Raw genomic sequence first — 127,861 nt, forward strand, 5'->3', positions numbered from 1 at the left:
AGATTCTCCATTTGATAGAAGTTGTCCAACTATGTATTTACATCTTTGACCACTCAATTACAATAACCACAATAAGTGTAATCATAAATCGTAATTTTAGTTCTACCAGGTGTAATTTATTATTTTGACAATATTTGTTACATGTTTCTGAACAATATTACATTTTTTTGAAATAATGGTAATTCCATTGATAATAACGCATGCCAAGAAGGCCATTACATACCCACCCGCTGGCACATAATAATGGCTAGAACAAGGTTTCGTGGAGGAGCCACAGTGACACATAGGATAGACCAACTATATTTGAACTTATCGCTCACTTAAAAGCGAGCATATAAGTTATGGACAAAGACCATAGCGAATAGACAAACCAAACTACACTCGTTAGGTTCCTAATACAAGGAAATTTATGGTAATTAGACAAAAAGCTAAAAACATAGGTTTGGCCAAGAGCCTAAACCCTAGCCCAAATTTAGAAGTTAATGGACTAAGGGAGAATCTCAGCCCAACAACTAAGCCCAACAGGGCAGTCACCAAGAGAGAGGGCCCAGCAAGACTGGGTTGACCCAAACCCAGACCAGCCATCCACCACGCCGGCAGTAGCCTGTGCAGCGCCGCCCTCGAGACCCGCCACGAACCAGTTACGCCACAAGCCAGCCTTGCCACGAGCCGCGCCGTTAAGCTCCGCCACAAGCCAGCAACGCCGCAGCCGGATCGTTCCGTCCTTGCACAGAAAAACCACCACGGACGCCTAGAAAAGCCGCCTACGCCTACCGTCAAAACCAGCTTGCCAAACCCCAAGCCACAACCTTCTTCTCTCCCGACCAAAGGCTAGGGCATTGGAGTGCCCGTCCGGCAGCCAGCATGAAGACAACTCGGCCGAAGCCGGCGCTATGCATGGCCGCCGCCGGACAGGGAACAATCTGGTGGTGTTTGTGTGTTCTCGCGACGCTAGGGCTTCTGAACTGATTAGGTCGCAAATGACTTCTCTGAACAATATTACATATCAAGAAAGAATGTGTTGTTAATATAGTAAATTTTACTTTTAAAAATGACACATGTAAACATTTAAGTGGGTAACTTGTTAACCAGTTCAATAGGTTTCCAATACATTAGTTTATTAAAAAAAAAAAAAAAAAAGGGTATGGCATACATCAAGGTACCCTAGACTATCCCTCCTTATTTGTAGTGTTTAAATTTTAAAATACAATTACACACATAGAAATGCGTGTAATCATCCTTTGATTTGTCATACTTTCTCTAACATTCTATTAGTTGAATTCCAAAATTGCGCATGCCGGAAAACTTGGCGACGACAGTGACGGGGCAGAAGCAGAGTCGGGCTGCTACTCCCCTTACTCAGTTTTGTTACTCGTCCACTTGATTAATATTTTGCGTCTTATCTATATATTATATAAACTATCAACTCTGTTTTTTACGAATCTGTAAGCTATAGAAATATTTAATCAATGACCAATTTTCAAAATTTATGACTATTTTAAATTTATCAGCCGTTCAAAAAAAAATTTACAACGACTTTTTAAAATTTTACTCTATATTTGAATATGCATTGTATTATGTACAAAAAAATGTATATAAAGTATGATAAACTCATAGCTATAAAAAAAAATGGAGATGTTTAAAGTAAATCTTTACTTGTCAGTGATCCTACATATAATATTTCACCTTATATTATTGTAGATATAGTAGATAATTGATTAAACAAACATATCTAAAAGTTTCATTTAAAATTTCCATGTTTTTCTTCAAATCTCCATCATTTTTCTTGATTATTTACCTAAGAGTGTGCCACCCTCATTTGTCACTTAGTGATGAAAGGAGGGCCTAGCCTAAGAGTGTGGACTTTCTTGGGCTTTTAGGTTGGCTTATGGTCCAGGACCAATTGTTTCGGATCGTAACTTCTGTAGGAGTTGGTAATTATCTGGAACAAGATTAGCGTTCAAGCGGCTTATGGATAAGGAGTTGCTCCTATTTGTTGGCTAGGAAGTGACTTTCTATTGATACCACAATTGCGTGATTGGCTAATGGGAGGTTAGAATATGATTTTTCCCTAGAAGACTTTGGAGTTTCTTTGTCTATAAGTTTGCTAATTATAGCGAGCTTATCAGTGACCTGTAATGAGTTTGCTTTGCTTAGATTAGGGTTCCTGATTTTCTTGTTGGCTATCTTTTTGTAAGTGCAGTTAGACTCTAGTCATTGGCTGAATGTCGGGCTATTGATTCTAATGATATCAATTTCTATTCAAAATAAATAAATAAATAAATAAAATAAAATAAAACCTATTTGAAACTAACAATGCAACTCTAATAGTGAAGCCGTATACGACTATACTCCCCTTCTAGTCAAAGTTTGGCAGCAAATCTTTATGCTCCCCTACGTCATATTAATGATCGAGGAAAAGTAGTTACACAAGTACTCCACTAGTCTATATATATATATAGTGCTCTCATTAGTTTAAACAAAGCAGCCAATCATCAATATGGAAAGACTGAATAGCTTTAAGCACCTTAACCATAAGTGGGCGAGTGAAGAGCATTCTACCCAGCTTCTTCAAGCACAAGCCCACATATGGAACCACATTTTCAGCTTCATAAACTCCATGACCCTCAAATCTGCAATTGAACTAGGTATACCAGATATCATCAAAAAACATGGCCGCCCAATAACTCTTTCTGAGCTCACATCTGCATTACCAATTCACCCAACAAAAATCCCTAGTGTTTACCGCCTCATGCGTATATTGGTCCACTCCGGCATCTTTGCAAAAAAAAAGCTGACTAAACTGGATGAGGAAGAAGGTTATATACTTACTGACGCTTCTCAGCTCCTCCTTAAGGATCACCCCTTCAGTATAACACCATTTCTAATGGCTATGCTCAACCCTATCTTCACAAAACCATGGCATTATATGAGCACTTGGTTCCAAAATAATGACCCTACGCCATTTAACACGGCATATGGGATGACATTTTGGGACTACAGCACCCAGGAGCCAATTCTTGCCAACTTTTTCAATGATGCCATGGCTAGTGATACTCGTTTGGTGACCAGCGTGTTACTTAAAGAGTGCAAGGGGGTATTCGAGGGATTGAAATCATTAGTTGATGTTGGGGGTGGTACAGGAACAATGGCCAAGGCCATTGTTGATGCATTCCCAGAAATTGACTGCACCGTACTTGATCTCCCACATGTGGTGGCTGATCTGCAAGGAAGTAAGAACCTGAAATATGCTGGAGGGGACATGTTTGAGGCAGTTCCTCCGGCAGATGCAATTATTTTAAAGGTAAATCTCAGCAATACTCTTTGATCTTAGTCATGTTCTGATATTCTACAATGTGTTAACGTATGACAAACTTAAAAAGTATGTAGTCCAATTTCACACATCAGTCTAACACTGAAATAAGTTTAACATCCATTTATTTTCGTTAGTAAATTATAACCAATGTAAAACTGCCAAAACATACCATAAATATAATTTAACACTAGGTAATGAAAAACGATTAATTATATAACGTCTAACTGTATATACCCAACAACTGGCATATAAGTCTTGCAGACAGTTTTTATCTTCACAATTGGTTGCTATGTTTGATAAGCAGTGGATATTGCATGACTGGAGTGATGAAGAATCTGTGAAAATACTTGAGCGATGTAAAGAGGCAATAACAAGTAATAAGAAGAAAGGCAAGGTGATTATCATAGATATGAATGTGGAAAACCAGAAAGGAGATGACGAATCAATTGAGACACAACTGTTCTTCGACATGATGATGATGACGATGACCACCGGAAAAGAAAGGAATGAAAAAGAATGGGCTCAGCTCTTTTCTGATGCAGGTTTCAGTGACTATAAGATAACTCCCATTTTGGGTCTAAGATCTCTCATTGAGGTTTATCCTTGATAACTGAGCTCCTACTTGTGTAACTGGCAGAGCATAAACAATAAGATTGTTTTCAAATTATAAAATTGGGATTCATTCATAAAACCTTTTTTTTACCTTTTCTTTTTGTGAACAGAATCATTCATGAGCTTAAGATAAATATCAGCTAGCTACTTTATAAAACAGTACATTATTTAGGAAAAATTCTACAATGTGTTAACGTATGACATGCATACAATTGCCTTAAAAGTGGTAAAATGAGTCCTCAAAATAGTAATATTAATCCTCAAAGTGGTAACATGAGTCCTTAAAGTGGTAAATTTTCTTAGTTACCACATGAGTCCTCAAAATAGTAATATTAGTCCTCAAAGTGGTAACATGAGTCCTTAAAGTGGTAAATTTTCTTAGTTTACCATATGAGTCCTCACAATAGTAATATTAGTCCTCAAAGTGATAACATGAGTCTTTAAAGTGGTAAAAATAGTTGATGTATGAGAAATGTTAACATACCATAACTTTACCCCTTTATTTAGTAGTATAATCACAATAATCAATATAAGTTACTTGTCACACTTTGGCATGCATTCTTTTTTCCTTTTTCTTTTTTGTGTTGCTACTCTTTAGAACAATGGTGGGCTTTTTGCTCATTTGTCATGTTCCAGTTCCAGGTTACGTGGGAGTTAGGACGGTACAGATATTGTCTTTAATTACGTACCCTCAACTCGGAGACATGACTAGAATTATGGTATGTTAACATTTCTCATACATCAACTATTTTTACCACTTTAAGGACTCATGTTACCACTTTGAGGACTAATATTACTATTTTGAGGACTCATATGGTAAACTAAGAAAATTTACCACTTTAAGGACTCATGTTACCACTTTGAGGACTAATGTTACTATTTTGAGGACTTATGTGGTAACTAAGAAAATTTATGGTTTCGTGGCTGCTCATAATCCAAAAATGGTCAACTAACATTTCATTTTGTAAATCCTAAGCAAGAATAATAATCTCAAAGCTAGTATAGGTGAATCAACATATATATCATAGATAATAGATAGGGTTTTAACAAACTTGTCATATCCAATCTACTACAGACTAAGTACAATTTCTAACCAACTTGAGTTTAAACTTATGTTAAGAATATAGCATATTACAAAATATACTGCATCATCTTTTGAACATCTAACTATCCAAATGTAGATTCTCTCAATCGACCATCACTTTGAGCACTTTATCATCAGTAGGGCATGTTAATATAAACCTCAAAATCTGGAAGTCCCTGTTATGAATGTAAAACACAGTTAATAATAAACAGAAGCAAGTACTCAGTAAACCATCTAATAGCAAATGACCATCTGAGTTAAACATATATATGAAGATGTCAATTTTTCACTAACAGTAACAAGTTCAATTACCTAATATTTCAGCACAACTTTTCTGAAAACAATCAATGACTTAAAAACACAAAATAAACCAACAAACACTAAAAGAGAGAGCTAGTATCCGGCCATAGCTCCTAACTCATATTAGAATTCCAATTTCATTAGTCAATTACAGCTCCTAACTCCAAATCATAACCATCTCCTACTTCCTGCCTCGGATAGGCTTTGCCAAATCAGTAACTATGATCAAAAACCAAAACAGGGGAAACATCTCTTGCACTATCTCTTGAATACTTTAAGCGAGGTCCGACTCATATGGAAATTAGAGCAATTTCAGAAACCAAAACAGGGGACATAATGTAGGAAACAGTATCTTACCTGCAGCTCTCGTGCTTTCCTCAATGCAATTCCAAAAATCACCTTCCTTCTCCTTGTTCATGACAAACCCAATCTAACAATCATAAACCCCTGCATCACCAAAATTTTTCACCAAAATCAAGACAAAAAATCAATCCATTACCGTAACAGCAATGATTTTAATGAATGACAAAGAACATATGAGTTAAATTGGTGAAAATTTTTAGAATAATGCATAGACAATGATTGGTATGTCCATATTTTTGCCAGAATAACTCATGACAATGATGACATTAAAAAATTGCATCTCCAACACCAAAAATGGATACAATTAAATATTTAAACACATTGGAGATAAAATTTGCATATGAATTAATCAAAATATGTGAATTTTGATAATAGCCTTTATGTGGCTGCTACTATGAGTTAACTTATATGCAAATTTTAACTGAACTAACTTAGTTTAAGGAAGCAAAGACCTTTATCCAGAAAGAAACAGAAGAAGTTTGATTTCAATGGAACCTCCCTTGAATCCCTGACATGAACATTAGAAGTAATATCAACTACTTGTTAAGTTGTTCCAACCGTTAAGGATATGGTATTTTAAACAATAGTAAATCCTACTATAAAACGATACAGAAGATAACACACCTCTTGGACATACTAAACCCAAAGCCGACCTATGCCAACATGCTTTCCCTCAATCTGACCAAGGCAAGGAATGCAGAAAGAATTCTTTGCCTATCCAGACCTGAAGGGCAGAAAATTACGCTTATTTTTTCCAAGTATCAAACTGAATGTACCAAGTTTACGAAGTTAATACAAATATGCTATGCATCCGAGAACAGAAGCCAACATTCAAATTAGTAAATATCCATCAAGTATGTGTTATAAGAAAACAGAAACGCATAACACCGAATTAATATCCAAAACTAATGAAGCAAGATGACAGTCATGTTATGGTATTTCTTGCTTCTGTCCAACATCTTTTCTAATAATGGTGAGCTAAAATGTCACTGGAAAGAGCCACATAAAAAATTATTGTGGAGAGGATGAATGTATTATTTGTTTATTTGACAATAAGAGTGCATTACAACAATATTCTTCAAAACCGACATAATGGTCGGACAGAAAGAGATAACAAAGCCTCTTCAATATGGTATAAATTATCTAACTACTGAACTTATAAAAATAGCAGCAATCATAAAGATAGAATGTGGTCCAATTATTTTTTACTTTCCAAAAGAGTTCCTTGCAACATTTCCTCCTAGCATTTAGGGTTGTTTTCGTTTTCATAATTGAGCACTGGTTTCAGTAAACTACTTGCAGAAGAGATTTCATTTTGCTTCTACCCAAAGCATTAGGCAATAAAACAAAATCATTTATTAGACAATAAACAATAATAACATGGAATGTGCATGATCCAAAGAAACGGCTTGGTTGAAAAATACCAGAATCTCATTTATGAGCGAAAGGAACTCAAATCAACACCGCATTCATCAAGTACTTTCTCCTCAGAAGCTCGGATATTGATAGAACAATAGTTACTAATTCATAATCTTAACCTCAGTATATATGACACAAACATGATCCAAATTGAAGGATAGGAAAATCTCTGTCAAGGAAGGAAAAGCAGTACATGTATATATAGACACAAACATACAGATTCAATTATCTAATTCAATTGAGAAATGATCATGGTAAAATCTGAAAAGTTCCCATTTGAGAAGTTTTCAGATTCAATTATCTGACAATTGTGATTTTCCAATGATCCCAAAAACCATGCAAACACAGGAAACCCAAAAACTCAAAAGGGAAAAAAAATTGGGAAAATTGCGATTCTGGAAAAAAAAAAAAACCAAAAATTACCGATTTTGATTGCTTCTCGTCCCCCTCTTCCTTTTCTCTGCTTTATTCTTGTGCTTCTTTCTTCTCTCTTTCTCTCAATCATGAATTTCAGTCTTTTGGGCAAACAGAGCTGAGGTCTGGCGTCCCTAAACACGGTGGCAATGATGGTGTCCTTAGCAAACTACGCTGCACCGATTGCCCATTTGATTTGCTTCTTCTACTATCACTCTTCTCTCTATCTTCAACTTCTTCTTTTTTGCTTACAGCAGATGGTAATTTGAGTGGTATCTGCAGCATTTTCTGATGTGATGTGTTCTTTTCATCATAGACAAAAACAACAACCATTCAAAATTCAAACCCAAGCACATATTCAACTTCAAACTTAACAAAAAAATATAAACTTTTTCTCTAAACTATCTATCTGGGCTTGATCATAAATGCAGAAAACTCAAAATTTGAACACAACTCAATAGACCCAGAATGGGATTTGATTCCCCGAATCGAAACAATCTCCAACTAAAGTCTCACTAAAGCTAAGAACAATCAAGATTGATCAAAATAAAACCTCAAATGTAGGTACATACGGTCAAACAAGCAGTCAAACCAACAAACTAGGCAAACCAAGCAGACAAGAAACCTTCCCACAATTGAAAAACCCTAAATAGATCAAGCAGAAGATGAAAACTGAAACAATAAGTGAAAAAAATTGTACCTTGATTTGGCCAGAGAAGAAAACCAGATAGCAAATGAGCAGGCCAAAGTTCTCAACTTTTTCCAAAAGGGTTTCAGAAACTTCAAGACCCTGAAACAGGTGGCCCCAATCTCAAAGAGCGGCAACCACTTCAATGTTCTTTAATTCGTAGCTCAATCGATCCATGACATTTCGATGAGAGGAGCAGAGAACATGATGGTGGTGGGAGGTACGCGGCCAGCGACTCGGCGGTGGAGCAAATCCAGTGAACGGCGACTTGGCTGTGGGAAGAGACGTGGAAGGAAGAGATGGTGAAAATTGAGGTCTCTGTCAGGGAGAGAGAGAGCAGTTTTTGTGTTATGAAATGAAAAAAATAAAAATGAAATGTGTAGTGGGAAGAGATGGAGGGAAATAAAAAAATTTGCGCCTTTTACTTTTACGGCACACATCAATGCATGTCGTAAAAGACCATATTGAAAAATACATTAACGGCACACTATTCTTGCACGCTGTAAAAGATAACACTATTACGGCGTGTATCTATGCATGCCATAAAAGACCAAATGAAAATGACATTAACGGCGTGCATTAGATGCACGCCGTAAAAGACCATATCAGAAAGGGTATTAACGGCCTGCATGAAAATGCGCCGTAAATATATACCTATTACAGCATGCTAATGCACGCCGTAAAATGTGCGCGGTAAAAGAGTCATTTTCTTGTAGTGTGGTAACTAAGAAAATTTACCACTTTAAGGACTCATGTTACCACTTTGAGGACTAATATTACTATTTTGAGGACTCATGTGGTAACTAAGAAAATTTACCACTTTAAGGACTCATGTTACCACTTTGAGGACTAATATTACTATTTTGAGGACTCATTTTACCACTTTTAAGGCAATTGTATGCATGTCATACGTTAACACATTGTAGAATTTTCCGTTGTAAATTAGCTTCTTGAAACTAAACCACTAAGTTAACTGATAGGAGCATAATTATGCGATAATAATGTTGTTAATTCTCATATTTACTTTATTAGTTTATCTTATTTTCTGGTTAATTTAGTTGTTTTTATGTTTATTAGGTTTTCCGAAGTAAGGAAAGAAATAAGAGCAAAAGGAAGGAGATATGTGCAATTGATGGAGAATTGTGGACTCTTGATGACTCAAGGAAGCTTAAGGCAATATGAAGGAAAAGATATTCAGCAATTAATTCTCTTGGCTGCTCCTATTGGATAGAAGGATGTCAATGAATCCTGAATCAATCAAAACATTAATCAAGGAGTTAGAGTCCGAAAAGAAAAAAAGGAAAGAGTTACAAACTGAATAAAATCTCTCCTTGGACGTTGAAGAAAAAGGGGATCTCACATACGAAAAAGAGAGACGCACAAGAGTTTGAGAAAAAGAAGAACTACAACCTTGCCAGAAACGATCGATCGCTGCACGCACTACAGGAAATTAGAGCTTTTACGACGTGAAATTTACCGCGTGCAAAAATGCAAGCCATAAATAAGAGATTTTTACGGCGTTATTTTAGTGCACGTCGTGAATGAGAAAAATTTTCTCGTCTAACAACGCGTTTTAGCCGTTCGTCGTGAATATTTGATTCTTTTGCTGTGTGCTCTTGCTGCACGCGGTCATTGTTTTCGCTTCGAGGCCGCAAAAAATTGAGTTAAAACTTAAAAACTCCCCCCGTGATTTTTGTTCTCAGAGGTCTCTCCCTGCGAAAAGAGAGTCGGTCTCAGAGGTCTCTCCCATCTCTCTCACTCTGAGACAAATCCAATTTCTAGTTCGCAATCTCTTTTCAATTAGGTTTCAAATTTTCAAATTCCAGCCCTATTTCGTCTCTTTAACTCTTCGATTTTGTTTTTTGATTCCAGATCTTCGAGATTAATGGAGGCGCAGATCGACATCGTAAGGTCTTCCGCAAAAGCATCAAGGGCATAAGGCCGGTGACGGCTCGGTTCTCAAGGTCGGCAAGGAGAAGGAGATCGGAAAGCAGGGATTGAAGAAGGAACTCCTCACTATATCCCAAGCTTGAGGTGATAGGAGGCTAGGGTTTGTGCTTATTGAATTTGCGCTTATTTGTTCTTTTGGATTGGGATTGATTGCAATTATGTTTGAATTCAGTACATTACACCGGGACGGGACACAGTTCGATTCGAGCGGCAATAGGGGGACATCGTTCAGTTCAGTCGGACAAGGTGAGGGAATTTTTGGCCTTTCACTTGTATTCTAATCGATGACTTGATTGATTCAGATGCAAAATTGTGTGTAGTTAAGAAGAAGGGAAAGAGATGAAGAAGAAAGCTCTGGAATGGAAGAGGTTGGCAATGGAACCAGATGCTTCTTTCTCCCAGAAAAATAACTAGTAAAACTTTAAAAGAACAAAATTGTTTGTCTTGTTAATTGCTTTAGTTGCATTTGGACTGTATCAGCTAGTTCCTTCTTTATAATAATCTATTAATTTCAATGTATTATTTGCAAGTTTGATTTGAAGTGAGATATGACTTGGTGAGAATTGTTGTTCTTTACTAGCTTGTGCTCTGACTTGTTTGCCATTGACATTGCACAGATAGGTCCTCTTGTGTTTATCAACAACTAGCTTGTCGTGTTATTTTGAGTACCAAATTATAAAGCATATTTTAAGAGCTAGAGATTACATCTTATGACCATGACTATCTCAATATTATAACTCTTCAACTAGCTTGTCATGTTACTTCTGCATGCTTTTCAATTAATACAGCTCCCCTGGTACTTGCTAGCATCTATCCCATCATTTGTTTGTTATGTTCTTTTGTGTTCTGTTCATGACATTATTATCTTTCTGTACATGCAGGTTAAGCAGAGCCCTTGCTTTAAGTTGTATAGTTTTGACCTCTCTTCCATCTGTTTTAGGTTTTCTTCCCCTCTAGTTAATAGTATGAGATTTTTCGTATGTTCTGAATTTCTGATTGATCTTTGCAGCTTTTAAACTTTTTCTGATTTAACTCTTGGCTGCTCTAACCATAGCTTCCTCTTTCATGGTTTTAGTTGGTTTACATTGTAGGTTCTGTTACATGAACTCGATGGAAAGCTTACTGGTATTGTAAACTTAACTCATTGACTTGAGAAGAGTTTTTCTTATGAGGATGTCAAGGCAGCCATAAGTTATTGTTTGGCATTTTGGTGTGTTTATTAGTATATGTGTCTCATAAACTTGATATTTTTTGGAGTTGTATATTGCTTTTGTGTATTATACATAGGATCTTAAGCTTTAGGATATCGTGGGGATCATATGGAGGTTAGTATCTTAATTCTAAGCTTTTCTCATTGGGGTACAGATCAGATATTTAACTGCTGGCTATTTGTTTCAGAGACTGCCTATTGGTTGATCCTAAAGAGCTTGCAGACCCATCTTTTAACTCCCAACAACAGAGGGAAAGGTGATCTTTTAACATTAGCTTACAATTGTGAATACCAATTTGATTCAAAAACCTCATTTAAATTACTTTTGTGACAAAACTGAATTAGGACCTGATCGACTACATAAATTAAAAACTGAATTAGTGTACTCTTGGACTTTGAAGAATGTTGTATGCCCCTTGTTCTTCTCATCCCCTTGATTCTAACTTGTAGAACATAAATTACTTGCACAATCTGTTATTTTTCTTGCCTTTGCGATTGCTAGTGACTGGGATGTTCATGATGCCAGGTTCTCACATCTTTTGCATCTGGCTGTGCTACGGTGCTACCTCATTAGTAGTTGATAGGTGAGAGATTTCAAACTGTGACTATTATTAATGATCCATTCTCTTCCTACATATACTGCATCATTCTTACAAGTTCTCTTTTGCTCAGACAAGTCATTTATATATAATTGGCATATTCATTCTATGGTTGATTTTTCTTTCTTATACAATCCATTTGTAGTCTGTTCTCATGTCCCCCGTATTGTAACTATCATCTCTTTTTTATGTGGGCAGTAAGTGAGCTTTTTTTCACGATCAAAACGATGTTCCTTATCTTCCTCCTCATTTCTTGTTCTGTCATTCCTATGTCTGCATCTATCCAAGCTTCCTAATGACAACTATGATCCCAGGTGAATCCAAGCAATGGACATAGTCAAGGCAATTACCAGCTCCTTTGAGAAAGGATGTTGGGGCACAAAGTCTCCAAAGAGTTTGAAGCAAGTTCATTCTGGAGCAGCTCATTTGTGCATGAAATTCATGGAGGACTGTTATATACCACTTTTTATGATTTTAAGTTCTTTCTTGTATTGGTTTAGCCATAAATTTCAAATGCGATGCTTTTAAAGCAATGTATGTAATTGAATATCTTTTTTAAATATATATAAAAATCAGATTCTTTTAAATATGAGTGGAAGAAATTGAATTGAAATATATATTTTTTTTTTATTATAAAAGAACATTTTACGGGGTGCATTTGCACACCGTGAATAATATTTTCCGGCGTGCAATGAGCGCCGTGATAATATTTTAAGGCGTGCATTGCATGCCGTGAATTATTTTTTACGGCGTGTTTTTTGTTTATTTACGACGTGCAGAATGCACGCCGTTAATTTAAAATGTCATTTTACGGCGCGGTCTTTAAGGGCCTGTTTTTGCACGCCGTAAAAAGTCATTTACGGCATATTTCGCACGCCGTGAATAACTGGTTTTCCTGTAGTGGTACGCCAGAGATCGATCGCTGATCCGTATTTTCCAATTTTTTGATTTTTGTTGTCTTCTTCCTCCATGAACTCCTTTGTGTTTTTGATTTCCATTATGTGTAACTAAATTTCCAGTAGTTAGGGGGCAGTTGAAGCCCCTAGACATGATCCATAACATGCTTTGACATTCAATTTGTTTTCCAATTAATAAAGTTGAGGTTTTGTTTACCGATTTCTCATTGATGAATTCTATGTTTGTGTGCTTTGGAGGCCTACTTAGTATGCATGCTACGGTTCTAATACTTTCATTGTTTGATGTCTGGATCAATAGTTGGATTCCTCAAATTATCTAGAGAAGTAATTGGTAGTTTTCACTAGCAAGTAAACAAAACCCTAGGTTTAGCAAGGCTCTAAGTTATTTGCGATGCCTAGTGATTGCTCAAACTCTTTTCAAACTTAATGATCTCTGCATGTTTAATTTAATAAACGTACCTTTAGGTTGCATTGCTTGGGAATAGTCTAGGTGTAGAGCACTTCTTGCCTAGCGTACAAAGTAAGAAAGGGTAATAGGTTGTGTTCAAGCGTACCGAGCCAATCTGAGCGTCTTCAACTAAGTTAATTGGTAGCAAATTGGGCAAAGTGTGTTGTGTGTGATTGTTGGGGGTGGATACTTCCTTCCTAGCTAGTTTGATTATCTTGATATCAACCAACTTCAAATCTGCTTCAATTTCGTTTTTCTTTCTGTTATCTGTTTTTCAGTATTTTATTTCCATAGCAAATCAACTCCTAAATTCACCAAATTTTGTGTGCTGGACCGCCTTGTGTGTCTAGTACGTCGCTGTAAATTTTCATATTTGGGTTGTTTTGGTTAGATTCGTAGTTTGTCTTTTGACTGCTGTTCAGTAGGAACTGCAGTCACGTTTTTGTGACTTTTGTTGAAGCACTTAGTTTAACTTAATCCTCTGCGGGAGACCCTTATTTCTCTATACTACGATTGACATATTTGCAAGAGAATAAGGAAAATCAATAGCTTTTAAATTTAGCTATCATTAACCACAAACCTAGTAACTGGGAAATTATACAGCCGAAGCTAGAAATTAACATTTGAAAAGCTCTGATTATTCTCTGCAATTATACCTAGAATTTTATTTTTGAAAAATAACTTACAGTTTGTGGTGTACAAGATAGGTAGCCAAAGAGTTGAAGTCAGTGCAGCAGCGCGCATTGCTTCGGGGATTAATCTTCTTGTAGACGTGACAAGAGGAAGGAGTGACAAATGTATAAGACAAAATGATATGGCAAGTTTAACAAAGAAACCCACATAGTAGCATGTTAACAGACTAAATCGGCCAACATACATTAATTGGAAAGTATATAGATACATGTGATGAAATCAAAAGTTTGAGAGTATAAATAATTGACTTTGAAGACACTATTCACTAATGAGAGAAGGAGATACTTCTCTCTAGCCTCGTTTCTTCCCCCTCTCCCTAACTCTTAGATCTAGGTCTTCATGGAAACTTTCTTATCTTTCTAATTCATCTCTACCACCATCTCCATGATCTATCTCCTCCATAATCCAACTTTTTTTCATTTATATTCTTCCCTTACCTCCAACGTACCTATCTTCGTTGCCATTAGTAATTGGTTCATAAAACAGCATTTGTCGGGTAGTACGGACGCTAGAACGACCCATTTCCTTTTGGGACGAAGGCGGGGGAGTTAACCTTCAGGACTCCAACATCTAGGCTTCGGTTACGGTTGGTTCCGTACTAAAAATCTTGGAACCAAAACTGGAACTGACCTCTTTAGATCGGTTTGGTTTGCCACTTTCAGAGACCAAAACTGATCAGAAACCGAACTGATCATAATCGGTTTAGCTTTGTTGGTTTTTCGATTCCTTTACTCTGTAACGTATAGCAAAAAGGAAAAATAACAAAAATATTATTCCTTTTTGTAACCAAAATTACAATTTAGTTGAACCAAATTTACAACATTGACAACAAAGTTATCACATTTGTTTTACACATTTACATATAATTGAACCAAATTACCACATCGATAACAATTTGTTCATAAACTTGTAAAAATATCGTAGGTGGAGTAATTACCTGTAATAGAACTAAAATTACCTAAAAAATAACTCTATTTACCACAATGACAACAAAATTGTTGTCAAATCTGTAAATGAGTGTATCACATACATGCAGGTACTATAGAATTTCCCGTTCTGGGGTTCCCGTTCTTTGTGTGTTTATTATTCTAAACAATTGAATGAAAGTGTGGCAAACCTTAGATGTTAGATATGCTCGAGATATGCTATTCATTCAATCTTGACTACTGCAAAACAAAAGAGAGCAGACTATCTATTACATTTTCAATAAAAAGCACGTATTGCACGAAGGTAAAGAGTAGGAGATATCTTACCCAAAAAAAATTTTAAAAAAAAAGGAATGAAGGATATCCTCAAATCTTACAAAGATATGCACCAAATTTAAAAATTAGACCCAATGAAAATGAGCTCAATTAGCATTATACGACTGCATTGCCCTCTAGATCAGATGAAATATGAGTAACACGTTTATATCAATTTGCAACGTGTGATGCTGACAAAATAAATTATTTGGAAAAAATAAATTAGTACAAGATTTTATCTCACCCTAGTTCCTCTCCCAAAACCCTAGCACGGCAACTTTGCCGCTCTCCCCTACCAGACCAGATCCATCACTTTTCTTCCTCATTCATGGCTTCCATTGATGTCGTCACTGCTAGCTTCGCTGCCTCCTTGGCTCTTGCTGAGGGTGGTAAAGCCCCGGACTTTGGAAAGATGGGTGGAGGCCCTGTGCGTAAGTCCCCTCCCAATCTTTTCTCCTTGGAAAACCTCTTACTCGCAAACCTGTGGACTCTGCTGCCTTCAAATCTCACTTCCTCCGAACATGGATGGTGGAAAAAGACTTTAGGGTACAGGAAAGGGAGGATAATCTTTTTTTGTTCTCTTTTGAATCAATCCGAGACAGGAATAAGGTTCTTAGAGGAGGAGTTTGGCGTTTTGATCGTGCTCCGGTTTGTCTGGAGGAGTACGATGGAGTACGTTCTACCTATTGCTGAGGTTTCGGTGAAACATGTTCAGGTTTCGGGCATCCCGCCGCTGTATGAGGAACCTGATAACTTTACTCTCATTTGGAACCTTTTGGGAGGTTTTCTGAATTATGATAAGAAAGAATTCCGGAAAGGAGTTATTCGAATCTTCTTCTTACATGATATCTCCAAACCCATTCTCTTTGAACGTAGAATTTTCTTGGCTGAAGGAGTTGAGCCTATTTTGAAATTTCAGTTTGAACACCTCAAGGGTAGATGCTCTCAATGTGGCCTAATTACTCATTCTGGGACCAAGTGTGAGGACCCTAATGCTGCAATCTCTACTCCTAGGGTTCTACACTTTGGTGGCCCCTCTACTGCTGGTGGTTCTTTCTCTTTCTCGACCCAAGCTAGTCGTGATTTACCTTTATCTTCTCCTTCTTTATTAAAGAAAAAGAAGCCTGTCATTTGAAGAAAGGAGGGACGATTTCAGGTTTGGACTCTTCTACTGGTACCGTGCAATGTATGGCTGAGGGTGAGATACTGCAGCCAACGACGAATATAGATGAGGTGGAGGTCTCGGGATCAGCCTCCATGGAAGTTGTTCTAAAATGCATTCCTCCTACTGAAGCTGTGTAGATGGAACCTAAGGTTTACAAGAAAAGAAGCAGGAATGGAGGATGTACCCCCTCCCCAAAGAAGTTTAAAACTATCCTGGGTGGTAAGCTTCTTACTCTTTAGGCCTCATCAAAAAGCCCGCGGATCAAGTGGGCCGATGGAGGCCCGCCGGCCCGGAGGGCCAAAAGCCCGACCCAGACCGTCAAAAAGCCCGCCATAGGCCCGGCCCGGTGGGTAGAGGTCCGGGCTTGGTTTAGGGGTTTGAAACCCGGCCCGGCCCGCCAAAATCCAGTTAGGCCCGGCGCGTAAAAGCCTGCAAACAAAAAATATTATATAAATAACACAGAAACTGTTGTGCAGAACACCTAACTTCTCTGAATTACTGGGAACTACTCGGATGGAATTAGGAGCTGTACCTTATATGCACGGAAAGCCCCATGTGTCTAGTTTCTGAGAAATTTTACGGTTTGTGATTCCGACTTTTATAGAAGGAGTTATGAAAATTTAAGTGAAGGCAGTTCAGCTTGAATGAGAATCTGCAACACAGAAACTGTTGTGCAGAACACCTAACTTCCCTGAATTACTGGGAACTGCTCGGATAAAATTAAGAGCTGTACCTTATATGCACGGAAAGCCCCATGTGTCTAGTTTCTGAGAAATTTTACGGTTTGCGATTCCGACTTTTGTAGAAGGAGTTATGGAAATTTAAGTGAAGGCAGTTCTGCTTGGACGGGAATCTGCAACATCTTTTACAAGTTCATGTCTAGAACCGAACTTCGCTGAATTATTGAAAACTGCTATGATAGAATTAGAAGCTGTACCATATATGCACGGAAAGCCCCATGTGTGTAGTTTCTGAAGAATTTTACGGTTTGCGATTCCGACTTTTCTAGAAGGAGTTATGGTAATTTAAGTGAAGGCAGTTCAGCTTGGACGGGAATCTGCAACATCTTTTGCAAGTTTATGTCTAGAAGGCCCATCACATATATTTGGAAATCTTCAGTGTGCCACATCATCATTATATGTGTGTGTGTCTCTTTGTGTGAGTGTGAATTTGTTGTAATTTGTCTTATGATGAAATTGGACGTTCTCGTACTTCTATATAGAATATGTGCATATATATTCTACGGGGGGTGTATTGTATTTGAATTTGTGTAGACTTTTTTTAATTGACAGACTTTTTTAAAAGTCCACAGACTCTTTAAAAAGTTAATAGACTGTTATTGATTTCTTAAAACCATTGATTTAATAGACTGTTATTGATTTCTTAAAACCATTGATTTTAGCAACAGGATTTTTATTGATTCTTGAAAATCTATATACTTTATTATGAAGGGGAAATGATCATTTACCCAATTTTGGGGTTAATTAACCCCACTTACCCAAACACTCTAAGAGATTGCCTACTTATCCAAACACTCTAAGAGATCATTTCCCTAATACCCAATTAAGTTTTTTTTTTGAGACAATTTTGCCCTCTCCTTCTTTGTCACTTAGAGAGAGAAGTCATCGGAGACCTTGCCGGACTCCGGTGACCAGTGGCCGGCCGCGGACTCCTGCAACCGGTCACCGGAATCCCGAATCCGGCTACCGGACTGGTGACCGGATTCCGGTATCTGATTTTATTACCCCCCAATAATACCCAGTAATCATATTATTGCCCCCCAATAATGAATGACTTCTATAAATTTTCTAGTAAATAAAAATAAAAAACAAAGAACACTGATAGCAGAAGAAGAAGAAAGAGAAAGTAACAGTAAAGGTAGAGAGAAATGATATAAAAGAATCCAATGTATTCTGATTATATTGAAGACTCAAGGATTACAAGTATTTATAGTAGTGAGTTAAGTACACAGATGAACAACACGTGTAAAGCAATGATAGCTGTCACCACATAACAAACCATGCATGCTTAACAGACTAATTAACCGACTAAGGACTAATTAGCTAACTAACTGATTATATGGTTCAACTAATTAACATTTTAACATAAACTAATTATCAATGATCGTCATATAGTGCTAACACCCCTCCTCAGCTTGATGGGGAGTGAGCAACATCAAGCTGGAACACAGATAAGAATGTTGAGGAGCACAAAGGTCTTTAGTAAACAGATCAGCAATTTGCTCTTTGGATGTGACAAATTGAAGCTTGAGAGAACCAGCCTTGACATGATTTCTAGTGAAGTGAACATCAACTTCAATATGCTTGAGTTTCGAATGATATACTGGATTGGTGGCCAAGGCTAGGGCAGATATATTGTCACAATGTAGGACTGGGACATCAACAAGAACAACATGAAGATCATCAAACATATGCAAAAGCCATACGATCTCTGAAGTCGTGTCAGCCATGCTTCTGTATTCAGCCTCTGTAGATGATCGGGAGACAGCGGTTTGCTTTTTGCTACACCAAGAAATGGGAGTGCCATGAAGAAGAATGACAAACCCGGTGGTTGATTTTCTGTCATTGGGATCACCAGCCCAATCAGCATCACAATAAGCATTAAGATGAGGTAAGCTAGGATGATTAGCACCCGTCCTGAAGAAAATGCCTTGAGTTAAAGTATGCTTGACATAACGAAGTATCCTTCTGGCTGCAAGGAGATGCACATATGTGGGACAATGCAAGAATTGACACACAGAATTGACTGCATATGTAATGTCTGGCCTTGTGAATGTGAGGTACTGCAAGCAACCAACAAGACTTCGAAACTGAGTAACATCATGTGAGTGCAAGGGAGTACCAGCATCCTTTAATAGTTTGAGACCTGATCTGCATGGTGTAGAGTGAACTTGACAATCATCAAGACCAGATTTATGGAGCAAGTCTTTAGCATACTTTCTCTGTGTGACAAATAAGCCAGTCGGCAGGTACTCGATTTCCAAGCCAAGAAAGAAATGTAATTTTCCCAAGTCTTTCATATCAAATTCACTTTGGAGTGCAATCTTGACAGCAGTAATGAGAGACTCACAATTACCAGTGATGATGATATCATCCACATAAAGTAATAAAAACACATAACATGTGCTGCAGTGATTAATAAAGAGGCTTGGATCAGCATATGAAGCAGTGAAACCAATTATAGGTAGAAAATTGGTGAATCTTTCATTCCAGGCCCTAGGAGCTTGCTTCAGGCCATAAAGAGACTTGTGAAGCTTACAGACAAATTTGGGAGCAGTTGAATCCACAAAGCCACCAGGTTGAGTCATGTAGACTTCTTCACTCAGTAAACCATGCAGAAAGGCATTCTTGACATCCATTTGATGTAGTTTCCAGTTATTATGTGCAGCAAGACAAAGAATAAGTCGAACTGTAGTATGTCTAACAACAGGAGAGAAAGTTTCATCATAATCAACTCCATATTCCTGACTAAAGCCACGAGCCACAAGCCTGGCCTTATGCCGAGCAATTGAACCATCAGCATGTCTTTTGACCTTGAATAGCCACTTGCAGGAGACAAGATTTTTCTTAGCAGGTAAGGGAACAAGTGACCGAGTTTGTTGTTGCATGAGTGCATTGTATTCTTCCTCCATAGCCTTTTTCCATTCAGGAACTTTGAGGGCATCTTTGTAGTTTTGAGGTTCAGTAGCACTAGGATCTAGGCTAAGTTGAGATAGAAGAGCACAAAAGCATTTCTTTTTCTGGATACCTCTCTTACTTCGTGTAAGCATAGAGTGAGAATTAAGTACAGGGGGAGAGATGCCTTCAATGGGATGTAGGATGTTGGATTCAGATACTTGTGCAGATGGATTAGAGTTGGAATCACAGTTGAGAACCATAGAAATGTGACCATTACCAGGCACAGTAGATAAGGATAATGCACCATTATTCTCAGCAAAGTGAATAACAGTATCAGCTGTATGTTCAAGTGGTGTTGTTGGTGATGAAGGGATGACAGGTGCAGGCAAGTCATGTTGAGTGTGGGACTGAGTTTGAGTTAAGCAAGTGATACTAGTAGGAACCTGAGAGTGAACTTGAGCAGACTGAACATGAGTAGATTTTGAAGCAGTCACATTCTCATTCTTTCCAGTCTGGACTTGAGCATTGCATACAGCATAAGGGAATGAGTTTTCTTCAAAGAATACATGCCTTGACACAATGTATTTCTTGAGACATGGACTGTAGCACACATAACCCTTGTATCCTGCTGCAAATCCAATGAATAAACACTTGATTGTCTTTGGTTGAAGCTTGTTTGATCTGTAAAGAGTCATGAGTGGATAGCAAGTGCAGCCAAAAACCCGAAGCATTTCAACATTTGGCACAGATTGATACAACAACTCATAGGGAGATTTCATATGAAGTACAGAAGTAGGCATCCTGTTTATTAAGAAGGCTGCAGTAGCACAAGCATGGAACCAAAACTGATTGGGAAGAGATGCATGTTGAAGAAGAGTAACAGCAGTTTCTCTAATGTGTCTATTTTTCCTCTCTGATACACCATTCTGCTCAGGAGTATAAGGACAAGAAATTTGATGATGAATTGCCTTTTGTGCTAGAAAGTCTTTGAACTTGTTATTGATGTATTCACCACCACCATCACTTCTAAAAGTTTTTACATATGCATTAAATTGAGTACTCACAATTGCACACAAGGATTTGAAGTAATCAAACACTTCATTCTTATTTTTCATTGGATACAACCAAGTGAATCTGGTACAATCATCAATGAACAAAATGAAATATATATATATATATATATATATATATATATATATATATATATATATATATATATATATATATATATATATATCCATCTAGAGAGAGATGAGGAGCAGGGCCCCAAACATCTGAATGTACAAGTTCAAAGGGTATACTGCTTCTAGATTGTGAACTAGGAAATGGAAGTTTGGGGAACTTACCTACCAAACATGGTTCACAGACTACACTATCATTATCAACAGAATATGCTATACTATTTTTCTCAAGCATGACTTTGATCACATCATTGGTGGGGTGGCCAAACCTCTGATGCCATAATGAATTCTTGATTTTTTGACCAAGATAAGCTGAATGATGAAAGGCAGTTGGAACCTTATTCTGGAGATGAGAAATGCTAGGAGCTGTTTGTGTAGATGATACTGTAGATGTAATGACTGAAGGCAGATCAAATGGTATAGGATATAACCCTTGCTTACTCAGTCCCTGATACAAAATTTTGCCCTGCACCTTGTCCTGTATGATACACATAAATTCATCAAACCAAACAGAACAGTTGTTCTGCTTGCAAAGTTGATAAATGGAAAGTAAGTGAGCAGCAAGTTCAGGGATTAGTAGAACATTATTAAGTTTAAAAGAACCAAGCATTGCATCACCAGTGTGGGTAATATGAAGCTGTTTACCATTACCAATCTGCACACCATCATTAGTTGGATAGGAAGTTATGTTGTTTAGGAGCTGCAAATTATTGATCATGTGGTTGGTTGCTCCTGTGTCAGCAAGCCAATATTGTGGTGCAAGATTGGTAGCAGCAAGCATTGCAGTGGCAGTGGCATTTTCATTGTCATAATCATTTTGTTGTCGAGGAAATCCAATGATGAAGTAGCATTTGTCTGCAGTATGACCAGGTTTACCACAGTATTGACATCCTCCTTGATTCACCCCATTGTTGCCTTGTTGATTATTTGGAAGAGACCTGCATGTTTTGGCACTATGACCAACCTTGTTACACCACTGACAGGTGATAGAGTTGCCAGTATTAACAGTGTTCCTGAATCCACCATTCTGATTAAAAGCTCCATTTTGGGAATTCCCCCTTCCACCAAAGTTGTTACCATTGCCTCTGCCATCATTGTTATTAGGCCTGCCATTACCTCGACCAGCATAAAAACCAACAAATGCAGGAGGTGGACTGAACATTGGAAATGAAGGGATTGATGTTAAGCCATAAGGCATGGCAAGAATTGGAACATAAGGAGTCTGTGTGGATAGTGGATAGGCAGGCATGTTTGGAGATGAAAATCCAGGTGGAATAGCAGGAGCAGGAGATGGTAAACTCTTAGTAGTGTAACTTGTAGAAGCAGCATTGGGCACAGAAGATTGGACAGTTGAATTCTGCAAAGGTAATTGAGTCTGAGCTTGCATGATAGGAGTTGTGACTAGAAGCTGCATAGATGTATGAGATTGGGAAATAGGAGTTGTAGAGTTGGTGCATGATGTTGGAACAGCAGATATGGGAGCAGCTTGAGCATTAAGGGCATTAAGATTGCAGTTTGCAAGCATAGCAGTGAGTAGACTCTGAATGCCAGGAACTTCATTGCTAATGTCCATTTTTGTAGCTTTAAGAAGAGTCTTAAGTTGACTCAAAGGTGCACAGGTGAATTGAGCTCTTATAACAGTTTTAATAGCTGCAAACTCTGATGGAAGACCATTAAGCACAGTTACTACAATATCTTCATCATCAATAACCACACCAACAGTTTCAAGAGCATCTTTTGCTACCTTTATCTTATCAAGGTATGTCTCAATATCATCTGAGCCTTTCTTTACATTCTGCATGTTAGATTTCAACTGTAAGATATTTTGCTTGTTAGCATCAGCGAATTTCAACAAAATGCCTCTGCCATAAGTCTTGAGCGGATTTGCTTCCCACAGCACAATTCATGGCAACAGCACTAAGAGTTTGACCAATCATATTGACTATACTCTGATCCTGTGTCTTCCATGCTATGTAATCAGCTGAGGGAGCAGTTGTGGAGTCACCAGTGAGTGACGCAAACTGAGGTGGACATGGAGTAGAGCCATCCACAAATCCAAAAAGATTTTGACCTCTGAGAAATCCACGAAGACTTATCTGAGTTGCAGAACAACAATCAACGAAGAATAGACGAAGATCTCATAGATTTGCATATGAAACTTTGGATTTTCAGTGCTCCAAGGTCGCAGCCTGGGCTCTTGATACCATGATAGCAGAAGAAGAAGAAAGATAAAGTAACAGTAAAAGTAGAGAGAAAAGATATAAAGGAATCCAATGTATTCTGATTATATTGAAGACTCAAGGATTACAAGTATTTATAGTAGTGAGTTAAGTACACAGATGAACAACACGTGTAAAGCAATGATAGATGTCACCACATAACAAACCATGCATGCTTAACAGACTAATTAACCGACTAAGGATTAATTAGCTAACTAACTGATTATATGGTTCAACTAATTAACATTTTAACATAAACTAATTATCAATGATCGTCATATAGTGCTAACAAACACAACTAATTGATTATACGCATTTATATACGTGTAATTATATCTAAAACACTAGAATTAAGCTAATTCTCATGTCAATTATTATGTAATTAATCCACTTTTATTTATTTTGTAGAAAATAAGCGGAGTTACGAAAACGAAAGAAAATGGTGCGAAATTGGAGAAAATTGGAGTTTCCGACAAAAGGACCAAAAGTCAACACCGAGTCAACCGTAATCGATGGCGTGAAGGAGCGGCATCCAATTGCCTCCAATAATTTGTGCGGAATTTCAAGAAGAAGAGAAAAAAAGAAAACAATAATAAATAATGCAGCTTAGGTTAATTAAGTTAATTAATCACTTGATTAAGTTATTTGATCACTTGATTAAATTAGCTTAATTATTAAGCTGCGGTAGAAGCCGTGCACGTGCAGCAGCGCAGCAACTTAATTATGGTTCAATTAATCAATGGATGCAGCCACTCCGTTGTTGACACGTAGCAACCCTTCTTGGCAAAGATGACTCTCACCTCACATGCTTTCCCTCACGTGCCTATTTAACCCTCAGACTGCAGCACCATATATAATCATCCCTTCACTCTCTCTCTAACATCAACACAGACGCCGCACTCACCATTCTCAAAGGGGGAGGGCTGGGCTGCTGCCCTCTCTCTCCTCCCCTTACGTTTTCCATTCTCTTCATTAATTTTTGTGAGTATTTGTGAGTATTCTCTTCATTCCCTCCCCTTACGTTTTCCATTCTAAGCATCAAAGGACTTCAACATCATCAAGATTTGAAGATTGGGTAAAAGTTGGGAGCTATAAATCAAGGCTTGTCATAATTGCTTCATAGCAATTGTGACTTGTTTTTTGTTACTTCTCACTTCTTTTCATCTTTTCCTCTTTGTTGGTGTTTGTTGATGTTAATTTAATTATGGGTAGTGAGTAATTTCTTTATTGGGGGTTAGGGTTGTGTGCCCTTGCCCAAATTTGATGTAATAGATGCTTAATTTAATTTATATATGAAATTTGTTAATTATTGGATGCTTGTGTTTTGTGATAATTGATTAGAATGCATGCTTAGGAATTGTCAACTCTTGGGTATGTGTTTTAATATGTCTAGATTAAAATTTAGTGGACGACATCTTTAGATTTTAGAGCTAGAATCCCGATTTAATAATCGTGGGAAATACAAGCATGGTTCACTACATGATTAGCTTGATCGCGGTTATTGTGAGCTTAGTTGCCTCATTCCTTAATCTCTAAGCCTCTTGATGTGAATTAGTGACCCTTGAACCGGCTCTAATTCATGTCAAGTGAGTTCCTACGGCCCTTGAACCGGAGTAGGAATACCATGAAAGGGAATTTCGGCCCTTGAGCCTTGAAAAGCCTTGGGTACGGCTTCTACCATCTTTAATAAATTGCACGTAAATCAAATTAGCATCTAGAGCATTGAATTAGGGTTAGGAATCATCCCTAACTACCAATCCCATATTTATATCATTTCTTACTTTTCTTTCCTTTATTTAATTTAGTTGTTAATTAAAGTTTCTATTTAAATTCTTGCACTTTAGTTATTAGAAATTCAAATTACTATTTTCGGTGACAATTTCCGACTCATTGTAAATAACCATCACTAGGCTCATAGCGTTGATTAGGCTTCGGTGCAAACCAAAGCCGAGCATTGCTAAGGCTTGGTGCCTTAGAGTAGCATTTTTATTTATTTTCTTTTTCTTTTTCTTTTGTTTGCTAAGTGTCTTTATTTCCGATGACCCAAGGATTGTGGGTTAGCCACTAATCCCCGTGGTACGATAACTTTGGGCATAATATTTCCCTATCTTGACAATGATACGTACGCTTGCGTAAATGTCTATCAAGTCAATAATGCAATCCAAATGCAAAGCAAGATAATAACTCGTTGCCTCTTCAATAGTCAAGTATCTTCTAGTAGAACTTGACTCAAATGAATGATTATTACTCTGTCTAATTAGTTTGTTCTCATTTCTAATCTCCCAATCAACTTAAAGATACAATATAGATCACTTGATGCTTATGGTTAATTATTCTCATCAATTTTGTTTTCACCTATTAACATATTTCATAAAAATATTGATCAATGTCTTGATCAATATTTGGGTAGACCACAATATTTGGGTCTTAGGGTTTCATAAATCATTTTTTATTGCTATTAGGGTTCTAAGTATCACAATTGAACAAAAAAAAATCACATTCAACAACTACAATGAACGTGTAGGGTATCAAAAAATATTGATATCATGAAAAATTAGAGAAAAGATAAGAATAAACAAGAAATAGAGATGATAGATAACCAACCTCTTTGCGAGCAGAGAGAAAACTTTGATAGATGAAAAAAAAAAAATCTTTGATAGACTTTTGCAAATCTTTGGTCTGGTGGCTAGAAAATTATTGGAATTTGGTATGTATAGTTAACACTACAAAGTCCATGATTATCCTTGATTTTCTAATTCCATAAATATGAATGAAATTTTGAATACCTCTGAGCTTTTATTCATTTTTAAAAGTCCTAATTGAATATCCCTAGATTTTGGTGGAATTCATAGTCTTTAAAAATCCTAATCGAATACCCCAAGACTTTCATGGACTGCTGAAAGTCTATATTGAATACACCTAGACTTTTAAATTTCATAGATTTCTTAAAAAGTTCCACTAATTCGATCGATTGACCGATTCGATCGGATTCGAAAATATGGTGAAATTAGCTAAAATTTTTACCACACCGATAATTTATTATAATAATCTCATCCAACGGTCAGTTTTTCCATTTTATTTGAATTGATAGAGATTTCCCTTTGGAGTGTATGATATATAAATATAAGTTTATAAGAGTAACTAAGTTTGACCTAGCTGATCGAATTAGAAACGAGAACCAAATTGGCTGGATTTTCTACAACCACCATAAAACATTACAATCTCTCCATCGAGCGGTTGGTTTATCCGAATTCATTTTCCATCGATGGAATTTTTCGAATGAACCTCAACAATTTAAATGCAATGTATAAGTCAATACAACTTTAGGAGGCACATTGGTATAGGCCAACGTCTTTGTAATTAAAATTGAAGTTTTTATCTCATGTTCACGCACATCGATCAATGGAATATTTACAGACGTGATGTGAAAAAATAAGCGCGTTTCGCGGTCGTCATGCCATCGGTCAACTAAGAAGACATACAAGTGACGACGGTTGACCAATTCGATCGAATTCGAAAATATGGTGAAATTGGCTAAATTTTTTACCACACTCATAATTTATCATATCCAATTGTTGGTTTTTTCATTTTCTTTGAATTGATAGAGGTTGCTCTTTAGAGTGTATGATATATAAATATAGGTTTATAAGAGTAACTAAATTTGACCTAATTGATCGAATTCGAAACGAGAACCAAATTGGCTGAAATTTTTACAACCACCATAAAACATTACAATCTCTCCATCGAACGGTTGGTTTCTCCAAATTCATTTTCCACTTTATGTTTGCTTTAAAATGAACCTCAACAATTTAAATGCAATGTATAAGTTATACAACTTTAGGAGGCAAATTGGTATAGACCAACGTATTTGTAATTAAAATTGAAATTTTTATCTTATGTCCACACACATCCATCGATGAAATATTCACAAACGTGATGTAAAAAAATAAGCACTTTTCGCGGTCGTCACGCCATCGGTCAACCAAGAAAACATACAAATGACTACGGTTGACCAATCCGATCGGGTTCAAAACTATGGTGAAATTGACTAAATTTTTAACCGCACGCATAATTTATTGTAATAATCACATCCAACGGTCGGTTTTTCCATTTTCTTTGAATTGATAGAGGTTGCTCTTTGGAATGTATGATATATAAATATAGATTTATAAAAAAATTAGTGTCTTTAAATATTTAAATAAAGCCCACAAGGCCCGTCCCAAAAAAGTCTGCAAGGCCCGGCCCGCCATTATTTAAAAATATAGTAAGGTCCGGCCCGACTCGGCCCAAGCCCGCTATGAATGGGCCCGGCCCGTTGACGAGGCCTATTACTCTTCAAGCAGATGCTATGGGTTTGGTGGAACCTGACAAAGAAAGTGAGCAAGGCATCCTGAAGAAGAAGGTTGGCAGGCCTCTGGGGAGTAAGAATAAGAATCCTCGTCCTCAAAAGATGGTGAGTAGGACTTCCTTGCGTCTTACTTACCCTACTACTGAAACTGTTCAGGAGATTAGCCCTATAGAGAAGGGCAAAGGTAAGCTCTAGGCTTCCTTTCGGTACCTAGCAGTTGAAGCTTCAAGTCTGTTGCTATTTAAGTTTAGTTGCTCTAATTGTACATCAATTGAGGTCTTTAGGCAATTAGGGTTACTCTAGCAAGGATTTAGGTAGTGTTGGATTTGCCTTCATTGGCTAGGTCAAAAGTTGTGCTTATTTTGTTCAACAGTGAGGGTTACCTGTCATGTGTTTGGTAACTTAGACCATCTATGTTTTATTTGGTATAAGACAGCATATGATGTACGTGCCTTCTGGCCATGGATAAGTTAATGAAATTATCTCTTTCTCTAAAAAAAAAAAATTTATTCGGATAGCAAGCTTGCCAATATTTTAATTAATAGCAATTTCTATAAAACTGAATTATAAGGTTTCATTGCTTGTCACAATTTGTCATTCCTTTTCTTGGCATGTTTTAGGTTACATGGGAGTTAATTATTAGGGTGGTATAGAGGGACACCAGAGGCTGTCTTTACCCTCACCTCGGAGACATGACTAAAATTATGGATTTAACTGGGAAAAATATATTACTTCCTTACTTTTACTCTATATTCCGATCACCAATCAAACATAATAATTCCTTAGTTAATGAAACCTTAACCACCAAGTTGCAAATTAGCTTCATGTAACTTTACCACAAAGTTAACCACGAACCTAGCAACTGGGGAAAATATTTAGCCGAAGCTAGAAACTAACATTGGAAAAGCTCTGATTATATATTTCCTGTGATCACAAAGCGTCAAACAATCAACTAAATGAGAATCAAAACCCTAAAGAAAATTCTGTTGTCCCTATCTCAGAGTTCAAAAGTCATCAGATACCAAAATTGCATTAAACTAAAGCACCCGCAGATCCTTCGTTCGTTTCAATTCAGCCACCTATACCAACGACATGCTCTGATAAATTGAGTTTTGGTTGTCAGAAGCAGCTGAAACAAGTATCAATTAAAGTTTTTTTTTTTTTTTTCCTCAGAGAATGTGGGTGTCAATCCATTGATGAATATAGAGAATATTACATATAATCGCTCATCCAAGAAAGCGCTCCTACAAGATTGAGTCATCCTTAGAGAGCCCTTGAGCTGAACCCGAATTGGAGCATAAGAATAGGGCTACCTAAAATGAAAAACTATCCAACATCAGCAGAAGTAACTAGTAACCTGACACTATTAGGGAAAAGACCGAAACGAAACCAAGAATTAACCCTAATATTATTCATTGTACCTAAGAAGCGCCCTACAAAACGGGACATCCCTAGAGAGCAATGATAAAAAAAAACTTAAACTATGCTAGCCTAAAAAAAAAAAAAGAAGCAAAAAACGTCTAAACAGACTGGGCCAAAAATAGGTAGGCCCAGCCCTTAGCCGACATAGCAAGATGGAAGCTAAAGCATCACAGCACTCCACCCTTGACCACGACCCAAACCGAGATCCACCTGGCGGCTGTTTGCACCAACCGGGGGCCCACCGTTGTCGACCTCCATCGCCTGCAAGTCCCGCGCTTTATTCAGACCAAAAGCACGTCGTGCAGCCAAACAGAGCCAACCAACCAAAGCGATCACACGACCATGATGGGTGTAACGCCCCAAACTGCACCTCACTAGCTTGAGCACGTCACAGTGCCGTGAGACCCCGAAACATAAACCGAAGGTTCGATTTACGTTCCAGAAACCCGCAAGGCATTTTATTAAATAATTTTTCGTAAACCGCACAGCGAAAACGTTTAAAATAATATTGAGGTGAAAACTTTAAAACTTTAAATTCAAATGTTCGTCCAGGACTTAACGTTGCAAACAACCGAGGAATAAAGGACTTAGCATAAAACAAACAAATTGTGACAAGTTCCAAAAATATAATTTTAAGGAACAGGAATAAGATTGAAACTCAGAACCTGACTTCTATTGAAATATGCACACCCAGCTCCGTCCGCTCCAATCCCGTTCCTAGTGCACAGTACCTGCAACCACACTGTTGTAGGGGTGAGCTTTCGTCCACGCTACTCAATAGGGGCTTCACCCGACTAGGTTTGAAAACCGACACATAAGATAATAATTTGGGATCCCAATATGAAAAAGTTAAACCATTTCTTAAAAGAACGACAAACTTTAAATATCTTTCGGACTCAAAATCGGATGCACGAAACTCAAAGAAATGCATAATACCTGATGGCCAGTCCCATGGAACAACTACACGGCCTTACCTCAAATAAAATCATCACCAGGTAAGCGTAGTGAGAGTGTCCACTTACGCCATATCACCTAGAAATAGTGCCACACCTCAGAGGATGTCAGACACCATTCCGTCCATACGGCCCCTCCGGAGGTTTAGGGGATCGAAGCCCAAGGAATCGCTATGTTCCACTCACTCTCAAGCCATCAATAACCAAACCATGCAACTCAAATATGCATAAACGTTTAATTCAAAACGGAAAACAACTAACCGAATGAGTCCCAAGTCCCCTACCTGGATTTTGATGCTTTCTCTCACGTACTCCGAGAGTCGCGAACCTTTCGTTCCTCGGGTAACTGGAGTCCTAGATTCCGACATAATTAACATTAATAATCTGTCGAACAAATATTTAAAGCCAACCCTTCCTGGTTTGACTAGGAGTTGACCAAGGTTCACCCAAGTTGACCAATGTTTGACCAATCACCACAAATTCGATAATTATCCCAATTACCGAATATTTTATCATTTATCACTTTTAGATTTTTCACCAATCATAACCATATCAAGATGTTTCTCAAATCAACACAATTTCCTTTTCAATTAGGTGCACCCTGAAAATTACTAAGGGCACCCAACATTAAACTTGAACCATAATTAGCTTTCTATTTAAATACAGATCCCATAATAAGCAAAACTATGATTATGCCATATTGAAAATAGTAAAAATACCATGGCATAACCTGGAAATTTTCTAAGTAATTTTCTAAAATCCCATAACTTCGGAAAATGACTATAAATAGCTCGGGTATCGGGAAAATTCCCCAAAAATTCCCACGAACTCGTCGTGTCGTGTACTTTATTATCCAACACTTAAATTGAAGATTTCACTTTATGAAAATTTCTGAAAATATTCTCGAACACTTTGACAATTGTCGAGATCGCGAAATAATTTCTCGTACGATCATCAATAAGTTCAACACATTTTTTTCCGGGGCTCACAATGGGCCACAACACCTCCACCACGCAACCCCTATCGTGCATAGCCTCACCTGCGCCATCATCTCACGAAACACAACCAACAGACCCGAGACAAACCAAATCGGAAACGATCTAGCCGTCTTGCCAAGGCGCTAATTCTCCCCCATCACCCACCTCCCACCCCGGTTGGGATGGAAGAGCAACGCTGAGGCAAGGAAGGCCAGTCTGACGATGACGTCGTGGTGACGCGCTACCAGATGGAGCAAGATATAAAGGCAGTGGTTGTTCCTCTTAAAGAGAAAACCTAGAGAGCAGCCCTACAACTCATGAGTTATTTGTATCAATTAAAGTTTAGATAGATAAAAGATGAGCTTAGAGTTTGTGGTGTATAAGATATGTAGCAAAAGTGTTGAATTCCAGTGCAGCAGCGCGCATTGTTTCAAGGATTAATATTCTTGTAGATGAGAGAATTAGGAAAAACAAAACGCTGAGAGACGAGAGAAAATTGTGTGCGTGTAAGAGTGCACATGAGGGGAGCAATTGGCATGACAAACAAAGTCATTAACAAAGAAACCCACAGTGTAGCAGTTAGATATTTAGTAAACTCTCTTTCTTGAATCTTTAGTCACTAATGATTTTCAATGGGTGCGGCTATTGCCCCACCCTACCATTTTCTTTGTTCACCCTACTTGCTCATTACACCCTATATTTTAATTTCAATTATTAAATTTACTTATCTAACCCACTTTTCTTTCCATCACATATCCAATTAAAAAAGAAATTTTTTCTTTAACGAAAATTTTTATTTAATTTATATCAATAAAAAAACTAAAATATATTAAAGTTTCCTAATAAAATCATAATCTAATTTACCTCTATTTGTTTAATTTTTTCTTTTTAGTTTCAATGTTCATCTATCCAATCCATGTCAAAAGATTAGTAAGTTAACTACTATGAGCAATGAAGATGAGATTGATTTTTTTTTTTTTTTTGAGGGAAGGACGTCAACTTTAATAATCAAAAGAGATTAACGATTACAGTTCGAGAGTACAAACTCCTTAATACTTGGAGGAATAGAACCCACCCAAGAAACATCTAAATGAGAATGTAAAGCTAGATTAGCAAGCTTATAAGCTGCTGTGTTGGATTCACGATAGACATGAGAGAAGGAAGCTCCAGGAAGAACCTGCAAAGAGGCCACAATGTCTTCAATGATGAGACCTAGAACAGAGAGGTTGCCACCACTGTCCTTAGTAGCATTCACCAGAGTCAAACAATCCGACTCAAAGCTAACGGGGAAAAGGCCATGATCAGTAGCTAGCCTACAAGCCATGCGCCCAACCAAAGCCTCCATCTCTTCCGCCGAGGAGGTTCGAGGGATAAACCAACACCTACCTGCTACCACCACACCATCATGGTCTCTAAAAAGAACTCCCAGACCCCCGCGCTTAGAATGAGGATCAAAAGCCCCATCAGTATTTGCTTTTAACCACCCAGCTGGTGGTGGTAGCCAAGGTTTAGGAACTCGCCTCTGTAAGGACGAAGATGCAGATTTCCGAACTGATTGAAAGGTGAGAAACTCAGTTCGAGTTTTAAAGAAAAGCTGGAACATACTCAAAGGGTATTTCATATTTTAAATTTTTTACTTTCGGTGTTCACAAAGGGTATTTCAAAGATTTTGATGAAGTTAATGAATTAATTTTTACTTTTGATTCCACTAATAGTTTTGTGAATTGAATAACGAATTTACGATGAGGAATCAACAAAAAGACATAAAAAATAGTAAATTCAAATTTGGGTGGAGAAGATGAAGATTGATATTATCCAATGAGAAATTGAGTAATCTTTGTATTTAATTAATTTGTTATGTATTTAGTTTTCCTTATAGATTTGAATTTTAGAAAATTAGTGTATTTATTGGTCATTTTGCACATGGGTAATATAGTCTTTCAAAAATTCAAATGTTTGTAGGGTGAACTGAGAAAATAATAGGGTGGCAATAGACGCTCCCTTTTCAATTTGGCACAAAATTAATGGTCAATTTGCTTATGAAAAATAGATCCCACAATAGATCATCTAAAATGGTAAAAAAAAAAATGGTCTTTTAGTGGATGTGTCTTCTATCTATATATTCAATTGCAATTAAATCACGGACAATTCTTAGGTTCACCCCTATGGTGAACAAGCATATTCACCTCCATTGTCGATTAACATACTTTTACTTAAAAAATTTATAGTCCAACGGTCCATATCTTAAATTAGCCTTTAAAGATCATCTTTGTAAAAAAATCAATCGAATCGAAAATCGTTTAATTATCTAATTGAATCAAACAAATGGATGGTTCTAACAATACTTACTACTATTAGAAAATTATAAAGTTATTATGCGTTAATCACAAGAGATGGTGAATATACTCATTCACCTAAGGGATGAACCTAAAAATTGTCCTTAAATCACACATCAAGATTAAAAAATATGAAAATATGATTTTCTTCACATATTCAAACTACTCCATTTCCTCTGCAGGTAAATAAGAGCTTCAACTGATTCAATTATTCCACACAAGAGATAATGAACTCCTGTGTAAATCAATTACTCTATTTTTAGTAACCAAAGAAGAAAAGAAGAATTTTTGCAGCCGCAGAAACGATCAAAAGCTAGAAATCAAGCAATCGATCGTTGGTCTGTCAACTTCAATTTTTTTTGGTACTGTGTTTTCAATTCTTTTGGTTTTGTTTTTTCAAAACTTTATGAATTTCTTTTGATTTTTCTTTTCAATTATGTGTAACTAATTCTCATAGTTAGGAGTTGTTTTAAAGCACCGTACATCATTACCATGGTGCTTTGATATTTTATTTTATTTCCTTTATAAAATGATGAGAACCAATTTTACTAGATCGTCGATGAATTCTTATATAATGACTTTGGATGCACACACACTCAGTATCCAATTTCGTCCAAATATCTCCATTTCTGCATGAAAACTGAAAAGTACAAAAGTGATGCAAAAGAAAGAAAGAAAAAACATCTCCACTTCTGCATACGAATGTTGAACAGTACAAAAGTGACAGGAAAATCCAGACTCACGGGTAAATATTTCTCTTATTATCTCCTTTCTTACACAAGTGGTGGTATAGCCTATCACAGCAACCAAGCCACTCGCAGCAGTTTGAGTGGTCCAATAGGCCTTGATACTATGCAAATCACAAAGTATTGCAGCTGAAATTTGACATATATGTTTTCTAAATACCAATGATAGGATCACAGTACACGTTAAATATGCTAAATGGAATAAATGCTTGGCAGCAAATTCAACATGGAAAACAAACAATAATAGAACTATTAGTTAACAGAAACAGAGGAACACTACAGGGGTTTTGGTTGCTGCAGACTTAGAGTTTCAACTGATTAGCCAAATGGGTCATCCTGCTTCTAGCTAGGAGCTCTCAAACTACTTTTGGTGCATGTGTGCGACTTACCAGGCAGAATATTCAAGTCAATGTCAGAAAACGAAGAATATGATGCACAAACTCTCTTCCCTGATCCACAAACGCTCTTCCTTGCAGGCTTCGCAGCATGCCATCCAACCTTGCACGGTAGCTCGATGCAGCACCAGACAACTGTTAACGGGCATGAAATGCACAGCAAGCAAGCACTGTAAAGGAACTCTGTGGCTTTATCACAGCGTTTCGATTTTTGTCCCCTAGAAGAACTGGACGGCCATGCCTCCATATTGCTTCTTCTCACCTAACCGTATGATCTAACATGCTGTATATATGGCTTTGGACATTGATGAGCCATCTTACTAGGAAAGCTTGCAGATTTTCCTTTATAGTTTATAAGCTTATCCAACTTGCTGTTCAATGTTTACTTCTCTCTTCCTTTTTCTATTCTACCACTTTATACATATCCTTTTTCACTTTTTATCGTCTTGGACTCTTGGCCACTGGGAATATGTCCAAGATGCCTTCTGCAATACATTTTCGTCAAGGACCACCTTTTTGGTCCTATGAGCAAGTCGTAGCATAACATACATTACAGAATCATTCTCTCTTTCTTCCATCCGCCACCCCCACCCCCACCCTTATCCTCTTCAAAGTTAAATCTTTTACCCTAAACATATAATCTAATGGCAGAAAACCATTGGGCCTCTTTATATATCCATACAATAAGGAAATATGATTTAGGGTTCACGGAGTACAACCATTAGAATCTTACTCCAACCATATCAATGGTGCATGGATACATAAACAGGTCTATTCACATTACAGAATCAGATTCTAATATAGAACGTCTGATGAAATCAAAGCATATAATAAAATCTATATGGATGTCAGGGTAGCATATGGCTGTACTTGGCCATGCCACCAAAGTCAGTTTGGTTCAGACTAAGCTTTGTGTAACCACAACAGTCTGAAAACCAATACAATATTAGGCTAAACAAAAGTTCATATCAGAGGGTAATTTGAGTCACTAGCCATTAATAGAATGAATAAAATAACACTAATATAACATTTTCAACTATATCATTAGCAAAGCAACCCGCCACTGAAATATAAAATACTTCTCGAGCAAATGTTAGCATTGTTAAATTTATAGAACTAATACATTTGAAAGATCTTGATAAACAAAAATGACCTTAAAAAGGGTGATCTTTGAAGCATTCTACACCAAGTTTCACAAGACAACACCTCTTCATTCTTAACAAGTTTCAGGACAATGGCTGCATGAAACTAGCAGAATCTACCAATGCCTGAATGCTATATTGCAAAATAATTTTCTTGGATCAAGGTCAAAATCTCAAACCTGGAAATTTATTCTCAACAAGTTCCTGCAAAACAAGACCTCAAGCTGTCACTGTGGTATGTCCTTGCAATCTCATTGTCTTGTTACGCAGTCTCTCCATGAATGCAGGATTTTCTCTTAATCTCTCCTTGACATACAAAACTCTAGCATCCTCAGCCAGCTTGTTAGCTTTCTCAGCCTCCTCAATGAGGGAAAGAAGAGTCCTAAGGCAATCCTTTCTATTTTCCTCTCGGTGTTCAAACCTTCACCAGAGAATGAGAGAGACATTATTTTCTTTCATCTAAATGAAAGTTCATAAGGAAATTTTTTTTGCAATTGCATGAAATCCAGTAGATTTTATAATGGAAGAAAGTATGAGCAGTACAACCATCTATAAATCCACTTGCATATGCTTTATTCCCATACAGAAGTGATTAATTATTTCCCCCTCATTACATCATCTAAGGGTTTACAATCTCAAATTGGTAAAGGTTGATTCTCAAGCATTCTCCAGAAGAAGTAATGTTTTAAGGACTAACCAAGACAAGACAAAAGAATCTTGACATAAATTTTCCAGGGACTAGACAAGAGTAATATTACTCATAATTAAAAATCTCACTTAATCAGGGGATGGGTGAGTGAAAAGAGGGAGGAAAATTTCAAGGGTAAAAACTGAATTTCCACAACTTAAAAGAGAAAGCATACCCTAATTTAGTTTTTGATATAAAATGCACCTTCATTGTGACCATGTGCAACACCCATAATAAAGGAAAGACTGCATGAAGTTACTTGTTGCCCTTACCTCTCACTAGTAATAGTGAGCTCATCTTTCCCTGGATTGTATCGCTTTCCAACCAATTCTCTGAGCCGACGGAATTGATGCTTTGAAAGCCCGAGTTCTTTCACCGTAACAGACAGCTTCACTTTTCTATTCTTTGGATGCCAAGCATCACCACCAGGAGCAAAGACCACTCGTGTTTGCCACCTAAGGATTGGCCCTTCACCCGGTGGGTCCTCTATGTCTCTTTTCATGTCCGGTACAACTATCTCGTCAAATTGTGAGGGATCCTGAGCTTCCACCTTTTTCGTATATTCCATGACAATCTCGTCCTCAAACTCCTTAAACAACTTGTAAGCATCTTCAGGTTCAAGCTCCCCTCTTTCACACCTATCCCCTAGGTCATTGAACTTCTCTTCTACCTTCTTCTTAATGTCATCTGGAAAAGACAAATTGCATTGCAAAAAATTCAGAAAAATACCAGTTTGAACCAAAGGCATGCGACTTCCATAACATAGAAACAGTTTGGTACCAGATCTGTTTATGTCAGACATACTCGAAAACTCAAAATTAAACGCCCTGAGAATATTGCCTTTAAGTATGGTCTAGCCATGTAGATACTAACAAAATAACTATAATCATCAAATAGAAGCACCAAAATATACAGAAAGGTTAATACATAAACATCATGCATTTCATAGGATTCTTTTTCTTCACACAAACATCCACCAAATTATACAGAAAGATTGGTACACCAAATTGAAGACGCAGAAAATAGAGCATCGTAAATGCACAAAATAGGGAATACCTGGCAAGAGCTTGTCCCAGCAAAGCATATCCTCAAGAACTTCCTCACACTCTCTCATATCCTTCATAATCCCGTGCTTGATCGCATCCTGAACAATACCATCCCACTTTTTGTCATCCATATTGAAGAACTCATCCTTCACCATCTTCTTCACCACTACATCCTTGGCATCATACAAGTCATCAATCTCTTCATCGGTGTCGTGGATTTCTTCGAAATCAGATTCAAACTCTTGGTCCTTAACATTCTCCAATGGCTGCATTTGCAGATCATCCACCAATTCATCATCCGTGTCCTCATGCTTCCCAGCCAATTTCCTCTGCAGAATCGCTTCGAGTATCGATGGCAGCGCCTCCTCCTTACCTTCCTTCAAGTATTCCTCCATTCTTGTTTTCAGTTCTATTAACCCAACAAAAACAAAAAAACAAAATTAGAGACAAAATTGCAAACAACTTTGTTTAAGCGAACCCCTAACTAATTTGAACAATTTGCCAGAAACCCAATATGCCAAATCATCTGAAAAATTACAGATTCTAGTTGAACTAAAAGAACTCAGAAGAATTAGTTTTTGGTCACCTTTGTTACTGATGTCCTCGAGTTGAATGGAGGAGTCCTTCTTCAAGACTTGGGTGAGGCGCGACTCAGGAGAGGGATTGGAGCTTTCTGGGGGCGAGTCATTGGGAGACGACGAGTCGTTTTTGTCGGAGGAGAAGAGCCTGGCGGAAGCGGCGAGTGAAGAAGTAGGGCTAGGTTTTGGGGAGACGAGGCGGTTGCGAGCGTAGAGAGAGACATTTCTCAGCAGCGTCCGCCTCATGGTTCCCTCTGCTTGTCTACTTCTGTGTCGTCCAGGGTTTATCAAGAATTGCAGACTCGATTTTTCACCAAAAGGTAAATTCCCCTGAAAATGAAGAAATCAGTAACAAGCACTATGAGCTTCAACATTAAACCATCAAAGTAAAAAAAGAAGAGTAAAAACGAAACCTAATTTGGGGTCAATTATTCTATATTTCTATACAAGGTATGGGTCGGGACGTCGGGTCTTATTGCCCATTTAATGTGTTGGGTATAATATTTTCAAGGAGAAATGATGGAAAAGGAAACATTAGATTGTGAAATGATAAAAAGGTCACATAGTTTCCCACTTGATAAAAAGGTCCATTATAAATTGTTTGTAATATTAATTTCGTCCCTATTAATAATAAAGTGATGTTAAAAAAGGTCATTTTTTAATTTTTTTGATTCCCATTCTACCCTTAAGCTTAATACACGTTTATAACCGTGCATTCAAAATTGACCTCCCATTTTGATCAGAAATTCCAAAACCTAAAAGCTTGATTCGATCTTGATCGGAGCTCTCTCTCTCTCTCTCTCTCTTCTTCCTTTTCCACACAGACACAGACACAGACCTCGCCTGCACCGGAGCTTACTCCGATCTCTTCGTTTTCATCACCGCGGCGAAGCCGATATCTGCTTCTACAGTATCGGGACCGACTCGCCGGTAATCGGATTGCTCCAGATCGTTCAGGTCGATCCGGTGTCGACCTTGAAGGAGACGATGAAGGTTGCGGTCTCCAGGAACTGCTCCATTATTAGCAGCTTGCCGTCGCGGTACTCGAAGAGGAAGAGCAACAGAGCAGTATACCAAATGATGCACTGGAGCACGATGACCTGGACCATAAGGCTGCCGGACTCCAGGATTTGGTAGCCGTACATGGCGATCAACAAAGGAATCCCTATGACCAGAGTAATCGAATCGCTTAATTGAATCCAACACTTCTCATTATGTTCCAATTTTTATATGTATGCATCATTTAGACTTGATATGTGATGATGAACTAGTACCACTAATTTCTGCACTAGCTTGCTTGCTTGCTTCAATTTGTACTGGTTGGGATTTAAGCGAAATCAGAGACTTGCTTACAATCGAAGTTGAAAAATTAACATCGCTAGAGCTTTCATAGGGATATGAGAGAAGAATTAACTTTCATGTAAGTGTGTTCTGATCCTGCAAATCAAACGGAAACATCTCAAATTAAACAGATCAAGCTTTAACATGCATGATATAAATTAAATTCCCATTAAATGTAGCTTGCATTTGATATTGGAATTCATGAGACCATTGGTATTGATTATGTGTGTATGCAATTAGTAACAGTTGTGGTTCTCTGTAAGCTGGAGCTTGTTCTTGGGATGATCAAGTTATATGGTGAATAAGTGACTCATATCTTTGGTTGGTACTGATGGTGTGGGAACTAAACTTAAGCTTGCATTTGGGCTGCCAGTTTGTAGTTTGCCTTTGAAGTATAGGTTTGAAATTTCTGTGGGAATAATGAACTATCAAGAAAGTTTGTACTGTAATCCATATAATTGTGTTTGTTGTATTATAAATTTCTTCTTTTTTTTTTTCCATAATCCATGCTATGTTCATTGATTCTGTTATGTCTTTTAATTGATTCTATGTTCTTTGATTTGTTTCATTATGTTCCAGCTCTTATATTTACAATTCATTGGCTAAATTCAAGGTAGAACAAAGATCTGCAAATCTGAAATTGTGTTTCTGGGCTTTTGATGTAGTTGCATTTTTACTGAAAACTGTACATTTTGGTTGGTTATTTGAAGTTGGTGTCTTCATAAAAGTTGCAGTAGACATCTTAAAGATCATTTCAAAATTCGAATCTCTAGAATTAGTTATGATTTTTCAAAGTTACAGGTCTGTTGCATGATTTTTGTTTTAGACAGCAGCACTGTCATGTTCTTGGTATTTCTTTTACTAGCTTCCTATTCAATCATGCTTGGAGGAACCAGCATTTCAAAACTAGACATCCCCAGGTTTCAAATGAAACAAACCTTTTCCTTTTTGGAATTCATACAAAGGATTTATGTCACCATGAAGTTAGCGTTTTGCATAATTCATGAGACCATTGGTATTTATTTGGTAATACTAATACCCAAGATGAGTCATGTGGTTGTGTACGTGTTTTGATTTCTGTACTGATCAACTTCAATTCTCAGGTTGCTATGAGTGTCGATGATATTGTCACTTCTGGAGCCAAGCCATTATTTTTCCTTGATTACTTTGCTACAAGCCGCCTTGATGTTGATCTTGCTGAAAAGGTAGAGGTCACGTATTGTGTACGTCGGCTTCTATAATTCTGTAAAGATATACTACCAACTAACTGCAGTTTATTTAGATTTTTTTTTTTTTTTAAGTTAAATGGTCAACTTTGCTCTATTGCAGTGTTAATTCTAAGTTGATATGTGTCGTTATATGAGATGAGTGATAGGAGCACAAAGTGTGACGTTTTTAATATGTATTTTCCCTCATTTGGCTAAGTTATTCTCTTAAAATTACTAATTATAACATAATTTATGTTTTTAGGTACTTCAAGGTCGGAAATGGAGAAAAGAGGCGAAAAAGAGCAGAAATGAGAGTAAAATAAGGACAAGTCATTTTAGAAACTTTCCTCTTTCATTTTAGGAAATATTTCCTATTTTGTTTTAGGGAACTTTCTTTGAACTTTCCTATTAAAGAGAAAATTTAGGAGTCTATCAAATTAAAAACTCTTGAGCGATGAATTCAAGGAAAACTTAAAGGAAAAATCAGGAAAAATTCAAGGAGATAAAAGGGAGTGTTTATAATCAATATTTATTCTTGATTATCTTATTTTCTATTGATTATAACACTAATTAAATTCTGATTTTTCTTGATTGTAGGAGTTTATTGTGTGCACAATTCTTGGAAGAAATTAGTGAAATTCAAAGGAGAGGAATAAGGGATGTATCTGGTCACTATTCAAGGCGTATACAATGAGTCATTAAGGTGAAAAGAGATCAGAAAAATCAAGACTTTGTCATCAAGCAAATTTGGAGGAGAAATCACCTCTAGATAATTGGCCATGATTGCATCACAAGACATGAGAATTTCACTATATATAGTAGCCATTCTCTACTCCAAAATCATCACTTCTACACACAAAATTCAGTTCATTAGCCTAGCTCTCTTCTCTCCAAAAACCCTCTCCAAAATTCAGAAAAAGCCTCTTGTCGTGAAGAGCTTTAGGACTTCTCCAAGGCTGTTCGTGTTCTTGAAGGCCAAGCCCTGTGTTCTCTTGACGTTCTCCAAGCATCCTTGAAGATCAGAAAGTGTAATCCATGGCCCTTATTTCTGTTTTCATACTCTTTAGTATTGAATTTCAGATTTTGATTATGAACTTTATCATTGGAGTTGGATTTTTGTTACGAACGAGTTTATGTTAGTAATTTTCAGATTCATTTCTTTATGTTCTTGAGTTGTTTATGATATCTTTGCAATCTGATTTTGTGCCATCCTTTTATATCTTTAAGCATATGATTTTGGTTGAACAATGATGTTAATCTGCAGGTTAATAAAGCCAAATTTGTGTTCTAATTCACCTAATCGTTTTAGGGCATAAATTGAAGTGGTAAAGGCTATGTACAATGGTCGAGATTATATGCTACATGTTTGTGCGTTTGTAACTTCTTATGGATGCATACATGTTTGAATTCAGAATTCTAATTGCACTTAATGATTCAGATTTAATGTTGACGGATGCTCTTCAGTATTAACGTAATGTTTTATATGAAATATTTTAAGTTATGGACTTTTCCTAACTTAGGAGATTAAAAAGAAGAATTAAAGTGGTACTCGATCTCTTCAGACTTGTACTTCGAATTCATTTCTGATATTTAGTGTTGGCATGATTTTAGGTTGTATAGATTGAAACAACTCGTTGCATATTGATATGGATTGAAAATTCTGATTTGAGTGTGAAGAAGTCGATCACATGTATATAATTATCTCTTTGTTTTATTTTGTAGGAACTTAGAAACCCAAAAGTTGAATCCCCCCTTTTTATGGTTGTTTCTTGTGTAAATTTGTAGATAAATACTTGTTAATACTTGTTTTAATAATTACTAATTTAAATTGACCCATCTTTGCAGGAGTACCCTCAATCCCCGGTTAGAACGATCCCTACTTGCTTATATACTAACGAATGACAACAGGGTTTTAAATTGAGTGTCTATTTTGGCCACATCAATGAGACTGATACCCTTTTTCTTGCATGAGTTGTGAACTAATGACTAGTAAGTTCTGTTGGCCTTTTTTGCTAAATCCCGTATCTGGCATCGAACTTTCTTGCACAGTCATCTCCACTTTATTAGGATCTCAGTGTGGCACCCTTCCTTTTATTAGCTGCTTTTTATGTAACCTATTGTATTGGCATATGAGACCCAGTTGACTGTGCATGCTTCCACGCGTGCAATCTAAGTTCCTGATTACTCTTTTTTTGCACCTCACAAGAGATATGTTGGATGTAAAATGAATTCTACTTACTTACCTACTGGAGTTAATTCATGTAACTGGGGTTAATAAGTTAATCATAATGTGATTGTTGCTTGACGCAGGAGTTCTGTAGATTCATGAAAGAACATGGATGGTTGGATGGAAAGTTGACGCTTTGAAGTATCTTGTTTCACACTTCCAAGTTTACTGGTAGTAGGGTTAATATTAGATGTCATGTGGTAACTTATCGTTTGGAGCTTTTGTTAAATGATGGTATAGCTTAAGGCCGTCATATTGCGTGAAATTAGATATGTATATGCTAATGCTCCTTGGATGCTGGAGTTTATGTTCTGCAACTTAGTTCTCTTGTAGCCAGTGATTCATTGGTCGTTATATCGTTCCAGGAATCCATTTGGCTGAGCCTGCTTTTAGTTATGGCCTCTAACCTTATGCATATGTGCAATATTTATATCATTTGCAGTCCTTCTGCCTTTTGTTGTATTCCCTTTGTTCAATAACAGATGTAGCTCTGCTACTTATAGAGTCAGGACCCTCATAATACTCCTATATGTTCACAGTTAATTAATGTTTTTTATTCATGTGACTTGGCTATTAACTTGTGACTTGGCTACTGACAGTTACTTGGCTATTAACTTGTGACTTGGCTAATAACAGTGACTTGGCTATTAACTTGTGACTTTGCTACTGACAGTTACTTGGTTAGTGATATGGTCAGTTACTTACTTAGTTAGTGACATGGTCAGTTACTTAGTTAGTGACATGTGATTAACAGTAACTTGGCTATTAACTTGTGACTTAGCTACTGACAGTTACTTGGTTAGTGACATGGTCAGTTATTTAATTAGTGACATGTGATTAACAGTGACTTGACTATTAACATGTGATTTGGCTTCTGACAGTTACTTGGTTAGTGACATTGTCAGTTACTTACCTAGTTAGTGACATGTTATTTTGCAAGTTACTTGCCAATTTCAGTGACATGATCAGTGACTTGATCAATATTGGACATGGCCACTGACTTAGCCAGTGACATAGTCAGTGACTTAGGCAATGACATGCAATATGATAGTGACTTGGTCAGTGACTTGACAGTTACTTGGTCAGTGACATGTGTATAACCTTACAAACTGTAACCTGACCAGTAACTTGGCCAATGACATAATCAGTGTCTTAAGGTTAACAGTGACCTAGCCAATAACCTTACAAACTAAGGACCTGGCCTAGCCAATGACGTGTATAACAGTGACTTGACAGTTACTTGGTCAGTGACTTGATAGTTACTTGGTCAGTGACATGTGCATAACCTTACAAACTGTAACTTGACCAGTAACTTGGCCAATGACATAATCAGTGCCTTGAGGTTAACAGTGACCTGGCCAATAACCTTACAAACTAAGGACCTGGCCTAGCCAATGACGTGTATAACAGTGACTTTACAGTTACTTGGTCAGTGACTTAACAGTTACTTGGTCAGTGACTTGACAGTTACTTGGTCAGTGACATGTGTATAACCTTACAAACTGTAACCTGACCAGTAACTTGGCCAATGACATAACCAGTGCCTTAAGGTTAACAGTGATCTGACCAGTAACCTCACAAACTAGGGACCTGGCCTGACTAATAACTACACTGGCCGGTGACATGACCAGTGACATACAATGTGACTTGGCCACTGACATGTGTATAACAATGACTTGTGGTAGTATTACAACACAACTAATCAAGAATTAATAGAACAGCAAAATACTTCACACTCACTACAAAGACGAACTAAGGCACCAATCTGGTGTTTGGATTATGAATTGGAAAGGAGGAGATACTCTATAATTACACGTGTTTGAATCTTAATATTTTTTATAATAAATTTCAATGAAACGATGAATGATAAGAAGTCCCCAATTTCCATTTCAACGATCCTTGATTATATGATTGGGGTCTGTATCTCATGTTGTTCTTATTTGTTACTAACTCTTTTGCCCTCCTTGCTCATCCATTGCGCTCATAAACTCCTCTACTGCTTAAACTGCAATCAAATCATCCCACATTATTAGAAAGGAAGTCACCTAAAGCACAATAAGAAAAAAAACTCATTTGAACATAGAAGCCATGTTATCTTTTGTCCGATACTCACATATATATATAAATATATATATATATATATATAGATCCTATCCAGCCAAGTACATTAAATCTGTATATATATATATATATATATATATATATATATATATATATATATATAATCAAATGTTCTACATACTTAAGCCAAGTACATATCAGCCCAGATTTCCTTTGTTTTCGTGATGTCAGATTTCTAGGGCTACTGGTTATGTTTAGAAAGGGAAATGAAACATGCAAAACAAATAAATCTTCCGAACATGTTAGAATGGCTGTATATGAGGCAACTGCCTCAAGTCCCTAGAAATGGTTCAGTTGAAAACCAATTGACAAATGATTCACTTATGGTCATCTCCCACCTTCATCAGTCAATCACTTACACTATAGTAACTCAAAAGAACCATGTGCACTACATGAATATCAACAACAATGGGAGGAGAAATTTCAAATCCGTAATGATTGCAAGTACAAGTGCAATACACACATTGTAAAGGTGAAATATAATAGAAGCATACTCCTTAGTCCTTACTGACAAATGACAATAGCATAAAACTCGAACTCAAAATCATTGACTATTGTTCTTCAATTCCTACTTTACTTGCGATGAACTTGTCATGTTTTTCATTGATTGACTAATTGTAAATCATGCTAGAGTTACAGTACAGACTCATATTTCTTCCTTCACTTGTGTTACAGTATTCAACAAAGTTTCCAACTGATGCCCATGAAAAGAAAATTCAAGCTTCAAAGCAATAAAGTGATATCATAATAACGAACCTAATCGATCATAATAACAGCATTTTCACACCATATCTCTACAAATAAAAGGACTAGTGCTCACCAATTACATACAGCTAAACTGTCCTAGATTCCTATAAAATTCGCGGCGGTATATATATATATATTGAAATCACTAATCATGCTACGCATATGAACTATTATCAATAAATTTATTCAACAATTCATCGAGAACCGAATGTCCTAAAATCTAAGAAAATCAATTTTTCATGATCAAACAACAAAATTCTTATAAAATTACATGAGACCCTAAGCGAATTAAAGAGTATCAACGGCAGCGATAAACGAGAAACCAGCAGTAATAGGATTAAAGTAGTAATACGGACCGGGATGAGATCAAAAAGGGTGGCCTGGTCGACCTTGACGAAGTCGGCATCCCAGTTCTCGAGGTCATCGTTGCCGGAGGAGGAGGAGAGGTCAACTAGAAGAGGAAAGTGGAATCAGAAGCGAGTCTTGCTCGGTAATTTCTGCCTCCTTCAGTTTTTGAGCCACAACTTGTAATCAAAATTAAATCAGATATAGAAAATCAAAGATAAAATCAAAATGAGAGTATCATATCCTCAAAGTAGCATTACTACAAATGAGAAATAATGCACTGCACCTCCAAAATTGAAAATGTAAATACAGGTGAAATGAGGAAGCTAAAAGATCAAATGTAAACCAAAAATGATCATTTTGTACTTAATAATCTAGTTAATTGTATGTGGTTCAAATTACAGGTTTATGAACTAAGATCATGAAGACTACCTTAACACTTGTGGTGTTCGTTGCCTTTGTCTTGGTTTTTGCATCTCTATTAGCATGAAAATTAGTTGTGCAAGTTTGCTTTGCTACTGAAAACGGAAAAGTACAGCTTGGAAACGAAAGAATCGGAATGCCCAAAAACTAACACGATCAAACCAGTTTCCGGCAACAATTACAGTTCAAATTTTACTTCAACAATAAAACCTGGGCTTACCTTGATGGTGAGGTCGAGAGGGAGAGCCCAGGAGATGGAGTTGTGCTTGGAGGCTCGTCGTCTCGCCGAGCTCTTACCGGCCTCGAGGAGCACCGATCTCAACTGCAGGGTGCGATCAATGAGCTTGATCTGATCGGTGTCGGAGTCACGGGAGTCGAGGATCCACTCGAATGAGAGATCGATGGTGAAGGGCGGCGAGTCGGAGAAGTCGAGGAAGGTCTCAAGGAGTCGCGGTCAAGGAGGTTGGGAACTTGGGATGGTAAGGGTTTGTAGAGAGAGAGAGAGAGAGAGAGAGAGAGAGATAGAGAGAGATTTTGGTAAAGGGTTGAATCTGAACGGATAACATATTAACGGAAGGGAGGGAGAGAGAGCCAGCGGTGGCAATTTTTGTAATTAAGTTTAACTCTAGTGGTAGGTTGTTAATAGCTGACCTTAATTATCAGGAGGACATTTGTGGTGTCTGGATTATCATAAAGTACTTTAAAATGACCTCTTTTATCATTGTCCCATTTTGTTGTCAACAGGTACTAAAATGTAGAATCATCCATGGTTAGGATATTTGTGATTTATCCCAATATGCTAGTATTAAATAGGGCTGGACTCGGTTCTGTTTTTCAATTTTTTTGCCGGAACCGGAACCGGAACCGATGATGTTTTTCCGGTTCGGTGTTGCTACATTTTTTTGCCGGAACCAACTTGGAACGGTTCGGTTACGGCTTGTAACCGGTTCCTGTACACACAGCAAAACAGCAGCAAACCTATCCAGTTTCTCAGCTTCCCAGCCACGTTATGTTCTGCAATTTTCTCAGTTTCTCCATTAAAGAACACAGCAGAAATGGAGGAGGAGGAGAAGAGGAGGAGAAGAAGAATATGGCTGCAATAGATCTGGAGAAATCTCATACCAGTAGTTCTGAAGAAGAAGAAGAAGAGAAGATCGATTCAAATTGATGAAATATTGAAATATGCCTCCAGTAGTCTGGTACAACCGAGAATATAGAGAAAGAGAAAGAGACAGAACAGAGAAAGAGAAAGAAGAACAGAGAAAGAGAAAGAGAGAGAGAGAAAGAAGAACAGAGAAAGAGAAAGAATAAAGAAAGAGAAAAGGAGAGAATAAGAAAGAGAAAGGAAATAAAGAAAGAGAAAAGGAGAGAATAAAGAAAGAGAAAGGGAGGTGGTGGACGACCGAGAGACAGAGAGAAATGGGAAAGGGAGGGTGAGGTTTGTATTTTATTAGAATAAAAGACAGAAATGGAAGGTTATGATCGCATTGGAATACTAACTTGGTGCCTGATCACATGAGAAAGAGTCTATTTTACAGAAATAAGCTCGGTCATATTATCCAATTATACACTGACATCTGTATTTCGGTTTCAAGAGGGTTTTGAAAGTAAGAACCGGAACCGAACCGAGAATACATTGCCAGGAACCGAACCGAAAAAAATGTAGTGTCATATTTTGTAGAACCGAACCGAACCGACCCTTTCGGTGCGGTTCGGTGCGGTTCCTTCGGATTTTCGGTTCTAAATCCCAGCCCTAGTATTAAATGTGCATATTTGTGATTTATCTGTGATTTATCCCAATATGCTAGTATTAAATGTGGATAGATGTAAGTTTTGGAGGTGGAGGGGAGGTGGAATGGCCTTAATTATGGAAGTATTTGTAGTTCTTTCTTTTCAATTAGATAGTACATATAAATTACATAGTACATATAGTTTTTATATATTTTTATTTTTTATTTTTTATAACACTAGGGATTTTATAGCTCTTAAAATCAAGTTATCAGTAGGAAATTTCGTGATGTAATTTATTCATTTGTTTTAAAATCCAAGTGTTCAAAAATTTTGAATGGAATTGTGGAAGTATATACCGCAGTGCTTTTATATGAACCACAAAATCAAAATGAAATAATGGACAATGGCTGAAATGTACTCGCAACTCTAAATCACATATATTCACTATATACATTCCATAGCTTAATTACACTTCAAAATTTTGAAGTCCACATATCGGACCTTTTGCACTAGACAATTTCAAGTCCAGTAACCTTGAACTTTAGAACTGAACTTTGGTAAGGGTTTTCGCTTGATTTCCCAATGGCTACATTTGCGAAGAAACGTTATGCAATGGGTCCCACTGGGCGTGCCAAAATGTTTGACGCGGAAACCAGTTGGCCTGCAAACTGTCTCTTTTGAGCGTGTGATTGCGCGGGCGTGCTAGCACCGTGGGGTGCAGCCGTCGGGGGAGTCCCTTGACCTGACTTTTTCTTCAAGCGTTGTGGACGAGGAGAGCACCAACCTCGTCACAAGGTTCTTTTCTATGCCTTTCGGAAAATGACTTCTTGCCTTACTGGTAAGGGCTTTGGTTGTGATCTCTTCACGTCACCGAATCGATACTCAACGTTGTAGGTTGAGCAGAGCAATCACTGGGAAGTTCTGAGAAAGCACGGGTTTTGCTAAAGCGCGTGACTTTAGCTTCGCTGGGTTGCGAGGGCGTTACCCTTGCTTCGCTGGTAGTATCGGTGGCAGTAGCACTAGCAGTCGGCTTTTGGAGAGACTAGGACTGGAAGTACGGTCGCCGGGTTTCAACGAGGTTGAAGGTTTGCTCCGGGGAGGCTTGATAATCTGTGCGATTAGTTGATTGAGAGAGTTGTCCTTGATTCGTCCTTGAAACCTGGTATTTATACTTAGGGTTTCGACTGTTCCTTGCCATAGAAGGATTATTGATTGAATTTTCCTATTCAATCTGTGCTACTTGACTCCAATAAGGTTTCGTTTTCTCTATGGATCACGGAATGGGCGAAGCTGTAACCCAATCCCAAGTAGGCTTATTTTTGGGTCGCAGGTTTCGGCCCGCTGTGCTAAATCCATTAAAGGATCTTGCCAAAACTACTTTTGGGCTCAAACAGAAACCTCCTCCTGTTCTAGCAGTATTAATCACTGTTTTCTAATCAAATATTTTCACAATTTACAGAACGGACCACACTCACAGCAACGAATCACACTTGCATGGTTATATATCCACAAATTCTACAGACGGATGAATATAGAAAGGAGTAAGTTGTTTCGATCATATTCTCACTAAAAAAATCAAAATCTATTAATTATATTATTTCTTGATTCACATAAGTTTGCAATAATTTACTAACAACACAACATAAAAATTACAGATTCTCAAAGCCAGGCGATAAGGTGAAGTTCCTTGCTATTCCATTTAAACAGCCGACACAACAAGACCTGAAGATCGAGCCAGAGAAAAAAAACAGTACGAGATCTGAACACACTCAATCCACACTTATACGTAGTACGAACAATCCTATTTTTCTTCTTTACATAGCAATGATTCACTATTATAATTTTTTATCCATCTAACTACACTCTGACAATATACACATAAAATTGCAGAATGATACTGTTTATTGCAGCGGTAAAATCTCCAGATTCTCAACACACGACAGTTGGTGGTACAACGGCTGTCCATTGTGCCACAAGCAACTTCGACAGAAAGAAAATTCCAGCCAATTGAGTTGAAACAAGCATGATGCGCAAGAACCTCTCCCATGGTAAACTCTGTTCAAAACATCGGTCACATATACATTTCAATGATAATTATTACATTTATTTACATTCTAACTCTTAAGCGCCCTATTTTCATAACCTATTAAAGATAAATATATCGTTGTTCTTTTATTAATAGTACATAAACATTTTTCACACAGTTATAGAGTGTACATGACAATTGAGGATCTTGAAAATGAAGCGACACTAATTGTGATGGGGAAAGCAGCTGAGCAACTCTTCGGCAACAGCTGTCAAGAATTAATGAACAGAAGACAATATCCAACAAGACAGACACTGCCAAAGGAAATCGAGGATACGATTGGCCAACATCACCTCTTTCAGATCGAGCCAAGGTCTAACAGCGAGCTTATTGTGAAGGCCATCTTTCCTGATCCAGAGGATCCTGTAGGAGTAGCTACCCCAGATCGTTCTACCTCAGAAAAAAAAAAGAGAACAGTAGAAACAAGCAAAAAAGCACTCTTCATTGGTGAACCAGAAAAGAAAAGCAAAAGGTAAGTATTATCTATTTATAGTACATTTGTATTGAACCTAAAACTGAAATCAATTTATACATATTCCTAACAAAAAATCTTATAATAACTTGATAGGGAATCCCGGCATGAAAGAACTACATCACCATCACCGGGAACTGAAGAAGATCAGACAAAAAAAAAGTGAATGAATAACCGCTCAACTACTATGCATCTGTAACATATAGTACATCAAGTTATTTAGAGCTGTGCTGGCGACTTTTTTGTGTACAATTGTAGTCAGCGAATCAACTGGAAAGCATGCAGCTGGAACAATTAATTTTTTTTTTTTGAAGAAATTCTGCTGCATTTTTGATTAGTTACTTCCAGTTGATTCGACAGCAAAGCAATTGGAGCAATTAATTTTTTGAAACACTACTGCAAGTAAGTTTTGCTCCACTGAGTAGTGTGTAACTAGAATGTAAAAAGTTAAAACATTATCTTCTGTTAGTAATATGTAATATCTAATCTATAATATCTCGGATTATATACTTAATACTCTGCTCTCTGTTCTTATTCTTTATGATTATTGTCATTACTCATTGATCATTGGTTATAGATGTATATGATTATTGTGATTGCTCATTGATCATTGACTATGCTTTCACTCTTCTTTAATGATCAGTTAATGACTTAACATTAAACTTTTAATTATTGTAGTTCAGCATCTGTATAGAGAGCTAAACAGAGAGATGTGCTATACCTACTAGACTTCTAAAGGGAAGGAGAGAAAGACATGTGGGTCACTGTTTGCCTCAAAGCGCACATTTTGTAATAAATTCTATCGTAAATTCATTTCCGAACTCTATTTTATTTCAGTTTGTTTTTTTTGAAAGAAAGAAAATTTCAGTTAGTATTATCATGAAGATAACTTCTAGCTTCTAATAATGATTCAAACCAATAACTATCTCAGCAACATACTTGAATTCAACTTACACAATATAATACCAAGAAAAACATGATTTCATTCGTAACTATAAATTCCCCGGCAAAGCGCGGAAATATTTTCTAGTACACTCAGTAGCTTAATTACACTTCAAAATTTCAAAGTCCACATATCGGACCTTTTGCACTTGACAATTGAAAGTCCAATAGCCTTAACTTCAGAACTGAACTTTGTTCTGTTTAATTTTTCACTACGTAGGCTACATGGCTAAGATGCACCTGTAGCTGTTGTCTTTCAAACTCAAATTCTCAAAGTCGGCCAAGATTCCATCAAGAGGTCTTCTCATATCAGCCATCACCTTTCCCAGCAAATCGACACCTTTGGTAGTCGTCTTCTTCTCCATCCCGGTGGCGGCGGCACTGGTAATTGCCTCATTAGGCTGCTCGTTGGGCTTGTGTTCTTCGACTGTACTAGTGTCTAGGCTGCTTGGTTTTTTGGTTATTTCTGTTTTGCTCTTCTTGTGATCATTGTCACCACCAGCGACACTTTTGTGCACCACCTTGGCTTTCACAAACGATGTGGGCCGCCGCCGCCGCAGCTTAGTCCCCTCCTTGTAATCAAAACCAAGACCTTCATTTTTGGGCCTCAATCCGGCTTCAATTGGGCTCACAATACCTTCCTCGTTCTTCCCCAGTCCACGTCCGTTATATCCCATCTTCATCAGCAATTTCATGCCGATGCCCTTTGTGTGTTTCTCGAACTCCCCGATATTCAGATCCCCACCGTCGTCATAGGGTTTCACGGCGGATCTGACGGGCCTGGTGGGCTCCGCGGCGAGCTTGGTGGATGAAACGACGAAGTTGCAGCCGCGGTCTCGCCTCATGCGTTTTCTGGAGCCGCCGTTGTCTCCGTCGTCGTCGGAGGAGGAAGCGAGAGCGAAGATGCGGAGATTTCCTTTCGAGGTCTCAACGACGCGTCGGAGATTGTTCTCCTTGCGCTTGCGAGAAAGGCGATCGATTTCAGACCTCAAATCCATCGATCTCAGATCTGCAGAGCTCTCGTATAAAGTATAAACCCTAACCCTTCCTCGCAAAAGCGAATTGACGAATTTAAGCGACCGAGAGAGAGAGAGAGAGAGCGAGAGAGGAAAAAATGAAGTAGAGAAAAAATGGAGACGCGTTCCCTATTTATAGATTTGGAAAATCTCCTGATCCAGTAACGAAGCTATTAAAATAATAATAAAAAAGGGAAATTCCTTGTGAATGCAAGGAAATAATTGCGTGTTCATCAAAAAAAAAAAAAAAAAAAGGAAATAATTGCGTGGTTTACACGCAGGACTTGTCATTGGGCCTGTACTGTACAGCTGCCAATAGGAGAAGGACCAATCGCGTTTAAGGTTTTAAATCCCAATTCGAATAGGATTGGAATAAATTGAGCTAATTTAGGGCAGACATCGTTATTTCATTCTTTTACAAGAAGGAACTAAAGTGGAGAAGAGAAATTTTGAATACACTCTCTCAATTACTTAATGCACACCTCCTATAGTTGTTTGAGACATTTTTTCATCAAACTTTCATCTATACCCCTCATTAAATAAATAAATGAGAAAAACTTTTTAAAAAAAATCTTAACTCTTTTTTTTTTTTTTATGACCTTCACAATGTGGAAAAACTTGATGCCTCTAAGATTTTATAAGATTCAATATATGTTAATATCTTCATGATCTATATAGTCATGGCATATTAAAATCGGTAAAACCATGTCTCAGTCGGTTGTTTTGCAAACGAAGTGATTGATGATGATGTATTCATATATCCAAGATATATTTGATGATTTTATAACCTCTTTCATTATGTTTCAACCAATTTGATTACTTGCTAGTTCTTCATGTGAACTACAATTATTTCATTTATCATTAACGTTCATGTATGATCTTGAAAAGAGGTCGATTGTATCATGATCAAAGACGAGGAGAAAATTTAACCTATAAAAAATATTTAATTATTATTTTGATATATAAAGCATTTAATGTTCAAAAAAAAAAAGCATTTAATTCTTATTTTATTTTTGTAGATTTTTTTTATTTTTTATTTGTTTATTTATTAATAAGGGGTATAGATGAAAATTCGATGGCAAAGAAATATAGATATGTGCATTAAGTAATTGGGGATGTATATATAAAACTTGTCATTGGAGAATTGAGAGAGAATATAGATAAAGTTGTGTGCAAAGAGAGAACTCGTATTTCTGTGTGTGAATTTTTGTTCAAAAATGTAAACAAATCTCTAATTAAGGCATGAACAATAGCATACCTGATCAATGAGCAGACAAGTGTTTAAAGTTTTCTTGTGTGAAGGATACCAAATGGCGGCAGGAATTGTGCTGATCACTATTTTTGCCGGAAGAGCCCACTGATTTAGCCATGGCTTTAGGCTTTCTAGCACCGAATTGAAAAAAAAAAAAAAAACAAGTAAGCTATTCGAAGCTACAATGCTACCACAGATGGAAGATAGCGTCGCCGAATAGATGTATCTGATCATATCGTGTCCTTATAAGAGGAAGAGGAGAGGAAAACAAATAGAGAAGTTATGATCAATGTTTTCAACGTCTACTGTCTACACTCCTTATATTTTAATAGCTCGTCACATTTAAATTAATGATGTGCATAATGGTAGTAAGCTTTTCTGAAGAATATCATGTCGATATATTAATATTAATATTTAGAAAATTACATAGTAGCACATGACCAAAAATGTAAACACAGAAAACCCACTTGCAAAAAGATTTATACAAATAAGGACATGAGCCCATGTCCAAAAGCCAAATGAATCAAGTCTGATTCCCAATTTTAATGGCAAATGACTAAAATACTCGAGTTTCATCATAATTTACGGCACTGCCACTGTCCAATACCCAAACGAGTTTCATCAATTTCCAAACTCACCGATTTGGAAATCCTTCAAATTCTCCTTTCACAGTGAGAATTTCAGCTAGAAGGTTTGAGGGAAGATGATCAGTGACTCGAGGCGCTCCTAATAGGACCAGTTTCACTTCCGAAAGTGGCCGGAAAATGGAGAATTTCGCCGGAGAACACAACTGCTATAGTGACGGTTTAGGCCAAAATTGATGGTTTTCTGGCAAAATCACCGTGACCCACGGGTACCAACGTGTAGAGGAGAAAGAGACGGTTCTTTTATGGGTGGTGGCGCGCCGTTTGGTTGCCGGATGCCGGAGAAATCAAGGAAAAATGGGAGAGGGCCGATGCGGGGGAGAGAGAGCAAGAGAGAGAGATCGGGGAAGAAGAGAGAGAAAAGGGGTAGAAACCTACCCACAGTAACTTTTCATATGTATACTAATTACCATAAACAGTAACTTTCGTATTTCGCTTATAACTTTTGCATACGAAGTCCAATTTTTTCGAACCAAATATGCACGTGCTCGGTTTAACGTCCTCTATGACTTTCATGAAGAAAAACTTTTCAAATTTTGCCCCGGTCAAAAAATCAACTTTTAGGGCTCCTAAAATATCGAAACTTAAATAAATGGGTCATTGACCCAAAACACCAAAATTGAACAAAATTATCCCACTTACCCCAGCAACAGATTTTTATATATTCCCACTTACCCATTATATAATTAAATGACAATTTTGCCCTTAGTATAATTAAGAAATTGCATCCACGCCACTCTCTCTCCTCTCTCCACGCTGCCAGTTTCTCTTTCTCTCTCCCCGATCTCTACCTCCGGCGTGGCCCTAAACCCGAACTCCGGCATCACAGATCCTTGTCGGACTGCTTCCCAGATCCTCCGGCATCACAGCTCCACCTCCAGCAAGAGAGGTTACCGACGACGGCACCGGGGAATAGCTCGAACTCCGGAGGAGTACGCTGTCAAGTTGAGAGAGAATTTGTCGCAGTTCGCTCATGAACTCCGGTCACCGCCTTCGAGATCAAATTCAAAATCAAGTTCCATTCCCTCACTCCTCCGATTCCAATCGACAAGGCCCAGCCCCGAATCTGAACCCAACGCCTCCAATTCCGGTAAGCTCCACGACGGAGGCTCCGATTGCGAACGTTCCTTGATCTCAGACCAGTTCCAGCAAACCACGTACCCAGTCCATCACCTTGTTTTGGGTGGACGCACGAAGCTTTGCTAACGGACGCCCAGATTGGATATGATCGGAATTTACTGATGGTGGTGAGAAGATCGGTGGCGTCGTCGATGGTGCCGTCGTTCTCACGGTTGAACTGTTTGAACTCCGACTGGGTGCCCAAATCAATTTCTTTGTTTTTTTTTTTTTAAGTAATGGGACAGAGGAAAAGAAAAAAAAAGTTTTGACTATTGGGGGGGGGGGGGCAATAAACGTCTATTGGTGGGCAATAGACGTTTTGAATTGATATAATCTCTTCATTTTTTTTCTTTAATCAAAGTTTTATTTGTCTAATTTTAGGAAGATTAGTTCCCATTCCGGCAATCGAAAGTTCTATTAGGGGGCAATAGACGTCTATTGGGGGGCAATACATGGCTGATAGTCATCTATTGGGGGGCAATACATGACTGATAGTCCTCTATTGGGGGCAAAAAAACCTTTTCGGTGAGATTTTCAGCAAATTCCGGTGGCCGGTGACCGGAATCAGGCGAAAGTTGGTCGGATTCCGGCGGCCGGTGACCGGGCTCCGGCGAAGTCTCATATGGTTTCTCTCTCTCTCTAAGTTTCAAAGGGGTGAGGGTAAAATAGTATTAAAACAAATTAAAAAACAAAAAAAAATCTTAATGGGGTATTACGGAAGACCTCTTTAGAGTGTTTTGGGTAAGAGGGAATTAAAAAAACTTAATGGGGTAAGTGGGAAAAAAATCTCTAAAAATGGGGTAAATAGACAAAAACCCTAAATAAATTGTGTAGAAAATCGTCATTCCTCGTTTAATAACAACTAAACATGAAAAATTTGATTCGGGGCGTAACAAAGGTTATGTAGTTTACTTTGATATACATAAGGAGCAGATTCATGAATTTAGTATCACTAAGGTTCTGTGGTTTACTTTGATATGATCGGCTACTGTCAATGATATGATCTACTATTGTTCAAATTGAATTGATCTGCTACTTTATAGTTTATGGTTTATGTTAATGATATGATATTCATTGTTTATGGTTCAAATTGGCTACTATGTGGAGGTGCAAAAGGGTGATGACACAAGAAATAATCGAACAAAAACAGTGAGAAGAAAAGCTCCGGCACGTAGGAAAAAGTGCAGTAGCAGAATTGGACGAGTATGAGTGCAGCGAGTGCAGTAGCAAGATTGGACGAGTGTAGTAGCAGGATTAAGCGATGACGAGTGCAGTAGCGGGACAAAAGTACAAGTGCAGTAGCAGAACTGGACGAGTATGAGTGCAGCGAGTGCAGTAGCGGGATTGGACGAGTGCAGTAGCAGAACTGGACGAGTATGAGTGCAGCGAGTGCAGTAGTAGATTGGACGGGTGCAGTAGCAAGATTAGGCGATGACGAGTACAGTAGCAGAATACAAGTAGCAAAACTGGACGAGTATGAGTGCAGCGAGTGCAGTAGCAGGATTAGACGAGTGCAGTAGCAGGATTAGACGATGAGATGAGAGTAGTAGGAGAGTGAGGTTTTGTGAAGTAACATAAAGAAATTATTCTCAAGGGAAAAAAAGTAACATAAACGGATTATTCTCAGGGAAAAAAAAAAGTAAAATAAAGGGATTATTCTTAAGAAAAAAAAGGTAACGTAAAGGAATTAGTCTAAAAAAAAGTAACATAAGGGGATTGGAAGTCAAAAGAAATAGTTAAGGGTAAAAAAATAAATTAACTCATGACATGTGGCAAGTGAAGAGCAGATTGTCATTATTTGTAAGATTTAATCCTTATAAAGGGATTAGAAGTCAAAAGAAGTAGTTAAGGGTAAAAAAGTAAACTAACTCATGACATGTGGCAAGTGAAGAGCACATTGTCCTTATTTGTACGATTTAGTCCTTATATGTTTAACTCAATCTTTAGAGGATGTATTTGTTAAATCATCTTTTGTCAATAACTTATATGTAATTTGTTAATATTAATACTCAGGCCAGAAAGAACCATTACATATCCTCCCTCTACCTTCTATGGGTAGATAAAGAGTTTGTCGCAAACCACAGCGATACATATATTAGATCCGATCATTTGACGGTACACATGCTCACTTATTCAAGAAAGTCTATTTAACTATGAACAGTAATGCATAGTAATAGGCAAGCAAATTCGAAAAAAGACTAACTAAAAAATGGGTACAGAAACCCATTAGTTATGCTGGACCCAAGAGAGAGCAGGCCCAAAATCAGTTCCAAAGCCCTAGCATAGCTCAGCTTTGAGCCCAGAAAATGGCCCAACTGGCCTCTGGATCGCAAAAAACCAAGCCCAAGGATCGTTAGGGCTCCAAATCCAGATAGAGAAATCTGGTGGAGTGGGCCCCACGAAAGCCCAAATTCCTGGGGACTCAGTTTGATGTAGACACCCATCGCCGGGCACCGAGAGTCCTCTTTCGCAGGTCTTCCGGTGTCCTCTAAACCAAACCCAACCACCAGAAATGCTTGGTGTCGGTGTTGGGATTGACATACCAGTTGGAGTGGTCAAAGGAGTCGCTGACCCTCACATCCGCTTTGTTCCTCGCGCCCAATAGCAGCCCATCTGCTCCGTTTGCGCCGTCGTCGGCCTTCAAAGATTCCAATCTCAGCCACATCGACGCGTTAGTCTCCGATTCGAGCCAAGCATCATCATATGCTTGGAGCAGCGCGACTCCGTCCTCCACATTGGTCTCCGGTCTGAACAGAGCAAAACCTGAGGACCCAAGATCAAGGCCGCTGCCATCATAACCAGTGGTACAGCCTTGGCACATCCTCAGGAGACCGAGTTTGGGACTGCATAAATGTCTTCCATGAATCAGATTAAGATACGGCAGCCTAGAAATGGAAGAGAAGGCAAAAGCCAGTTCCGTCCAGATAAGATGAAATGGGAAGCAAGCAGCCCAAGGGGGCGGTCCGGCCATTGCTGAAGCAGAATCACCATAGCGTAGATCAAGAGATAGGGGTAGACAGAGACGCCTTGAGATTGGTTGGCCGGGGCTGTGTTTGTCGCCGTCACACGGGAGTGACGCTAGGGTTAGCGCTAGAGAGAGCGCCGCTAGAGAGAGAATAGGGTTAACCATTTAATGGTAGTAAGCTTAGGTTTGGTTGGACTGAAGCAAATCTGGAACGTGATTCAAATTCGGAAAGCTGTTAATAAAAATCAAAAACATCCTATTTGGTGAAAAACCTTTTTCTGTCGAGTATCTATGCCACATAATTATCATTTCAATATAACTAATTTTCCTTTTTCTATGATTTAACTTTTAGGGCTAAATACTAGTTAGTACCCTGTGGTTTAGGTCCAAAATCAATTCAGTCCCTGGACTTCTAATTTCATCAAAAACACCCCTGCACTTTCAATTTTGATCTAATAGGTCCAATTCGTTAATATTATGTTATGGGTTCAAGTTATAGTTGGATTATTTGTTGAAAAACTATTTATTTTTAATAGTAGGACTCACTCCTAAATTGACTATGCAGACCACCTCGACACCACATCATAAAACATAGGCCATATATGAGCCACATTAACAAGTTAAATAACTCAATTGTCGGAAAACTAACAAATTGGACCTATTAGATCAAAATTGAAAGTGCAGGGGTGTTTTTGATGAAATTGGAAGTTCATGGACTAAATTGATTTGGGACCTAAACCACAGGGTAGTAATTTGTATTTAGCCCTAACTTTTAATTTGATTATTTTGTTTGTGTATGTAACCGTTTATTGAATAAAATTACTCATATGCCTTTCTCTTTTTGCAAAATCAAGCTTAGAAAACATCAAACAAACAATACCCTTTTTATGTTTTGTTTTGAAAAGAAAAAAAAAATTCATGAATACAAAAGTTCAATAGTCACACTCACACCAATGATCGTAATATTTTCTTTTAAATGTGAATTATGTTTTCAATTAGATTTATTTATTTATTTTTTATTTTTTTGCTTTTTGTGTGAGGCATGTTTTCAATTAGTTGTGATTGAGGATTTGTTTGGTACCTCGCAGAGCATCTGTGCATAGGACTACAAAGTACAAACTGAGAGTAGTGTGGTGTCCCAGTTAATAGTTTAAGAGGAAAATGCACCATCTGTGCCTCAACTCTTGTGCACCGGCTAAGTTGATACCCAGACTCTCAGTGCTACCAATGTGATACCTGAACTCATATTTCGCTATCGATGAGGTACTTCTGTCAGATTTCGCTGACGGCTCCGTTAGACGTGTGACGTGGCAAGCATGTGGGCCCCAAAAATGCCATGAAATGACTTAAATGACCCTAGATTTTTTTTTTACAATTTCCTCTCTTCTTCTTCTTCTTCCTTTGTTCTTGTTGCTGCGATCTCAATTTAAAACCCAAATCACAGCTAGTGAATGATGATGAAACTCACAACAGTGATCTGAAACAGGGAGCTGACGTGCAAGGCTAAGAGAGGACGAGGGCAGGTGTCAATTAGCCACCGCTGTGTTCTCGAAAAGGCTAAAACCTTGTTTGCTCTTTGGCCTCTTCCCCCTTTATCAGTTACCACCTTTCACTGCGCGAATAGGATCTTTCTTTTGCTGGATTTGCTTTTACATTTTGGGTTTAATTGGCTGAGAAATTAGATATTGCATCAGCCCTAAAAGATTTCTACAGCCTCTGCATTTGCAGACAGACACATCACTCACCCATCAAGTACTTTATGTTCCAGGTAAACTCAACAACCTTATTTTGTTTTTATTCAATTGTATTCGGTCCTTGATATGATACTCTAATAGCCTACATAAGAAGCCTGTGTTGCTCTGCCTCTTGGTTTCATAGAGTTCTTTATACTGATGCTAGATCACTTTGTTGCTAGGATTGTTGATTTGGGTGATCAAGAACGGCTTTGATTCACTGATCAGGATCTGGGTTTTGCTCTTCTTGCTTGGATTGATTGAATTATTGGTGAAGGCTTTAGAGGGTAGCAGTCGGTTTTGAATTTTGAGTATACAATGAGTGGCGCTGTGCTTGTTGCTGTTGCTGCTGTTGTTGGGAACTTATTGCAAGGATGGGACAACGCTACAATCGCAGGTACTAGCTTTGAATCTGTCTTTTTCAATACAGAAAGTTTGATTCCTTTAGATTCAGAACAATTGCCAACTTTAGATTCTTCAAAGATGGCTTTTTTTTTTAGCTTTGGTTTGTGCTTTTCTTTAGCTTTCTTTTGTTTTGCCGATGAAGTTTTACTTCATTGGAAGTTAGTGCATTTTGATTACATTCTCCAGAGTAACCCTTTTCGATTTTTGTTGCTGGATGGTGAGGTTGGAATGCGGTGTTTTGATGGCAATGCTGATGATGCAGATAGTGGTGTTGATGTTGAGTTGTGCTGTGCAGAGTTGCTGGGCGAGAGAGTGAAGGATTGGAAGCCGAGAGAGAGGCCACGATGAAGAAGAGGAGTCGGCGGCTTGCTAAGGTTCAAGAGGAGCCCATGGCCACATTATTGGCCAGAAATGCAACCACTGCAAATCATACAACACCCGCACAATTGCCAATCCAGTTCTTCCTTAATGATCAGAAGATGTTTCCCACGAATATGTCCAGTCCAGTTGGTGCAGTGAAAGCGTGTACCCTCAAATGTGCCCTGGAAAAGGGAACTTGATTGATTCAAATTTTATCCCCAATTAATTATGTACCATTGCATTACGGTTGATTTAAAATGATTGTAATGTTTTATGTGTGCATCAGACTTTTTCCAGGCTATTCTTCGTCTAAAACCCATGTAATCAGTCTTAGGGTTGATGTAAACATTATATATACTGTAATTCTGTTCTGGACTAATGAAAGTTGATTCTTGAACTAAAAAAAAAAAAAAAGTAAAGCTTTCTGGGAAGATTGAGATCGCAGCAACAAGAACAAAGGAAGAAGAAGAAGAAGAGGAGGAGAGAGGAAATTGTCAAAAAAAAAATATATATATCTAGGGTCATTTAAGTTATTTCATGGCATTTTTGGGGCCCACGTGCTTGCCACGTCACACGTCTAACGGAGCCGTCAGCGAAATCTGACGGAAGTACCTCATCGATAGCGAAATATGAGTTCAGGTATCACATTGGTAGCACTGAGACTCTGGGTATCAACTTGGCCGGTGCACAAGAGTTGAGGCACTGATGGTGCATTTTTCTCATAGTTTAATACGGATTCGTGTTGGGTCTACGTCACCCATTGTTTTCATCGATCTTGTCTACTAGTGTCTACTGTGTTGGGCATGTGGAATCGGGTTTGGTGCTGCTATTATTCTTCCAATCTTTCATTGATGAGCCAAACTTTCCCCACCAATGGACCAAATGGTCGGTCAGACTCTCGGAACCTACATCCCTTTGAGCATGTGTAATGTACCCGACTGTACAATGCCACGGCAATTTGGGGAATTATAATATTTCCTTGTAGATGCATGTAGCTCTTGTCCTTTATTGCTTAGTTTTGGAATAGGAATAGTACTATGACTACAATTGAGAAATCTAATGGGTAAATATCCATGCTCGGACGAAAATATACTTCAGAAAAAATGTGATTTGACCAATATATTCTTGATTTTAACAGAGGTTTTGAGGGAAGTATCAAAATGATAGATGAAATATAAAGTTAACGTACCAATTTAATAGTTATGAAAGTTGAGGTACTGTTGAGTAAAAATTACACACAGTGAGCGAAAATGTCACCAAACATAATTTCATTCGTATTCATTAAAAGTATCAACGCTGCCATCCTGTGAAGAATTCAGGAAGATGTAATAGACCCAAGACTACTAAATGGGTGGTTCCCCCCAGAAGAAGACTCAAGATAAATTTTGATGGGGCCTTTCGCAGCAATGATGGGATAGGGGGAGTGGGAGTAGTGGCTCGTGATGACACTGGTCGCTTTCGTGGAGCATGCTCTCGGAGGTTACCATTGTTAAGCTCGGCGCTACAAGCAGAGGCTGAAGCATGTAGAGCAGGGCTGCTCCTAGCCATACATCAAGGCTGGCGTGAGGTAGTGTTGGAGAGTGACTGTGCCGTCCTAGTTGCTGCCCTCCACCAACAAATGGAGGACAATTCCGAGGTTAGTCGAATCTTAGATGATTGTAGAATTTTCATGCGAAGTTTTGATTGGATTGAAATTCGACACATTTTTCGTGAAGCAAATAGTGTAGCAAATAGATTGGCTCACTTTGCTAGTTTAGATCATGTTGTGGATCTTTGTTTAGTTGAGGCTCCTACTTTCATACAGGATGTTCTCTATGAGGATAATTGTAACAAAACTATGTCTGCTCGGGGTTCAGGTATTACGTCCCCCTCGATGCAGCAAAATTTATTTAATAATATAAATAACGGGCGTGGGGCTGAGCCTCCTAGTTAGGCTGGGTTCCAAACCCCTTTTCAGAAAAAGAAAAAAGAAAAAAAAGAATAGAGTTTTAATTATTTCGGGTTCGACCCATTCAAGACAGAATGTGTCTCTTAATTACAATCCCTTGTTACAGGGAAACACCATTTGATTCTATTTATGAAGAAACCAATTATGGATGTGTGTTTGTTTGTTTTTGCGGCTGCATCCAGATATTTGAATGGGTTGCCTACGTACCCTTGGAGAGGGATCAAACCACTCGTAGTTCAAGAGTTCCAATGAGTGGATGACTCATTGGAGGGTTTTGATTTTGGAATGAGAATAGTGTTTGGGACAAATTTCGTTGAAGTGGACCAGGGATTCAATTTTGTGCTTAGGACGTGGTTGCATCTAAATAGATTTGGTTCTAGATTGTCTACATACCCTTTGCGGGATCAAACCACATGTAGTTCCGGCATTTGAGATTTAAATGGGTAGATGACCCATTTATTTTGAATTTTGTGTTTGGGATAGGGTTTAAAGCCCTTGAATTTGGTTTGGACTTTATTTGTGTGATTTGGAATGGATTTGATTTTTGTGGTGCTGGGAGAATTTGACTGGAGTCAGTGATTCATTTGTGACTGGCCGAATTTGACTGGTGGAGTCAGGGACTGTTTGGAGTTGCGGTTGCATCTAGTGGGTCGCTAGACTGCCTACATACCATGTGAAGGGATCAAACCATTGTAGTTCATTGGAATTGGTATTTCTGGTGTTGGGAAAATTTGACGGGAGTCAGTGATTCAATTTAGGATTGGCTGAATTTGACTGGTGGAGTCAGAAATTTTTTTTGGACTTGTGGTTGCATCTAATGGGTCGCTAGATTGCCTACGTACCAATTGTTTGATCAAACCGACCGTAGTTCATAGGAATTGAGTTTTCAGTTTTGTACCGACTTTTGTGTTCGACAGATGTATATAATTTGAATCCGTCAAATAAACTTTTTCTTTAGGTGGACTCTTAATTTGGTAAAGTGTCCACTTATTTGATTTAGGCACTCGTCGTACCGAGCTTTGCAATTGGCTCTGAGACTTGAAGTAGGCCTTGCATATGCTTGATTGTAGTTGCGGACATGTAATTTGATTAAGCCCGGAACTTTGAAGTAGGTGTAGAGTTGACTTGGACACCTTCTAAACTCTCTGTACATATGGGACTATGAGAGAGCTCAACACCATTATCTGCCTTTGATTATTTTCTACCTCGTGCTTGCATTTTAAGGTTTGTTCACTCTAGCAAGAAGGACAAATGTAGGTACAATTTTGAGAAGTGTCGACCCATGTAGCTTTAGGAGGTAGTCTAGCATATCTTTCGATCTTAGGATTTAGGATTGATTATACTTGTTCAATCCTTGATGCATGCTAGACATAATGGCTTCTGGGTGTTGGCAAGAAAAGGCTTTTATCATTTTTTTTTTCTCTGCTTGCGGTGCCATGCCAGAATAGCATTCAAAATTTCAACTCTTCCAACATATTAAAAGCTGGACAATGCATGACTTTATATTTTGTGCTATACACATGTTTCTGCATGCAATCTCGTCATTTGAGCTCAAAAACAAATGTTGTTCCATTAATTCACATCGTTGGCTTTTGTTTTAGCAACTTTCCAAAACCCATGTACCATTCTATTTGATGGATGTATTGTCGAACTGAGTCTCCATTTTTTTGTGACGACAGACGATACTTGGCATCATTCTAGCAGACAATCAAGTTATGGCTTTATTGGTCGCTGCGTTGCTGCGGATTTGTTGATTGCTGCATATGCTTGGCCTTCGTTGGTGATCATGCTGCTCGTGGGCTTCATGTGCTTTGACGGGGAGGCACCACCCACCATGTTAGGTTTAATTCACTTTGCTTTCGCCACCTATACACAGGACGCCCCGCCATATAGACATCGAAAGAAAGGAATCACCATGCTTTGTCTAGCTCACTCTGCCTTCGGTGCCTATAGGCAAGACACACCGCCATATAGACACCAAAAGAAAGAAAGAAAGACACCACCATGTTTAGTCTAGCTCACTTTGCCTTCACGGCCTATATGCAAGATGCACCGCCATATAGACACCGAAAGAAAGAAAGAAAGACACCACCACGTTATGGCTTTGATTTGTGTCAGAGAGACTACTGTGGGCAGCAACTAGCTTGATGACTCCATTGTCGCTGATGTACGTAGTAATTGCCTTAGTCATCAGCAGGAGAATATGAGGGTGAGAGCAGCAACAGACACTCCAGAGAGATTTTGGCCATGCTCATCGATTGTTGTATTTGTGGTGACGTTAAAGATGACACTTAGTAACGTCTGCATCATGAAAGAGAAAGCTCAGTAATTTCAAGTGATAATTATAATCATATACCTATGATTTATGAAGCTTTTTCTACTACAACGTGGTTCTCCGTCTGGCTTCTCTTGGAAAGCTTTAAGGATGGAATGTTGTAGAGTTTCAGTGTTGTGCGAACTCTCTCCTTTCTACTCTCCTCTGTCTTGGGTGCCTCAATGTTGATGGCTTTTGCTCTTTAATGTTGCAGAGCTTTTGCCTTTTTTTTTTTTGCTCTCTAGTCTTTCTGCTATCCCTCTCTCTTTTTTAGCTTCTCCCCCATTTCTTGTAGAGAACGTGTCTTTATATAGGCAGCTCCGGTCAGCTTGAGATAAATTTTTGAATGTGAATTGAAACTATAAAGTTCAAATTTGAAACTTGAGAAACAGTCCCCATATCTCCGCCTGAAGATTGAGCTTGCTGACTTCTTTCTTTTCAACGTGGCTGACTTATGAGTTGCCACAATTCTTATGTTGAATTTCCAAGAGGTGGAGCTAATCTCATTCGGTGGATAAGCCAAAATGTATTTGAAATATTTGGATGATCAAGCTTACTTTCAAATGCAAGATTTGTAATTGACCCACCTTAAATTTTCAACGGGGTTTGACTTCTCCTTGTTAATCTCAAAGCTGGAGTCCTTTCTTTTTGAAATGAGACCCACTAGAAGTTGAAGTCTTGATTATGATTGAAAGAAGACCACTTGAAGTTATGCACTCGTAATTCTTCTTCTCACCACAATAGCTGGGTCTTATCTCATCGTTTCATTAAGAGGATTCATATATACAAACATATATAGATATGTGCATATAATTCAAAGACAGAATAAATCATAATGTATCACAATGATACCAGAGCGAGTTAGAGATGTTTTTGTTTTTTGTTTTTTTACCTTCGTAGAAACGATAACTTTATTGATAATATGGTAGCATTACAAAGAGATATGTCACATAGTGGTTTGTAAAAATAAACCTTCCACACTTGATTACTCATGGACACAAAAAAATGAACACAATACTGAGCAAAATTTGAAAAAAAAAATATCAATCCCTCTACTCCATCTAACTATGTGATCACCATAACCATATCAAACTGCAGGGCAACATTTAACATCCTGGCAGAATAATTCTTATAACTTAGAGCATCATTGGATTTGAGAACACCAATGGAGCGGTTCCTCCTCTTTTTTCAAGTTGAAGATTCAGCCGAATCTGACACAACAATTGCGAGAGTAACTTCACTAGCCAAAATACACTCAAATCCAAGTAATCGAACCACCTCCACATGGCGAAAATTAAGCATCAACACCACCAAGTCTCTATCTTTTCTGAGGAGACATCGAGTGTCTAAGCTTAAACGCTACCCTAGGGTTGGTTAGCAAGCACTTAGGGGGTTGTGGGCTTGGCTGACCGGAATCACTAAATAGGGGGCACTAGAATAACCGGCGTCGATAAAGGCAGCGGTGGTGGCGTCACCGATTATTGAGAGGAAGCAAACACAAATTATAAAGGAGTAATGAGGTTGTACTACCGGGGCATACCCTAAGGCACCTTCTTCACCTCAAAAACCTACACCTCTTAGTAGAGACAATTCATATTCTATGTGCTGCCTCATGAGACCTAGTGGATGACGTGGAATTAGTAATGTTGACCGTAATTAATTTTCTAGAATAAAATGTCACGAATTTGTTGCTTATTAGTTTAAATGTTACTTTTTTGTTGTTGGCAGTTATTAGTTGTGTTTTTTATTGCTCCGTGCACAATTATGAAATAAAAGCGTTGTTTTTGGTCATCTGAAACTAAATGATTGCTTTTCAGTTGGACCGCCTGGACAGAAAAGTAGTTCATTTTCAAAAGTGATCAACAAGGTACCCAAACATTCAAAAACAAACTATCGGGCCCTCTATGACCAAATTTTGTCATGGCTCCATCAGACCACCTACTGTGCACGTGCACGTATTTCATGTTTGAGGGTTTGTTTCACCTAAATGATCATTCATTAAATTACTTAAACTTTCAAAACCACATTATCAATTGGTCATAACTCAGTTAAAAACACAACCATAATTTCAATTGAGCAAATGTCACAAAGAGTACCCGACATTTGGGTCATTCGACACTTTGATTCCCAAAATTCTAAAAGTATCACATTGGTACCTTAAAATTAATCCCTGAAAATTTTCTCTCAAATTGTTAATTGTTAAGGTACCGAACTAGATCAAACTAATTGACGAATCAAATCTGTTAAACATGAACCGTTCATAGTCATAACTGATAATTCATTATTATGAATGCCTTAACTATTTTCAACTTGGTTGAAAAATTGCATAAACGATCTACACATAAATATCTAAACATCTAACGGTTGATTTGCGGAAATGTGATCGAAAAGTAGGTCTAACAAAAAATCCTCAACTAGTCCTCATTAGAAAGGCTCCCATTCTTTTAGTATAGTCCGTTAATAATACGGTTAACTTCTCATTTTTATCAAGGGCATTATTATCCTCAAATTCTCGTGTCGAATTATATAAATTTTAAACAATTATAAAAAACTCATTTCAATTTCAATACTTCAAATTGCCGAGAAATTGATCCCTCAACAAGTTGCGCTTTAGGGATTTGGATCCCTCAAAATTGGGCCTCGAGTTTGAGTATGACTATAGAAAGACCCTATTCATTATTCGACATGTTTCTTCGCACGCATCCATGTCGATCGAATAACGGAAACAAAGCAGAAATGACTACACAACTTCTTTGTCCAGTTACCGTCGTCTTCTCTGTAATAAACAATTCCATCACTTGTGACATTTCGATGAACCAAAACCTGTGCTTAAACCCATAACCTTGAAATCCAAACTGCTTAAACCCATAACCTCCAAACAAAAAATTTAACAAGTCTAAGAGTTAGAGCTAGAGCTATGATCCTACCAGCGGTTAAGTTAGGAACCCTTGCCCTGAAAACCTTCTGCAAACCCATTGCCAATCGCCTCAAGAAAGAGGCTGGTTTGCACCCCAGGTTTAGGCAGTTCATCATTAACATTGCCCAGGTTCACTTCTTACCCAACTCTTTAATTTTGTATTTTCATTTTAGTTTCTTCCAGACTTTTGATTGTGGGTCTCTCTTTGCTTGAGATTGGGTGTTTTACATTTTGTTGCTAATTTATGTGTTCTAGTGTAATCATTGAATGGTGTATATGATGCAAGTTGAACAACATTAATACTGAAATAGGTGCTTTTGCTTATGAATCATGGTGCTTGATACTGTAGTAGCATTGCTGATTTCGTGTCTGTTATACTATACACACAAAGTTTATACTGGGATTTTATTTAGACGACATCAGGCAGCAATAAGCTCCTAATGAACTTCAATCAGTTGTTTGCGATCTATATGGGTAGATGAACTTGTCATTATGCTACATTTCATAATCTGATTAATCTCTATTGAATTCACCGACTTAATTTTTCCCTTGGACAATACATGTTAATAATATTCAGTTCATCTCATTGTTTAGTTCCTCAGAATCAATCTGTAGTAATTGCCTTATTTCAGGTTTTCTCCATGGATGATTTAGATTTGCTGTCTCCATGAATGCGAAGTAGTATGAATTCTCCTTGTAGTTGCTTGATGGGAGCAATGTTTTTGTCATTGTTGTCATCATCATCATTATCGTTGCCTCCATTAGATTCTATGTTAGCTTTCTCTATATCCAGCATGTACAGTATTTTTGATGCAAATATATCAAAATATAGATTCCTGATGACACGTGAAGTTTATGTAATTTGATGGAAATATATAGTGTTCTTTTTCTTGATTTGGTCAGTAATGGGTCACTTTTGTATGTTTGCAATAATGCCTCTTTAATTATATGCTTAAATTTTGTTTTGTCATTTGGACATTGAATCAGGCAAATCATCGATTTACAACAAATGTGCAAAGACGGATTTATGGTCATTCAACTGATGTTGCGATTCGTCCACTGAACGAGGAGAAAGCTGTCCAAGCTGCTGCAGAACTTCTTGGGGAGCTCTTTGTGTTCACGGTACTATGAACTCCCAGTTTCATTCCTGGTCTAAGAATATTATGTGGATGTAAGTGGCATACAAGATACAAAGTGATTGAGCATATTGTGTTGCAATTTGTTTAGATAACTACTGTTAAAAGAAAACACGCATACCTTGGCATCTAACAGAACAAAGGTCCTCATATTAGATCATGTGAAAAGTCAGAATTTCCGAATATACACCTACTCCTTCCAACCAAATACACCACCACAAAGACAAAACCTGTTTAGACCATTCTCTTACTCTTCCTTGCATAACCCTGAAGAAGTTAGCCCTTCGATAGTGTGCGGATGGCAACACCCAACATATGTGAAAAAGAGAGAAAGAACCCCCCAAAAGCCAAGTGACAGGACAATATGAGTGTAGAACAGCCCTTTTAGTCATCATGTTGTCTGAGGTTAGATTCTAACCAAACCTGCTGTCGCGACAACACAAACCACACAGGGAGGTTCTCACATTCACTGAGTGTTTTGATATGGTCCTCCTTGTGTTTTAATTCCTATTAAGAGGCTATTTGTCTTTAGTCTTGACTGGTCACTATTGTATAAGTTAGCATATGTTGTGACAGTCAGTTCTGCCGAGCTCTTATCAGTAGCATATACATTACAACGCTGTACTACATAGTATTGTTACAATTGTATCCCACTTGTATGACCCCTCTAGCCACAGAGTCATGGTGCTTCAGGCATCGAATACATCTTGAAGAGTCAGACATCTTGTGGGTTACACTTTGAGATGCTATTGCATGCAGCAATGTTAGTCAGAAGAGTTCATAGCAAACAGGATAAATATCGGTCATTACAATATTAAATAAATGAGCAACCTCAGAACCTTTGTGCACTCTAGTCCCACATGATGCAGAAGTGATCACAAGAATGTTATGACATATAACACACGTTGAGACATTTTATAGTGTTTCCTTGTAAGGTTATAAGGAAAGTTCAAGAGAGGGAAATTTAGGCCAATCTTGTAAGGATATTATCCCTGGAATGTTTTGGAATTAATAGGCTGAAAAGTGATGGGCCACGAAATATCCCTATTCATGAAGCCAGTTTTTTTCTTGCTTTTAATTTTATAGAGGAAGTATAGAATCTTTTGAATATTCTTATGCAATCTTGTGATATATCCTTTTGCAAAGTAGGGTTTAGTAGAATGGTCTTACTTGCATCTTCTAGTTATATAAGTTACAAATACCATTATGTCTATATAGGTTGCAGGAACTGCACTTATTTTTGAAGTCCAAAGAAGTTCAAGATCAGAAGCAAGAAAGGAGGAGCTGCGTAAACAGGAGTTACAGGTATGCATTGTTACCATTCTAGAAAACAGTAGAGCCATTTTTGGATCATACTAATATCTGCTCTCTATTTTCTGTATAATGCTGGGGAGGGGCAAGTTTGACTTTATAGTTTGAGTAAGGTTACTTGAGGTTTAAGTAAGCAGTGCACTAGGCTCCTGTTATCTATTGGTTCACTTATAAGATTCTTTGCAAGCTTTCTCTCCTGTAAGCTTAAGTATGAAAATATATTGCAGACACAGCAGTACAAAAAGCATCTGTTTGTTGATCTGTGACTGTTGTGTTGATATAATGAAGACATGCCATGGACCTTTATGTTCTGTTTCAAGAGGTTTTAATATTGAAAAACTGGTCTTTTATTTTTATTATTTCTTTCCTTAAAAGTAACCACATCATACAAAATAGTAATTATTGGTGTTTCTATTCCATGGAAAGAAAGAGAAAGGTCCAGGTGCATTCCTCCAAAGAATGTGTGTTCTTAGGAGTAGTCTAAACATTAGATTTGATGCCCTAATGTTATAATTGTGGAACCATCTCGTTTTGTCAGCCGTTACCAATATTAAAGAATGATTTAGAATTCAGAAAGTTTCTCAATTCAGAACTTAGTTGGTGATTATAATAAATATACCCATCCTTTCGAAATAAAAAAATGGTTTGAATGTAAACTGGAGCTTAAAAAAATCAACATTTGAGCACTCATAAAAAAAGTACTGATTACTAATTTCCAAATTACTAATAATTTATGGTCAGGATTTCACATGAAATAATAAAATAATTGTTGGTGGGTAGGGGAGATGGGGGCGTGGTGATTTCTGTCCTGTGAATGGCTTCGCCTTCGCTAACAACTAACATGAGTTTCCTAAGTTTTGATTTGGTGAAAACAAATCGTTTGAGTCATCACTGTCAAGCTGGGATAAGATGCAAACTGCTCTAATTATTCATGGAGATACATCGTACTAGTTTGAAGATAGTAACAGTAGGTTGTACTTTTGTATATTCCCCTTGCAGTTACCTTATATATGCTTTCATTTATTGTACTAGGCAATGAAACAAAGAGATGAAGAGCTAGAAAGAGAAGTTCAGCTGCTTAAGAAGAAGCTTGAAGAGCTGGAACAGCTTGCAAAAGGTAGAGGAATTGCTGGCCTTTTCAGTTTCAGGCATGCTCAAGCTACTGATAATGGAAACCGAAATCCCAGCTTGACCCCAGAAAAGATCGTGTAGAGCACATAGCATCACTGTAAGTACCTCTATTCAGCATACTTTCTTGAGTCTTGAGTTCTTGACTGACAAGGAGATTTTATCATAATGCACTACTTTCTTTGGATGCATATTGGAAAACTATCAGTCAGTACTTAGTATTGACATTTTTCTTTCTTTCTATTATTTTCTTTTGCAGAAACTTGGTAAGATCCAGAACGCAAGTATTCAGTCACATAAAGCTATATTGCCTGGTGCCTGTTATCAACAAAGCAGCTGACATATTTGATTTCTAACCCTTCGGACATGCAAATATGCCATTTCAGGATTTGATAATATCATTGTTCGATTCCTCTGAGACTATCAAGTAGTTATGATGAACATCATTCAATTTTTTCTCAGGTTGTTCAAGCATAGATCGATGAGCTGATCATTTGACAACTGCAATGCTGTCTAGATATGGTCTGATCCTCTTGGGTTGAGTAGTAGAGCCCGAAATTACATTTGGGGGGAACTGCCGTACAATATGCACATATATGTTAGCGAAATCGACAACATAGTTACTTGTCATGAATTGGTTTATTCATCATAAAGGTGGTTTTACTACTCTAGGAAGATGATAGAGATTGTTCAGGATTGTTCATAACTTTTAATCAAGTGCTCACTTATAACATTTATTTCCAACAAAATATGAAAGAGGTATCTAGTAAAACATAAAAAGCAATTTGGACTTTAGACATTTTGTATATCATACTGTATACATTGTATTGGTTGATGGGGCTTTAATGAGGATTATTAAAATGAGGACTAGTTAAAGACTTTCTAATTAACGGTCATTGTATTGTGAGACTCACTTTTCGATCACATTTCGGTAGATCAACTGTTAAATGCTTAGATTTTCATGAGTACATTATTTATGCAAGTTTTCAACCAAATTGAAAATCGTTAAGACATTCATAATCGTGATTTAAAATATAGTAGTCTTTCTCCACACATGCTCTGCATGTGCAAGTTATTATTATTTTTTTCAGAAAATAAAAAAGAAAAGATCGGAGTTAGTTATTGTAGATCTCTACTACTATAAATGGAGGCCCTTTTTTTGTGTCAAAGGGCTTCACCAAATTTTAAAGTGCCTATAATACCCTTCAATAATATAATTATCAAATTAAGTTAATAAAATATAAATAGATAAAAATGTACCTTGAAAAAATAGTCAAACCACCACTTTTTTATGTTCAAAAAATAAATAACTACTATTCTTTTTAGTCTATCTATTTTTCATTAACATCATAATATCACCCGCGAGATACGCGGGCACATTGCTAGTAAAAGATAATGGGGAGAGAAAAGTGGGTTTTAGATACTTTTTTTATTTATTTTTTTAATAAAAATATATTTTGTAAATGTCTTAATTATCATTCTGATTTAATTAATTCTTAAAGTTTATTAATCTTTTAGGGTCATTTCTGTCAAAATTCTAGATTTTGGCTAACAAAATCTCTTCTCTTAATAATAGTATAGATAAACATGAACAGTTTATGTTTGACAGATTTGGTTTGTCCATTAATTTGATATGTTCAGTACTTTAACGATTAGGAATTTGAAAGAAAATTTTTAGAAATGATTTACTCATGCATACCTAAACATCTAATGGTTGATTTGTGGAACTGTAACAAAAAAATGGGTCTTTGAAACCGTTGATAAGAAAATCCTCAATTAGTTCTCATTTTAAAGGTCCTTATTAGAACCTCTCCCTTGTATTGGTCAAGTCTCAAGAAAGGGGCATACAATTCAGTAAGGTTAGTACCAAATTTCCTTGTCATAAGATTGCCGTACCAATTTTAAACTTATGTAACCACTAAGATGTTCGAAAATAAGGTGAAAATAACGCTTTTTTGAAGAACACAAATCAATATAGCAAACAAAGAAATATTAACATGAGTAAAAAAATTATGCTCGATCACAATCAAAACATGGATCTGGATCGAAGGGTAAAAAGTAAAACAAAACAGATTGACTTTTACCTTACATGAGGATCGACGTAAATGCTCAAAACATGGAAAATATCAAAATAATTTTAATACATATATATATTCTTGTTTTTAATTTATAAAATTTAGGGCTTTTCCCATCTATAAATATAGAGAGACCATTGTTGCTGTTTTCATATTATTGTTCAACACGTCTCTCCAGGGCTTTGCCCAAATCTCGGAACCCAAAAATCTGCACAGCGAGCATTCAGGTCAGGTCACTCGCCATTGTTTCCGGTGGAGTTTTTATGCTCTTCTTGTTTCCATTCTCTGGGCTTTGCTTTTACGATCTCAACCACACCATCCACCGGTTCTTCAATATGATCACACGACTAAGCTTTTCAATTCCTCCAAATTTAGTTTCCGACTTTTGATTTCATGTTTCACATCTTGGATTGCCCTACAAAATTTGTAAATTAAAGTAATGGAGGTCACATTCCCTTTGCTTTGGTCTTCTTGAACGTTTCTCTAGTCTAGTCTTGTTTATAATTCCGTGTGAATCTTTGGCAAGGATTTAGTCATATCTTGAGGCCTTATTTTTTTGCTGTTTGGCGATTTTTGTTGTGGTTTTGTTGATATTTTGGGGAGGATTAAGAGAGCTATGCCGGTTTTCGGCTGTGATTATGCAATGTAGTTTGAGGGATTATTGAATCAATGCATACTGGATTTGTTTTAGGAGTTTGAGGAAAGGGGAGCAATGATCAAGGACTCCAAGGGCAAGTGTGAGTCGTCGTCTCACAAGCTCTTGAAGGAAAAAGCAAAGACTCGCGTGGACTACCTTCAAGCTTTTCTGACCAATCTCAAGAGTGTGACGAAGGAGAACCGGACTGATGACAATGCAACCTTGGAGGAAGTGAATAAGATGCTTCAGGAGTGGAAAGCTGAGCTCAATGAGCCGTCTCCTGCGTCTTCTCTACTAGTGCGTAATTGTAATTTTGTGGTGGCACTAGTTTTCCACTGTGTTTTATGTGCTCTTTGTTCTCTTCTGAAATTTTACTTTTGCGATTTGTGCAGGCTGATAGTCTGGGATCGTTTTCAGAGGAGTTAGCACGTCTCTTGAGAACTGATGAGGAGGATGATGCAACAAGTCCATTAAAGGAATTGCTACCTACTAAGCCAGAGAGCGATCTTCAAAACCTTCATTTGGGTAATTTGGTGCAATTTACAGAGGTGAATATTCTTCCTGACTGTCAATTTAACATTGTTTTGAATAAAAACAGTATGTTTCTGATTGTTCTGCTATTGTAACTAACTTTACCTATGGTGTCCTCTAGATTTTCTTTTAGTTTACACAGTTTTTCCATGGTGTTGTGCAATATCTGGCATGAAATTTTTATTGCACAACACCATCTGTGTTAGATGTCAGGATTTATGGTGCAATATGCTAAATTTTTTGCAGTCCAATTTGGCCCACTTTTCAGGTGTATTTGTTTATTTATTGACCTGCACTTATTTTAGTCCTCTCTATTAAGTAACAACTAAAACTGATGCATTTTTACATGTGCGTGCCTTGTGCAAACATAATTACTAATATGTTTAGGAGGTGATTATTGCTGTAACATATAGTTTTCTTGAACAAGCTTACTTTTTTTTTTTTTTTTTTTTTTTTTTTTGAACAAGCTTACTTGATATTTCAGAATATTATGATGCAACCTACCCATACTTTTGAAGTTTATTGTTTGCCAAATTGATAGCATGCGTAATTATTGCTATAGCACATAGTTTCTTAAACAAGCTTGATATTTTAGAGTATTATTGCAACTTACCCATACTTTTGAAGTCTATTGTTTGCCAGATTGATAGCATGTGTGATTTAGGGTTGGTAATTGATCAAACTGTTTTTCTTTAGTTTCATCATAGAATGTTATTGTATTCTTGGTTGTTTTAAATTTTTTTTTTTGTTGGTGCTGTATTCTTGAAAGTTTTCATTAGTTGTTTTTGTATGTAGTGCCTTTCAGAATTGTAAAGGTAGGTTTACTTAGTTGTGATTGATTACTAATTTACTTAACTGCTTGGCCATTTATTTAGGATTTTTATGTTTCTCCGGAGCCTCAAGAAACTTTTCAAGAATTTTATCAATGCGGAGACACTGCTTCAGGTTTCCAGAATCTAATGGTCGATAACTCTGGTTTTGATCATCACTTTGATTTTCATCAATATGTCAATGAAGGGCCATTCATTGGGGGGAACGATGTGAAACAGCCTGAAGAGGATGCTGCGCCAAGTGTTTTGCCAGTTATCTCTCCTACAGAACCTTCTTTTTTGGGGCCAACATGTGCTCTTTGGGATTGTTCCAGGCCTGCGGAATGTGGAAAGGACTATTGCTGTAACTTTCATGCTACATCAGCATTAGAAGAGGGTCAACCTGGAAAATCTCCAGTTTTTCGTCCTCGTGGCATTTCTTTAAAGGATAATGCACTTTTTGATGCACTTATTGCTTGGAATCAGGGAAAAGCTGTGGGCATACCCAATTGTGAAGGGGCAGCTACTCTAAAATCTCCATGGAATGACTCTAGTAAGACATTTACCTATTGATTAGGTTCTTCAGTTATCTTTCATATCCATGCTAATGCATTGCTCAGTTTTATCCATCTACTTTTATTTTTATGTTTTTTTTTTCTTCCTCTATTGGCTAGTAGTATGATGGATGTTATTTATTTTAATCCTATGGTGTCTCTTTTAATTTATATTTTTTATTTATTTTAAATTAACAGCCTCACTTTGAATATTGCAGAGCTATTCAATCTTTCTTTCCTTGAGGGTGAAACAGTTAGAGAGTGGCTCTTTTTTGATAAGCCTAGAAGGGCATTTGGGACTGGAAACAGAAGACAGAGGTCATTGCCAGATCACAGTGGACGTGGTTGGCATGAATCAAGAAAGCAGATCATGAAGGAATTTGATGGGCAGAAAAGGTCCTATTATATGGATCCACAGCCCTCAATTGATCAGGACTGGCATTTGTTTGAATATGAGGTCAACAATTCTGATGCCTGTGCTCTATATAGGTTGGAGTTAAAGTTTGGCAGTGTAAAGAAAAGTCCAAAAGGAAAAGTATCAAATGAGGTTGCTGATCTGCAAAAGAAGATGGGAAAGCTCACTGCTGAGGTTGCCACTGATGGTGCAAACAATGCCAAAGGGAAAACTAAGAAAAAGGCTGATGCTGGCAATATTTTTTCTTCTCAAAGTCCGATGACTTCAACTCCCTGAACTTTCCACTATCTTGAAAATGTTACCGTAAAGTAGTCACAAAAACCCGGAGTTGGTTCAACTTGCCACTAATATGGCTGACTATTGTAGTGTACTTAGTTGACAAAACGTATGAAAAGAATCTAACTATCTATACGCATGATCATGTAAATGTTGTGTGGTCTTTTCCAGTGTTGGTCTATTTTGGTGCTGGAAGTTTCGTCCCCCGTCCATGCTAGTTTGTTTTGTGGGTAACGAGTCACTAATGCGAGTAATGATGGTCACCTGATTTGCTTGTCTGCCTGGTTATGTGCTTTTGCTGCATTGAAAGGAATCTTGGTTCTTGTTTGGCTTTTCTCGTTTCTTTTTATGGACATGTCTGTATCCTATAGTAGTGTGTATCCTATAGTAGTGTTATCATCACACTTTAAAGATCACTCTGCAAGCGCAACTGCGGTTGAGTAAACTGTTCGGATAATGATATTACTATGCAAAAAGATATGTTTTGGCGTATCAAAAATGATTTTGACAAGTAGAGTGGGATGTATCACAAACCTCACATGACAGAACAGATTAAGATAAATCCCATAGTGATTAGCCATTGTAACATTACCAAATAAGCTAATGTCAGCAGATGTACAATTTGTATCTCTTTTCTCTTTGAACAGAATTAAAAGTACAGACATATCATCAGATATACAATTTGATCCATTCTGGACCTTCTTCTTAACAAACATTAATAAAACTCAGTTAAGGAGATGTGGGCAATAAGCTTGATGATGTCTGAGCCCCATCAGTGTTACCTTTGTACAATGCACAAAGAAAGTTGATGCTGATGGCGAAACATCTTCATTCATGTTGATGTTCACACGATGGGGAAGTAATTCTTGCACTCTTCCATGCCCTGAAAACTCTGTTTATCTGCTAACAAACAACGCAACATTTGCTGGCAAGACCCAAGTTGGATAAGCAAAACCTCCAGCGATTTGAACTGATCAAAACATTAGATAAGATCTATGCTTTGTTACCATTACATAATGAAAAGGCTTTATGCTCCTTCACATCAATGCCACCATGTCTTCTCTAACTGCCCTGTCTTTATCAACTTGTGCAAAATAAAGGATTCATCCTCTTTCCTTTTCAGCTTTTTTTTTTTGTCCCTACATTCATTGCATCTTCTTAGTGGAGCTGCATTCTTGGATGATTTGGCAACAAGGTTTTGCTTGCATTCTCAGAATGTTGCTTATGGAGAATACCATGCAAACGCCCCAGAAACTGCTCCTCTAATGAATCAAAAGCCATGCCCAATCTATTTAGCTGGTCCATTGCATTTACATTATACATGAACAAGCCATAGTAAAGATCAAAACTATCTCCTACTGTATTCTCCACCAAATTCAATAAAGTCTTGTAACCATTTGTAAAGATAGGTGTCGACTCCAAACCCAGCTTTTCCAAAACCCTTCCTATTGTGTGCGTAAGGAATTGTGACCCTGCTGCATGCCTATCATGCTCTGCACAAGACATTTCAACCATTCGACACCCTTCAAGAGCAAAGATATCAAGAAATCGGTCACAGAGTGATACCCTTGATTCGTCACTTCCCACCCTGACCTTATCATAAACAAAAGGAAGAGCCTCCCACCCATTTTTACCACTCTCTGGTCCAAACATAGGATGCGTACAGAGAATATCAAAATTCAATGGCAACTTTTGAAGAAACAAGTTTTTTGGAAATTCTTTAACTGAAAGAACATCAACAAACAAAGTATTCCTCATCAACCTCTGAACTGGAAATGACCTGACAACTTTCTCAGTTGAAAGAATAGAGGTACAAAAAAGTATCACTTCTGGATGCTCTTTGCAAAGTTCCTCGACATCAGAGAAGTAAATTACCCCCAACTTTTGAGCCACATCATAGTAGTCTGATCGAGAATAGGCTAGAACTATATGACCTTGACGTATAATAGTTTTAGCAAGAAACTGACCAAAGTTCCCAAAACCAACAATTGCAATCTTGAGCCTTGAGTTGTCATCAAAGTGGTCAGATATCTGTGCTTTACGGTTAGATACCTGAGCAATCTTATGCGACCTGAAGGTTGCAATAAACTTATTTGTCAAGAGATCAATTATATGCAGCCCTAACCTAAAAGCTTAAGTCAAAAGCTTCAAAAATTGTAGAACTAACATTTTGAACAAAGAAACCAACTGAGGATATTAAAGCACTAAGTCACTAACTAAGGTTTAAAAAGAGTGCCTTGATGACATAAAAATGAACTTTGGTCGCCTTGATAACTAAGCTTCAACAATTGCAATCTTGTTTTTTCCTTTTTTGGTAAACAAATGAATCAATTAAATCCAAACATAAAAAAGGGCAGATTCTGTAAATTGATCACAAACAACCAACAAAATAAAAACTAGCTAGCAGTAATTCAGCTAATAGACACCATCCAAAGACACACAGGAACTAACCAAGGAACAACTAAGAATCTAGCAACTCAGACAACGAGATACTGAGGCCACAGGCATTATTTTCATGTGCTAAAAAAGCACAGCCATTTGCTTGCATTTCAATTTTTTCTTTTACTGCTTTTCCATCAAGATGTGAGTTCTACTAGCTAAATAGGGCATATCAGACAAGCAAGAAAAAAGCAAATAACTCATCCATTCCAAGTTGGAAAATTCATCTCTACAACAAAAACAGGACCAAAATTTAGATGCACTGGAACTTTACCTCATATCTTTTGAAGAAGATTCCGAGGAAGCTCCATTGTGGGATGGGTTAGACACCTTGTACTCCTCGTGCCCCATTTGTACCTTCTCTGCATTATCAAATACTTGCTTTCCCACAACATCATGCAAATAACCAAAAAGCTGTTTCTTCAAAGTGTCAAAAGCCAAGTCCAACCTCTCAAACATCTCAAATGCATTTTTGTTGTACATGAACAACTCATAATATAAATCAAAACTATCCCTAGCTGTGTTGTCCGCCAAATCCAACAATGTCTCATAACCTTTTGTATTTATTGGAGTCGATTCCAATGTCAACATCCCCAAGACTCTCCCAACTGTGTGGGTAATAAACTGCGAACCTGCGACATACTTATCCTGCTCAGAACAGCTTACTTCCACCATTCTACACCCTTCTTTCTCAAACATGTTTAAGAAGTTATCACAGAAAGAAATCCCCACTCCGTCAGAGCCAATTCGAACCTTTTCGTACACAAAAAACATGCCATTCCACTCATGTTTGCCTCTCTCAACTCCGAACATTGGGTTGGTGCAAAGAACATCTAAATAGCTAGGCAACAACTTGAGTAACAATGCTTTTGAAAACTCTTTGACAGGAATCATGTCAACAAACAATGTGTCATGCTTAAGGCGCAGGAGAGGTAAAGATCTGAGGACGGATTCTGTGGAGATTATGGAGGTGCATAGCAAAATGACCTGCGGATTCTGTTCACAGAGGTCCTGCGGGTCAGAGAAATATGAAATGCCGAGGTCTTGGGCCATTTTGGAGTGGTCACATCTAGAATGTGCAAGGACCATGTGGCCTAGGTCAGCAAAGGTCTTGGCAAGGGATTGTCCCAAGTTGCCAAAGCCGATGATGGCAATCTTCAGCATGATAAATTCAGAATTCTAACCGTAAAGTTGTGGAGGTTCCTGACCACAAGTTGCGGAAAGACCAGCTACACCAATGTTGGCATCAACTTCACTTTGTGAGAGAACACCAATCTAAGCATGTATTTCACCCTGTGCAAGACTATTGTAAAAAGGGAACAGTTAAAAATAATCCTGTAGGTGGACATGTGAGCATAAGATAGTGAGACAAATGCTTTAGTTTCAATATAGCCACTAGAAAATAAAATTAGCTATGAATCCAGGCATATGCAAAATGACTTGGTATTGCACAGAATTCAGAGATTTTACACAAGATCATTATTCTTATGTGGTATTCTTAAATTTTTCACGACCACTTGGGCATCATTTAGGGAGAAACACAGAGAGGAAACACACTAGAAACAAGTAACCTACTAAAAGCACATGAGAAAAGCTCAAATGTTAGGAATCAAAGGCAAATACCTAAGGGGGCCTGCATAATCTCAATTCTGGAATCAAAGGCAAAGAAAGCTGAGTGCTTATGTAATCATTGGTTTATTCAATCATTTCATTTGAAGATTGATAATCGGAAGGAACATGCAAGTGTAACTTGAATCTCATCTGTTTTGGGTGTGTGAACAAGCTTACCTATTTCGCTGCCACCACTGGTCACTGACTGCGATTACCAAAGAGCACGAATGCTGGCGAAGCAAACAAGGACAGGATTTGGGCCGGTAGGAATCCTAGACCACGGTTCTATCTCACGTTTGACTAATGAGGGTTATCCTCGTTATTGAACCTCTCCTAACTTCATTTTGAACCAAGTGTTACCGATGTAATGTCTTTTTTTTTTTTTTTTTTTGAAGGGGTTTGGAACCCAGCCAAATTGGGAGACTCATCCCCACGTCTGACTTATTTAATTAATAATTAAATTATGGAGGACATATAACCTTGACCTCTAGCAATAGTACCGATGTAATGTCTTTGTGAATCACATTTTGAACACGTCTTTGTTATTATTTTTATTTATATTTTAAGCAATATGATAATTTCATTACTTATCTATACTTATCTATAGTGATAAAGCACATGCTTCAATTTTTATCTGTTCATCACGTGCAGTGCAGGTGTAATGTAAAAAGGAGAAGGTCTTACGTATGGCACCCGCACCACGTGGCAGTGGGGCGGGCCAATCATACCCCAAGCAGGGGGGTATTTTGAGTATTGCATATTAAAAATCAGGGGCAGTTTCGGAAAAGAGAAAAAAATTTGAGAGTTTTGATTGGAGGGCCGCACGGCCCCACCACGTGGCGTGCCCTACCCAAGACTTTTTCTGTAAAAAGGCAGGAGAGAAGTGTTTGATTGTGATCAAGCGGCTATGAATCGATTACCGGCTAAACCCTTTAGCCAGGAAACCGATGGTATGACGAGTGATGTGAAGCGTGCGAGTTGGAGGGATGAATATTGGAACGGAGACGTAGGAGAATGTTCGATAAAAATAAAAATAACGAAGCCAAATAATCAACGGATGGGATCGATGCGAATAACACCGACGAATGTAATTACTTGCCTGAAACAAATGCATGCTCGTATTCTAGTCTCAACTGGGTTCAAGCCCCTCATAATAATCTTTTTTTTCTTCAAAGTTTGTTTCTTTGTATGCTCGGTTCATTGACCTTGGCAGCGCTGTTTCGGTGGATTCCGCTTTGTTGTTTGTACAGAAAGATGCGCGAGTTGGGTTTTCACATGATTGTTTTACATTTCCAATTGTTAACAAGGCGGTCTTGTTGATTGGGAGTGATGCACGTTAGATATGCAGGAATGGTTCATTCTTTGGCAATTCAGATGGGTTTTGGATTGGATGTGTATTTTGGCATATGATTGAGGCGTGTGTGAAATGCGGCAATCTCCGTAAGTTGTTTGATGAAATGCTCAACAGAGATTTAGTTTCTCGGACTTCGATGATTTCCGGGTATGTTTCTGAAGGAAATGTTGCTTTTGGGTTTAGTTTGTTCAATGAAATGAGGATGGAATTGGAACCGAATTCGGTGACAATGTTGGTCATGTTGCAAGGGTGTTGTGGTTTTGAAACTTCAATATATGGGAGGCAAGTTCATGGATATGTGATTAAGAATGGTTTGCTAAGTAATGGAGCTGTTCAGAACTCAATCTTGGGAATGTATGCTAAATTAGGTACCATTGAAGAAGTCGAAGACTTCTTCTGGGAACTTGATAGGAGGGATGTTGTTTCCTGGAATATTTGTATTTCATCTTATACATCGAAAGGGGATTTTGTAAAAGTGAGAGATTTGTTCAATGAGATGCAGGGTGAAGTAGCACCAAGTATTGAGACATTAACCATAGTTATAACAGCATTGACCAAACATGGGATTCTATCCCAAGGTGAAAGCTTGCATCGTTTAGCAATAAAAAGTGGCCTTCATGATGATGTTTTGCAGACATCTTTTTTGGACTTTTATGCCAAATGTGGAAAATTGGAAAGCTCAGCTCGGATAAATTATTTAGAGAACTCCTTGATAGAAACTGCATTACTTGCGGTGCAATGATGTTTGGACTTGTTCAAAATGGGTATTTCAATGAAGCAGTTGGAGTGTTTAATTAGACAAATGCAAGCTGCAGGTCTTGATCCAGGGGCCGAGATACTAAGAAACCTTATTGAGGTGACCTGTAATCATTAATGGTTTAGGTTTTCTTTTGGTTTCTGTAAGTTTACCATTTCTGCAATTGTATGTGTTGTTGCAATTCTATGAGTTCGTCAGTTTACCACTTCTTCTGGTTTGTTTTTCTTTCTGTCTTTTATATGTGTTGTTACAGTTCTATATTCATTGTGGATGTTGAATATTATTGAGTTCTCAAGTTTTGAATGTAATCTGAAGAGTGATAGGCAAGCTGTTTTGCAATTACAATGTGAAAGTTTAGTTATTTGAAATTGGGCTCTTCTTTGCAAGTATATATATTGAATGCTTGGTGATCAAGTCATAAAGTGATAGGGATGAACAAAAATATCTATATGCAGATTTAATTATGATTGTTTTGCTTGATGTCCAAGAACTGAATTAGTATAAATAGGAGCTGAAGTTCAATTTCATAAATTGGAAAAGAGAAGGGAATAGAACACTGAGAGATAGAGGGCCAGAAGAAAAGAAAGGAAAGGGAGAGAGAGAGAGAGAGAGAGAGAGAGAGAGAGAGAGAGAGAGAGAGAGAGAGATACGTGCAAAAGCATCGTCAATTTAAACCCTGAAAAATATCATCGTTAGTATAGAGCAAATAGGGTATCGTTCAAAACCGGGGATTGAGGGTGCTAACATGTGAGAACAAATTAAAGAGAAAGAATATACACATTTACGAAATTGAAAGAACACTTTACAAGTTTTATAAAAATTAGAATTTTACAAGTTACAAGCATACATAAAATTAGAACAACAAGAGTTAGAGAGAGAGAGCACATACATTTAACACACAAATTAGAGAGCAAGAATTATGAGAGAAACGAAATATACAAGTCTATATATATAGGATCCGAAAATTAGAGAGAAAACTAAGTTAGAAAAGGTTTTGGAAATCCTACTCCTATTTATACACAATTTACAAGTCCATATCACATAGGGAATCCATATACAACAAGGAAACAAATTATTGACCAAGTCAAACAAGAAATCCTAAGTCAAAACTAACTCTAACTACTTTTCCTAAAAAAACACCAAAGCATCCCTAAAATTTAGGAACACCTAAAAAACACAAAACAAACACCAAATTAATTCCTAGAAAACACTAACACATATTTACTATTCACGGAGACACTATTCACGAATTTAAAAACATATTTTTATTTATTTATTATTTTATTATTTACATGAACATGCTACCTAAACACTCTAAGTTAATTTTATTATTTTACAAATATACAAGAACACAAAACATAAAAGATAGGGGGGTTTTAAAGATTGAAAACATAAATTTTCAGAAAACAAGAAAGAATAAAAACGTTTCTATACAAAGGTGGGAAAAGAAGAATTTTCGAAAACAATTCATCAAGAACAATCAAGATCAATTCATTCATGCATCCCTTAATCTTTATTAGTTATCATGGAATAGTATCAACCAAGACACAAAGATCAACGCAACCAATGTCCCTTTTAACTTTCTTTCTTAAGTCAAATCGAAATAGCAACGCACCAAGACAATTTATTTTGAAAAGTCGACATCACACAATCAAAGCAACTGCGTTGAAAATCCGTTTTCAAATCATTAAGTTCAAGAAAGAATTGATAAACATGAAAATCCAAGCGTGTCAAAACTTATCATTACATGCATAATCTGATTTCGACTCAAAGCAAGCCTTTACTACTTATTCGAATTAGGTTTCACAAAGCATCAAACCTAATTACTAGCTCATAACATGCAAGTATTCCTTTATTGGCCATTAAGACAATAGTTACATGCGTTTACCACAAAATCAGATTATTATTCCATTAAGTTGATAACTAACAAGACTCAAGAACACACAAACAAATCAAAAATTGAAAATCATATCAAAATTGAATTCGAAAATCAGAAAGTTAACTCATGGTTTCGGTTTTTACACAAAGAAAATCAAAACAGAAATTCTATCTAGCAAATTACAAAACCGAGAAGAAAACATAGGTGAAGATGGTATGAACAACCCTTATACACGTCCCAAGGTCCAACGCAGATCCAAGGCGGTGGCACAAGATGAAGATCACAGCAAATGATGGAGGATGACACGGCTAGAACTTCCAAGATGCGAAAACCTGAAACTCAAGAGCAAACCGGTGAGAAACGAAATTGTGGAGAATAATGTGTCAACCCCTGAACGTCATATACACAAGGTATATATAGGAGGACGTCCAAAGCACTCCCAATTCGTTTCTACTTGGTTTCTCCAAAGTTGTGTTGATTTAGAACTTCTTTGGCACAAAACAGATTTCCGGCAGACTTGACCTCAGTTTACTAAATCGACCATAACTTCTTCTAGAAAATAGATATCGACGAGCTGTAAAAATTTCTGGAAACTAGACATCTGTAGCTTTCCAACCATATAAAGATCATAATTTTTTGAGCTCTGAGCCATTTATGACACTCCATTGAAGTTGACTGATCTGCACAGGCAGTAATCCGAATCTGTAATGGATTTGACTTTTAAAGCACAACTTAAGTCCAACTCGGTTTTCCTTCACATCACATGCCTCTCACATGTCTTCCACGCCTTGTTGAAGAATGAAACGTCAAGAACTCCCTAGAACCTTCAAGAATCTCACGGCAATTCCAATCCATACTCAACTAGAAATCCAAACTCCACATTGCTTTGAAATCCGAATTCCTTGTTGCTTTCTCTTCCATGTGCACGGCATATGATCTTCTTGAGACTTCTACATTCTTCATGAATGTTCCAAGGCTCTCCTAGTGCAAGTAGAACTCCATATGCAAGTAGGTTTCCTAGTTGAATACTGCTTTCTTTTCCGAGATACTTCTACACTCTTTCGGAACCTTCTTGAGTAATCCTTATCCAACAGGGACTCCTTGTCATACTAGTATTCCTTATCTGAGTAGAATTGGGTTTCCTTGTCCAAGTAGAACTCCTAGTCCAAGTCAGCTTCAGACTCCTACTCCAACTGGGATTCCTTTTCCTAGTCAAACTGGGAAAACTTCCATTTCTTCATTTCTTTCAATTTCTGCGCCACTTGTGCCTTCCTTAGCCATTTTTGGACTTTGAGACTCCATTTACACCTGCAAAACACTAACTAAGTTAAATTGATCAAGATAAAGGAAATAACTTAGCGAAATATAGGGTTTAAACATTATAAACGTCGCATTTTATGCTCCTATCAGAGAGAGAGAGAGAGAGAGTACATATAGGAGCATGAAAGAAAAGAAGAAAACAAAAGAAAGAGATTAAGAGAAAAGAGAGGAGATTAGAGGAAAAGAAAGAAGAAACAAAATTAGGATCAGAAAAGAAAATAGAAAAGAGAAACATGAGACGTGAGAGATACCTGAAGTGAAGGAAGGAGGAAATTGTTGAGAATATATACATCCCACATGGGAAAAATAGGACCTTGCCTATGGGTTTATAAGGGTTTGGGCCACTCCATCTATTGCCAATTGGTTTTGAATGTGAACCCCAGATTACTTTATCATGGTATCAGAGCGGGTTATCCACGTGTGCATGACAAACAGCCACACGGGCTCCACGTCACCCAAAAAGTTGTCCACGTGTATGGCTTAAAAATTCACCACACGTGCGGGGGCGTGTTGAGAATATATACATCCCACAAGGGAAAAATAGGGTTTATAAGGGTTTGTGCCACTCCATCCATTGCCAATTGGTTTTGGATGTGAACTCCAGATTACTTTATCATGGTATCAACTATCCACGTGTGCATGCCAAACGGCCACACGAGCTCCACGTCACCCAAAAAGTTGTCCACGTGTATGGCTTAAAAATTCGCCACACGTGCGGGGGCGTGTTGAGAATATATACACATCCCACATGGGAAAAATAGGACCTTGCCTATGGGTTTATAAGGGTTTGGGCCACTCTATCTATTGCCAATTGGTTTTGGATGTGAACCCCAGATTACTTTATCAGATAACAAGAGTAGTTTGATTGATATTTGGAATGAGATTCAAAGGTAAATTCAATCCTATAAGCTATTTCAATTGTTATTCTTAGTTCTTACGTTGGCTTAAACTTTATATAGTTATTATAACCTGAGTTTGAGTGATTTTAAAGACTCTGAACAATAGAAAACATATTGGGATGATAAGAAACTTGGCTTTCTAACGGTGGGTGGTCCTGAGTAATTCTTAGGTTTCTGTTTGGGTTGGAATTCTTATTTTTTCTGAACAACAAGAAATAAGAGTAAGCAAACCTATAAGCATCATTTACACATCCATAGAACTGATCAGGAACCTTAAAATTAGTAGGAACTGAGGTAACATTCAATTGGGAACTTTCTGCATTATAATCATTTAGCTAACTTTGAGCAAACATAACCTTTGATCTAGACCTTCATTTTAGAAACCATTTTCATATGTTGAAAGCTTATACATTAAGTTTGACATCTGTATAGTTTTGTACACTTCTATTAAGGATTCATTGGTTAAACTTAAGGTAGAAAACAGAGGTCTGCAATCTGAAAATGTACTTCTGAGCTTCTGACCCAGAGAGCTTTTTGGTAAAAGCTGTACAATTCCATCGAGTATCGGAAGTTGGTTTCTTCACAAAAGTTTCAGTAGAAATGTTAAAGAACATTTCGAAATTGGAATCTCATGAAAATGATATTTATAGATTAAATTATGATTTTTCGAAATTGAGAGTCTGCATCAGGAAACTCTGCAATTGTCACAATGTTTCCGTTTGTTCTATTTCATTTCAACAGTTATCCTCATTCAAACTTGTTTAGGTCGACCTCAAACTCATCATAGAGATTCTTATATTTTCAACAAAACTTGTGACACCATTTTCGGAATTCATTTGAGATACTTATGCTTTGGTAAATCAGCTATTTGTATAAGTTTCTTCACAATGAATCTGCTAGACATTTTGGTCGTTATTTGGCACTTCAAATAAAATCCAAAATGGCCTAAGAGTTTAGGTACTATTTTCTTAAGACATTAGCTCTATAGTGAAGTATGTTCTTTAGTTAGAATGATAGCTTTGTGTTTAAAATAAATTATGTGCTTACGCATATGAAATGTGAATTGTACTCGGATGTTTACTTTTTATGCAGGAACATGTACCTAGACAATAGCTTGGAATCCAGGTAGGGGGATCTGGGGAACCTCTACTCAATTGTATTGTATGCCTATATATTGCCTGACATGTTTGTTTTGGAATGAATGAATATTTGACGCAATTACATTGCAAAGTAATATATTATCAGTTGATGCATCATCCAGTGAGTACATATGAAGTATAAGGGTGGCGATAGTGATATGTATAATGCTATCGATATAAGAAAGTTTGAAATTTATCTTATGCATAGTTGAGTCCAGAACCTCAGCTGGTACCAGATCCCAGATATGTCCATTGTTAATGCGCAATTAGTATAGGATTGAAAGGGTAATTCGGGACTGGCGAAAGGAGCATGGACAAGATGCTAGCAAAAGAGGGCTAGGGGGATTGATTTTGGGTGGGGGTTAGTTCATATTGTTGTCAATTTTAATTTAGTACTCGCAAGTGCACGAATCAATTGTAGAGAAAGAGTTGTACATGGAAACATAATCGTACATTGATTGGATATCTCCTAAAATTCTCCGAGAATATCTCTAATATAACCCTATTTCAACTAGAGCAAGTAACCTCGAGTTTGGGCCAGACACATATTCTGGATTTACTTGAACAATAATCAATTTTTTAGTTTATATTGTGAAGAATATTTTTCTTTTGTCCGGGTCTTTTTGGTTTATAAGCATATCTATTTTGAGGTATATACATATATAAAGATTTGAAGTGATAGGTGAATAAATTATGTATCTAGAAATGCTTAAAATAGCGTGAACTAATTTTTTTCAAGTCTATTGTATCACAATAACATGAGGACCTAGTATTTTTGCATAAGAATGATAATGAGTCTAAGCAATTCAGATACTGTAAAACACAGCTTGCACATTCTTTTACAATTTTTTCACATCATTCCTCTGTACAATTTCATATTCGCCTTCGTCTCAAAATGAATCTCTGTGAAAAAAACAACAAACAAAATTAAATTTATGTCTTCAAGTTGAATTGTACTAACATATGATAATGCTACGTACTAAGAAACAGTGAGTTATCAGAACAACTTACCAAGCAATTTCCTTGGTTTTCTCAAGGGAACAAACTTTGCTCAAATTGCCAACGCAACAGGAAGACCACAATTTCATAGCCTCAATTCCTGAAATAAACAAGAATCATGTCATTATTAAATGATAGTAGCACACTAATAGCATGGACAAATCCTCAAAAGCAGCTACTGATCCAAATGGTACAAGATAAGTATCTCACATCCACAAAAACAATGAAAGTGGAAATCAAGTCTCATCAATTTCCATAAATGATAAAGCTACTGATCCTCCATCAAGTTCCATTAGAAGAAACAAGCACATCTCATAGTGTAAAGCCACTGATCCTCAATAAGCTTAGTAAAAACCGAGAACTCCAGAATGCATGCAGATTACATTTATACTGTATGTAATCCGGTCTCTGTGCTCTTATCTTTCTTGTTCCAATCGATACAAAATCTTGGTCTATTGCAGTAGCCATCCTCTTTGCCATTGTGATTAATCTGTGTATTATGACTTATGAGAAATGCAAATTTATGAGTACTAACCCTCAGTAGTGTACTGACCCACAATAGTTTACTGACCCTCAATTTGATTAAGAAAATATCCACAGAGCAATACTAACAGCAATAATAAGATCAAATATCTACAAAGCCTATAGGTAGACATAATTGCAATGACCTTCCCATAAAGTAAAGCTAAGAAATCTGTCTAAAAATGCAAACTCATCTGAACCGATAATAGATTTGAGTTGAATACCTCATGCAATCAAGTGAATGCACATGAAGTTAAAGCTATTGATCCTCGTTAAAAAAATATAAAAATGAGGTTGCAATATACATAGAGTTACTGACATTCAATAACTTACTGACCCTCAATATCAATACACATGGTTCTCTACCTGCAATTACACCATTCACAATCTCAAACCTCGTAAACTGTAATAGAACCCCAACAAATATGCAGGTTCTGTTGGTCAAAGTAACCTAAATTCATGCACGCTCTCTACAAAACCCTAAACCTCAATTTACTAGCAATACACAACAGTTAACACCAAGGCTGATTCATTACTGAAAATAATCCAGTACTTCAGCACACCAATTTTGAAATGCCTAAAACACATAACCCATGTGCTCTTATATAACAACAATGACACAAAGACGATACATAACAAGCTATAACCCAAAAAAAAAAAAAAACCACATTGATATCCCAAGACATTCGCAAATCCTGCTCCTCTAATAACCTAAAATCCACACAACCCACTTCTCTAAAAGCCTAAACCTAAAATCGAACATCACACTCAGCAAATCGAGAAATATAAACCACAGTATAAAGTATAAACAGATCGAGCAAGACAATGGGAATCTACAATTGATCGAGTAATTTCTTTGTTAAAGCTATTGACCGTCATAATTTCTCAACCATTGAGCATAATCAAATTTCTCAACCAAAATCATTTACCTGAAGGAGAGATTGTGACAACACGAAGGTACTGGCCCTAAGAATTTCTCAACCAAAATTTCTCAGCTAAAGATACTAAGCATAATCCAACAATGTTGAATGCAAAGCACAACAATCAGACTATAGCTACTGACCTTCAAGCCCTAGCGTCGCAGGAGCCTCGCCGCCGGCGTCGCATCCTTGCTTTGCCGCTAGGGTCTCGGGGGTCGCGTGCATGCTTTGCCACCCGGGGTTGCACGGGCAGCGCACTTGCTTCTCCGCTAGCTTCGCCACCTAGCTCCGTCACCTGTTTCGCCGCTAGCTTCGCCGGAGCCCTAGATGTCAATTTAGAGAGGATTTAGATTTTAGGACGGTTTTGATTTTGGGAAAAATGGCTTATATGATTGTCAGTGCCATATTTCGTAATTTTCTTAAAATTTGAGTGTTCTTTCATTACAATGGGCTAATGGTCCATTACAATTGTTGGTCGCACGGGCTCCACGTTTTGGAGTCTGCTATTGGTAAATAATAGTGTCATTTTGTAGTTATTGGTCTTTAACTCAAAACCAAAATTCAGCAAAAATAATGAAATGCAGTGTTAACCACCACATGTGGTCGAGTTGTAAGAGCCTCTAGGTGTGGATTCCTCTCACCGGGGTTCGAATCCCGTCAACGCTGATTGAAGTTAAATCTCAGTCTATTCCTGGTGGACTGGGGGAGGAAGCATTCTGACATGATTCCCCGACACGGATTAATCTCTTGGCCTAAGAAGTCTTTTAGGAACCTTGTGATCTCGATAAAAAAAAATTAAAATGTTGTAAAACTATAGTAAAAGAATTTGAGAGAGAGAGAGTTTAGACGTAGAGAATAGAATGTGTGTATTATTCATCTCACCATGAGGAGCCTTATATAGGACTACATGGTGTACACAAAAGGGTAATGCTTAATTACAATCCAATCACTCCTACAATTACAACCTATCAATCACCGATCTATAGGGATAGGCACCTATTACTCAACATCTATTTACATGATTATCCACAAATATTTACAACACTCTCCCTTGGATATTCCATGTCAATAGTGTTGCATAGGCTGAGCGCTTCTAAGTTGCCTCGTCAAAAACCTTGCCAAGTAATAAAAACCCTGTGGAAAAAAAAACAACTTTGGTCGAAGGAGAAAAAGAGCACAACGCGCTTGAGTGTGGAGTAGTAGTATCACAGCTTTAGAGATAGGTGAAGTCTTCTTATCAGCACCATAAGTAGGTAGTATGTCTACGAGAGGGATGCATTAGAGTTGCTACACCAAAACCTTGCCCGGTAAACCCAGTGGGAGAAACCCGTGGTCGAAGGGAAAAGATGAGCAAATGCATATATGTCAAATCAAAGCATATTCAGGATGTAGTATAAGTGGGTTGACCATTCTAAAGATGTGCCTCGTTAAAACCTTGCCAGGTAACAAAACCCAGTGGGACAAAATAACCCTGGACGAAGGACAAAAAGAGTACACGATGGTCAAGTGGGTATGCTTCAAGATACTCCCCCTGATTTCGACTCCCCTTGGTTTAGAGGTCTGCACGATTGTCTTCATATCGAGTCTGCTTAACTTCAATCTTCTGATGCTTCTTGTTGCTGATTGAAGAAGAACTTCGGTGCAATATGTTTGGTGTTGTCTCCTTTGATGAAACTCATCTTTATCTGCTCTATGTAAGCAGCATTATCCTCGTAGATAATGGTTGGTTCATTAGTGGTGGAATGCAGTCCACATGTGCTTCGAACATGCTTTGTAACGGCTCTTAGCCATGTACATTCACATACTGCTTCTTGAAGAGCTAGTATCTCAGCATGATTCGAAGAGGTAGCAACAAGTGTCTATTTCGTAGATCTCCAAGAAATTGCAGTATTCCCAATGATAAAGACATAACCAGTTTGGGAACGTGCCTTGTGCGGGTCTGATAGATAGTCTATATCAGCATATCCAACAAGGCAAGCATCATTCTGAGGATCAAGGGGGTTTGATCCATTCCTTGATGCGTAGGGATAGAATAAGCCCATATCTGCCATACCTCTAAGGTAGCGAAAAATGTCTTTTAAGCCATTCCAGTGGCGGCGTGTTGGCGCAGAGCTATATCTAGCTAACAAGTTCACATCAAATGAGATGTCCTATCTAGGGCATTAAACCAAGTACAATAATGCGCCTATTGCACGTAGATATGGGACTTCTTGCACCAATATCTCTTCGTTATCATCTGCAGGACAATACGGTTCTCTCTAGACTTCGGACGACCATGGGTGTGCTTGCTTTTATCCTCATTAAAGCATCTTAACATCTTCTGGATGTAATTTGGTTGATGGACCAAAATTTCATCTGCACTGTGCTCGGGCTCCAGGTCGAGACAATAATTTGTTCTCCCAAGGCCTTTCATCTCAAATTCCAACTTCAGGTGCTTTGCGGTTTCCTTGATCTCTTCAGGAGTATCAATCAAATTCATGTCATTGACATAGACCGCCACAATTCCAAACTAGGAACTTGTTTCCTTAATAAACACGCATGGGCATAGTTTATTATTCACATATCTCATCCCGATTAAATATTCACTTAGACGGTTATACCACCTTCGTCTGGATTGTTTCAATCCATAAAGTGAACGCCTCAAAACTAATGAAGAGCGTGTTCCGTGGTCTAGAACTATTTGCATCGGGTATATTAAGTCATTCAGGAACTTTTATGTATATCTCTGTATCGTGATCCCCATAGAGATAAGCTGTGACCACATTCATAAGCTGCATATTCAGTTTTTCGGAAACTACCAAACTGATAAGGTAGCGGAACGTTATGACGTCCATTATGGGAGAATACGCCTCCTCGTAATCAATCACATGGCGTTGAGAAAATCTTTGCGCCACTAGATGAGCCTTGTGTATCACAATCTCGTTTTTCTCATTACGCTTCCTTACAAATACCCATTTAAATTCTACGGGTTTAACATAGGGAGGTGTAGGAACAATAGGTCCAAACACCTTTCTCTTTGTCAAGGAATCTAATTTGACCTGGATTGCTTATTTCCTTTTTGGCCAGTCATCTCTTCGTTGATATTGATCAACAAAGGAGGGTTCGAGGTCATCGCTTATTATAATTTCGGTGGCCACCGCAAATACTAATATATCATCGATGATAATCTCAATCCGATTCCAAATCTCACTAAATTTACCGAGATTTCTGTATTCTCGGGAGTGGGTTCAAATGTTGGAGCGTCCCCCAACATGGTCTCTTCTAGGACGTACCCATAATCCGGATTTATCTCATGAGATGAATCGGTTTGAGATTGCGATGTCAAGAGGATTCGTTTGTGCCAAGTTTACCCTCTTCTGGGGATAAGAATCCTTCGAACCTAATGGTCTACCTCGCTTCTGGGCAGGGACATATGACTGGTTAGCCGCCATGGTCGTACCTTGTCCATTTGGGACTACACATCCTACAGGGACTTCTATCCTTGCAGGCACATTTGCAGCAGGTATATATGATCTCGTCACTTTTGCTAGATCAGAGAAAGTGTCTGGCATATTGTATTCTTATGCTCTATAGATCTAGAATTGTTCGCACTTCACTATTTTCATGAGGTTTGGGGATCAAGATGAGACATTGTAGGGACATTCCATGTTAATTCACGCCGTTCATCAGGTTCGGTGACGTTCTTATATCCCCCTAACGGCGGGAAGACTGTCTCATCAAAATGACAATTAATCCGCAAATCTAGCGGTAAAGAGATCGCCTGTCAAGGGCTCTAAAGAGCACATAATGGATGGGATTCATAATTGACATACATGCCCATCCTTTGTTGAGGACCCAATTTGGTACGTTGTGACGGCACAATTGGCACGTGGACTGCATACTCAAATGCGCGTAAGTGCGAAACATCAGGTTCGTACCCAGTCACCAGCTGTAACGCGGAGTAAGGTTGGTAGGCTGGTAGCAGTGGGCCTCAACGGGACCAATATAGCTGCATGCAAGATTGCATAGCCCCACGCAAAAACTAGAAGTTTGGTGCGCATTACCAAGATTCTATTTGCGAGACCATCTTGGGTGTGAACATAGGGAACTATATGTTCAGCATCAATCCCAAGGGATATGCAATAATCATCAAAAGACTTCGATGTAAACTCTCCGGTATTATCAAGTCTTATAGACTTTATGGGATAATCCGAGTGGTGAACCCTCAATTTCATGATCTAGGTGAGAGTTTAGCAAAAGCAACGTTTGCTTGCGGACAATAGTGTAACATGTGATCACTTTGTCGATACATCAACCAAAACCATTAATATTTAACTGGTCCACATGGTGGTTGGATATGTCCACAAATTTCCATTGCATTCTGTGCAGAAAAATGGTGGTGTATGTACTAGTCTTTGCATATGATGGTCTAGTATTAAATATTCTTAACTAGTATGGCATAGTGTGTCATTATATACAAGACCCTTATTCAGAAGGGGATGCACCTGCGATGAGTTAAGGATACGGTGCATCATACTTTGACCTGGGTGTCCCAAACGGTCATGCCATAGCAAGTAGTTGCTTGAATTAGTTAGCTTCTAGCTAACGGATTTCAATTTCTCCAATGTATGCTTCTGGCCATACACTTGGAGGTTATGCAAAGATATTACACTCATTTTTCTCAGTGATTTCAACGTGGTAACCGTTGGTTCGAATATCCTTAATACTCAATAACATTTTTCTGGAACGTGGAGATTATAAGGCCTCATTAATGGTAGGTTCAGTACCATTGGACAACATACAGTGAGTTTTGCCATAACCCTCTATCAGGTTGGATTGGCCTGATACGGTTGTCACAGAGGTATGAATAGACATAAGTTTGAAAAATATCTCCGATCTGGGAGTATGGTGTGCGTAATAGCACTTTTAACCAGACAACAAACTTGCCCACAAGACATGCCTATTCATAAATTTGATTCAATGGATCACATGTATGAATAAGTTTATTGAATTAAATATATTCGAACATAACCACATTTCTATAATCCAAAATAATTGAAAACATAAATCACCAAAATCCGAAGATGTTTTATTCATTAAGATGAAATAGATATGGCACAAGGGGCCAATTATACCCATGTCTTCGAGTCCTAATCCTCGGTATGTTCAGTAACTGCTTGAAAATCCATGATCTCTAGTGTGGAATCGATAGAAAATGACCCTTCAATAAAGTTGGTATTTCGAGTTCCGCGACCGGCGTAATACTTATCTACTGCTTCGGCTATCGCACAACAGGTGCTGGACCAGCAGTCAATTCCTCCACATCGATAACAAAGATCATGCTGATTCTGGTGGCGACAGGCCGGACCAGTGTTCCTTTCAACTCGGGCTTGCTAAGTTATGGCATCATGGTTCCTACCACGTGGGCCTTGGCCACGTGGAGCCTGATTACGTGGCCTCTTGGGCTTTGGCCAAGTGGCAGACAGTCATATGGGCTAATTTCGTTCTGCCAATCATGTCTTGCTTCAAGCAAGAAAATGGTCATCTGATGGTGAAAGTGCTCTTCCAGAGCGACCCAAAGAGTCTGTGTATCCTTTCCATCGGATACTCAACTTGGAGTGTTTTCTCCATATGTTTCCTTTTTGAAAATTATGGCACTCATATTAAAAGCCTCAATGACGACATTGTTAGCATTGATTGTTGATCTTATCTTCTTTGCAGTCAGATGAATTTTCACATCTTGAGTTCACTTTAGATAGTTTCTTCTGGAGACCTCCAAAGCAACAAAGTCAAACATGTTGAGATTTGACATTTCTTACAGGAAAGGAACAAATAATATTAGTGCTTTGGGTAATATCATCCATAAGCAAGTAATGAGAACTTCATGTTCTATAACATGGTATGAAAAATCGGATTAGACATGTAAAATCTACTGGTTTTATCATGTGTGGTGAATTTATGAAGGAAACTTCAAGTTTCTTAAATGGCATTATCGAAACTACAAGTTCGATTTATGTATGAACTACTGGTTCATTTAGAACTTCTAGTTCATTAGGTACCTGCATTTTCTACACATATATTCTAGTGCGAAAATTTAGACAAGTAACTCAATAATATTGAATAAAGCAAATTGAAATAATCTCACAAATTTGGATACATAAAAATCACAAATCAATTGAGATATTAATTGCATGCTACTAATTTAACAGATTAATTATCACACAATTATGTGAATAAATGCTTCTGGCAATTAATTACACATATTAGATATGGTGAATCTATTTACAATATCAAATCATTTTTCCTTTTATTTTTGATTCTGCTGGACCAAAAAAGGAGTGGGCTTGATAGTGAAGCCTATTGGGCTTAGTCTGCGGGCTTGTGACCCGGGCTTTCATGCGTAAGTCAAATGGTGTGTGAGACCTGCTGGGCTGCTAGGTCCTGCTGAGGGAGAGTGGGCCTGCTGGGCTCAAACTGGTCTGCCAAGGGATGAAAAGTTATTACTTAACCCTTTCGGTAACTCCAATTGAATACGACCAGGTAAGGAAAGATGAGGTTTAGGTGGAGCGAGGCTCTCTTAAGTACACAACCTCATCTGAACCTTGCCTAAACATCGCATCCAACTGGATGAGCCTACTTTGAGAAGATTCATAACATTTGTTATGGCAACACGTGGCGAGCTTCTGTTCTAGCCTTGCAACTTGGGCCTAAGCTTCTGGCTCGGATTTGTTGTTGTGACTTTGGGCTTGATTTGAGCTTCTGACTCAGCCACATTTAATATTCACAATTATAACATAACCAAATTCAATATATGTTATTAAATCATAACGTAAATAAATTTATGCAGCGGTTATGTACCTAAGGAAATGGGTTCAAATCCCATTAATGCTTCTGGCATTTCATATAAATAAATTGGGCAAATGCTTCTGGCATAATGTTTATGTAATAATCGGGTAATAATTTAGCCCATAATGCTTCTAGCATAAGGAATTATAATGGCATAATTCAAATTTGTAAAACCAAAAATTAAGCCCATAATTCTTCTATCATAATTCACGCAATAATTCCGAATTGTCTCAATGTGATAAAGAAGTGATTGTGGTAATGAGCATAAATTACTATGGTAATTGCTTTGGATAAAATCAATCAAAATCAAATCATGGGTTAATCAATCACCAATTAAATGGAGTTGAATCTGCTTCTGGCAGTATTAATATTAAATGGTGGTGATAATTACCAATTGGCCATAATGGCACAGTAGACAACATGCTGGGCTGGTAAACACTGTGCCTGGGTTCGAATCCCAGAAATAGCAGACTTTATTTTTGCATGATTGATTTATGCTCTCTAGTTGTGAATTGGTGCTACTGGACCAAGTGCTAGAAATAGCTACAGCCAAAGTATCCTAATTTTTTTCTTTTCCAATCAAACAATCCAAAACATGAACAGGTATATATATTCCAAATAAAACAATCAGAATTTAGGGTTCATGCATCAAGGAGGATTTTTCATGTTCAATCAATAGGCTCAATAAGCATGAATATAAAATTAGATTTTGGAAAACATTACTTGATGAAGAGCAGATGAATCTTCAGTTTATATGTGCAGAACTGAGAAGGTTGTCTTCTCAGCCAATCCAAGAGCTATTCGCCTCTTTTGGTAGGAAATCCCGAATCTCAAAGCTATTCGATCCAAATCTTAGAGCTAGTCGTGAACACGGAGCAGATTCTCTTCTGAACAGCTCCCACTTCAAATGGTGTACATGTCTCAAAACGACTCCAATAGGGCTGAAATTTGGAGGTCAGATAGAAGAGGCAGAGACGAACAACTTTGATGAAGGAAAGATTTTGATCTGAGGTCCCAATCAAGAGGTTTCGGGGCGTGCAAACAGGCTGCATCAGGGGGGGTTTTTTCCTGGCTAGGGCTTGGGTTAGAGTATCGTGCTGATAACGTGTTGTAAAACTATAGTAAAAGAATTTGAGAGAGAGAGAGTTTAGACGTAGAGAATAGAATGTGTGTATTATTCATCTCACCATGAGGAGCCTTATATAGGACTACATGGTGTACACAAAAGGGTAATGCTTAATTACAATCCAATCACTCCTACAATTACAACCTATCAATCACCGATCTATAGGGATAGGCACCTATTACTCAACATCTATTTACATGATTATCCACAAATATTTACAACATAAAAAAAAATATAGTGTTAAGGACCTAAAAGACCTCAGAAGCCGAAAAAAGCCCATCGGTCGCAGACTAATGATGAAATTGACTCTTGGCACCATTCCTTTCTTGAAAATGTATAATAATAAGCAATCAGACACCGAACGCTAAATATGCATGCAGTGCGCCAGCTTTGCCTCGATTGGTATACTAAAATACTAGTAAATTGTAGCGAGCCTACCACAAATGTAATGAACCAATCATATGCCTAAGTCAACAGTCCACTGCCTTGAAACCTAAAATTTGATAGCCCACCCACCTCAGAACCAAGGCCCAACGTCCTAGACCATTCTCCTCTTCCTTGCCCTTGAATGTGGTTGGAGTCTATAGTCCCAGCGACGGAGACACCATCAAAGCCCAGCACAATAAAGGCTTAGATCATTGATACCAGGGTCCCAAACCCAAATCTTCCACTTGCCTCTTGCAAAGTTGCTACACATTTTGCCAAGCTCCGACCAGTTTGATGGGCGTCGTGTGCAACCCTTTATAGCAAGCCCAAAAACTTGAACAGATTCAAATAGCAAGCGAAACCCTATCGGGGCTTCAAACCAAAAACCTAAGCACAACACCCTTGCATTCTTCAAACGGATCTGATGTGGAACCAATTCGTTCCCAGCACCGATGCCTTGTTCTCTTCAAGATCTAGTCCCTTCTGCCGCAAAGATGAAACAACCGACCACTCAAGGAAAGAGTAGGCCGTGCCTTCCTCACAACAAACTGATGAAAAGGAAGCCAAGAGTACAAAATAGCGACGAGCACTCTATAGATTTACATCGAGCTAGTGTCTAGTAGATCTAGGATGAGATCCCCAGTATATTGGCAATAAGCACCAGTAGAGGGAGGGCAGCTTGAGCCACACTACCTTTTTGATTATTAACTCACATCTTTTAATTATTTTTAATTTATCTAAATAGAGTGAATGTTGAAAACTTGAAACACATTCAGTACTACTTGGTCTAGTGACATTTATATTTTTTCTGTAAGTTTTGCTTCCCTACCTCCAGTGATCTGGTTACCATTGCATTATAACACATTGGGTTTTCCCGACCAACGTGGTTAATATGAGGCTTTGTTTGAGAGCTGTTCCACTAATCGAAGCTGGAGTTTCTTATCACAAAGGCTGTGATGTATTCTTGAAGGAGCTACAGGGGGCAGCAATAATTAGTTAAGCTTCTCAAGCAATATTTGATTATTCTGGATTTTTGACTTTGAGGTTGATTAAGGCTGCGTCACCAACAATTGCTACTGTTGGTCTTGGTCTTTATCTTCTTCCCTACAATTATGACAATTATGGTCCTTGTCTTGAGGTTGGCATTCTGCAGATCGCGTATCAAGTTCTTTTATACCTCCTAGGGTGTTAAAAGTGTGTCTAGTATTATGTGTTTATTTTTTAGAAGAAGAATCCCCATGAATTTCTTATTCTCAAAAGGATTTTTTACTTCAACAGTGTCTGAACTCTTCGAGGACTTTTGAAATGATACCTGAACTTTCAAAGTGATCAAAGTGATACCTGGACTCTAATTTTCTTGTCAACGGAATACCTACGTCAGAATTCTGTTACGGCTCCGTTAATTTTATCACGTGAGGCGCACATGTGGCTCTAAAACAGAGCAAAATGGCTTATTTGCCCTCAATTTTTTTTGTTCGGTCTGACCAAGACTTTTTCCCTCCATAAATAGATGTAGTTGAACCCTCTCTAACCGTTTCCCTCCAAAAATCATTGACCAAGTTGGGCATGACTTGATTCACATAATCTGGGTACCGAATAGCATCAACAAATAAAACAGTACCATCTCCAAGGCAAATCTGGTACTATAAGTGAATGGAAATGAAAAAGAAAAATTGAAAACAACAAGCTTGTAACATAATAGATAGTCATTGCTCTAGAACTGCACAAATTGGTCAACCAAAAAGGACATAGCATGTTCCCAAAGTTTCACAAAATGGTTGACAAACCAACAGCAATGTCATGTGTTTGTTCATAGCATCATAAGCTTACATACCACCTAAACAAAAACAACACCAAAAACAATGTTTTTTCTTCACAACCCTGCCCATTCAGAATCAGTTTGGCCTTGCTGCCTTGCCTTTTTTGCTGCAGGATTTTGGCTGCCTTGTGTTGGAGGATCATGCATAGTTTGTGAACTAGAAGGCCCTGCATCGGCACCTTGGCTGCCATCCATGGTTTTCATCTTCTTCCAACCCTTCCTAGACTTGATGATATTATCATTCAATATGGGCCTCCCCTTTGAAGCTGGAACTTTTGCTGCCTACAAAACCATGCCAGATTCAACACAACCAACAAGTCAACACAACCATATCCATATTGAACACAACCAACTGTTGGAACTTGTGAGATTAAGTAAGATGACTAGCAAAAAGGGAATCATGGTTTGGGTTATGGGGTTAATTCATATGTTATTTCATCTAGAGTCACCTCAAAAAGGTAAATTACATTGCAAGGTAGAACAGAGGTCTGCAAATTCTGAAATTGTGTTTCTGAGCTTTTGATGCAACTACCTTTTTACTGAAAACTGTACATTTTGGTTGGGTATTTGAAGTTGGTGTCTTCATAAAAGTTGCAGTAGACATCTCAAAGATCATTTTAGAATTGGAATCTCTTGAAAAAGATTTTTCTATAATTAGTTATGATTTTGCAAAGTTACAGGTCTGCAAATTCTGAAATTGTGTTTCTGAGCTTTTGATGCAGCTGCCTTTTTACTGAAAACTGTACATTTTGGTTGGGTATTTTAAGTTGGTGTCTTCATAAAAGTTACAGTAGACATCTTAAAAATCATTTCAGAATTGGAATCTCTTGAAAATGATTTTTATAGAATTAGTTATGATTTTGCAAAGTTACAGGTCTGTTGCATTAGCAATTCTGCTGGAAAGGCAACTTGGTTAGTCCCACATGGAAGAAGTTTTAAAGGCTTATACCCTTCATAAGGACACATTCTTCTAAAGACATAAATGGATGACAAGTCTAGGTGTGGGCTTTGGTGGGTTTTTCTATTGGATTTCCCATAGAAATATGCATATATTAAAAGTCAAAAGATGGCCTTGGGCTCTCTATTGATTAAAACTAATTCTATTTTTTGAACATCAGAAACAAGTCACTAAGCAAGTGTTGAACAGAAAATCACGAACCTGCTGCCTTGAACTCTTCTTATTTTGCTTGAGTGCATTGGAACTCCCTTCTCCCTGAAATGAGAAGAGTCTATTAATATCAACTCCATGATGTGTAATGTAACCAGCATAAACAATTGGAATTACTTACTGCTTGTTGTGCTGCTGCTTTCTTTGCCTTTCTAATTGGGCAGCCCAATCTATTATGCCTTTCTTGAAGCAAACTTGGCATGTCATCTTCGAGTAGGTTCTTGGCATTTTGGTTGTGTTAGGGGCTGGTGGTGGTTGCTTGTTCTCACCTGGCTCCTTAGTTCTCTTCATTTTGGGTCTGCCAGCTTGCTTCTTGTATGGGGGAGGTGCTATTGGGTAATCCACCGGTTCCCAATCATCCTCACCAGCAATAGGATGAATAATTGGATTGTATGACTCCATGTAGGTAGAAGGCAGTAGGTAATCGTCACAAAAGAGAACAGGATCTGCCTTTTTGGTTCTAATGGCACAAATGGCATGCACACAAGGAATGCCACTCAATTGCCACCTCCTACATGTACATGTGTGCATCCTCAAGTCCACTGCATGCTTGCTTCCATGATCTCCGCCTCCAGTAATTTGGAACTCAAACTCCCCTGAATGATAGGCTCTGTAACAACTAGTCCTCTCTGCCACTTTTTCAATAATCTTCTTAATCCTTGGACCAACCATATCCTTCCATCTATGTGCTGCCACTCTTCTATTTGCCATTCTAACCATCAATTCCATCCTTATCTTCTCCAACATGGTTAATATAGGCTTGTCCCTTGCTGGAATTAGAGCTGCATTCCATGACTCACACAAATTGTTCAATAGCAAGTCACATTTTGAATCTTCCCTGAAATAGGCTCTACTCCACTGTTCTGGATTCTTGTCCTTAAACCATTTCCAGGCCACATCATCCAATTGTTGCAGCTCCTCCATGTGTTTCTTAAACCAAACTTTTGTGCTTGATCTAGCTGCATCCCACACAAGTTGTTTCAACCCCTCTCCTGGATGCTTAGCCTTGCAGTTGTTGTACATATGCCTCACACAATGTCTGTGTTCAGCTCCAGGGAACAACTCTCCAATGGCAATCCCCAAACCCTTCTGCTTGTCAGTGATGAATGTGTAGGTTGACTCCCTTTCAATCCTCAAATCCCATTTCAGGTACTCCAGAAACCACCTCCAAGTATCTGTGTTTTCCACCTCAGCAATTGCATAGGCAATGGGGAACATCCCATTGTTTGCATCAACCCCCACTGCACACAACAACTGACCTGGGTGATGACCCTTTATATGGCAATCATCCAACCCAATAATGGGTCTGCAACCTTCAATCTAGCCTTTCTTGCAGGCAGCCAAACATACATACATCCTATGAAATCTCCTCACCTCCCCCACCATTTCAGTCTTTATTTCCACTGTGGATCCTGGGTTGCTCCTCATCAGCTCCTTCCGGTAACTTGCTAACTTGTTATACTGATCTATATAATGTCCCTTATTCATTCTTTTAGCCTTGATTTTCCCCCTCGAAATTTTCTGAACACTCACATCCAAATTGAACTTCTTCTGGATATGGTTTGAATCCCTTTCCTAGACCAATCTTCATCCACCAACAAGTCCGCTTGAACCTCCTTGGCTACTCTATTGTAAGTCAGGTGATGACTATGTGTAAGGTGGGAACAATTATGCTTATCATTTAGAGTCTTGATGACAAGTGTGGATGGGCCTAGATCTGCAATGTTGCTTGCATACAACTAAAAAGGGCAGCCAAGTTGACACTTAACCTCAATTTTCTGTTTACTGTTCTTCTGAAACCACAACCCTCTTCTACTCACTAGACCACACTCCCTTATAGCTTCTTTGAGCACCTCATTGTTTGGAAACACATGGCCAAGTACAAACTTAGGGTTATTCAAATCCACCCTTCTATTCCAACTCTTCAGCTTAATACCTCTCCAAGTAGGCATGGGAAGTGGATTCCCTTTCTCATCTTCCTCTGTTTCAGAACCTTGCAAACTGCCCAGATCTTCCTCTGTATCTCCACCTTCATCACTACATTGTCCTCTAAATCCCATGTCTTCATATTCTTCAACAATTGTGGGATTTGACACATTGGCTTCAAACTCCATATCATCTTCAGAATCTTGTGGATCATAATCACTGTCAATGTAGAAATCTGAACCCTCAGAGCTGGTATCTGTGTCTTCAACTTGCTCATAAACCTTTGAACTACTCTTCCTGGTGTTGTACCTTGGTTCCTTAGTTTGTCTCCCCTTCTTCTTGGAAGCAGGTCTGCCAGAATCAACAGCAACCTTCTTGCCTTTCTCAACTTCACTCAACTTTTGTTTCTTCCCCCTTTCAGATTCACCAACCTTCTTCCCCTTCTCTGATTCACCAACCTTCTTCCCCTCCCTACTCCTTTGTTCTGCTTCTTGCCCTTCTCACCTTGGTTCTGCTTCTTGCCCTTCTTCTCTCCGGATTCAGCTTCCTTTGCTTCAGTTTGGCTTGGTTCAACCTAACTTGGTTCACCTTTAACTTGACTTGGTGGTGCTTCAAATTGGCTCAATCTCTCAGCTTCAGCTTCCTTTGCTTCTACTTCAGCTTCCTTTACTTCAGCTTCAGTTGGTTCAACCTTACTTGCCGCACCTTCAACTTGGCTTGGTTGTGCTTCAAATTGGCTTGCTTCAGCTTCCTTTGCTTCTGCTTTAGCTTCCTTTACTTCAGGTTGGCTTGGTTCAACCTGACTTGCCTCACCTTCAACTTGGCTTAGTTGTGCTTCAAATTGGCTTGCTTCTGCTTTAGGATGGCCTGGTTCAGTTTGGGTTGGTTCTACTGCTTCAACTTCAGTTGGTTCGGATTCTTGTTGTTCTGCAGCAAGCACACAAGGTAGCCGCCTTCCTTCCCACCTCTTTTGCACGGTATGTTTCACTCTAGGTCTTGGTCTTGGAATGTGCTTGTTGTATCCCACCTCAGCTTGCTCCTCAGCCTTATTCCTTTGCCCCTGTCCAATATTGTCATTTCCAGCTTGGGCCACACTTTCAAAAGCAAACAAGTCAGGCACCAAGTCACTAAGACCAGTAAAGGTGCCTTGACTTTGCTGCCTTCCACCCTCAGTAGCTTCCAAGTCTGAGTCTGAGTCCAAATTAATGACCCCATCTGCCCTTACCTTCTGCCTAACTCCTTCTTGCCTTGCATTAACATCTCCACCACCAACCATATTAACTCCACTTGAACCACAACCTGACACACCAAGCCTATTTAGCATACTCCCAGCAATGTTTGCTTCCAGTTCCACCTTCCTTTTCTCTGCTGCTGTTAATCTATTCAAAGGATTCTCCCAATTTGGGTCCACTGGCCTCAAATCATCCTCCTCTGCCTCCTTCTTCCTCCTCTTCCCTCCACCAGTAATGAAGACACTAATCTGCCTTGTCTTCAGTGGAATAAGCTTCACCATCTCAAGTGCATCTGCATCGTTTCTAAGTGGCATCCATCCCTCATTGCAGTAAGTCCTAGGCATCTTGTAGTAATATGAAATTGGCTTCTCCCTGTACCCAAGATCCCAAGCAATGTTTCCAAACTCTGTCCATGCAATCTTATCAGGATCTAGGCCATCTAGCCAAATTTTCCCACCATCCCTGTTGAACCTAGCCACTTTGTACTTCTTCGTACCATCAGGCATCTTGTCAAAGTAACCACCATGGTGTATAAATCCTCTGGAACTAAAATGAAATTGAAAAAGCACAAGATTAATGCTCAATCTCTCATCAAAATTGCTTCCCAAAAATTCCAGAAAAAGCAAAACAACTTCAAAATTGCTTCCCAGCACAAGATTATGTTTCCCAGAAATTCCAGAAAAAGTAAAACAAAAAAAAACATATATAATCCAAGTTCATCAAATCGAAATGGGTACCCAATCGAAACAATAAAAACTGTTTTTGCATATTCAAACAAGAAGAATCCAATGCAATGGTGTAAATGACAAGGAAAATACTACTTATCAATACAAGGACCCATCCCAATCTAGATTTAAATATTCTGCCTCAAATCCCCAAACCCTAAAAAACAATTTGATTTTAATCTAAACCCTAAATGGTAATCTGAGCTAACAAAACGGGATTCTCTGAAAACCATGACCAGTTCCATGTTATTACTGACTTTATCAAAAGAGAGAGGAATTAACACTTACTATCTTCTCTTTTGGGTCCAGATTCTCTAAAGAATCTCCACATCTTCGCCATCGATCACTTTTTGTCAGGAATAAAATTGAATGAAGCCCTTTTCCAATCTGGTTGATTCGCTTTTGTCGACCTTTTTGTTTTGGGAGCAATAGTTTGGGACTGATTTAGGTATGAGATTTTCTCAAAGTGTGGTTAGTTTAGAGGGAATTGAGTTTTTCATCGATTTTAGGGGGGAATCAGGAGAAAAAGTCTGTTTTGCCCTCACTTTTTTGATCACGTGCGCCTCACGTGCCTCCGGATTACGGAGCCGTAACGGAATTCTGACGTAGGTATTCCGTTGACAAGAAAATTAGAGTGCAGGTATCACTTTGATCACTTTGAAAGTTCAGGTATCATTTCAAAAATCCTCGAAGAGTTCAGACACTGTTGAAGTAAAAAACCCTTCTCAAAATGGTGTAACTATGTACTCTTTTAGTTTAGGGAGAGGTTTTGACCTTTGTCCTCCTCTTTCTTTCTTGATTTTTTATATATATTTATTTAATAATATAAAATAAAGAGACGGGTGGTGGGTTATCAGGTGTAGCGGTCTTCTCTTCTTCCGAGGAGAGTAGGTGCCTCGCTCAATGACCGCTAACGAGGGGTTGATATCGCCTAATCCTCTATTTAATTAAATAAAAAAAAAAACTTTCTGTAAGTGGGCAGAGCCATCTCAAAAGTTTTGGAGGCACTGTGCGACATAGAAAATATGGCTCTCTTTACGCGATTATACATGAATATATCATTGAATTTTTTTTTATTTTTTATTATCAAATAAACAACTCAAATGCTACAACTAGTCTTTCGTGAATCGAACTCACAACCTCCTACTTACGAAGGGGAGACTATGCCGCTAGACCAAATGGTACTGGGTATCATTGAAAATTTTTGTTATATACAAACAAATGTAAATACATAATTAATTACTTTAGGTTGTTTTTTATTTTTTCGGCCCTTTTATCTTATATTATTATTCCACTTCTTTAAAAACAAAAAAATATAGAGAGAAAGAGGACTAAAGCTTGTTAACAAAAATCCATTAATAGACAAAATTACAATTGAATTATAAATTATTAACGAAGATAAATACAATACTATCTAAAAGACAGAAATAAATGAAACAAGGATCAAGGACAAATGTAATATCTACCAGAACAAGAAAATGGAGGCAGAAAAAGGGGCCCAAAAAAAGATGAAATAAAAAGCAAATCACCTACAATGAGGAAAAGGGGTCCAAAAAGAACAAGAAAATGCAGGTAGGAAAAGGGGCCCAAAAAAGAAATAAAAAGCAAATCAGCTGCAATGAGAATCAAAGTTGTACTACTAAGTTGGAAAGAGAGCTAATTGCCAACTGAACTACAAAACTTTCAAGTAGTGAGGGCCCTTTCATAAATAATATAGATGTTCAAAGAAGTATATATATAAGGCCCCAAAATTTGGGGGCCCTGTTCCATCGCACACTTTGCACAGCCTCTAAGCCGGCTCTGTAAGTGGAAAGTTGTGAGTTTAACTCATGAAAGATTACAACCAGTTGTTAATGTAATAAAAAAAAAACTTGAAATACAAAATAATAAAAGAAAAACAATAAATAGAAAGTAGGAAAAGTGAGAAAGTGATACAGCTTATGGATCCAGAAAGATGCACTTAAGCTTCGGGGGGTTCAAACTGAAAACCTAAGCACAACACCCCTGCATTCTCCAAACGGATTTGACATGGAACCAATTCGTTCCAAGTACCGATGCCTTGTTGTCATCAGGATCCAGTCCCTTCTGCCGTAAAGTTGAAATAGCCAACCACCCAAGAAAAGTAGGCCACACCTTCCTCACAACGAACCCTGATGAAAAGGAAGTCGAGAGTACCAAAATGGCGACAAGCGCTATATAGATTTATGCCGAGCTAGTGACTTGAATACACATTTACGCAAGCGTACGTATCATTGTCAAGATAGGGAAGTATTATGCCCAAAGTTTATCGTACCACGGGGATTAGTGGCTAGCCCACAATCCTTGGGTAGTCGGTACTAAAGTCACTAAGCAAATAAAATAAAGGAAAGTAAAACAAATAAAAATGCTAATCTAAGGCACCAAGCCTTAGCAATGCTCGGCTTTGATTTTCACCAAAGCCTAATCAAAACTAAGAGCCTAGTGATGAATATTTACAATGAGTCGAAATTCAATATTTTGAGAGTTGATTTAGATTAACAAAAATATAATGAAATGTAAAGCAATTAATAAAAATGCAAATAAATTAATAAAAGTGTAACCAAATAGATGGGAATGTCGGGTGTTAGGGAGGCTCCTTCACCCAAATTCTATGTGTCGGAAGCTAATCTAATGTAGATGCAAATTCCTACTTTGGCGGTAGTCGTATCCAAGGCGGTTCAAGGCTCAAGGACCGAAATTCCCTTTCATGGTATTCCTACTCCGATTCAAGGGTCGTAGGAACTCACTTGGCATGAATTAGAGCCGGTTCAAGGGTCACTAATTCACATCAAGAGGCGTAGAGATTGAGGAATTAGACTACTAAGCGACCCGCCCGCGCAATCACGCAACGGGTGTAAATCACCATGCTTATAACCCCTCGAATACGAAATTGAAGGTTTCTAGCTTAGGAATGAGAGAGGGTCAAGCCTCTAACTCCATCCTAGACATGCTCAAAATACACACCCTAGAGTTGACTAGGCTCCTAGACATGCATTTTAACCCAACAAAAATAGATATAAGCATCCATCATATGAAAATTGCATCATTACATTAAATTAAACATATTTTACACAAAATTTGGGTTAGGGACACAACCCTAAACCCCAACAAGGAAATTACTCACAACTCATAATCATAGACATCAAAATTACAAAATTCAAATACAAAAGAGAAGAGAAGTGTAGGAGAAAACAAGAATAGTCACAAATAGCTAAAAGCTAGCATGACTAGTCTTGATTTACAACTCCCACAATTAACCAAGTCTTGAATCTTGTAGAGGAGAAGTCTTTCATGAATCTTTGAAGCTTTGGGTGAGTAAATCCTATGAATACCCAAAAGAAAACTAAACAAAATAAGAGAAATGGAAGGGAAAGAGGGAGAGGGCAGCAGCCCTCCCCAAAGTTGCTGGGCGGCGATCTGTTCTCTGTAGTGTTCTTTTTGAGAAATGATGAATCCCTCAACTAAAAGGAGTGGCTGGTCGTGAGGAGAGAAATTGGATGAGTAATGGACGGCTGTGATTAAAGAAGACAAAGAAATGGTCGGTGTGGGTGGCTGGGATTGAAGAAGGAAATCTGGTATTTCCTTTTCTTCTTGCTGCGTGTCACATGCTCATTGGTGGAGATGATTATGTTAATTAAGCCATCTCTTCATTCTGTTTGCACAGCCCACGTGCCTCCTTCTATAATTAAACAATTGTTTAATTAATTAAACATTTGTTTAATTAATTGAACATTGTTTAATTAATCACATGCTCATTGGTGGAGATGATTATGTTAATTAAGCCATCTCTTCATTCTGTTTGCACAGCCCACGTGCCTCCTTCTATAATTAAACAATTGTTTAATTAATTGAACATTGTTTAATTAATCCCTCTCATATTATTCTATTTTTTTCTCTCTTTTGCTCCGGTCTTTACGCACCTCTGCTCAAATTATATTAGGGTGGTCGGTTTCCATTTCCTCGTTCAAGTTGACTATGGTTGACTTTTTGTCCTTTTATCGAAAACTCCGAATTTGCACAATTTCACACCATTTTGTCCGGTTTCCGCAACTCCACTTATTTTCTACAAAATAAATAAAAGTGGATTAATTACATAATAATTGACATGAGGATTAGCTTAATTCTAGTGTTTTAGATACGATAACATGCATAAAAATGCCTGTAATCAGCTAGTGTCTAGTAGATCGAGGATCAGATCCCCGGTATATCGACGATAAGCACCAGTAAAGGGAGGGCGGCTTGAGCTGCACTATCTTTTCGATTATTAACTCGCATCTTTTAGTTATTTTTAATTTATATAAATAAAGTAATGTTGAAAACTTGTTCAGTACTATTTGCTTTGCTGACAGTAATATTTTTTTTTAAGTGAAAAATCGCGAGTTAAACTCACGAAAAATTAATTGTTGTATTTATCGGTCGTTAATGTAATAAATAAAAACTTGAATACAAAATAATAAAAGAAAAACAATAAATGAAAAGTTGGAAAAGTGGGAAAGTGATACAGCTTTTGGACCCAGACCCGGCTAGTTGCGATTCTGGGAGCTCGAAGAGAGTTAGAGAGAGATGTGGTATGTGATTTTTAGGTTTTTAATTTAATTTATTTTTTATTTTTTTTATTTTTTAACCTGATCCACCTAAAATCCAGTTCTTTTTTTTTTTACATGATTTTCAAGAGGATTTCTATTGGGACCTCCAAATTCGCTCATTTAACCTCTATATCTTTTGAATTAATGAATTACATATATATCCTCTTGTAAAATGACAATTATGGACAATGAATTATAATCAACTGGTATATATTTTATTTACAAACTTCTCTACCTAGTTTTAACACAAATTAAAGACTAAGAAATTGTTTCAAAACTTTTATTGAGTTCCTAGTCTAGACTTTGTTTAAGGTTTGGTTGGAGGATGAACTTTGGGTGGGAGACGGTGGTTTTTAATATTTTTTTTTTTTTTCTACCTTCATGAGTTGCGTGTTATTTTTTATTATTATTTTTTTTATATCAATTTTTGTAACCTTTCATTTTTATTTTTGAATAACCTTTCATTTTTTATAAGGGTTAGAAACATAGGAATCATGTCTAACCGTTTGATTTATGACTGCTTGATCAATTTCTGTGTTATGACCGTTTGATTCATGATTTAAAGTTCTAGAAATTTATTTTGGGCATTTTTTAGGTTTGCATGCAAAAAAGAACAAAAAACAAAAAAAGGAATGGAGGTGTAGTTAGTGAATTGAGGTATAATGAGTATTTTATTTTTTTGTATGTGAATAATATAACTAAGGTTATTTGAGGAATTCAAAAGGAGGTTTAGTGAGTAAATATTTGTATTTAAAAGCGCAAAAGAGGTGTAAAGAGTATGAGAGGTCAAATGAGCAAATTTGAAGGTCTGAATAGAAACTCTCGATTTTCAATTATTTAGAGTTGCGGTGCCACCACCATCTATCTCCTTCTATGACGAGCTTACTCACATGACTTTGCTTCTTCCCATTGAAGAGTCAAGATAGAAACCCAACCCACTGCCATACAATTTCCTCGGCTGTCGCCACTTGTCCAGATGATTTTGAGCCAAGCAATTCCAAGTCCAACTCAATCCCATCCTTTACAAAGCTTCATTGATCAAAAGAGGCGGCTAAGAAACATGGATCAACAAACATGGATCAGTTATTCAAATGATAGGAATCAGTCACAACTCGCACATACAACGACGTCAAGTCAAGGTCAACAAACATGGATCAGTTATTCAAATGGTAGGATGATGTCACTCCAATCTACAATTCAGAGAGATGCACTTAAGCTTTACCTAGACTCGTAGGGTTTGCAGCGACACAGACAAAATAAGCTGTTTTCTGCGTTATAGGGCGCCAGCACAATCGATGCTTGTTAAAGCTCTGAGGACCACCCTTCACGACCCAATTTTGATCGATGGTTTGAAAACTACGTACTAATATCTAAAAATCTCTTACTGTCAAATCTAAAGTACTAAAGTTTATCAAATGATACCAGATGATTTGATAAAAATAATAAAAATAAAAGTAGCAAAATTTCTTTGTTCATGCACTATTTCTGAATTTTCCCATACATCTATGTAGCACTTTGATGATTTATCATAAGGAAAAATAAATTACATAAAACACAAGTGCGTGGAAAACGAGCTACAACAACATCATCCTATGTCAATCATTTATCCTAAACGTACTCTCATTACCAAATTAATAGCAAACCTATTCGTCTTCGTCTTCTTTTTTTGTTTTGGACAAGTATTCTGTCGGCTGGAAAGTTACAGTTTTTTTTTTGGTCCGAAGCTCTGAGTCAAAAAGTTATAGGTCAGGTCTACTCCTTAAAAAAAGCAACAAAAAAAAATGAAGGTTAAAGTCCTTGTCCAAAATGGCAAAATGAATCTCCACAAAGATATTTACAAAGAAAAAATCCCAATTGCCAAGGATTTCTTCATCATTAGCAAATCTCCATCCACCGTAGTTTTTTTTTTTTTTTGATGACATATCTCCATCCACCATTAGCCTTCGCAGGTCGAGCTAATTCAAGTTAACAAATAGATATTTCAATACGCTCCCTTCTTGGAAACTTCATGCGAACCCAGCAGCTTCTTTACTTTTGTTTCAATTATTGTAAAGAAAAGTTTTCTGTACTCACTGTACTCTCAACCTTTTTTTTTTTTTTGACTTTTTTGGTCTGCCAATTAAAATGAAAAAGAAAACAAAGTTGAGACTAATTATTATTCAACTTTACTCTTCTTTCAATACTTAAACATGATCCCTCAAAGCCAGATGTAGCTCGCTTCCCTCTACAGCAGATAGACAATAATATCTCGTTAGAAAGATCGAGGACCTAGCTGCTAGCCAGTAACAATGTCTAGATCCCAGTTCCAGTTTCTTGTGCTGCACTTTACTAGTCTGTTCATCTTGTGGGCTATGAGCAGCAGGGCAACACTAGCTGCAGCCTCACCGGTGCCCCCCACAGACTCGATAGCAAAGCTTCACTGCCCGTCCCATTGTGGAGACATTGCAATCCCATACCCTTTTGGAATTGGAGAAGGCTGCTACCTTACTGGCAGCGACACAGGTTTCTACAGCAACTCGTTCCAGATAATATGTAACTACTCAACCAGCCCTCCCAAACCTTTCTTGACCAGCACGAGTCTTGAAGTGCTGGAAATCTCTATTGAAGGAGAACTCCTGGTCAGAAGCCCCATAACCTTCTCAAATTGCACTGACAAGCCGGGGCTGCCGAGCAACCGCCAGACCTACAACCTGGAGCAAACCCCTTTCTGGTACTCCCAGGATAACAGATTCACTTCAATGAGTTGTGGAGGAATTGCCCTAATGACAAAATTTTCTAATGGGTTGACAACAACACTTGGTGGCTGCTTGTCCATTTGTGACTACTCTAGTAGTAACCCTGTATTAAAGAAGAATACCTGCATTGGTATCAACTGCTGCCAATCCACCTTTCCTAAATATCTAAAGAACTTCAATGCTAGCTTTGCAGACGTAACTATAAACGCTCGCAGTGCTAACGAATGCAAGTATGTATTCGTTGTAAAGCAAAGTTGGTTTACTAGAGCAAATATGTCGGTCATTGGTGATATGGACTACGTCCCTGTGGAGCTGAAATGGAGCGCACGCTCATATTCGGATATCTCGAACAATTGGACTGTCTCTAACAATAGCACATATATCAGCGATGATGGACGTCTACTCTTATGCTCAAAAGGCTATGAAGGAAACCCTTATCTTCTTCATGGATGTCAAGGTAACTAAATCGATCTCTTGCTATATATGTCCGTGTGTGTGTGTGTGATTTTGGTCTCATTGGTTTTTTTTCATTATATATATGTATTTTTGTGTTGTCACAATTTCAGATATCAATGAATGTGAGGGTCGACCATGTGGTAGTTACGAGATCTGTATCAATTATCCTGGAGGCTTTAAGTGTGATCCTCCACCGACAAGCTTACGGCCGGAAAAGCTGGTTGTTATAGGTATTTTTTCAACTTTCTAATTTTCTTTTTGAATAGATACGAATTTTTTTTTCTCCACCTCGGCGAATTTTTGGGCCAAGCTGGATTTGAACCAGCGTAGACATACCACTTATTCCATTGAACTTTCTAAATATTAAAACACTAAGAGCACATTTATTTACTTGGAATGAGAATGAAAATGAAGATAATGATTCCGGGGTATGAGTGTTCTTACGTTTACTAACATATAAAAGTATTGGAATGGGTGCAGGTCACACCTCATTATTAGGAATCGATTTAGGAATCAGGGGTTATGGGGTTCCAAGTATGTAAACGTATCATAAAATAAATTTTGATTACTAATGTGCCAGTTATTTGGTATATAATTAACAAATAAATGCAACATATCTATTATAGAAAATTATTTATATTCTTTCTTATTTGATTGAGCTATATATCCAGTTACAAGCACTGTTTTTGGAGTTCTACTTATACTCATTTGGGGATGGTGGTCGCACAAAGTGATAAAAAAACAGAAGAACATCGAACGCAAGAAGAAATTCTTCAAACAAAAGTTGGAGCAACAAGTATCTTCAGGTGAAGTCAATGTTGAGAAAATTAAGCTGTTTAGTTCCAAGGAGCTAGAGAAAGCCACAGACCATTTTAATGTAGACAGAATTCTTGGTCAAGGAGGCCAAGGTACTGTTTACAAAGGAATGCTGGCAGATGGAAGAATTGTTGCTGTGAAGAAGTCTAAACTAGTTCATGATGGGGAAATTAGACAATTCATCAATGAAATTGTCATTCTTTCCCAAATTATCCACAGAAATGTGGTCAAACTTTTGGGTTGTTGCTTGGATACAGAAGTTCCCCTTTTGGTTTATGAATTCATTGCCAATGGAACACTTTATGAATATATTCATCAGCAGAATGAAGAGTTTCCTCTTACATGGGAAATTAGACTACGAGTTGCCGTCGAAGTAGCAGGAGCTATTTCCTACTTACATTCTGCAGCTGATTTTCCCATTTACCATCGAGATATCAAGTCATCTAACATACTCCTAGATGAGAAATACAGAGCAAAAGTAGCAGACTTTGGGACTTCTCGATCTGTTTCGATTGACCAAACACACCTTACCACACTAGTACATGGAACATTTGGTTATTTGGACCCAGAGTACTTCCAATCTAGCCAATTTACTGACAAGAGTGATGTTTATAGCTTTGGTGTGGTACTTGTTGAGCTCTTAACTGGACAAAAACCAGTTTCTTTGGCAAGATCCCAAGAAGAAAGAAGCCTAGCAACTTATTTCCTTCTTTCTATGGATCAAGATTATCTGTTTGATGTTCTAGATCCTCAAGTTACGAGATATGGGGGGAAAGAAGAGATTACTGCAGTTGCTAACCTTGCAAAAAGATGCTTAAATTTGAATGGAAAGAGACGACCTACTATGAAAGAAGTAGCAGTTGAGTTGGAGGCAATTCAATCGTCAATTAAGGCCTCTAATCATGTTGATCCAAATTTGGAAGAGGTTGCATATATCCAAACTCATGAAATAACCGAGGCTTGGGATATTGTTTCTACATCAACAGGGCCTTGTATCGATGGTGGTACGTCTTCATTCGATGCACAACCACTGTTGACTTTGAAGACTCTGTGAACCTTGTTCTCTTGTTTGAGGTTAACTCCTTTTGTTCTTACATCGTGTAGCACATATGCATTTTCGTTCGTCTCAAATTTTCCTCGATGGGGTTCAAGTAGCAGATTCTTTTACTAAGTTAATCTCTCTTCAAATGGTTTGACATGGTGGGATTTGCCTCCTAAATTGGTCTTCTTATTGTCCCAGAGATTTTTTTGGAACTTTCCAATTCGTTTTCATTTTTTTTTCTCTAGATATTGTATTTGTCATTTGTTTTTTTGTATTTTGGGGAGTAGTATCGTTTCGATCACTCCATTTTTTTTCTTTTTCTTTTTGAGGCGTTAGGTTTCATGTCTCCTTCTTGCTGATTGTATTATCTTTTTCCTTTTCATTTTAATAAAAGACCCTGTGAGAATGTGAATAAATTTTAAATTAATCAAGTGAGAGATTTGTTGTAAAATGAAAAGTAAGAGAGTTTGAGAGAAGAGAGAAATGATGCAGAGAATGGAGTGTATTATTCATCTCACCATGAGGAGCTTTCTATAAGACTACATGGTGCAAACAAAAAGGTAATGCCTAATTACAATTCAATTACTCCTACAGTTACAACCTATCAATCACTAATCAATAGTGGTTGGCAAAGATTACTCAACAACTATTGCATGATTATCCACAAATATTTACAACACTCCCCCTTGGATATTCCATGTCAATAGTGTTGCCTTTGTTGTGCGCCTCTAAGTTGCCTCGTCAAAAACCTTGCCAAGTAATAAAAACCCTGTGGGACAAAAACAACCTTGGTCGAAGGAGAAAAAGAGTACAACGGGAAAATCATAACGTGATCACGTGACCATCCTGAAGAGCACATCTTTGGCATGGTCACGTTAAAAGGCTACCTTATTAACGGGAACCGATTTCACACTAGGGAGTCTGAAAAAGGGACATAGAATTGTGGTGTTTCTGTTGAAGCTGACACATATTGCCGAGCAAGTGCAAGAGACACAATGCTGAAATTGGATAAAGTAGATTATTATGGGGTTATAAAAGAAATTATTTTTCTAGACTATCGCAAATTCAAAGTTCCAATGTTTCACTGCGATTGGGCTAACATAGTAAATGGTGTCAAGGTTGAAGAAGGATTTACACTAGTTAATCTTAGAATAGGCCAGCATCAGTTTCAAAGGGATCCTTTTATCTTTACATCACAAGCAAATCAAGTGTTTTACTCCAGAGAAAGTGATGTATCGAATTGGTCTGTAGTCCTAAGAGCACCACCAAGAGGCTTGTATGATAATGAGAATCCTGGTGAAACTGATTACATGCCATCTGTACCATTAGATTTGTCAGAACTTTCCCTAAATTTCGTAGATGAAGATTTAAGAAGAAATCATTGTGATGTGATGAGTGAGGCATCGGTAATGCGTGTTTGCATAGCATAAACATCTATAGATGACCTATTTATATAAGATGATTCTTTGTACCATTTTTAGTTATATCTAACTATATCACTTTGTTTGTTAACAGACTGACAGCGAAAGTGGTGACGGTGAGTCCACAGAAATCTGATTTGAAGACCATACAGATCTTTTGTCTTCACACTTGAGAATCTGCCAAGTTAGTATCATGTGTACTGGAGAAGTAAGTTCAATCTTAAAAAACTAAATTTGATATTGAAATTTTTTAATGTTTCTTTTGCCTCCACACTTGAGAATTTGCCAAGTTAGTACGTATATGCAGATATATGTTATATAGAGTTTTTGCCTTCTTAATGTTTTTTTCCCCTTCTTGGGGTTTACATATCCTGTGTTATAGGTTATTAATAATAAGGTTTAGAAATTGAGAAAGAATGCAGAACTGAAAATGACGAGGCTAAAGTTTTTTAAGTGGGGTGACTTGGTATTTGGTCTCCTCCTCTTTGAATGAAACTTGACCTTACAAACTCCTTATCATAAGTTGCCATGTGCTGTAATTCTATGAACTTGAGAAGCATCAACCACTTCAACTTTTCATTTCTTATGTTATCAAATTTTGTTTTTCTAATGTCGGTTGAATACCGAACCTGGCCTTTTATGCCAAAATGCAACCTCACTTCACTTTGTGTATGTCCAGACTTCAAAAAAAGGTGGCAATAAAGGAAAAAAGCCAAAAAAGAGTATAGAGGCAGCTGTTATTGCTATTAACATGGAAGAAAGGAATTCAGGAATAAGAATTTCGGATGGAGGTTCTAATAACTCACATAGGGAATCACATACTCCATCACCTAATAGTCCTATTAGGTGTGAAAATGAGACAACCTCAGATTATTCGAAGAGACCTCCAAGGGGCAAAGCAAAGGGGGATAAAGATTTTAAGAACAAGGGTCGGTTGAAGTTCAGTTCAATGTCAGAGGTCAGCCTTATGGGGAATATGAAGCAAGGTTCTCCTCCTTCCTTGGAGTCACAGCAAGAGAGTTCGTACCATTGACAACTGAGTGGAAAAACCTCACTGATAAGTACAAAAGTCAAATTTGGGAACATATCATGGTAAACTACTTTCTTATAATTTGGACTTGCTTATCTTATTTGATCTTTCTCTTCGCTAGTCCTATTAGTAATGGAGCATTGGAAACTCTAATATATTGTTCAATTGTATTTTGTAGCAAAAATATATTGTTCCAGAAATTTGCAAAAGAAATGTGTTCCGTAAAATGATGAAGTTGTGGCGAGATTACAGATCATTGACAATGAAAGAAGTGATGCAGCAAGCTGAATCGGTAGGCTTACCATGTGCTGCTGCCCTCCTCAAACCTGATAATATAGATTCAATGGAAGTGTGGTTGGATTTTGTAAAATCCAGAACCACAGAAGCATTTAGGGTAAGTTAGTTTTCTGCAAAACATGTTATATTTGCTTTATGTGAAAACATTAATATTATCACTTTGGTTTTTGATAGGAAAAGTGTGAAAGATTTAGGTTGATGCGACAAGGCAGAACCTTATTGCATAGAACAAGTAGAAAGAGTTTTGCATGTCTTGAAGAAGAGCTGGTACCAAAAAATTTAATCATTACACTTTATGTCTTAATATTACAAGAAAGCTGATATATGTAATTGTCTTTTTATAGAAGCAACAAAGTGAGACACCAGATGCAATAACAAGGTCCGATATTTGGCTTCGTGCCTATGAAGTGAAGAAAAAAGCAGGCGAAGAAGTTGAGGATCCAGAAATAGTGGTAACAACTAAATCTTGTATAATTTCTTGTTCATGTCATTCATCTTGTAGTGCTGGTTTCAGATTTCTATGCTTTACTTCCATATTGAACTTTAGTCAGAATTGAGCATTATTTTCAGTTTAATCAACTCATTATTTTCAGTTCAAATAATGCTCATATCATTCATTTTCAGTCAATGTTTTTATTGTTTACTCAGCAATTCAGCCTTAACAATTAGCTATGATGTTGATACTTGTATAGCATTGATGGATTCAATTATGTATTTTCCAGAAACTAGTACGAAAGTACAAGGAAGAAGAAGAAGTAACACAACCGTGTTCGATAAAAACTTATGCTGTTGCAAGGGCACTTGGTCCTGACCCGCGAGGACGAGTTAGAGGACTTGGGTTTGGTGCACTCCCTTCAAAAGTGGATGGTCAGATACACGTTGCTAATAAGGTCACTATGCTAGAGAATGCTCTTGCTGCTCAAACACAACAGGTGGACCGATTGACAGAGTTAGTGCAAGGTCTCGTTGCTCGGCTAGACAAAGGAGAGAATGTCAATGTAAGTCTTCAGCATTAAGTTACTGTTTTCAGTTTTGTTCATGCTATTTATCTCATTTAATTGGTCAAATAATTATTGTTTTGTTTGCTGTTATTTAAGGAAAACACAAGTGTGCAACAGTCTGCTAATTGGATTGCACAAAGAAAACGAAAAGAGAATCTGAACTGTTCTGGTGATATAGCACAAAGCAAGCAGAAAGATGCTAGTGTTATAAGTTCTAACAGGGAGAGGAGCAGTAGGGAGCAAATCAAAGAAAATACCTACGGAAAGGAGCCACATTTGGGAAACGGTAGGCCAAAAAAGAGCCAAAAGACAGATGCAGCTGAAAAAGTGTACTTGCTAAGTTGGTTTGCTAAAGAAGAAGAAGTCGTTGCTACTGGTGGCATTTTGTCAAAAGATCCAGAAGCTTTGGTGCATCATGTGCCTCTAGGCCATGATTGTTGGAAAATTTCAGTGCACGAAGTTTTTTATGATATAGCTTTGTATCAACCGACAAGTGAGTTCAATAAGCTTGATGCATCTAGAGGAAGTGTAATCGCATGGCCTATCAAATATATCAAGGTGAATTTGGCTGTCAATTGAGGTACATTAATATATCTTCTCTTTTAATTTGTCTCTTTTAATTTTTTAACTGCAATGTGGTTGTGATTATTGCTGTTTGATTTATTAGTTTGTTTAGGATTGGAATTTGGTAGTGTGATTTTATGTTTAGCTTGGGAATAACTACTTGTGCATATAAACAGAATTTTAGAAAGTTGAATAAACTACTTCTTCGGTTCTATGATCCTTTGTCTGGTGAGATTTTGCTGCTTTATACTAGTTTGGCAAGAAAACTAGAGAAACAAAAATAGTAAAAAACATGCAGGGCAGCTCCTATCCCAGTGCTGCCTTTAACTGCTGGAGTTAAGTTGAAGCTCAAGAGTATTTTCAAAATTTCATGAACCTTTTGTTGTTAAGTTTTGGAAAGTGAAATTGGTCCTTATCATTTTCTTATGGACCAATATCTTATTAGTTGGTTGTTTGTTCTTTTTGACTAGTGGTCAGTTTTGAGTTGATTGGTATGTTGTTTATTCAGCTGTTTGGATATTGAGAGTAGGATTGATGGGCCGGGTGAGTTTAATGCAGATGCATATAACTGTTTGTGTGCATATGTATGTGTGTGTTGTGTATACATTTAGTACAATTCTGATTCTTTTGAATATGGATACAAGCTGCAGATTTGATATCTTGGGCAGGAATCGTAATGGTTGTCACTGCTTGTCTTTGTAGGCTCTATGATGTGCGACTTCTTTATGGGAAATGGTTGGCATGTGGCATCGTATCAAGCTATCATCAGCTCCTTCAAGTACTCATGTAATCAATCGGAAGACAATTCTAATCTAGCTAGCATGTTATATATTTGAAAACCAGTTTAACCATACTATGATTTTGTAACATGAAGTTATTCAATTGATATAATTTACTACATGAATGCTTTTGTTTATTATGCTTGAATGAAAGGGTTTAATTGAAAGTATTGCTACTAGAAGAGTGAATGAAGACATCTTTTACGACATGCAAAATGGTCTTTTACGACACGCAAAATGGTCTTTTACAGCACACAATCAAAGTTGTAAAACATCTTTCACAGCGCGCAAAAGAGTGTTTTACGACGCACATTTTGTGTGCCACAAGAGAAATTTATCTTTTACGACATGCTTCTTTGTGCCGTAAAGTTGTCTTTTACGGCTCACATTGTGTGTCGTAATTAAAAGACCAGTTTTGCTGTAATGTGAGTATGGAGTAGTCGTATCAGAACTTTAGAGATTGATGAAGTCTTCTCATCGGGATCATAAATAGGTAGTATGTCTATGAGAGAGATGCATTAGAGTTGCTGCCCCAAAACCTTGCCCAGCAAACCCAGTGGGAAAAACCCGTGGTCGAAGGGAAGAGATGAGCAAATGTGTATATGTCGAATCAAAGCATCTTTAGGATGTAGTAAGTAGAGTGACCATGCCAAAGATGTGCCTCATTAAAATCTTGCCACGTAACAAAACCCAGTGGGACAAAAGAACCCTGAACGAAGGACAAAAAGAGTACACGATGGTCAAATGGGTATGCTTCAGGATACTCCCCCTAATTTTGACTCCCCTAGAAAATTACATGTTAGGTAATTTAGATAGTTTACGTAGACCAATACCTTGGACATGCTTCTGGAATGTAGACTTGGTGAAGAGGTCTGCATGATTGTCTTCAGATCAAATCTGCTTAACTTCAATCTTCTGATGCTCCTGTTGTTGCTGATTGAAGAAGAAATTAGGTGCAATAGGTTTGGTGTTGTCTCCTTTGATGAAACCCGTCTTCATTTACTAGATGCAAGCAGCATTATCCTCGTGGATAGTGGTTGGTTCATTAGTGGTGAAATGCAGTCCACATGTGCTTCGAACATGCTTTGTGATGGCTCTCAACCATATATATTCACGTACTGCTTCATGAAGCACTAGAATCTCAGCATGATTCGAAGAGGTAGCAACAAGAGTCTGTTTCATAGACCTCCAAGAGATTGTAGTATTCCCAATGGTAAAGACATAACCAGTTTGGGAACGCGCCTTGTGCGGGTCTGATAGATAACCTGCATCAGCATATCCAACAAGGCGAGCATCATTCTGAGGATCAAGGGGGTTTGATCCATTTCTTGATGCATAGGGATAGAATAAGCCCATGTCCACCGTACCTCCAAGGTAGCGAAAAATGTCTTTTATGCCATTCCAGTGGTGGCGTGTTGGCACAGACCTATATCTAGCTAACAAGTTCACATCGAATGAGATGTCCTGTCTAGGGCATTGAGCCAAGTACAATAATGCACCTATTGCACTTAGATATGGGACTTCTGGCACCAATATCTCTTCGTTATCATCTGCAGGACGATACGGTTCTCTCTAGACTTTGGACGACCATGGGTGTGCTTGCTTTTATCCTCATTAAAGCGTCTTAACATCTTCTGGATGTAATTTGGTTGATGGACCAAAATTTCATCTGCACTATGCTCGGGCTCCAGGTCGAGACAATAATTTGTTCTCCCAAGGCCTTTCATCTCAAATTTCGACTTCAGCTGCTTTGTGGTCTCCTTGATCTCTTCAGAAGTATCAATCAAATTCATGTCATTGACATAGACCGCCACAATTCCAAACTAGGAGCTTGTTTCCATAAACACGCATGAGCATAGTTTATTATTCACATATCCCATCCCGATAATATTCACTTAGACGGTTATACCACCTCTGTCTAGATTGTTCCAATCCAAAAATTGAACGCCTCAAAACTAATGGAGGGGGTGTTTCATGGTCTAGAATTATTTGCATCGGGTATATTAAGTCCTTCGGGAACTTTTATGTATATCTTTGTATCATGATCCCCATAGAGATAAGCTGTGGCCACATTCATAAGCTCCATATTCTGCTTTTCAGAAACTACCAAACTGATAAGGTGGCGAAACGTTATGACGTCAATTACGGGAGAATACGCCTCCTCGTAATCAATCACAGTTCGTTAAGAAAATTCTTACGCCACTAAACGAGCCTTGTGTATCACTATCTCATTTTTCTCATTACGCTTACTTATAAATACCCATTCAAATTCTACGGGTTTAACATAGGGAGGTGTAGGAACAACAAGTCTAAACACCTTTCTCTTTGTCAAGGAATCTAATTTGACCTGGATTGCTTATTTCCTTTTTATCCAGTCGTCTCTTTGACATTCATCAACAGAGCAAGGTTCGAGGTCATCGCTTTATAGTTTCGGTGGCCACCGCAAATACAAACATATCATCGATGATAATCTCATTCCGATTCCCAATCTCACTAAATTTACCGAGATTTCTCTATTCTCAGGAGTGGGTTTAAATGTTGGAGCGTCCCCCAACATCGTCTCTTCTAGGACAAACCCATAATCCGGATTTATCTCATGAGATAAATCGGTTTGAGATTACGATGTTTGTGCCGAGTTTACCCTCTTCCGGGGATATGAATCCTTCGAACCTAATGGTCTACCTCACTTCCAGCAGGGACATATGACTGGTTAGCCGCCATGTTCATACCTCGTCCATCTGGGACGTCACGTCCTATGGGGACGTCTATCATTGCAGGCACATTTGCAGCAGGTATATGTGATCTCGTCACTTTAGATAGATAAGAGAAAGTGTCTGGCATATTGTATTCTATACTCTATAGATCTAGAATTGTCCGCACTTCAATATTTTCGTGCAGTTCGGGGATCAAGATGAGACATACTGGGGACATTTCATGTTAATTCACGCCATTCATCAGGAACGGTGATGCTCTTATCTCCCCCCTAACGGTGGGAAGACTGTCTCATCAAAGTGACAATCCGCAAATCTAGCGGTAAAGGGATCGCTTGTCAAGGGCTCTAAAGGGAAAAAAAATGGATGGGATTCATAATCGACATAGATGCCCATTCTTTGTTGAGGACCTAATTTTGTACATTGTGGTGGCACAAGAACTGCACACCCAAATGCGTGTAAATGCGAAACTTCATGTTTGTACCTAGTCACCAGCTGTAACACGGAGTAAGGTTGGGTAGCAGTGGGCCTCAACTGGACCAACATAGCTGCATGCAAGATTACATAGCCCCATTCAAAAATTAGAAGCTTGATGTGCATTGCCAAGATTCAATTTGCGAGACCATCTTGGGTGTGAACATAGGGATCTACATGTTCAACATCAATCCCAAGGGATATGCAATAATCATTTAAAGACTTCGATGTAAACTCTCCGGCATTATCAAATCTTATGGACTTTATGGGATAATCTGAGTGGTGAACCCTTAATTTCGTGATCTGGGTGAGAGTTTAGCAAAAGTAGCATTTTCTTTTGGACAGTAGTGTAACATGTGATCATTTATCGATACATCAACCAAAACCATTAATATTTAACTGGTCCTCATGGTGGTTGGGTATGTCCACAAATTTTCCTCGCATTCTGTGCAGAAAAATGGTGGTGTATGTACTAGTCTTTGCATACGATGGTCTAGTATTAAACATTTGTAACGAGTAAGCTTGGCATAGTGTGTCATTATACACAAGACCCTTATCCAGAAAGGGATGCACGTGTGATAAGTTGAGGATACGGTGCATCATACTTTGACTTGGGTGTCTCAAACGGTCATGTCATAGCAAATAGTTGCGCAAATTAGTTAGCTTATAGCCAACAGATTTCAATTTCTCTAATGTACGCTTCTGGCTACACACTCGGAGGTTATGCAAAGATATTCCACTTCTTTTCCTCAGTGGTTTCAACGTGGTAACCGTTGGTTCGAACATCCTTAACACTCAATAACGTTCTTCTAGAACTTGGAGAATATAAGGCCTCATTAATGGTAAGTTCAATACCATTGGACAACATACGGTGGGTTTTGCCATAGCCCTCTATCAGGTTGGATTGGCCTGATACGGTTGTCACAGAGGTATGAATAGACAATAAGTTTGAAATATATCTCCGATCTGGGAGTATGGTATGAGTAATAGCACTTTTAACCAGACAACAAACTTTCCCACATAATATGCCTATTCATTTATTTAATTCAATGGATCACATGTATAAATAAGTTTATTAAATTAAATATATTCGAACAGAACCACATTTCCATAATCCCAAATAATTGAAAACATAAATCACCAAAGTCCGAAGATGTTTCATTCATTAAGATGAAATGAATATGGCATAAGAGGCCAATTATACCCATGTCATCGAGTTCTAATCCTCGATATGTTCATTAACTGCCCGAAAATCTACGAAATGAATATGGCATAAGAGGCCAATTATACCCATGTCTTCGAGTTCTAATCCTCGATATGTTCATTAACTGCCCGAAAATCTACGATCTCTAGTGTGCTATCGATAGGAACTGACCCTTCAACAAAGTTGGTCTTTCGAGTTCCACGACCGGCGTAATACGTACTCATCTACAGCTTTGACTATCGCACAGCAGGTGCGGGACCAGCATTCAATTCCTCCACATCGACAACAAAGATCATACTGATTTTGGTGGCGGCGGGCCAGACCAGTGTTTCTTTCCAATTGGGCTTGTTGGACAAGGGCACTCTAACATGGGGCCTTGGCTATGTGGCTTACGGTCATATGGACCATTTATTTTTTAGGCCAGTTATATGGGCCAGTTTTGTCCCTTCCAGGGTCACAATTTCTCCTTTCGTGATGAGCAACGTCATTTGCTTCAAGCAAAAGAGCTGCTTGGGTACCGATGGGACTGGCTTGATCATTCTTCAAGGAGATTGTTGTTCTTTTTAGTGAACAACAGGATAGTGATCAATTCCGAGAATTAGTAAAGTGCCTCTCCTTATATTGTTTTGGACAGATGGGCTAGTTCAATATCTTGTTAATAATGTCTTGCTTCAGGCAAGAAAGCATGCCAACTTTAGATAATTTCTTCCAGAAACTTTCAATTGCTAAAATTTGACATTAAATTATGGATATTACTCAACCCTTTAGATAGCTCCAATTGAATACGACCAGGTAAGGAAGTATGAGGTTTAGGTGGAGCGAGGCTCACTTAAGTACACAGCCCCATCCCAACTGATGAGCTCAAAGTGAGTTCTCAAAATTAACTTTGTTGACAATTGTTAGTACATAGCAAGTAAGGATCGTTCTATCAGGGAATTGAGGGTGCTCCTGTCATTTAAACGTCAAGAAAAGAATATTAATTAGACATTCACAATATTTACGAAAATTACAAAGAAATAAAGGGGGATTTCGAAATTGTTTATTTACTAATTAATTATCTAATTAACTAATTACATTGACCAATCAACCAAGAATCAAGATGAGATGGACAGATGAGAATGTATGATGAAGTTTGAATTGTGGAGAATGTACAACCATCCCTCAAAGTTTCTTGGTCAGATTCGAAGTGTGGAGCACGAATCGAAGGTTTGAATTTTTGGGTACTATTTGGAAATCGAGTTTTACTGTTTGAGCTTAGTTTCGGCCTTTCGGGTATTTTCATGTGTTTTCTGACCTGTGGTAGTTGAGAAAGATGTTTGGATGGTTGAGACGAAGTTGCTGCCAAAATATGGTGGCCGGAGGTGGAGGTTGCCGGCGCGTGAACAGCGATTTAATTTCTGTTGTTAGCTAAATTAATTTCTTGTGAGTGGTAGATTTTATAAATGTGATTTTGGTGAAGAGTGGAGGAGTTTTGAATCGATTATGAATTTACGAGAATCCGACCGTCGGATTTCTTTTGAATTTACTTTAGAATTTGTGAATTGACAAATAGAAATTAGTGTAAAGTTTGGGTTGAAATATCGGAGAAAGAAATGGAGATGTTGACTTAAGAGGATTGATTTTGGAATCGTATTTAATTGTCGAATTATTGTTCACGGAGTATAATTGTACAGGGCGACGTACTGAGCTACTGCTCGACGAAGAAACTCGTATGCGTGGTCGCCTAAATAGTACTGTGAGTGGACTTTTGATTTTAAATAATTATGCATGCAATTATTTTTCAAGAATAATGATTTATTAATTATTTATCATTTTATTTTATCGAGCATATCAATTGGCTTTGGATTATAATTTTAGCATTGGTTTTCTTTTCCATATGAATTTTGAATATTAAATTGTTATGCTCGGATTTGGATTTATGATTTGTTTCGGGGATATGATTAAATTTTCGGAGATTGATTATAATTTATTTCAATTATGATTCGGAAATGAATATTGAACTTTTGATGGTTTATCTCCGATTTATATATGTATTGTTATTGGGTTTTGTGAATTATGTTCAATGTTGACGAACTATTTTTCGAGGTGATTTTCGGAATAATTATTTTCTTTTATTCATTGATTTTGAGATTTTCTGGAATATTATCGGAAATGAGATTTTCGAGAGAATTATAATTATTTCTCACCTCCTTGTTTATGAATTCGAGAATATTTTGGCGTGCGGGGTCATGTCGTTGGAATATGTATTTTCTCGTGAGATATTGGGGAAGCCTTACTGATTTTTGATTTTCGTATGATTTTGATTCGTCATACCTAGGTCGTATTATTTAATTATATTATTGCTAGCTAGCCTATTCCTCCCCGC

The 127,861-nt window shown here is 37.8% G+C and overlaps 12 protein-coding genes and 3 long non-coding RNA genes across 19 annotated transcripts; 8 read left to right on the forward strand and 7 right to left on the reverse strand.

Moving 5' to 3' along the window:
• Positions 1-2,493: 2,493 nt before the first annotated feature.
• Positions 2,494-3,987, forward strand: LOC133736855 (probable O-methyltransferase 3). Its single transcript, XM_062164451.1, has 2 exons — positions 2,494-3,304; positions 3,621-3,987. The coding sequence occupies exons 1-2, from the start codon at positions 2,501-2,503 to the stop codon at positions 3,921-3,923; spliced, it is 1,107 nt and encodes a 368-aa protein (XP_062020435.1). The 5' UTR covers positions 2,494-2,500; the 3' UTR covers positions 3,924-3,987.
• Positions 3,988-4,934: 947 nt separating this feature from the next.
• On the reverse strand, positions 4,935-8,537 carry LOC133736864 (uncharacterized). 2 transcript variants are annotated; one of them, XR_009859762.1, is made up of 6 exons: positions 8,209-8,537; positions 7,518-7,784; positions 6,300-6,399; positions 6,128-6,183; positions 5,670-5,759; positions 4,935-5,188 (listed from the first exon to the last, which is right to left on the reverse strand). It is a non-coding gene; the product is annotated as an uncharacterized LOC133736864 (long non-coding RNA). The 2 variants fall into 2 exon arrangements; XR_009859760.1 differs by having other exon boundaries at positions 7,518-7,811.
• A 1,579-nt stretch (positions 8,538-10,116) lies between these two features.
• On the forward strand, positions 10,117-11,818 carry LOC133740049 (uncharacterized). Its single transcript, XR_009860995.1, has 3 exons — positions 10,117-10,230; positions 10,319-10,392; positions 10,467-11,818. It is a non-coding gene; the product is annotated as an uncharacterized LOC133740049 (long non-coding RNA).
• A 22,392-nt stretch (positions 11,819-34,210) lies between these two features.
• Positions 34,211-35,218, reverse strand: LOC133724845 (uncharacterized). Its single transcript, XM_062151725.1, has one exon. The coding sequence runs from the start codon at positions 34,879-34,881 to the stop codon at positions 34,582-34,584; it is 300 nt and encodes a 99-aa protein (XP_062007709.1). The 5' UTR covers positions 34,882-35,218; the 3' UTR covers positions 34,211-34,581.
• Positions 35,219-35,642: 424 nt separating this feature from the next.
• LOC133724844 (uncharacterized) lies at positions 35,643-38,406 on the reverse strand. Its single transcript, XM_062151724.1, has 4 exons — positions 38,097-38,406; positions 37,521-37,919; positions 36,737-37,151; positions 35,643-36,197 (listed from the first exon to the last, which is right to left on the reverse strand). Exons 1-4 carry the CDS (start codon positions 38,332-38,334, stop codon positions 35,996-35,998), a joined length of 1,254 nt encoding a protein of 417 aa, XP_062007708.1. The 5' UTR covers positions 38,335-38,406; the 3' UTR covers positions 35,643-35,995.
• A 6,210-nt stretch (positions 38,407-44,616) lies between these two features.
• LOC133715688 (uncharacterized) lies at positions 44,617-47,007 on the reverse strand. Its single transcript, XR_009849175.1, has 3 exons — positions 46,721-47,007; positions 46,089-46,236; positions 44,617-44,869 (listed from the first exon to the last, which is right to left on the reverse strand). It is a non-coding gene; the product is annotated as an uncharacterized LOC133715688 (long non-coding RNA).
• A 3,436-nt stretch (positions 47,008-50,443) lies between these two features.
• On the forward strand, positions 50,444-51,088 carry LOC133708213 (uncharacterized). Its single transcript, XM_062133678.1, has 2 exons — positions 50,444-50,789; positions 50,886-51,088. Exons 1-2 carry the CDS (start codon positions 50,449-50,451, stop codon positions 50,953-50,955), a joined length of 411 nt encoding a protein of 136 aa, XP_061989662.1. The 5' UTR covers positions 50,444-50,448; the 3' UTR covers positions 50,956-51,088.
• An 864-nt stretch (positions 51,089-51,952) lies between these two features.
• On the reverse strand, positions 51,953-52,729 carry LOC133727486 (septin and tuftelin-interacting protein 1 homolog 1-like). The gene has a single exon (XM_062155077.1). The coding sequence runs from the start codon at positions 52,727-52,729 to the stop codon at positions 51,953-51,955; it is 777 nt and encodes a 258-aa protein (XP_062011061.1).
• A 15,440-nt stretch (positions 52,730-68,169) lies between these two features.
• Positions 68,170-72,712, forward strand: LOC133736870 (OPA3-like protein). Of its 2 annotated transcripts, XR_009859764.1 has the most exons (6): positions 68,170-68,533; positions 69,392-69,526; positions 70,759-70,845; positions 71,884-72,079; positions 72,239-72,330; positions 72,647-72,712. XR_009859764.1 is itself a non-coding variant. In XM_062164474.1 (5 exons), the coding sequence occupies exons 1-4, from the start codon at positions 68,405-68,407 to the stop codon at positions 72,061-72,063; spliced, it is 531 nt and encodes a 176-aa protein (XP_062020458.1). In that variant the 5' UTR covers positions 68,170-68,404; the 3' UTR covers positions 72,064-72,079; positions 72,239-72,712. The 2 variants fall into 2 exon arrangements, 1 of the variants encoding a protein (XP_062020458.1); XM_062164474.1 differs by having other exon boundaries at positions 72,239-72,712.
• A 1,463-nt stretch (positions 72,713-74,175) lies between these two features.
• LOC133724848 (transcription factor VOZ1-like) lies at positions 74,176-77,608 on the forward strand. 2 transcript variants are annotated; one of them, XM_062151727.1, is made up of 5 exons: positions 74,176-74,281; positions 74,746-74,988; positions 75,084-75,239; positions 76,098-76,584; positions 76,804-77,608. In XM_062151727.1, the coding sequence occupies exons 2-5, from the start codon at positions 74,767-74,769 to the stop codon at positions 77,274-77,276; spliced, it is 1,338 nt and encodes a 445-aa protein (XP_062007711.1). In that variant the 5' UTR covers positions 74,176-74,281; positions 74,746-74,766; the 3' UTR covers positions 77,277-77,608. The 2 variants fall into 2 exon arrangements, with proteins under 2 accessions (XP_062007711.1, XP_062007712.1); XM_062151728.1 differs by having other exon boundaries at positions 74,185-74,306.
• Positions 77,609-77,828: 220 nt separating this feature from the next.
• LOC133724847 (arogenate dehydrogenase 1, chloroplastic-like) lies at positions 77,829-81,669 on the reverse strand. Its single transcript, XM_062151726.1, has 3 exons — positions 81,504-81,669; positions 79,990-81,018; positions 77,829-79,347 (listed from the first exon to the last, which is right to left on the reverse strand). Exons 2-3 carry the CDS (start codon positions 80,877-80,879, stop codon positions 78,435-78,437), a joined length of 1,803 nt encoding a protein of 600 aa, XP_062007710.1. The 5' UTR covers positions 80,880-81,018; positions 81,504-81,669; the 3' UTR covers positions 77,829-78,434.
• A 1,063-nt stretch (positions 81,670-82,732) lies between these two features.
• LOC133727495 (pentatricopeptide repeat-containing protein DOT4, chloroplastic-like) lies at positions 82,733-83,422 on the forward strand. Its single transcript, XM_062155087.1, has one exon. It carries the CDS (start codon positions 82,733-82,735, stop codon positions 83,420-83,422), a length of 690 nt encoding a protein of 229 aa, XP_062011071.1.
• A 17,810-nt stretch (positions 83,423-101,232) lies between these two features.
• Positions 101,233-103,697, reverse strand: LOC133736884 (uncharacterized). Its single transcript, XM_062164488.1, has 3 exons — positions 102,601-103,697; positions 102,471-102,524; positions 101,233-101,593 (listed from the first exon to the last, which is right to left on the reverse strand). Exons 1-3 carry the CDS (start codon positions 103,695-103,697, stop codon positions 101,554-101,556), a joined length of 1,191 nt encoding a protein of 396 aa, XP_062020472.1. The 3' UTR covers positions 101,233-101,553.
• A 9,357-nt stretch (positions 103,698-113,054) lies between these two features.
• LOC133736894 (wall-associated receptor kinase-like 8) lies at positions 113,055-116,411 on the forward strand. Of its 2 annotated transcripts, XM_062164500.1 has the most exons (4): positions 113,055-114,158; positions 114,268-114,387; positions 114,638-114,691; positions 114,829-116,411. In XM_062164500.1, exons 1-4 carry the CDS (start codon positions 113,255-113,257, stop codon positions 116,025-116,027), a joined length of 2,277 nt encoding a protein of 758 aa, XP_062020484.1. In that variant the 5' UTR covers positions 113,055-113,254; the 3' UTR covers positions 116,028-116,411. The 2 variants fall into 2 exon arrangements, with proteins under 2 accessions (XP_062020484.1, XP_062020492.1); XM_062164508.1 differs by lacking the exon at positions 114,638-114,691 and having other exon boundaries at positions 113,056-114,158.
• A 1,710-nt stretch (positions 116,412-118,121) lies between these two features.
• LOC133736908 (uncharacterized) lies at positions 118,122-121,176 on the forward strand. The gene is made up of 7 exons (XM_062164519.1): positions 118,122-118,528; positions 118,645-118,860; positions 118,938-119,030; positions 119,108-119,215; positions 119,486-119,761; positions 119,861-120,344; positions 121,031-121,176. Exons 1-6 carry the CDS (start codon positions 118,526-118,528, stop codon positions 120,341-120,343), a joined length of 1,179 nt encoding a protein of 392 aa, XP_062020503.1. The 5' UTR covers positions 118,122-118,525; the 3' UTR covers position 120,344; positions 121,031-121,176.
• The last annotated feature ends 6,685 nt before the right edge of the window (positions 121,177-127,861 follow it).

This window comes from Rosa rugosa, chromosome 1, assembly GCF_958449725.1.
Source record: "Rosa rugosa chromosome 1, drRosRugo1.1, whole genome shotgun sequence".
In the NCBI taxonomy this organism is placed as follows: domain Eukaryota; kingdom Viridiplantae; phylum Streptophyta; class Magnoliopsida; order Rosales; family Rosaceae; genus Rosa; species Rosa rugosa.

Bases quoted from the DNA above. Each gene is read 5' to 3' on its own strand.
- LOC133736908 (XM_062164519.1), top strand. The intron at 119,031-119,107 runs GTACCAAAAAAT...GTCTTTTTATAG, and splicing joins CATGTCTTGAAGAAGAGCTG to AAGCAACAAAGTGAGACACC. The intron at 119,762-119,860 runs GTAAGTCTTCAG...CTGTTATTTAAG, and splicing joins ACAAAGGAGAGAATGTCAAT to GAAAACACAAGTGTGCAACA.
- LOC133727495 (XM_062155087.1), top strand. From the start codon at position 82,733: ATGATTGAGGCGTGTGTGAAATGCGGCAATCTCCGTAAGTTGTTTGAT.
- LOC133708213 (XM_062133678.1), top strand. From the start codon at position 50,449: ATGACAATTGAGGATCTTGAAAATGAAGCGACACTAATTGTGATGGGG. The intron at 50,790-50,885 runs GTAAGTATTATC...ATAACTTGATAG, and splicing joins CCAGAAAAGAAAAGCAAAAG to GGAATCCCGGCATGAAAGAA.
- LOC133736855 (XM_062164451.1), top strand. From the start codon at position 2,501: ATGGAAAGACTGAATAGCTTTAAGCACCTTAACCATAAGTGGGCGAGT. The intron at 3,305-3,620 runs GTAAATCTCAGC...TTTGATAAGCAG, and splicing joins CAGATGCAATTATTTTAAAG to TGGATATTGCATGACTGGAG.
- LOC133724847 (XM_062151726.1), bottom strand. From the start codon at position 80,879: ATGCTGAAGATTGCCATCATCGGCTTTGGCAACTTGGGACAATCCCTT. The intron at 79,348-79,989 runs GTAAAGTTCCAG...TGCAACCTTCAG, and splicing joins TCTTCTTCAAAAGATATGAG to GTCGCATAAGATTGCTCAGG.
- LOC133724844 (XM_062151724.1), bottom strand. From the start codon at position 38,334: ATGAGGCGGACGCTGCTGAGAAATGTCTCTCTCTACGCTCGCAACCGC. The intron at 37,920-38,096 runs GTGACCAAAAAC...TTGGGTTAATAG, and splicing joins CGAGGACATCAGTAACAAAG to AACTGAAAACAAGAATGGAG. The intron at 36,198-36,736 runs GTAAGGGCAACA...TCTCTGGTGAAG, and splicing joins CTCACTATTACTAGTGAGAG to GTTTGAACACCGAGAGGAAA.
- LOC133724848 (XM_062151727.1), top strand. From the start codon at position 74,767: ATGATCAAGGACTCCAAGGGCAAGTGTGAGTCGTCGTCTCACAAGCTC. The intron at 74,989-75,083 runs GTGCGTAATTGT...CGATTTGTGCAG, and splicing joins CTCCTGCGTCTTCTCTACTA to GCTGATAGTCTGGGATCGTT. The intron at 75,240-76,097 runs GTGAATATTCTT...CCATTTATTTAG, and splicing joins ATTTGGTGCAATTTACAGAG to GATTTTTATGTTTCTCCGGA.
- LOC133724845 (XM_062151725.1), bottom strand. From the start codon at position 34,881: ATGGAGGCATGGCCGTCCAGTTCTTCTAGGGGACAAAAATCGAAACGC.
- LOC133727486 (XM_062155077.1), bottom strand. From the start codon at position 52,729: ATGGATTTGAGGTCTGAAATCGATCGCCTTTCTCGCAAGCGCAAGGAG.
- LOC133736894 (XM_062164500.1), top strand. From the start codon at position 113,255: ATGTCTAGATCCCAGTTCCAGTTTCTTGTGCTGCACTTTACTAGTCTG. The intron at 114,159-114,267 runs GTAACTAAATCG...TCACAATTTCAG, and splicing joins TCTTCTTCATGGATGTCAAG to ATATCAATGAATGTGAGGGT. The intron at 114,388-114,637 runs GTATTTTTTCAA...GAATGGGTGCAG, and splicing joins GGAAAAGCTGGTTGTTATAG to GTCACACCTCATTATTAGGA.
- LOC133736870 (XM_062164474.1), top strand. From the start codon at position 68,405: ATGATCCTACCAGCGGTTAAGTTAGGAACCCTTGCCCTGAAAACCTTC. The intron at 68,534-69,391 runs GTTCACTTCTTA...ACATTGAATCAG, and splicing joins TCATCATTAACATTGCCCAG to GCAAATCATCGATTTACAAC. The intron at 69,527-70,758 runs GTACTATGAACT...ATGTCTATATAG, and splicing joins GGGAGCTCTTTGTGTTCACG to GTTGCAGGAACTGCACTTAT.
- LOC133736884 (XM_062164488.1), bottom strand. From the start codon at position 103,697: ATGTTCCCCATTGCCTATGCAATTGCTGAGGTGGAAAACACAGATACT. The intron at 102,525-102,600 runs GTAAGTAATTCC...TTCTCATTTCAG, and splicing joins AAGCAGCAGCACAACAAGCA to GGAGAAGGGAGTTCCAATGC. The intron at 101,594-102,470 runs GTTCGTGATTTT...ATGGTTTTGTAG, and splicing joins AGAAGAGTTCAAGGCAGCAG to GCAGCAAAAGTTCCAGCTTC.